At 48.4% G+C, this 107,574-nt stretch overlaps 3 protein-coding genes and 1 long non-coding RNA gene across 7 annotated transcripts; 2 read left to right on the forward strand and 2 right to left on the reverse strand.

The window, feature by feature from the left end:
- The first annotated feature begins 1,107 nt into the window (after nt 1-1,107).
- On the forward strand, nt 1,108-8,681 carry RND1 (Rho family GTPase 1). Its single transcript, XM_081851155.1, has 5 exons — nt 1,108-1,346; nt 2,039-2,126; nt 3,904-4,013; nt 6,382-6,516; nt 7,647-8,681. Exons 1-5 carry the CDS (start codon nt 1,227-1,229, stop codon nt 7,890-7,892), a joined length of 699 nt encoding a protein of 232 aa, XP_081707281.1. The 5' UTR covers nt 1,108-1,226; the 3' UTR covers nt 7,893-8,681.
- Nucleotides 8,682-13,981: 5,300 nt separating this feature from the next.
- Nucleotides 13,982-31,283, forward strand: DDX23 (DEAD-box helicase 23). Of its 2 annotated transcripts, none has more exons than XM_081851263.1 (17): nt 13,982-14,098; nt 15,860-16,056; nt 17,313-17,423; nt 18,115-18,211; nt 18,702-18,767; nt 18,979-19,117; nt 19,478-19,611; nt 20,715-20,827; nt 21,206-21,349; nt 22,689-22,914; nt 23,680-23,825; nt 25,448-25,625; nt 26,137-26,379; nt 27,774-27,925; nt 28,838-28,946; nt 29,416-29,590; nt 30,319-31,283. In XM_081851263.1, the coding sequence occupies exons 2-17, from the start codon at nt 15,860-15,862 to the stop codon at nt 30,540-30,542; spliced, it is 2,454 nt and encodes an 817-aa protein (XP_081707389.1). In that variant the 5' UTR covers nt 13,982-14,098; the 3' UTR covers nt 30,543-31,283. The 2 variants fall into 2 exon arrangements, with proteins under 2 accessions (XP_081707389.1, XP_081707388.1); XM_081851262.1 differs by having other exon boundaries at nt 14,010-14,308.
- Nucleotides 31,284-33,810: 2,527 nt separating this feature from the next.
- Nucleotides 33,811-75,633, reverse strand: CACNB3 (calcium voltage-gated channel auxiliary subunit beta 3). Of its 3 annotated transcripts, none has more exons than XM_081844818.1 (13): nt 75,459-75,633; nt 56,939-57,061; nt 54,635-54,757; nt 47,595-47,710; nt 47,069-47,121; nt 44,410-44,429; nt 43,294-43,374; nt 43,001-43,059; nt 42,776-42,885; nt 39,857-40,008; nt 38,217-38,312; nt 37,397-37,555; nt 33,811-36,989 (listed from the first exon to the last, which is right to left on the reverse strand). In XM_081844818.1, exons 1-13 carry the CDS (start codon nt 75,495-75,497, stop codon nt 36,675-36,677), a joined length of 1,446 nt encoding a protein of 481 aa, XP_081700944.1. In that variant the 5' UTR covers nt 75,498-75,633; the 3' UTR covers nt 33,811-36,674. The 3 variants fall into 3 exon arrangements, with proteins under 3 accessions (XP_081700944.1, XP_081700943.1, XP_081700942.1); XM_081844817.1 differs by lacking the exon at nt 75,459-75,633 and adding an exon at nt 73,384-73,594; XM_081844816.1 differs by lacking the exon at nt 75,459-75,633 and adding an exon at nt 71,741-72,829.
- Nucleotides 75,634-98,681: 23,048 nt separating this feature from the next.
- Nucleotides 98,682-104,014, reverse strand: LOC309334807. Its single transcript, XR_014153278.1, has 3 exons — nt 103,974-104,014; nt 103,176-103,250; nt 98,682-98,932 (listed from the first exon to the last, which is right to left on the reverse strand). It is a non-coding gene; the product is annotated as an uncharacterized lncRNA (long non-coding RNA).
- Between the last annotated feature and the right edge of the window lie 3,560 nt (nt 104,015-107,574).

Consider the following 107,574-nt stretch of genomic DNA (forward strand, 5'->3'; position numbering starts at 1 on the left):
AATTAAATCAAGCCCAAGCCTTCTGTATATCTGGGTTGGTGTTTGCTCTGCCTCTGCCTCATCGACATACAGAATAAACCTATACCATAAAAATGTTTTGTGTTCCCAGTTCCTCTACCTGCTACATACAAAACAAGTTATGTTTTCCAGCCAGCAAAACAGCCATACCCTCTGAAAACTACCAACCAGCTGATTCTGCCGTCTGCCTCTTTCTATTGTTGAGCTATTTTTAACCTGGAAGCCGGCAGCAAATGAATTATTAACTTGCTATAAAAAAACCCAGGCCCGAATTAGGACAGATTTCGGGATCTGTGTAAATGAATTCAAAGTTGAGCATTTGAATGACACTTGTTTGGGGAGCAAGACTATTTGGCAGGATGTTGTCCATTTCCTCCTACGTGTGACACTGAAACAAAACAAAAAAAACACCATTGTTTGGTCATTAAACCAACACACTTAGTCACTGGTTGATTAAAAAAAAAATCCTGGCAACTCCTAGGACAGCTCAGTCAATAGAGCATGAGGCTCTTAATCTCAGAATCGTGGGTTCGAGCCCCATGGTGGGCAAAAAGATTCCTGCTTTTCAGGACTAGATGACTTGTAGTTCCTTCCAACTCTACAATTCTATGAATCCAACTCTCTTTCCAAAACCTAACCTTCAAGCCTGCTCCAGCTCGAGCCACATGAAAAAGCAAACACCAAGGACCCCCTTTAAATGATTTACACTTAGAACCATAGAACCTCTAGACCTGGAAAGGAACCCCAGAGGCATCTAGTCCAGTCCCCTGTAATGCAGGAATCTCAACTTCGTTTGCCCCACGGTGCCTTGAACGCTCTCCTTTTGCCGTAACCCGCCTCTCCCCCAATTGTACCCTGAGCCCGAAAGCTGAGAAATCCTTCCAGGCCCGGAATGTATCTTTAACCTGAGGAGGAAGGAGGGAAAGAAACTCTGACTCAGCCACCTTGGTCTCTATCACTGGCCACCAGGTTGGAGTCCGGCCTCTCCTGGTTGGCTGCGCGGAGTCCCGCCTCCGCTGGTCATTGGCGTCTCCTATCATCTATAAAGGTAGCCTCCCCCGCCCCGCCGGGCTTCGTTAGAGTCCTGCAGCCGGAGAGGGAGGCAGGGAGCGCGCCAGCAGCCGGGAGTCGCGCAGGGATTTTCTCCGTTCCCTTTTGCGCTGCAGAGACGTTGGCCGGTGCGCCCCGCTTCGCCCCTCGACGCCGTCATGAGGGAGAGGAGAGCGCCTCAGCCGGTGGTGGCCCGCTGCAAGCTGGTTCTCGTCGGGGATGTGCACTGCGGGAAGACTGCCATGTTGCAAGTGCTGGCCAAGGACTGCTACCCGGAGGTAAGTGGACCAGCCGGGATCGGGGCCTCCGCTTGCAGGAGGCGTCGGGGGTCGGGCCTGGGGCTGGCCTGGATCGCCGGGGTGGAGACGTCGCATCGCCCAAAGCGCCCCCTCTTTCTTCGGCCCGCGCCCTGCTTTTCACTTTCGGGAAGCTCCGACGCAGCGGCTCCCGATCCGGCGGAGACCGACTTAGCTTCGACGGCGTGACGGCGTCCCTCGCCTCCAGGGACTACGATGCGACGTTGCCTCCCCGGCTTTCCAGGCCCGCTTCGGGTCCTGCCTTGGGCACCGATTCTCTTTTTTGTGGAGCTGAGCGCCGGAGAGGGCTTGCTGTTTCGGAAGGGGCGCGCGCGTTGCTGTCGTATCTCATCTGCTCGCATAGCGGGCAATATGGCCTCGGCGCGCCCCCCCCCCCTTTCTGTGAAATGGGCTTGATGCACATAGCTGCGCACTAACCGGCTTCTGCCCATCGGCGTCTGACGCTGCGTGGATGGGGTGTCCGAACACCCACAACGTCGGGGGCTGACCCCACCGCTGTTGGTACTTGAAGGTACTGACCTCTCTGCCCTCCAGATCCTTGGATATCGGTAACGTTCTCCTGGCAGAGCTTGACACTGTAGCTGACAGTTCTTCCACCCCCCCACCCAAAAAGTTATAGCTAATGCCTTTGTGTATCTTGTCTTCATTGCTAGACATACGTGCCCACAGTTTTTGAGAACTATACGGCGTGCCTGGAGACGGAGGAGCAACGGGTGGAGCTCAGTCTGTGGGACACATCTGGTGAGGCTCCCTTTCCCCTTCTGGACTATGCCCCACTGCTAAGGACCAAGCTACACCCTTCGGCTCTGCTGCAGTCAAGCAGCCTTTCTAGAGGGGGTAACTTGTGGCAATAATAAGAATAATTCAACTTGTATACCGCCCTTTTAATAAGATCCCAGAAAGGTGAACAATACAAGTGAATCAGTTCTGAGAACAGATATAGGTGAGGAAGTGAGGATTTCTCAAGTGCTCAGTGTGGGGTGAGGCATGGGGAGAATCCTCTCTAGTCAATGTTTCTGTCTCTTGGTCTACCTTAGCTTTGGGTATGGGAGAATACAGTGATAATAGGGGGTGCGGATTAAATTCTCTTCTACCCACCTAGATCTAAGGGAAGGATCTTGCTAGCCTGAGTAAATGGCTTTGAATCATGTGTGTGTTAGTTAGAAGGGGTGGGGGGTTTCTTCATAATTCAGAGCTTTGGGGGGGGGGGAGAACGTGTTATGCACTGCAGTCCTGAGCTGAAAAAAGGGGACATCTAGCATTGGTATGCAGAGCTGATGGCTCCTGCAAAGGAGGGAGGAGTAGGTGAGGCAAAGACTTTAGACCATCTTAGAGTTGGTATCCTGGCCAAAAAAGAACCAAGACCCCGTGTTTAGGGGATGCTGCCCTAAAAAGCAACTTGTTTGTGTCTGTGCACAGCTGGACAGCTGTGTGCAATATCTTAAATCTGCCCTTCTAGCTGTTAGCATGAGAGGTTCCAGTCCCTCAGGGCTGAAGTAAAAATGCAGTAATCCTCTTTCCTGCCACCCCCACTCGGCTTCCCCAACACTCCCGTTTGTTCCCACATTTTCTGCAGCCTCTGAAAGCTGCTGAGAGGTCTGTGATCTTCCAGCTTTGCCTATTATTTCATTTCCCCCCCCCCCCGTGGAATGCAGAGGGGAGGAGATTTGTCCATTGTGTGCATGTTAAGGAGGAGGGATCCCAGGGCAGAGGGGGCTTGGGGTGGACTTTGGTCGTGAAATTGGGAGGAAATGGACACTAACAATAAGGGGCTCTCAAAGGGTATTGTGCGTGCGTGCGTGGAGAGGGGTGTAGTGGAGTTGCCCTAGCAACCAGGGATGGGGAATGGCTGCAGCATCCCCTCTTTTGAAGGGGGCTGGAGGTGGTGGGGGTCCCTGGCTACTCGGATCCCCCTTGTTGCCATGGTGATTGCGCTGGTGCAGGGAGCCAGGGGCTGCTTGCTATTCTGGGCACGCAGCGTCTGGGCTGCAGAAGCATTTTGGATGCTGCTGCTGCTGCTGCTGCTTCAAAGAGGGGGGTGCTGTGCGATCCTATTCCTCTTCTTCCACCCCTTTGCGTCTACGCAGCAGTTCCCCACCCCCACCTCCAGTTCTTGCATCCGTAACATCCCTTGCACATATGCAACCTTTTTTTTATCTATTCTCGCTGATGAGTGGGTTGCTAAGCAACCCGTTCCTCCCTGTATGTTGCATCCCCCCCCAAAAAAAAATCCCTGGGAAAAACGGGAGCCCTGCACCCCCCCCTCCTGCCCTCAATACTGCTTGTGCAGAAGGGTAGTGGAGAGATGGCCTTGGTTATATAAACCCTGGTGAAGGCTGAATATTAAAATGGGTGTGAGTGAGCATGCAGAGCCCTGCAATGTGGAGGGGAGGGTGGGTGGGTTCTTTTTACTTGCACCTAAAAGGCTTATTCGAATCGGATGCTGCTTACTGGCTTTGATTTGGTGGAGGTGGGAGAGAGTGTCCTGAGCTGGTTCATGACCTTCCTCTCTGCACAGGATCCCCATACTATGACAATGTGCGCCCCCTGTGCTACAGCGACTCAGATGCGGTCCTGCTCTGCTTTGATGTCAGCCGCCCTGAGACCATGGACAGTGCACTGAAGAAGGTGAGAGAGATGCGTGCTCATTCCCATTCCCTGCCTCCCCCTTACGGCCTGAGGGTCGGATTGGGGGTACCTGCTGGCATGGAGTTTAATGCTCCACAAGCCAGACTTATATGCCTCCTGGGAAGAGAGGCATCCTTAAGGGGGTTATTGGTCCCTGACCTACATGGGAAGCATCCATGCTTCCTCTCAGATCTTGTGAAATCCATGAGCATCCAGGCATAGTTATACGGGGGGGGGGGGGGAGAACCTCTAGGTCCCCCAGTGTAGATTCATAGAACTGTAGAGTTGGAAGGGATGATGAGGGCAGGGCCTTGCAGAGCCAGGCAGAGGCCCAGGCCAGGTAAATAATGTGCCCCCTCTTTTTTTTACCCTGGGGATAACTGAAGTCTTACAAATAAGTAAGTATATACATAATTTTCACAAAAGTTATGCTGACAAATAATTTTATTTCAAGGCTTGAACTGTATCTGCATATAAAGACAAAATGGAAAATATAGATATACAATAGTGAATATGCTGACCGAGGCCCCCTTTGGAATCGGAGGCCCGGGCCAAGTGGCCCATATGGCCCCCCCCCTCTGTCCGGGCCTGCATGAGGGTCATCTAGCCCAACCCCCAGCAATGCAGGAATCTTTTTGCCCAATTTGGTCTCGAACCCATGACCCCGAGGTTAAGAGCCTTATGCTCTACCAGCTGAGCTATCCCAGCTGTACTTGTATCCGGATCTCAGAGACCCTTTTGTCAAAGTATGGTACACAGGGGGAATTGGCTCCATGTTAATATTTCTTCCGTTTTAACTTTACATGCAGATATACACAATACTGAGAGCTATTTACGCCTGGGCATACACAAGCACAATATAAATGAGGTGCCCAACTTTATTATGGAGTCTGCCCATTCCGCAAAACTCATCCCTGTGTTTCCTCCCACCCCTCCCCAACCACTGTTTGGAGAAGAATGGCCTTCAGATGGTCTTGGAGATCCAGGTTGTCTGGGAGAATTATGGGACAATAGTTTGAAAGGCCATAAAACACAGCATGGGAAGCTGCCTCACCCAGTGTTGTCTATTTTGACTTGGCATCCGCTCTCAAGCCCTACCTAGGGCTGCCGTGGATTGAACCTGAAACCTTCTGCATGCAAAGCAGGACTGCTGACCCCAGGGCCCTGCCTAATATCTTGTGTCCCCAGAGTTGAAAGTGACTTGCCACATCATCTAGTTATTCTCTCCTTTCAGCCACCTAAACAAATGCATGTCTGCCTCTCCTCAAAGGCCTCCAGCACCCACAATTTCTACATCCCATATGGACAATTGGAAATGGATAGTGCTGCTGTTTCCCTTACTTAACTTTTCCTCCCTGGTCTTCAATAAATACTCCAGCAAGGTATCCCTAAAGACCTGGTCTCTATCAGCCTAACATATAAATAACAGTTTCCAACTTGAATTTCTTGCCACTTTGAGCCGTTATCTTTAGAAACATCTCTGTTCGCCATCCCTTCATGTTTGTACGCACTTGCTGCTTTAAATCTATGTGGAAAGTATTCTAAGCTGGCACTCCTTGGATAGTAAGGCAGCCAATGAGTCCTGTAGTTGAGTCCCATTACTTGTGAGCCATATTGATAGCATCTAATGGATTCTTTGGTGGGTTAAAACACATTAAAAGCACAAATCCGGAGAAGTCAGTTGCAAAAGGAGTATAGAATGGCTATTAAGAGGGAAATGCTATTAAGGGGAAAATGTGAGCTGATCCACTTGTTCAGGAAGCTGCAGAGTATACGCTGCCTGACAGCTAATCCCAAAGTTAGTGTTACTTTCTTCTGTTAGAAATTGCATTTTTTTTCATAGCCTATCCTGCTCAAATAAAGAGAGGAGGTCTTTAAAGTCTTTTGAAAGAGGTTTAGCCTAAGATATTACTATATTAACACCAAACCAACTGATCTATAAAGGATATTAGCTATTTAGGACTGTGATCCTGGTTTTTTAGGTTCTGGGGCTGCTTCTCTATTCTTATTTCCACAAAGGCTCTGTAATTCTTGTCATGCATAACTGTTCGAACTGTTGGATGGTGAGGGGGCTATAGAGATTGCTTCCAGGTGTCTATGAGAGTGGGGGGGGGGGGAGAGAGAACACGTGTTTGAATTTTCATACAGAACTCTTGACACTGTTTTTTTAAAATCCCATGCCCACTGCAGAAATTAAGCAATGACAACACCAAGTTAGACTTCTCCCAGTTAGCAAAACAGCTTGTTAAGTGAGCCCCAGAGGACAGGACAGCTTGTGTCACGGTGATGTGGCAATATCTCTACCTGGGACATGTTTTGAGTCTTGGAATGCTAGAGGGTTCAATTCCTCTTTGGTATGTTTTTCTAGTGGAAGACAGAAATCCTGGACTACTGTCCTAGCACCCGTGTGTTGCTGATTGGCTGCAAGATAGACCTGCGCACCGACCTCAGCACCTTGATGGAACTGTCCAACCAAAAGCAAGCCCCTGTCTCTTATGAACAGGTAAGGTCTGCATTTATAACCTGTAACGTACTCCACACCTACACACCCACCCCAGTATGAATCCCTTCCTTGAGCAGTAGATGCCTTCTTTTTTTAGTCTTCTGTGCTTAGGGTTTTACATGCACCTGTAGATATGATGGCACACATGATTAAATTCAAGCTCAAAATCCTTCCTCAAATCGTTATTATTATTTTTTTAAGTTATCCCTCAAGGAATTTGAGCTTGAATGTGCTTCCTTGCAAACTGAAATTAGCTTTGTATACAACTTAAAAAGGCATTCTGAACATACCCTCACAAAATGATTCCAACTAAGAATGATATTTTCAATCTGTAGATAAGTATAGATATATATCTATGCAGCCTTAGAAGTCCTAAGTTGGGTAGAATAACACTCCAATTGCATATACCAACTACAAACATTTCTTTAAAATCCACTGGGCATATAACCTACAAGCCTCTCTGCAAAGGCTTACTCCAACTATAATAAAGTGGCCTTGCTGAAATACAAATATGCTGAGGAATTTGAAATTTAATAGAACTTTGATATCTTGTATGTTGGGGGTATGGCCCTTTTGTTGGAACTGTCTTGGGAGGATCAAACCATCGTGGGAACATCCCTCCTTGAGGTGGATATTGGCAGCTTCATGGCACCTGGGCTGTGTTTTGGCTGCACTGGGTATAGGACTGTTTCAAATCCAATGCCCAACTGCTCAAGTGCGATGCATTTCAGAAGGCTACATTCTGGCATCTGCATCTTGGCTTTACTGTTTGTGGTTTGTTTTGGGGAAAGCAAACCATGATCCTAGTTTCAAATGACAATCCAAACTTTGGCTTGTTTCCCAGTGGGGCAGGAGCGGAGTGAGAACTTTTCATCAACATGCGCCAGTGCGCTCCATGTTCATAGTAAACCACAGTGCTCCACCTAACAATGGCTTAATAATTTTATTTAGCACATTTCTATACCACCCTTCATTGCAGGACAGTTTGCAGTATAAAACCACAAAAATATATAGCAAACAAAATCAATGATGTGCCAACCATCTCAACATGTGTGTCCTAATTTGGAGGAGTAGCTCTGCTCCTTGGCTTGGGTCCTCATGCTCTTTTTTTTTTTTCTTTCCCTTTTCAGGGTTGTGCTGTGGCCAAGCAGCTAGGAGCAGAAACCTACCTGGAGTGTTCGGCCTTCACATCGGAGAAAAGCATCCACAGCATCTTCCGGACAGCAGCGTCCATCTGCCTGAGCAAGCCTGGCCCCCAGCCCCCCAAGAGCCCAGCCCGAAGTTTCCCCAAGAGACTCCTCCGCTTTCCCAGCCGATCTGAGCTCATCTCTTCCACTTTCAAGAAGGAGAAAGCAAAAAGCTGCTCTGTCATGTGAAGGGGCCGCCTACTTCCGGGGAGCAGGGGGTGGCGGTGGCAGTGGAACCATTGCGGACACTGGGCCCTCCAGCTGGCCCTTCTGGGGTGGGGAAGGGAGAGGGCTGCCTGGCTCCCAGGGGCCAGGCCTGGAGACTCCAGAAGGATCCCATTCCCAACTCCCTCGCCGGCTTGAGCAAGCCTGCCGTCCCTTCCGCATTGCAATGCTTCCCTCCATGCAGCTGCAGTGTGCGCTTCTTCCAGACAGACGTGAAGCGGGGAGGGGGAGTTTGGCTGGACTGCAAAGGTGAAGGCTGGCCCAAGACCAACCCTGCTCCGGAAAGCCTTGGGCCTTGGCATAGCAACATCGTGGACAGCAGTGGCTCTGGTGGTCGTTCCACATAGATTTGGAAGGTTCTAAAGAATCGCCCCCTTCCTGATGCACAGTTAATATCTTTGTTTGGCCCTGATCACCTCTTCCCATCAACTGCTTGTCTCCATTGCCTGTGTGAAGCAGGCCGAGTGCAGATCACTTCTCCCTTCTCTCTCCCCCCCCCCCAAAGCCTGCCGAATATTGTGTCCTTCCTTTTACCCTCCTCCCTCTAGCAGAGAGGTGTCCGGGTACCCTCTCCTTCGCCTCTGCAATTGCGGGTGGAGGGGGGTGGAGGGCAGGACCAGGAGTGGTTGTTTTATAGACATTGTCTCTTTGTGTATGGGAAGGAAAGGAAATGGGGCAAATCTGTTAAATGTTCAGTGTTATTAAAAGAAAAAACTTATTTATTAATGAAAATATAATGCAGATTAACATCCACATTTGAGGGGTTTCTTATTTGTTAGTATCATTCTTGGATTTTCCTGGTCATGGAGGGAACTGGGAGAGATTGACTTGCAGATACAAAGTCCAAACCAAAGTGAGCCTTTTAGGGAATCCTCATTGACATGTCTTATGGTGCCTCTGTAGATTCTGGGGCATGTTCTTGAGTGAGCAGTCAGTTGGCCAAATCCGCCTCGTTGGTGCTATGCTTCAGTGCACTCTAGAACATACCCAATGCTCTGTGACAATGTGTGTTTCAGGAATAGCTGTATTTCTAGGACAGGTTGTCTGCTGCTACAGATCTTCTGATTAGGGAATGATACAGTTCCTGCAGCAGTTTTGATTGTCTTAACTGGCCAGTACAATGGACAGGTCCCCATACAATTTCTTCATACCAAAGCCAATGAATACAGCTAGAATATTGATTGAGGGGCATACCTTTTGCAATCTCTCTAGCTAAAGTTAATGTAAGATGATGCTAGCACTATCCAATTAAGCTGGGATGCTAGAGGTCGTGGCTCCCTTTTAAGCATCAACTATGGAAGCGCACTTCAGTACAAAGTGGTTGCAGGTAACAATGATGTTAAATTGTATATAGCCTCCCTTCCTAGTGGTTATCTAAGTCCTCACCTGGTTGTGTTCCACAGTTAACCCGCACTACAAGAAGCCTTGGCTTGAGTTGGGCTGGAATTCTGCATCCTTTCACCATGCCTAAATTTGGCTAGTGGAATATAGTATGGAAGTTTTAATCCTGTAGTTTCAAGTGGAATGGAGTGCTTTGAGTAAGAGAAGCTTCTCACATGAGGCTGTCTGTATTCTCTTTACCCAAAAGAGCTCACTGAGGCCTCATCACTACCTGACCCCTGCTGCTGGAAGTTAACTTGAGAATGTCTGAGGCCAGCTATTCTGCAGACAATGGCACACCTATATAAGTTGTGATCTTGCTGTTACTGCCTGGCTGTGCTTGTGTTGCAACTGCAGCTCTCAGGAAATGGGCAGGAGCCCTACCAGAGTCTCTTGAATTCCAGCTTTCCTCAAAAGGATTGAAGAGTCCTAGCCCTCCTTATGATGCCCTACCCAATGTTTGTTAAAAGGGCTCTGCATATCTACAATTAGAGTACCTGAACCAGAGAGTACGTTTGAATAGCTTGACACTTACAGAGTTGTGTTTCACTTGCTGATCATTATTTGCTTAGTTTTTACATGTTTTATTCTGTTTGGAGCAAGCTTTAAGCATTTTGCTTTCCAAGTGGTTGGTTCATGAATATCCTGTAGCAACCTAATTCTGTTACAGGGATAAAAATTATTGAAATCCAAAGCCCTAAGTAATCCCTTGGGTAGACCTGGCAGAGATCCTTCCTTCAGAGAGAGGGAGAAATGGTGGCAGAAGGGAGGATAGACATCCCACTCCAGCTCTCTTGGCCCAGGGTTCTTCCACATATCTTAGTTTTACTATGCAAGGCTGTAGCCAAGCAAGATCTCATGCTGTGCTTGGACTTTACCCTCTCAGCAAATAGAGGCCTACTATCACATCCGGCATACTAATTCTCTTAGTTGCAACAGCAATACCGCAGGAGGGAACTATGTCATGGGAAAGAGGAGTCACAGCTTCCACAGGTGTGCCCTTTCTTAGCTGCTGAGGTGAAAGGTCCCTGGTTTTCATTTTTGCTTTTAACAGTAATGATGGTTTTTGTATCAATTGAAAGGACCAGCTAGTCGACTATGACCACAGTGAGTCACTGTTGGTTTGTACAGACAATACTCAGAATGCTGGACTAGCTAGGCCTTGGAGCTGATCCAGCAGGATGAGAAAACAGGCTGACCTGGGGTATGGCAAAGTTAGCTAGACCACCACAAGTGTGTACTCAGAAGCTCAGGCTGCAACAACTGAACCTCATCCCATAAAACAGCACTCTGGGAGCCTCCCTATGCCCTGTCCCAACCACGGCATCAAGCTCTGAGTTGAGTGACTTCCTCTCGCACTGCGCTGCAAATCCATCATGGCAGGCCTCCCTCCCAAGATTCTGGTATCCCTGCCTGTTCCACTGAATGGCACTATGTAATGGAATAAGTTTTATATGCTGGCATCACTGCCATACATTAGACTATAAGCTTTAAGCTGTGTTCTGTCAACTTCACTACAGGACCTGCACCACCTGTCATACTTATTTTATTGACCACAGAAAACGAGGGAGCCAGCTGGGCTCCACAGTGCTAGAGGATTTAGGAGCAACCGTGTAGATGACGCCTCTCCATCTTGCAATTGTGCAACAAGACTAGGGCCTTGACAGGTGTGTCAAGTCATGCCAACTGGAATCTCGGAAATGTAGAGATGGAAGGAGTCCCAAGGGTCATCTGGTCCAACCCCCTGCAATGCAGGAATCTCAGCTATAGCATCCATGACTGATGGCCATCCAGCCTCTGTTTGAAAACCTCCAATAAAGGAGGGTCCACCACCTTCCAAGGAAGACCATTCCACTGTCAAACAGCTTTTGCTGTCACAAAGTTCTTTCTGGCATTTAGTCAGAATCTTTTTTTGTGTGTAACTTTAATCCATTGGTTTGGATCCTAACCTCCAGAGAAGGGAAAACAAGTTTGCTCCAGCTTCCATGTGACAGCACTTTAGATATTTGAAAATGGCCATTATCTCTTAGTCTTCTCTACTGGGCTAAACAGCCCCAGCTCCCTCAACCATTCCTCATAAGACTTTGTTTCCAAATCCCTTATTATCTTGGTCACCCTCTTTCGCACATGTCAGTAATCTTAAAACTGCCCAGAACTGGACACAGCACTCCAGGTGTGGTCTGACCAAGGCAGAATAGAGCAGTACTATTGCTTCCATTGAACACGCCCATCCCAAACATTCAGGAATATTAAACGATCCCCCTAACACCACAAGAGGGAATAATAGCCACTGCAAACCCAAACCTCACCAGGAAATGATACATACATAATGGTGGGGTGACCTGTAGTCCTCACTTATTACCAGATCATTCCCAGCCCCTCCTCCAGTAGCATCTCTAGAAATGTATAGGCCTGGTGGGGGGAGAATCTATGGGGGGAAATGTGGAATCCCCCCCCCCCCCAGGACTTCACATCTCTAACCACCACCAAGACTACCTGCATCAGCTCAGGAAGGAAGGCTGTTGAGCAGCAGAGCAGGCTTTACACCAACCAGATCCCTGTTCAGTCTCTGATCCGGTGTCAAGGAAAAACACCCAATTCCAGATTCCAGACACAAGGCTTCCTAGTTAGATAGAATTCCTATGAACGATGGCAACCTGCACCCAGTGATGGGCTTTGGGCTCTCAAATTTATGCTAAAATTGGTGTCCTCCCACCTCTCTTGTGCTCTGTTCTACAGCATTGTTGTGGCACACTGGTCACGCTACCCTAAAACTGCCTCTGCACCCCCAGTGTTGGTGCTGCTTCAAGTATCGGGACGGAGGGACGGTGAGCAAACTGGGTCAGATCAAGCCTGACCAGCCCATCCACACAGGTGATACATGCCAGGTGAGCCACCTCATCTACAATCAAACCGTGGGTGAGAGTTGTTTGCATTTTGGACCCACTTGGCTTCTAACACCACCAGGTGAGAGATGGCAGGTTGGCATGCCATCCCATATCTTGTCAGGTGAGGAATGGCCCTGAAGAGGCAACCGCCTTAATACATTGGATACTCCTGCCCTTCACTGACCATCTGCCATCTCCCAGCGCCATAACACCCCGTGCCTCTTAGAGGCCCCCAAGTTCTCCCTCCACTCAAACACAACCTCCACAAGCAGAAATGCTTTCTAATGCCAGCCCTTCGACAAGCTGAGAAGCCAGCAAACCTCCAAGAATGAAATTAATCATGGTGGCACACAAGAGTTTGTGGTGTGCCATGTTTTTATTGCTATTTTTTTGCTCTGCTTTATACTGACAGGCACCTTGTGAATCCTTAAGAGTTTAAAGGGGGAAATATGGGAAACTTCCAAGAAACAAAAAATAAAAGAAATTTGAACCCGCCAGTGCCCGTAACTTTGATACAGGCTGGGTGCGCCCTCTAATGCCTGCTGCACCAACCTGCAGCTACAAATCAAATTGAACTCACAACCAAAGGTGGCACCTCGGGTTGGCTGGCTATTTCAAACCTTTTAACCTATCATTCCGTATAGTTAAAGCTATAAAGGTCTGTATAGTTAAAGCTATGGTTTTCCCAGTAGTGATGTATGGAAGTGAGAGCAGGACCATAAAGAAGGCTGATCGCCGAAGAATTGATGCTTTTGAATTATGGTGTTGGAGGAGACTCTGGAGAGTCCCATGGACTGCAATAAGATCAAACCTATCCATTCTTAAGGAAATCAGCCCTGAGTGTTCACTGGAAGGACAGATCCTGAAGCTGAGGCTCCAAGACTTTGGCCACCTCATGAGAAGAGAAGAGAAGACTCCCTGGAAAAGACCCTGATGTTGGGAAAGATGGAGGGCACAAGGAGAAGGGGACGGCAGAGGACGAGATGGTTGGACAGTGTTCTCGAAGCTACCAGCATGAGTTTGACCAAACTGCGGGAGGCAGTGGAAGACAGGAGGGCCTGGCGTGCTCTGGTCCAGGGGCTCTGGTCCAGAGTCGGACATGACTAAATGACTAAACAACAACAACCTATCATTCAAGTCAATTTCAAACATAATTACGAAATCACAATAAAATCCAAACCAGCACGTAGTCAAAGTGGTGATTCAGGTTTGTTTGTCTTTTGCACTGGCTGGTGGGGTGTTTTTTGGGTGGTAGTTGTGGTTTTGCGGGGGAGGCGGCAGGGTTGGCCCCATTTTGGCACCTGGGGGAACCACAAAAGGAAACCCCTTCCTTCCCACCAGGGGAAAAGGGGTGAGCGAAGATCCGCATCAGGAACAACGGTGTGAACGCAGGGCGGCGGTGCCTCTGCGGGGGGGGGGGGCGCTCCAGCGAGTTCCTTCGCAGGAAACCCGTCTCCATCCCCTCGCATGAAGGCAAGCCTGAGCGAAGTCCCACGGACCCGGCAGAACAACATTTCCCAGTAGCCCCCATGGGGGGAAGGCGGCGTTAATCTTCCGTCAAGATGCCGAAATGCCCTCTGGGAATTGTAGTTTTCTTTTACTTACCTTCCGTTTAGAACGCACAGGCTGCGTACCCCGAGAAGCTTATTTGCAGGGCGAACAGAGCGCCTTCCGAGCGCGGTGCATGCTGGGATTTTTTGTTTTTTCTCTCCCTGCCTCGCGGTTTCTATGGGAAATGTAGTTCTAAGCCTGGGCACTGAGGCGGGAGGGATAGCCCGAGTGGACTTGCTTTCCCATAATGCTCCGCGGCAAACCCGCTGTTGTGACCGGAATCAGCTTTAGTAAGATGGCGGCGATGTTGGCGGCGCAGTGAGTTGCTGGTAACGTCGGGAAGGGCTACAGGTGAGGCGCACCCGCTTCTCCCCCGGCCACCGTCGGTGTTTCCAGCGACTGCAAGTAGGGAAGGCTATCCAAGAAGAAGGGCTGGAGGCAGAAGGGCTGCCGGCTTCAGGTCAGCGGTAGTTGCGGGCGCCTCACGCCGTCGCTTCCCTCGCCTTGGTTTGTTTCCAGACGCTCGGCCCTGACGGGGATGGTGCCAGAATAAACACAGAGGTTTGTGCACCAGGGTTCGTGGGAGGAAGAGACGTTGTTGTTGTTTGTTTGTTAATTTTGTGTCCTACTCCCCCCCCCCCCCATTTTATCCTCACAACAACCCTGTGAGGTAGGCTAGGCCGAGAGTGTGTGACTTTGCCCCAGGTCACCCAGTGAGCTTCATCACCAAGTGAGGATTTGAACTCTGGCCTCCTAGGACCCAGTCTGGCACTCTAACCCAGGCACAGGCAAACTCCAGCCCTCCAGATGTTTGGGACTACAATTCCCATCATCCCTAGCTAACAGGACCAATGGTCAGGGATGATGGGAATTGTAATCCCAAACATCTGGAGGGCCAGAGTTTGCCTATGCCTGCTCTAACCACTACCCCACATGGGCTCCCATGCAGAGTGGGGCATTCCTAGCCTGACTTGAGCTCCACTGTCTTACCTTATACAACACCAAACCCCCTCCAGCCCAAAGATCAAGTATCCCTCCCTCCTTAGGGAGTGAGCTGGGTGAAAGAATTTGAGAAGAGTGAAGTCTTGATTGTTCTGTTGAGCTTTGTGCAGAAATAACTGTGATTGTCATTGTGCATCACATGCCACTTTTTCCGACATAAAATTTTATTTTATGCTCTATTTTTATGTTAAAATATGTTTTATTTGTTACATTTTATTATATCCCACTTTTCTTCCAAAGAGCTCATAGTAGTATTTCCCCCCTCTCCCAGCTTTTATCTTCACAACCACTCTGTGCATGACTGAGGGGAGATATGATCCCGGGTCTCCCTTTTCTCAGTCAGACACTTTTGCTCCTATACCATACCTGCAGTCATAGAACCAGCATGTGAGTCATCAGCTGTAAGAACTGCATGTTCATGTGAACATGCAGCATGCACCTGATCATGACTTTTTATCATGCCTATATGCAGAAGAACTACATGTTGTTGGACATGATGATTTGTGTGTGTGTGCGTGCATGCTTTTTTCCAGTACCAGTCTACAGTATATGAATTTGAAACAATTTCTCATTGGCCGAGTTTAATTTATTTCAGTCTATGTGACATTTATAAATTTGTCCTGATCAATTTTTGGGCTTCCCCTCTAAAAACAGGCCAGCTGTGTTAAAACTGGTAGCAATAGCCTGTTTAATCAGTATTTATTTATTCTAAGAGGACCATGCTGAGAATGGAGTAGAAGGCAATATGCCAAGACTGCCACCTTCTCAAAATAGCCTGCCAGCAAATCCTCTTTCAGAGATGCCATCCCCTCCACAGATTCCTTTTTCGTGTCCAAATCAGTAACTGGGAGGGGTTCAGGTTGCATTTCTTTGGGAATCAGGGGCTCCAGCTGTTGGTCCCTCACCAACTTCCACACCTTGAAAACTTGCTCAGGATTTTAAGAATGACATAATTGGTGTATAATGCGAGGAGTGAGATTTCAGATTCTTAATTAAGCTATATCCACAGACAGTTGGGGCAATTCCATACTTAAGCAGGTCTCCAATCCCCCTTCCTCTTCCTAATAACTTCTGTATACTAATACCATCAACAAAACTTTTTTAATCCAGATGGCTGGGGAAACTGTTGAAAAGAGAGAGAGAGATTCTTCACCCCTCAAGGAAGAGCGGAGACGCTCACGTTCAGCTGAACGAGAGCGAGACAGGAAAGGCTCCCCCGTCACAAAGGACAGGAAAAGGCACCGCTCCCGTGAGAGAAGGAGAGGCAGTCGATCAAGATCCCGATCTAGGTCCAAATCGACTGAGAGGTAAGGCCAGATTATAGGTCAATTTGGTTTGCTGCAAGGATGATGACGGTTAGTCAGCCTTGAGTGTCTTAAGTAAGCAAGGAATGCTGTTAGCTTCAGCTGTGTTTATTTGGCTATTAGTAGGATTCAACAATCCAGCACTGAACTAGATTTTGGACTCAAACCAACGATTTACCGAGGTAGCATCCAGTTTCTCAGAGCAGTTACTTTCAAATGCTTTGGGGGTGCACTTAGTAACAGAGTCACAATCCATTCCCATCAGGAATGGTGCTTACATAAGTTTAAGGACACCCAGTGCATGTCCTTTGTGGACATACTGTTCTGCATCCCTTGTTACACTGGGGCTAGGTAGTCGGTATTGTTGGTTTTGAAATAAAAAATGGGTACAAAGTTTTCCTAAACTACACTGATAGAGCTTGGTTTCTAAGACCTGCAAACATGCATGCTAAACAGATTACAGTGTATCACTTTACTTGATATAACGCATCTGCTGTCTTTGGGGAAGGGAGCTAATAATAATAATAATAATAATAATTAATAATTTATTATTTATACCCCACCCATCTGGCTGGGCTTCCCCAGCCACTCTGGGCAGCTTCCAAAAAAATATTAAAATGCTGTAATACATCAAACATTAAAAGCTTCCCTAAACAGGGCTGCCTTCAGATGTCTTCTAAAAGTCTGGTAGTTGTTGTTCTCTTTGCCATCTGGTGGGAGGGCGTTCCACAGGGAGGGCGCCACCACGAGAAGGCCCGCTGCCTGGTTCCCTGTAACTTGTGAGACTGCAAGTTATTGAAGCCCAACCAATGAAAATGTTGCTCTGTCCTAATTCTCTCCTGAATTTGAGCTGTGGCTAATCTTTTTTTTCCTTTTTCATTTTTAAGAAAGAAAATGGAGGTTCTTATGATGCTGAATTCAGTGCTCTGTGCCAAATTCAGCACTTAAGAGGCACTGTTGCAGAGTTACATCCACTCAGTCTTGATTACATTTATTGTCAATTTGTATGCCTTTCCAGGTCTGCTGTACAGATAAACCACAGCTGTACCCTTTATATAAAGGCTGAGTTGATGGGTATGAGCAAAACATAAAGGGACTATATCCATAGGAGGATGCTAATTTAATTTGGTGGGATTGAACAGTTTCTACAGTTGGTTGGTTGATTTCTATTGATTCAGGTTTCTGCTGTCTGATGGAAAGGGTGGCTTGATCTGTGTGCATTGAAATCAGTTATTCTCATGTAAACCATTTGTTTGTAGAGAGCGGCGATATAAAGAGCGGGAGCGAGACAAAGAGCGGGAGCGCAGCAAGAAGGACCGGGATCGTGAGAAAGATGGGCACCGGAGGGACAAGGACCGTAAACGGTCCAGGTAAAACACTGTTTCCTAGACCTAGACGATGAATGCAGTTACTTCTGAGGTGTTGCAGCTGTTGTGGAATATAGCATTGTTTCATGGGTAGCTGGGGTAGAAAGATGATGAAAAAGTTACCTACAATTTCACCATTTTAGCCTTATGTTTTAATTTAAAGAGAAGTTTCATCTAAATTCTTGGGTTAACAGGTTACTATTACGGGAATTGGGCTCAAGGTACAATGCCTAGGTTGCTGTTGAAAGGGCAGTAGCATCTACAGTTACCATGAGTGCCTGGTGCTGAGGATTTGTTCAATAGATTTATTTAGATTTGGATATATTTAAATATTTATAATCCATACTTTCATAAAGTAGATCAGAATGGTGAGTAACATACAAAATATAATAAAATCAGCAAAGTAGTCCATAAAAATATGATTGAAAACATCAGTGAAACATCAGCAGATACTAGTTGGTTAAAAAGAGAAATTCATATTCCAAAGGCCTGTCTAAATAATTGAAGACATCTAAAAGAAGGGAAGGAAAGTTCCTGCTGAACCTCTACTAGTAGGGAGTTCCACAGGGCAGGGCTTGCCACACTAAAGGAATGGTCCGTCACTGAGGCCAGCTGAACCCGAGGGACTGAACCTAGATCCACCCAGTGAAATACGGTAACCCCAACTCCTGACTGTTCTCTCCCTCTGGCACAGGAGCTCCTCTCCAAGTCGGAACAAAGACTCCAAATCCAGGAAGAACAGAGATTCTCGCAGAGATGATGATGATGATTCATTGTCAAAGAAGGAGAAGGTAACTGCATGTACCTTCTAGATGTCCAGTGCTTGTCAGAACATGTACACTTTGGGTGGGTGGGTTTGAATTCCCCACAGCACCCTGATTCTTTTAATTTGAGACCTCTTTTTATTAAAAATTACAAGTCCATGTATATTTTTCAAAGTGTGTTTCTAGGATGGCATAGATCCTTTCAGTCTTTTGTTGGTTGAAAGGCCTTATACTATAAATCTCTGGTATGTTTCAGTTCTCTACTTCTTTATACAGTATCTCTGGAAAGTGCTTACTGTGAGATGAAAGGGCAGCTCTTCTCAATTAATCAGGCTACTGAAAAACAGTTTTTTACATTCTCTTTCAACCTTGCTACTTTGGAACTTTATAGCATAGCACTTTTTCCGTACAGCCAAAAGTATAGCTTCAGTGACAGCAATTCCTACTTTTTGGGTTTCTCTCTCCCACCCCACTCACCTCCACCCCTGATTTTAACGTTCACTTATTTTGTTCACAGGCCCAGCCACTTTCTCTGGAGGAGCTTCTGGCCAAGAAGAAAGCTGAGGAAGAGGCTGAAGCCAAGGTAAGAGCATGGAGCATGCCTCCACTTTCTTTTCCCCCACCTACCAATTCCATTTTCGCCCGGGTGAGACCAGCAGGTGGGTGTATTGGATTACAGCAAGCTGTGTGTGTCTAAAGCTGAGCTTTGCTTCCTGGCATCTTCAGCAGTTCTTGATGCGGGAAGTACGCAGGGTTTCCTTGCATGCTCAACATCTTGCTCTGATTTCTTGCAGCCGAAGTTCCTTTCCAAGGCAGAACGAGAGGCCGAGGCCTTGAAGCGACGGCAGCAGGAGGTGGAGGAGCGGCAGCGGCTCATAGAAGAGGAGAGGAAAAAGAGAAAACATTTCCAAGAAATGGGGAGGAAGATGCTAGGTAAAGATTACCTCCCAGGAGATCGTCAGGTACAGTGGTACCTCGGAAGTTGAACAGAATCTGTTCCAGAAGTCCGGTCGACTTCCAAGATGTTCGGAAACCAAGGCACGGCTTCCGATTGGCTGCAGGAAGCTCCTGCAGCCAATCGGAAGACGCATCGGACATTCGGGTTCCAAGGAACATTCACAAACCGGAACACTCACTTCCAGGTTTGTGGCGTTCAGGTGCCAAAACGTTCGACTTGCAAGGCATTCAGGGTCCAAGGTGCAACTGTATTCAGCTTCGGGGGCATGATGTGATTCCCTGCTCTGAGCATGTGTCCTGATGCCACATTTCCTGACATTCTGCCATTTACTACAGAAGACCCCCAGGAGAGAGAGCGGCGTGAGCGGAGAGAGCGCATGGAACGAGAGACCAATGGCAATGAAGATGAAGAAGGGCGGCAAAAAATCCGTGAGGAGAAAGATAAGAGTAAGGAACTTCATGCCATCAAGGTAATGCTAGGCCATTTCATTTTCTCTCTGTAAGAAGTATGGAGATGAAGATTAATGGGTTTGAGCAAGGGGACTGGGATAGGAGAGTGTCTTTGATGTGCATCCAAGTGGCTGAAGTTTAATTCATTGATCAATTTAATGCAATCATACCAGTTTTTTGAGTGAATCATCACAGTTTTCTATGTCCTGAAAAATATATTATTGGTGTGGGTTGATTGTCACAGTAGACCCACTCACAAAATCAACCTGACAGTGCCAACGTACTTTCATTCTCCCCAAAAGCCAGCTTTAGAAAATGGTCCGTAAAATTGTTTGATCACTTTTCATCGCTCATATCTTGTCCTTTACATGACTTCATAACCTTAAGGCTAGGCTACTGTAATGACTTTTCTTGGGGGGTTCCTGAGTTTTTGAAATGTACACCTGAAGAAGAAAGCAACAGCCCAGTTCTTAACAGGAACACGTCTTCAGACACAGCTGTTTGGAGTTTTCAGCATTGGAATAAAAGGCTTTTTTTTCTCTTTGCTGCGGCAAAACTGGGCTGCGGCAAATTTATTCTTCCTGCTTTTTCCTGGGTCTTCGTTCCCAAAGTCCAATGATGATACACATGTTTTCTGGGCTGGGAATGAAAAGGATGATGTGGATATGAGCCCAAGTGAGCAAAAAGCTGATTTGGGAACCAATGCAGAGTCTGAACTGTTAGCCAGGGTGTCCCAAGTTCAAAGTGCACTTCTGTCGCTACAGGGCCTTAGGGAAACTCTTGTCTTGTCAGCCTCAGGGACTTATCAGAAATATGAGGAATAATAATACTGACCCACCTTACAGGGCTGTTATATATGAAGCGTCTGGAAAACTTAGAAAGAGCAGCATACGTGTTTATTGTAACTTTGTATTGGATTATAGCATGCTTTAAGGTACATTTTGCTCCTTGGCGTGTTCAGCAACAATCCTTGTCTCTTCACGGTCAGACTGAATTCTTGCAAAGGGAGGCACATAGAGTTTCCTTGCAAACTTCCTTTGTGTTTCATTGGGAAATGTTGCCTTGTTTTTCCTTTGGAAAAGTCTGAGAGGGTATGAACTGAATAAATACCATGTCCCCTTAGGAGCGGTACTTGGGTGGGGTCAAGAAGCGGAGACGCACTCGGCATCTGAATGACCGCAAATTTGTCTTTGAGTGGGATGCTTCCGAAGACACTTCCATTGACTACAATCCCCTGTGAGTATTGCTGTGGGAGGCGGGTTCTGTATGGGATGCTACTTCAGAATAGAGAGACTGGTGTCCGCAGAGCCACATATCTATCCTTGCTCCTGGGAAGAATCTGAAAATCCCATTTCCTCCTTAGCCAGTATAGCTGACACAAATGAACCAGGAATATTCCCAGCCCTGTGAGAGGAAGATGACTAGAGGTCTGGGATTTGTAGAAAAACTACATCCTTGTACCCTAAAAATACAAATTCTCACATGGCAGTGAGTTGTGCAAATTAAGTAGGGCTTGTGGAAAAAATTGAGATAGGGTTCTGGGAGTTCCTAAGCAGATTCTAACCACCTACAGTTTGGAGTGTATACAGTACCATCTGACATTCTGTTCAACAGGTACAAGGAGCGACATCAGGTTCAGCTGCTGGGACGTGGCTTCATTGCTGGCATTGACTTGAAACAGCAGAAGCGGGAGCAGTCGCGTTTTTATGGAGACCTGATGGAGAAGCGGCGCACGCTGGAGGAGAAGGAACAAGAGGAGTAAGTTACATCCAGGGCGGGAGGGAGGCAGGTGCTGGTGTTGCAAAGTTTATGATGACATTTCCCCATTAGATGAGGGAACAGTAAACTTTTGTGGTTTTGCTGGATGTTGGTGTTCAGGTGGGTGTGGGAAGACATTCTGTGCTTTCATCACATGTACAAGGATTAGTGGTTTGTTTGTTTTTTCAATTCAACCAACCAAAACTCTCTGACAGGGAAAGTCAGACTCTAAGAGTTCATTATGAGGAGTGTAAATCATGCAAATTGTTCAAATTATATGCATACACAATTAATAGATCAAGTCCATTGTTGGTTTTTTTAGCCACACATGCCATTCAGCATCTACAGAAATAATGAATAGGTTACTTGAGCCAGCTTGTGCTCACCAGTTTTCTTTTCTGGCTGGAGTTTTGTGCCTTTAGCAGTGTGGCTTGCAAAACCTCGCCACAGTGGCAAAAAGTGGCGGCAGTCTGCAAGTTCACCTGGTGGTAGTAGTAGGCGGTGGTAGAAGCTGTGGCAGCCTGCCTCAGTGAGGCCTTGTAGGCTGCCACTACTGCTGCTGCCACTGCAAGACCTTGCAGGCAACCATTACTGCTACTGCCATGACAAGGCCTTGCAGGCTGCCACCACTTCTAACCCCCCCCCCCCGGCCATTTCTGATTCTACTGTTGCCAGGCTGCTGCCGCTGCTGCTGCCAATAGGCATGCTGGCAGTCTGGCATTCCCAGATTATTTGTATTCACTATGACTCATTGCTGTACTGTGGATTGTCCTGAATACCACCATTGGGTAGCCAAGCCCAAAACTAAAAGTCCTGTTTGGATGCATTTTGCCTTGACTAATTAAAGTGATTAAATCAGTGATTAAAGTGACCATGAGGTGATTGATAATATTGTCATTTATCCGTTTTAGACCCCTAAGTAGCAGCAGTTGCCAGGACATTGTCATTTTTGCCTTTGCGTAGTTCCATGCTTATTTCAGACCTTGTGGTAGATTGTGATGTTTTGCTGGTGATAACATTGCAATGTTTAAGTGGGGATACATTGCAATGTTGAAAACTAGATGTCGCCTAATCCTCGCACATACTGTGATTCGTGATATATTGCTAGGTAAAATATTATGAAACAGTTATCGTGATGTGAACGTCTAACCGGTTTTGGATGATATCTCAATATATCGCCCAGTCCTATTCCTGACATAGTTAATAGGTTGCAGTAAGCAAAGTTTTGTGCAAATGTAAGAGCTGCCCTCTTCCAGTTTGCTGGGGTTTTTCTTTGCTTTTGTCTTCTCCCATTTTGGCCTGCCCATTCTGACCCTGTTGGGATCTTCCTTCTTCGTAGGGCACGTCTGCGCAAGCTGCGTAAAAAGGAGGCCAAGCAGCGCTGGGATGACAGGCATTGGTCTCAAAAGAAACTGGATGAGATGACAGACAGGGACTGGCGTATCTTCCGGGAGGACTACAGCATCACCACCAAAGGAGGCAAGATCCCCAACCCTATTCGTTCCTGGAAAGACTCTTCGCTGCCCCCTCACATCTTGGAGGTCATTGACAAATGCGGCTACAAGGTGAGATGCAAGTCACTTCATAGAGATGGATTGGCCCTTCTGTTAACCATTGAAACTTCAGTTTACAGTGGTGCCCCACAAGACGAATGCCTCGCAAGATGAAAAACTTGCTAGACGAAAGGGTTTTCCGTCTTTTGAGGTGCTTCGCAAGACAAATTTCCCTATGGGCTTGCTTCGCAAGATGAAACGTCTTGCGAGTTCTTGCGAGTTTTTTTTCTTTCCCCCCCTTTTTTACGCCGCTAAGCCGCTAATAGCCACTAAGCCGCTAAGCCGCTAATAGCGCTAAGCCACTAATAGCCGTGCTTCGCAAGACGAAAAAACCGCAAGACGAAGAGACTCGCGGAATGAATTAATTTCATCTTGCGAGGCACCACTGTATTTTGAGAGACTGTATAAGTGTATATATATATATATATATTATAAGATATTTATTTATATTTTAACAGAAAAGAAAAGCATCAGAAAAGTACAAAACAGACTAGTGTATATTTTAAATGCTGCTTTAAAATATAAAAGTTTATATTTTAAAATGATCATTTAAAAAAAATGATCATTTAGTTTATGGGTGTGGGTGTTGTTGAACAGGGACTGAGCATCATGGCTTCTGGAGATCAGCTTTGTTCTTGAAAAGACATAATTGTTTTGGATGTTGGGAAGGGCTGAGAGTCAGGATTCCTGGTTCTGTTGCTGACTGTTTGAATTCCCTTTGATTCCTCCCAAGAAGTCTAGTGCTTTCCTGAAGGTTTTATGCCCCGTTTTCCACAGGAACCAACTCCTATTCAGCGCCAAGCCATTCCTATTGGTCTGCAGAACCGTGACATCATTGGCGTGGCAGAAACTGGCAGTGGTAAAACAGCTGCCTTCCTTATCCCATTGCTGGTGTGGATCACAACACTTCCAAAGATTGACAGGTGAGGGACGGAGTGATGGATGCTGCGGCAGGTTAGGCCTCTTTTCCAGAGGGGGGAAAAAATGAAATGGACATTGGAGGGTCTTGGTTTGGGTCTGGGTCAATGCTCACATGCAAATGATTCTTCAGCCACCACGGTTTGCACTGGCCAGGCATTCTTCTGTGAGGGAGTGATATTTATCTAATATCACACATCAAGTACAATGGTACCTTGGTTCTTGAACTTAATCCTTTCTGGGAGTCCGTTCAACTCCCAAAAACGTTCGAAAACCAAGGTGCGGCTTCCAATTGGCTACAGGAGCTTCCTGCACTCAGTTGGAAGCCGTGTTGGATGTTTGGCTTCCAAAAAAATTCCACAAACCAGAACACTTACTTCTGGGTTCGTGGCATTTGCCAATTTGTTCGGGAACCAAGGTACCTCTGTAATCTGTTTGGGAAGCCTTTGTAACCCCCCTAGTATTTCAGTAAATTTTGGTGGCAAAGCTCAGAATTGTGCTAGTCGCTGCTCACCCCTGTTTTTGTGTGTATGTGAGAATGAATGAGAGGTGGGGAGATGAGGATTTTTCTCCCATGGTAAAGCCATTGCTTCCAGGTGTGCAGCTTTGAGTGAGCAGGACCACAGTCATGGCCTGATAACAAACGTAAGAATTGCTTTGCTCACATTGACAAAAAAAGGTCCATCTTTGTCCAGCAATGCTGTTTCCATCAGTGGCTACCCAGAGACTTCTGGAAAGCTCACAAACTAACTATGCTGGAGATAAGCCAAATCACCATTGATAGAAGGCTCCCCGCCCCCGCCCCCCACTCCCTTGTACACTGCAGGGACCTCCTTGCAGCTTTTGTTGTGCTCAGGCTAAATGGCTGGTGTCAACTTATGAACATAGAAAACTGCCTTGTTCAGAGTCAAACCATTGGTCTGCCTACCTCAGCATTGTCTACACTGACTGGCAGCGGCTCTCCAGGGTTTCGGGCAGGTTCCTCTCCCAGCCCTACCTGGAGATGCCAGGTATCGAACCTTCTGCATGCAAGGCATGTGCTGTACCACTAAGCCAGGGGTAGGCAACCTAAGGCCCATGGACCACAAGCAGCCCACAGGGGTTGTTTAACCAGCCCATGAGCCACCCCCGAACTGAGCCGCCCACTCAGCAAGTCCCCACATGCTGCCCTAAACTAGCACGGTGCAGCGCAAGGACTCGCTTCTGCGGTGGTGAAAATTGAGTCTGCACATGTGCAGACGCCGAAAATCATGTCTGCACAGACGCAGGCACCAGAAACCTTGCTGACCCCTGCACTAAGCGATGACCCTTCCCCAGAAACTGTGGCTTCTAGGTGAGCTTGAAATAATCTGGTTCAGTTGGAAACCATTTACTTCACTGGGTTGACACTTTGGGGGGGGGCCTTGTTTCCCCTTCTCCAAAAAAATTTGCATGGCGCCCACCCTTACTTAATTTTGTTTCAGTGGTAGTCACAAATGTATACATTTCTCACAGTCCAGTCTAGCAGGCGGAAACCTGGGGCATTCTTTGGTTGGGATCCTGCCTTTGCTGCGAAGTCTCGTAGGCCAGAGAGGGATGGTTTCACCCTGTCTGCTTCAGCTCAGCATGTGTTTTTTGTTCCCTGCAGGATTGAGGAGTCGGATCAGGGACCCTATGCCGTCATCCTGGCTCCCACCCGTGAGCTGGCCCAGCAGATTGAGGAAGAGACCATCAAATTTGGAAAGCCCCTGGGCATCCGCACAGTGGCTGTTATTGGTGGCATCTCGCGTGAGGATCAAGGCTTCCGCCTGCGCATGGGTTGTGAGGTGAGAGGGCCACCCTTCTGCTTTAAAAGTTATGGTGGGTGGTCTGTAAGGGCCACAGCCAATGCTGCATCTTCTGATACAACCAACTTCTCATCCTGCAATGGAGCTGCTTCTTCCTCTACTATACCCCCCTGCACACCCTCAAAATCAGCTCCACAGGGTAGGGGGAGATGTTAGAGTAGATTTTAGGGGCACACAGTGGGAGGAGAGGAAATGGAAATCCTGTTGTACCAGCAGAACACTCTTGGCATATTGTTGGCTACAACCCTAAATGTTCACTTTGTGCATTAGCACAGTGCTCCTGTGAGTGATAAATGATGACACCCAATCATAGCTTAATATCCTCTTAACTTCATGGCCTGGCTCACCTTCCTTGCCTGGATAGTATATTGGGAAATGTTGCACTGTTTCTTGAGTTCATCAGGGAAGGATGGGGAAAAGTTGTATGGACACAGGTTGCAAGAGTCATTTCCACCTCCATGTATCTGCTCTCTCTCGCTGAATGCCACAGATTGTGATTGCTACACCGGGCCGTCTGATCGATGTTTTGGAGAACCGTTACCTGGTGCTGAGCCGCTGCACCTATGTAGTACTGGATGAGGCTGACCGCATGATTGACATGGGCTTCGAGCCTGATGTGCAAAAGATCCTGGAGCACATACCTGTCACTAACCAGAAACCAGATACGGACGAGGCTGAAGACCCTGAAAAGATGTTGGCCAACTTCGAGTTGGGCAAGCACAAATATCGGCAGGTTAGTGGGGTTTGGATGCCTTGCTGTCACATCTGGTGTATTAACTTGTAAAAAGTAAAGCACTGGGGTTCAAGTCCACCATTGAGTTCCACCCTTTGACCCAAACACCCTTCCTTTAATCTGACCTGGTTAGCAATGTTTTTAAATTCACATGAGAAATAAGGCACTTTTTTTTTGAAGGGATGGAGGGTGTGGTTGGAGGCTGCTTGTGGGCAGGGAGATGCTTTTATCTGAAAGCTGTTTCTTAGGAAACCATGTTCATTCCAGAGGGCGGTAGCCCACTAAACAGCACAAAGACTTTTAGTTGTGCAATGGAGCTTCCCTGTCTGCTCTTCTCTCCCCATATGCCCCCTGTGTGCCCTGTAAATTTGTTCTGGGGGTTACCTCTATCCTCCAGAGCTGATTTACAGGGTGTGTGGGACGCGGGTGGCACTGTGGGTTAAACCACAGAGCCTAGGACTTGCTGATTGAAAGGTCGGCGGTTCGAATCCCCACGGCGGGGTGAGCTCCCGTCGTTCGGTCCCAGCTCCTGCCCACCTAGTAGTTCAAAAGCACCCTTAAGTGCAAGTAGATAAATAGGGACCGCTTTCTAGCAGGAAGGTAAACGGCGTTTCCGTGTGCGGCGCTGGTGCTGGCTCACCAGATGCAGCTTTGTCACGCTGGCCACGTGACCCAGAAGTGTCTTCGGACAGCGCCGGCTCCCGGCCTCTTGAGCGAGATGAGCGCGCAACCCTAGAGTCGGTCACGACTGGCCCTTACGGGCAGGGGTACCTTTACCTTTACCTTAGGGAGAGGAGAGGGCCCTGAGACCTCTGGGTATAGGGCTGTATAATAATAATAATAATAATAATAATAATAATAATAATAATAATAATAGTCCTTGTGCTAATGGAACTGATCACTTGGGTTCCACCCAGAGTTCAGATTCATAGGCACAAAAGGTGAGGCGGTGAAGAGGATGGTTGATGTTAGTGGCCATTCCCTTTTCCGTGGAACATACTGAGTGCTTGAAAGTGTGCTTTGAGAGGGAGCGAGGCAGAACAAGGAGAACATTTAAGCTTGGGCACCATTCACAGTAAAAAAAAACCAACTTACCAGCCAGAAGTGGTAAAATGGTAGGATTAGATGCCCTTTGCAAGGTGAAGGGATCATTGATTTCCTTTATTTCTAGCTAAAATACCGCAAATGGAAGTGTGGAGACTTGTTTTAGCTATGATTGGAGGTAACTTTCTTAATAAAAGAGCTCTCTTTGTACATATTCCCTGCAATGTGATAATTTGTGAAAATGCATCCCTCCCCTTTTCTGCTTAAATTGGAGGAGTTCCATTATGTGGGAGGAGAGGCAGACTGCCTTGCACTCATGCTCTCTCTCTTCTCTCCCCCCCCCCCCGCAGACTGTGATGTTCACAGCCACCATGCCCCCTGCTGTGGAGCGCCTGGCCCGCAGTTACCTGCGCCGCCCAGCAGTGGTCTACATTGGCTCTGCCGGCAAGCCCCATGAGCGTGTGGAACAGAAGGTCTTCCTCATGTCAGAGTCGGAGAAGAGGTAATCGCTGGTGTGGGAGGTTGCGTCAAGGGGCTTGGTTTGTCTAGGTCAAACGAGGTAACGGAAGCCTTTGAGGTTTGGGCCCTCAGGTGTGGTAGGCATAGAACATAGAACTGTGTTTGTTTTTATTGGCACAGAGCTCTGTGCTTAAAAAGAGAACCCTTTGCAGAGGCATTTCACATCCATTTTATGCTTTTATCTTCGCTCCTTCCAAATTGTGGCATAAGCACATTTCTGGCTATGAAGTAAAGCCTCAACCCAAACATGGGGCTTCTGCCGTAATGTAATTTCCAGAGATGGGCTACGTGGAATGAGCCAGCATTCCTCATGACTTGAACCATGAAACAGTTCCCAGATTACTCAAGCAGAGTGGGTGGAGGTCCAAAGGAACCATGTACCCTCTTGTCGGGAAACTGAAAATACCAATGACTTGAAACGTGTGGAGAGAAACATGGTCTTGCACTTACAGTGGGGTGGGATCAGTGGGTCAGGATAACGACCAGTGCATCCTTTCCTTGGTGGGAGTGCAGAAAAGAGAACGTGGAATGTGGCTTAGAGTTGCAGAGGGACCCCAGAATATCATTCAGTCCAGCCCCCACCCCCCATATGCTTACTTGAATCTGGGTGCACCTTTTAGTTACGTGTTACAAGTTCTAGCCCTCCTTTCTGCCAAGCAGCTCTAGGCTGTACACATGGCTACCCCTGCCCAGTGTTATTAGTGTTGTTGGATGTCATGGTACTGAACTGTTCCAAATGATAATACAGAGATGAGGCATGTCTTTGGCACGGACGGTTAGAGATGTGTGCCAGAGGGCAGGGGTACAATGTAACATTTCTGCTGAACAAATTGCATCTTCAGACCCCACCATCGTGCCTCACCTGTTTGCATCTCCTCTCATTTCCCCTGTACAGGAAGAAACTGCTGAACATTTTGGAGCAGGGCTTTGACCCACCCATCATCATCTTTGTGAACCAGAAGAAGGGCTGTGATGTGCTGGCTAAATCCCTGGAGAAGATGGGGGTAAGTGGTAATCTCAAGAACTGTAAGTTCAAGAACTGCAGGTCCTGTGTCAAAGTATCTGAGGCCCATGTGCGGTTAGCCAGCCCATCTTTGAGGCTCCCAGAATTGGCATCCTTGTGTCTTTTGTCAAACTTTGGGAAGATACGTAGGTGTTTCCTCTCACACTATCAGCAAATTATCAGAATAATGTGGTGTAGCTGTTGAGTTTATGGCAGCTGGTAAGACATCTTCTGGCTGACTCTGCTGAGCCCCACCCCACAAGCCCCTTGCAAGGTAATCAAGATCTCTTGATATTCACTAGGAATGTCTGGGAATGATGGAGCACTCTGCCCCGGTGTCTCCTTTTGAAACACTTGGCTGTCTTTCTCTCTGGAGGAATTGTTGCTTGTTCATTGCCTTCTTGTTACTGTCCTCCTTGCCCAAACAAACATCTGGCTTAATGTAACCCATTGCTCTCCCATCTCTGCAGTACAATGCCTGTACCCTTCATGGCGGCAAAGGTCAGGAGCAGCGAGAGTTTGCCCTCTCCAACTTGAAGGCTGGTGCCAAGGATATTCTGGTGGCCACAGATGTGGCTGGACGTGGTATCGACATCCATGATGTGTCCATGGTGGTGAACTACGACATGGCCAAGAACATTGAAGGTGAGCTGTCCAGTGCTCTCTGCCTTTCTATAGAGATCTTCTGGGCACTTCCTGGGTCTTAGAACAGAAACCTCTGTGCCTCTGAGGCATGGCTTCACCAATTTGGGCCACCTAACTGGAGAGGCGGGGTGGACGTGGTTGGCATGCTGTGCTGCTAAAGTCACAAAATTGATGTAGGTCCTTCTAACTTCACGTCTGGGAGTTGGCAGTGTGTAGTCACAAGGTGCACAAGTTAGAAAGTCTGGGTCAAAACTTGTCTCTGCTGCTTTGGGCAAGCCCTTCTGCCTCAGCCTCCTCTGCAATATGGAGTTATTAGTGATGGCCTACCTTTTTCTAGGACTGTTGTAAGGATTAATGTGATGTATGAAGTGCTTTGAACACTGAAATTCTATACTAATGCTTCATCTTCATTTTCATCTTTAATGGCTTATCTGTAACTGTTAAAGGGTGATAGATTCAGGCAGGTAGTTGTGTTGATCTGATGCAGTAGAAATATATATAAAAAAAATTAAAATTGTCCAGTAGCACCTTAGAGACCAACTAAGTTTGTTCTTGGTATGAGCTTTCGTGTGGACACACACACACACACACACACACACACACACACACACACACTGTTAAGGAGTGGTCAGCCTCTGTCCTTGACCCTGTAGTATGAGCCATCATTTAGATTTTCCATCCAGCACCAAAGGTTAGCCGCATTTTAACACCTTCCTTCCTCCTTACAGATTATATTCACCGCATTGGCCGAACAGGACGAGCTGGCAAGAGCGGTGTAGCCATCTCTTTTGTCACCAAGGAGGACTCTGCTGTCTTCTATGACCTTAAGCAGGCTATCCTTGAGAGTCCGGTGTCTTCATGCCCTCCAGAACTGGCCAACCACCCAGATGCACAGCACAAGCCGGGAACCATCCTTACCAAGAAGCGGCGGGAAGAGACTATCTTTGCCTGAGTCCTGTAGAGTTGCTATTCAAGAGGCCCATCTGTGATTGCAGCCAGGGGACACTCTGGGCCACTGCCTGGAGCCTGGAGCAGACTGAGAGCCTCCTGGTGAAATGGCTCTTTCAGGCCCACTTGCCTAGACCTTAAAGAGGCAGTGGCTTTTAATGTGCTTCCCCCTCCCCTTCAAACGTAGTAGGTACACCCCTTGAGCCACTGATGTGACACCCAGCAAAGAATTCAGGACCAAACAATGAAGACTTCAATCTAAAAAGTTAAACTGTCTCCTTGGGAATCCTGAGCTAGACAATTCTTCCTCCTTCCTTTTTCCTGGAGCTTTGCTTTACATTTGAGTTGGGAAGCTGAGCTAGGCCAGGCCTGCAGACTCACCTTACTGATTTGTGCCACTTGGTGGCTTTAAGCCTGCCACCTCCTCTACTCCATGATCAAGCGAGACTCTGAGGTTTTGCCCCGACTTTTTTTGGGAGGGGGGGTGATACAGCTTGTGGCACTCAGGCTGGGATGCTGCAGGGCCTTCCTTTCCTTCTCTGGTGAGAACATCACCCTGTTTCCAGTACCATGTATCAGGGTGGTAATTTCATGAGGAAGGGTGGGGTGAATTTCTTAAGAAAACTTGATTTATTCAGAGGTTAGTACTGGCTACTTTCAGTAGAAGGGGACAGGTGATGTACAGAAAGACACTCATATTTTTCAATGATGTTTCTGTGCTTCTATAAATCCATGTGAAATGTTACTCAGGTCTGTCTCTTCCTTTACTCCTCCCTTTTCACAGATGCAAGTTCAAACTGTGTCTCCTCTGTAGAACTTGTATTCCTCTGTGTCCTGCTTCTGTGCCTTTTAAATGTAGCAATTGCCCTTACAAGCTATTTTTGAGACTATGAGCTAGAAGCAAGAGAACCAGTTTTGCACTAGTGATATAGTAAATCTTGTGTGTGTGAGGGCAGTAGCAGCATTTGGAACAAAGTAGTGTTTGAAGCATGACAGCTGGAGGTCTAGAATAAAAGGGCAACTTATTTTTGTTAAAAACAAAATGTGTAGAAATTGTTTGTTCTTTATGTCCCTAACCCAAAAGGTTGATGGCATGTTGGACTTAAAACAAACAAAATATTTCTAGCTCAATATCCTCTACACTGTTCTCCAGGGGTTTCAAACAGAAGCCTTTTCTTGTCCTATCTGAAGATGCCTGGGATAAAACCTGGCATGTCTTGATGTCACTGCTGAATGTCTCAGCAAAAATGTGCACAAGTAGATGTTTGAAGAGAAGTGGGACCTTATGTGTGTTGCCGTAAAAGTGAACCATTTGCAGACACCATGAGGCACATGTATTTTTGCAAGTGAGTAGCTCTATGTCTGGTGAGCTGCAGCCCTACACTCCTGTTGCAACCCAAATGAAATTCAACATACAGTGATATCTCTGGTTGCGAACGGGATCCGTTCCGGAGCTTTGTTCACAACCTGAGCAGAATGCAACCCGCGTGTGCGCGGGTCGCGATTCACCGCTTCTGCACATGCACGTGACGTCATTTTGAGCATCTGCGTGAGCAGTGAAACCTGGAAGTAACCCATTCTGGTACTTCCGGGTTGCCGTGGGACACAACCTGAAAAGATTTAACCCGAAGCGTCTTTAACCCGAGGTATGACTGTAATGTGACTGGACAGCACCCCATTCGATTTGTGTAGCCCTCCATGCTTTGGGGTGACTTTACCTTTATTTGCTGGCCTGCTCAGCACTGGATAAGGCAAGAACTGCATGTTGAAAAGCTCCCTTACTCTGCTGCAACTGGAACAAGTGATGCAATATTGCATAATCTGAAATGTAAATTAAGTGCCCAGGGCAAAGAGTATGGATTTTCCACCAATAAATTTGCATTTCCACCAGGAATTGTGATAATGCAGAGATGAAGACATTTATGGTAGAAAGCTGCAGTGCTGAGTTCACTAACTACGGAGTCTGGTTCATTGAAAGCAGGAAGGCCTGTCTTACCGATGCTTAGGACTGTACCACATGGACTTTGAGGACAGTGTTATTGGACCATCTTTGTTCTCTGGGACTGGATAGCCACTTCCACAGCTTCATTTGCATATCTGCAGACTGAATTCTTCAAATGTGCTCTTTAAAAGAGTCCCCACAGCAGGTGCTGGAGTGCAGAGTCCTGAGTGTGTGCACGGGGGGCTTGCATGGGTGGGTAGGAGAGAAGGTACTTCATGTGATAGTTTATTGCTTTGCTCGTTTAACCCAGTAGGAGTATTAACACCTGAAATGCGAAAGGACTCTTGATATACAGATTCAAACCTTCCTTTGGCTAAAGTGCACTTTGTGCTGTGCTTCAGGTAGTGCTGATGGAGGGCAGGGTGTATGCTGCTGAATTGGCGGGCTCCAATTTAAGGCTTGGTGGGAAATGCACATTGAATTATCAGCAGACGTGTCAAATGTCAACGGCCTCCCTCACCTGCCCAGCTTTTTCACAAGTGACAATCGCTTAATGTGTGTGTGTGGCCTTCTCAAGTCCAGCTACAGCCAACTGAACTTCTTTGGGCTGCAGCTAAGCTCTTGAGATTTTCCATTTGATTTACCGGTATGTGTTTTTCTATACCACATTAACTGCCATAGTTTCCCTTAAGGAATCCTTAGGAACGATGGTTTTGTGTGGCACAGCAGAGAGCCTTAGTTCCAGGGAGAGGAACACTTTTTGTCCTGAGAGCCACATGCACTTCTGTGCAGGCTTCCTGGGCAGCGTGTTGGTGGTGGATGGTGGGGCAGAAGTAAAAAATGTGTGGAGCAACAGATGCAACTTTTCCCCTTGTATGGCAGGCTATGTTCCTGCTCCACAAAAACCAACAGGTGTGTCTCTATTCAGGCAAGTGAGTGGCATTGTTGCAATTCAAAGACACATTCCAGTCTGGCAATGTCCAGCCTGGCAAAAGCAACTTGGGCTGGGTGCCTAGGGAGAGTCCTGAGGCCTGTGAAAGGCTTGCATTTGCCAGGAGGTTTCCCCCAACCCTCTCCTGTCCTAGGCTCTGCCTCAAAGAACTAAACAATGCAGCAAAGAGCTGTTAAGCCTCTTTGAAGGTTTTTGCAAGAAGTATCGCGTTTGTGAGTCAACACTGAACACACCTAACCCAGTTCACAGCAGGCCCTACCCATATTGCCTTTAAGAGTGCATAAACCATACAAAACATTAATTTCTGCTCACTGATTACCCACTGAGCATCACTGTTCTTTACCCGTCATATTCCATTTAAAAAAAGACAAACCAGCCTTGTTTTATAAACAGCAAACGCTTGTTGTTTCAAACCGCTTACAAGTTGTCAGGGAAATAAGTGCTCTCTACAAAAGAATAGTAACAAAGCTCTTGGCATGGCCGACTGACCGGCAATTGCAGGGACAGAACCCGGATATCCCTGGCCCCTGGAGCCGCCTCAGTTCCTCCGGCCAGCCCAGGGCGTAGGACACACACTCAACAACTCCTGATGGTAGCATGCAGTATTTACAGGCTGATTTCTGATAGGTGTGTACGTGGTTTTTAAAGGCAGGGAGCTGCCATCCGCTGCCCAGTGAAGTGCTGGAGGAGGCTGGAGCAAGGGGCGGCGGGAGAACCAAAGGCAGGTCAGCTGAGCCTTTGGGGTAGGAAGGGGGCTTGTGCATGAGATAGGAAGCAGGAAATGGGGGGGTGGGGTTGGCTCTAGCCCTATGCCTCCCTCCTCAAAACAGAATCTGTGAGTGATGCAGGTGGGCATCACTGCCAAGCAGCAACGCTGGCTGGTACTCGCCCACCCCTCCCAGACAGACTATGGAAGATCAAGGCCTCATGCAATTGTAGCAGAGAACTCCAAGGAGGGGGAAGAAGAATAATAATAAAAAATCACATTGTGGCTTTACAACTGATTGTTATCCCACCAGCTCCTCGACAGAAGAGGGGTGGATGTGCACTGAAAGGAGACGGAGAGTCTCTGTGAGGGGAAGAGGAGGTCCAATGAAAGCAGATGCTTGGACTGTGGGTCTAAGGAGATGCATTGCTCGTCCGTTACAGGCTTCTGTGCCAGGGAAAAAGTTGAATATTATATCCCCTGGTCTCTGGAGGCTGCAACTTTTTCAACAGCAGAAGGGTGGAAAGGAGTGCTTCATCTTTTCTCCATTGCCTGTTCCCAACTCAAAATTGTACTCTCCTCCCACCAAAGAACATGCTTCCTCCACCTGCCCCCTCCACCCATCTCCTGTGGATCTGGAGCCCCCATCACTGGAGAAGCAGCTGGGAGAGCATTTTTAGTGCATCCAATTTGCAAATGTTTGCGCAAACCTGCTGCTCCCTATCCAAAATCATACCCTCCCAAATCTGCTTTAAATATATATATATATCTGAAGTGCAGTAGGATTGCAACTTGCACACATTTAACTTGGACGATCGCAGCTTTATGCACTTGGCAGCTGGCCAGCTGATATCGTACAAATTAAACGCACAAAAGGCAGAAAATGCTTTTAAGCTCTCATACTTCCTCACTGGGTTCTGAGAAGGTCTTGTGAGATCCTGGACAGCCCCACAAGATCTCGCACCGTCTCCTGAAGGTAAAATTGCTTGCGTGATGGCGTTTCCAGGGGGTTGTTTTGACGAGACACAATTTCGGCTTTATGTGCTACCCCCTGGAAATTAACCCGTGTGCAAGACATGATTCTACTATATCAGGACTTTATTACACATGTTTGTGTAAAATGTGCAGTTTACCTCTCAGGTTCCTAGGAATTAGGAGGGCTTCCACTTCACAGAAGCCAAACTGGGAGAAAAGAAGAGGAAGGAATTTGGGGCAGTTCTTATGGTTATTTTGGAGCACGAATTTGCTCATAGTGGCATCAAATCTCATGGTGCTCACAGGAGCAATGTCAGGCAAAGGCCATGTAGGGCTCTCCTATTGGTCTTAGCCACGCCTGTGAGTGATAATGCTGAAAAAACAAGCACCCCCACTTATCAGGAGAATATCTCCAGGTGGAAAAGCCGCTGTGGGGTGGCCTCTATGACTGCATGTGGATGCTATCTGACATTTCATAACCCATCATTCACCTCTTGGATTATGCCACATTTTTCCACTGCCATGAATGGAAGGGGAGGAAAAGATGGAAGAACTGTTTCTAGACTGCTACTTTAAGCTACAGGTAAGGGAATCACATTGTTGAATACATATATCTCCCTGCATACAGAAACTAAACATGAAGAAGAAGCATCATAATCTAGCCTTCTCCACACTAATTTTCTATATGAGGGAAATTCCTTTCCAATATGTTTAACTATGCAATTCTTCTACCCCTGCAACTTGAAGTGGTTCAGCCCAGGGGACAGTTAGATCCCCCCCCCCCCCATTGCTGCATATGGCTGTGTGTGATGCATCAAAGCACCTGCACAGTCGCCAATGCTCAGGTGTCATGACTTTACCCACTGCAACTGCAAATCTGAAAATCTACTCGCAGACCACACCCATTCCCACAGCAGACATTTGCGTTCCTCAGCAACCCCAATCATATTACTTCTGAACTGGCCTACAGCAAAGCGTGAGAACGATGCCCGAGTCCTTTCAGCAAAAGCCCACAATCTTGTCTTTCCGCTTGTAATCCATCTACTCCATCTTACCAGGAAAACCGATCCTGGTGTTGCTCCCTGCTAAGCCTCCTTTGTCCTAACAGTAGCCCTGCTCACCTGGAGTCAGAAAAAAGAGAATCACAGCCCTTTCTCCACCCCCTTTTGTGTGCGCACACACGCAATTGCCTCTCTCCTAGAGATGCCCGAAGCCCAAATCCTTCCCCCCAAAACAATGGACCTGGGATGAGAAGCTACCAATGGAATTTACCCTGCAAGGACGTTGTTGTGGCCCTCATTAACCCAAAGCAAAGGTGAGTGAGAGGTTCCACTCGTCCTGGGTGTAGGAATCAGGCAGCTGTGGCTGTGTCTGGGGTTCCATGGATAGCACCTGTATACCAGGGCAGGACCTGTATACTGTGGGGCTGAGCTGGGAGGGGAGGAAGAGAGGAAGGCTTAATACCAGGCAATTGACGTGACTCGGGAGGAGAAGGAGGCCCTATCCCGTTTCCCTGGCTGCCCGGCCCAGAGAGGGTCGGGAGGTGCCCGGCCAGGAGGCCTCAGTAGCTGTCCTTAGCCCAGGGCCGGTTGCGCTGCCAGTTCCTCTCGTTGTGGTTGTGCTCTGTCTCGCGCTCCAGGAGGCGGTCCTGGGAGTCGTGGCCGTTGGTGCTGTGGAGGCCGCTGTTGTGGTTGCGGTGAGGCTGGTACAGGTCAGTGTAGGCATCTGAGTATTCTTCCTCCAGGTGCCGGGAGCTGCGCTGAGAGGCCGCCGTCCAAGTCTTGCGGGAGGCATCGCTGGCCTCGTCCGACTGCATCAGGCTGTCATGCTCCACCGGGGAGCGTTCGTTGCCGTGCTCGCCCAGCGAGGCCTGGTTCTGGAGTGGGGAACCATAAAGCGGGTCACAAAAATCACCCAAGGACACAGCGCCATCTGGGGGTGCATAGCGCGTCTGGGCAGGGCCCATGAGACAGTTACAGTCACTCACACTTAAATCCCATTGAAACATTTCAAACTAAAAATGGCAACCTTGAGCCAACGTACCAGGAAGCAATTCCCACTGGGTATGGAATTGTGTTGCATCTCACACAGCTAGTTCCAGTGGCACTTAAGGGTGACTTATTTTATTTGGCCTGCTATAAGGTTGAGGCTTCTGCACTAACCCTCCCCCTCTCAGCAATTTTCCCCATCAGAATCAACAGTCAGAGATTATGGGACTTGCAGTCCCAACACCCGGAGGACCACAGCTCCCCGCCCCTGCCCCAATTGTTAGGTTATTTGTACCTGCAGGCCTGGAATGGCAGTCGAAGGTGTGGTGAGGTTTTGGCCGCCGGCAGCATGTGCAGGGTGGTGAGTTGCCCGCCAATATACTTCCAGATAGTCTGCCAGGTGTTCGCAAGCATCCTCCAGCTGGTTCTCATCCAGGATCACATCAAATAGTTCCTTGTGGGAAAGGGATGAGGCGCAAGGGTGAGAAGAGGGAGAGAAAGGGATCAGTTCCTCAGAGACCCAGGCACAGAGGGCAGAGAAGTGGGCAGGGTAGAATATGAGGCTTGTAGTGTTGGGTGGAGAACGTAAGCAAGTACCGGGCGGCCTGGCATGGTGTATAGCAAGGGCACAGAAGTGCCACCTTCAGCTCCAACCTTTAAATGTTCTCCCCCAAATTTGAGGATGGTGGACTGCAATCTTAAGATTGTCTGTTAAATGAGGCGGGAGCACTTCTTAATTTCTAGACGAAAAAGCTCTGCAAAGGAATCTCTGCCACTTGTCCTGGCAGGATGTTCCTGAATTCTAAACACATAAGGCCAGATTCAGGTTGCTCAGGGGCGTGGGAAAGGCGCTCTGCACATGCTCAAAGGCACGTTTTCCCATATGAGACGACTTCACATCAGTTTCTTAAAAGACAGAGTGTGGCCATCGATGGCGAAAGCACTTGCCCGGGGTTCCTTCTGCCATTAAGAGCAGAACCAGGAGGTGCCGAGTGGAGGAAGTCAAGTTACAGGAGGCACAGAAGGAAAGTGAAGAGCCAGACAGAGCCCAGGGCAAGACAGAGGCATGTCACACAGAGAGAGAGAGAGACAGACAGACAGACAGACAGACTCACTGGAGGACACTGCACAAGCTTGTCAGCTGCCATCATCTGCACATTGAGATGCTTCACTTGTGACTTCCCTCTGGACTTGATAAGCCTCTGCAGCACCTTCCAAAAAAATATAAAATTAGAAGAGGACACAGCTACAGAGCTGGAAGGCTCCCAGCAGGCCACCTAAAGCAGGCGGGAGGGGTGCATTGGCTGAGATGACTGAGCTGTGAAGCAGAATTTACTATGAAACTATCACATGGTCTCTCTCTCAGCCTCCTCCCTCCACCTCACCCTCTGCAGCTCCTAAAACTTATGAAGCCACGGACTGGCAGAGCCATGGGGCTAGAAGAGGCAGCAGGGAAGCCCAGGCTTTCAGACAGGGAGATGCGTGGAATTGAACCAGGAACCTTCTGCATGCAGAGCAGCTGCTCTCCCACTGAGCTATGACACTTCCTGTAATCCTAAATGGTTTATGGGAGTACCATTAATCCCACACACTCTCATGCTACATGGGTCACCTGACACTGACATTTTCAATGGGAAAGTTCCCGCTGTTGCCACGGCCACCCAACAACTGAACCTCATATGGGAAAATAAAGCAAACAGCAGGAAATCCAAGCACACATTTCCCATGTAGTATTGCTGCCGTCCCTCACAGCACGAAGCTCGACCTGGGCAACCAGCTTGGTTAAAGAGAAGACCTTCTGTGTATAGTAAAGGTAAAAGGGTTGTGCGCTGGTGTGGAAAGTGAGTCAACCTTGTGTTTTTCTTTGGCCCAGCAGCTGGAATTAGAGTGGCCAGGTCTTCACTCAGAGACCTCCCGTGTATCTTCGAATATCCAGAGTAAGAGAGCAGCAACTTTCTCTCCTCACCTGCCACCAGGAGTGGACTTTGGTAATATGGCGTCCTGTGTGAGGAGAAAATGTGGTGCCCCCAGCTCAAGTTTCTTATTTTCACAATAATTCCTTTTGGTACTTTGAGTAGGTACCAGTATTATAAATATAGGTATATTAATGATGATGATAATAATAATTTTGCACCCCTCAGTTCAACACTCTGTGTGGGGGAACCAGCCACACAGCCTTAAATCAAGTGCTGCTGCCACTTCACTGCCCGGTTCCCCCACTGGCACCTGTTGGGCAGCACACCTGGATTCCTTCTCAACAACATGCAGAGTCAATCTGGCTGTCCTAGCGGAAATGAAACCCTGAGCTAAAATGCTAACTTTGCAAATTGGGGATTTCAGGGAGGTGGTATATATAACTCTTTTGGTAAGGTTTTAAAACAGGACTGTGGGACCTGCTGCCCTCCAAACATTGCTGGACTTCAGCTCCCATCAGCTCCAGCCAGCATGCCCAATAGTCAGGGATGGGGAGAGCTTAATATTTGACATCTGGGGGGCCCTAAGCTCCTATCCCTGTTCTGAACATGGTCCTGCCCATTCAGGAAAACGTGGGGTGGTCATAAATTAAAATAAGCAGAAACCAGCTTACCTAGTGAGCTGGGGAACAGCCTAGAGACGGGAGGAATCCATCTCCCACTGCAAAACTAGGGGATAGCAGAAAACACAGCTGGGAGAGCTGAAAGGGGCTTCAGAAAAACAGAGAATGATTCAGAGGAATCCCCTTTGTCTCTGAGGAGCCTTTTCCTCCCCTGCTTACCTTTGGGGAAGAGACCTTGACGTAGACGATGATTGGGGCCAGCGAAGTTTTGGCCAGTTGTGCTGGGTGGTTGATGGTGTCCGCATCCAACACAACCAGCTGCAGCGACTTGGCCAGTTCAAAAATTCGCTCGATCTCGCTCTGGACTTCAGCTGTGAAGCAAGCAGAAGGACAGTTGGCTGGACGCCCCTTTGAATAGGCAGGAAAGAAGGCTCCGTCTGCCTCCTGCCTCAGGCATCTCTCTGGCATCCACACACACTTGCCTCCCTTGAGTCTCACCAGTGGCGTAGTGTGGGGGATGCAGGGGGGGCCGGCCGCACCGGGCGCAACATCTGGGGTTAGGGCAAATCCACGGGTTAGGGGGCGCAAATTACTTGCCTTGCCCTGGGTGCTGACAACCCACGCTACGCCACTGAGTCTCACCTCCACAGCTCCTCACCACCTTTGAAACTACAGTTTTTACTGTAGGCTGGAAGAACTACTTATGGTAAGCTTCCTTCTTGTTTCTAAAAGGATTTATAATTGCCTGTTCAGGTCTCTAGACCCTAAGCGTCTGGGATGTAGCATTGGTGAAAGTTTCAGTTAGGATAGCAGGATGGCAGGCTAGGTTCAGAGGACACAGCTCTGTCCTCTCATCATTTGGGCACTGTCACAGCAGTATCTACTGCCTCAGCCAGCTTCCTCACTCTGCCCAATGGCAGGGCCCTTCTTTGGGTGCAGCGCAGGGACAGGAGCTTGTGGCCCTCCAGATGATGGGAGTCAATCACATGTAATCCTATCTGGGAGTAAGTCCCATTAAACTCAGCAGGACAGAGCTTCTGAGTAGACAAGTATAGGACTGCGCTGTAAGGGACAGGGAGCTACACTCCAGAACTTCCTTATTTCAAATCCTCCAATCTGCCAAGGACTAGTCAGGTGACATTGGAAAGGTTTGCTACTTTCTCCCAGCCTTTATCTGCAATTCTATTGACCTATCCTACAGGGGTTTTGCAAGGATTACAAGGTAACACATCTGAAGTGTTTTGGACATTTGAAAGCACTATATAAATAGATGGTTCATTCATTATTATATTGTCCCACTATTGCTTCTAGTCAAGCAAATTGTGCAGGTTTTTTTTATGCCATACAATGCCCTGCAAAACCTGTTTTCCAGAAGTGAAAATGAGATAAATAACTATCCCACTTAGAAACCAGTTTCTAAAAGAATAATTGTCCCTTTTCAGACTTGGTGGGTCTTTGAGATTATTATTACCCTTCCCCGTAAGCTTGGGAAATGAGCAGGAACCCATTCTGAAAATGCTGTGAGAGGTATATAAATAACAGCAGTGTGTTGCCTCCTGCAGGAAGCGGTGAAATGCAAGACAGCGGGTACATTCAAGGAGAATGAGGAGGCTGCTTCAGGTGAACTGACAGGATCCAGTTTTATAGTACAATGTCAACGTAAGGAGGGAAAAAACACCTTTAATTCTGCTAATGTTACTCATTTTTACAGGGTGACTCTGAGATGCAGCCACATGATGCTTTCGCACTGCGTCTGCATTCTGCGCAAACACATTCCCACATGTGCAACGATAACTACACAGATAGCGTGCAAGAAAACAGCATTAGGGCACTTCACTCAATTGTGCCATCTATTTCTTTTCACCCCACATGAAACTGTATGTTTACAAGAACAGATAATCTAGCTCAGTGCCGTCTGCATTGACTGGCAGTGGCTCTCCAGGGTTTCAGACAAGCAGATACCATATTTTTCACTCTATAGGACGCACTTTTCCCCCTCCAAAAATGAAGGGGAAATGTGTGTGCGTCCTATGGAGCGAATGCAGGCTCCTTGGCTTCAGCGATAGCAACACGAAGCCTCCGAAGCGCAGAGGGAGAGCTCCCCCCACGCTCCGGAGGCTTATCGTTGCTTTCGCTGAAGCCGCCTGAAGCCCCCGGAGCGCAGGGAACTCCCACTGTGCTCCAGGGGCTTCAGGCAGCTATCCGCAAGCCTTCGGGGCGCAGCAGGAGTTCCTGCCGTGCTTCGAAGGCTTGCAGATAGCCGCCTGAAGCCTGGAGAGCAAGAGGGGTCAGTGCACACCGATCCCTCTTGCTCTCCAGGCTTCGCTTCGCTGGAGAGGCGCTGCACAGTTTTCCCTCTCTGCGCAGCACCCCTTCAGCGAAGCGGGAGGAAAAATGTAAGGGGCTCCATTTCTCCTGCCGCTTCGCTGAAGGGGCGCTGAGCAGAGAGGGGGAGAATTTTTTTTCCTGTTCTCCCCCTCCTATGGTCTGGTGCGTCCTATAGAGCGAAAAATACAGTAATTCTTAGCCCCACCTGGAGATGCCAGGGGTTGATGCCTGGGGCCTTCTGTGTGCAAAGCAGAGGCTCTACCACTGAGCTGCAGCCTGTTCCCAATAAGGATACATAGAAGGTCTGGTCTCTGCCCAGGAGATTTTAAAACTGTGTTTCCCCTGTTGTGCTCAGACGAGCAATGAGAGCATGACAGCAACATATACACAAACCAAAATGATCTCTCTCCCCCCCCAAAGTTTTAAAGTTAATAGTTTCTGCAGGCATTTCTGAATCCTTGAAGAGTGAAGCCTGTATGCTTTCAGGGAGCTTGCACCCAGGGCCCTCTGTGGATTGAGGCCTTTCAAAGCAGGACCCTGAAATCTACTGAAAGAAAGAAAGAGCAGGAGGTGGCTGTGAAGGAAACAGTGCTGTGAATTCTGCTTAGAAACTTGCACAATTTGCATCCAAGAGCGTCGCTTGAGACCTACCCACACCAAGAGGAAAATCTAGAGGACCTTTCTCCCTGGCACACTCATTTTCTATAAGCAGGGAATCTGGGATGCAAGACCAAGGAACGCCATGGCTATGCCAGACAAGCTGCTCGCCTGCCAACTCCGGTTGCCACTGTGCGACCTGCTGGGACTCACCGATACTGGACCGGGTTGTGGATCGCTCAATGATGGCCCGCTTGCCTGGGTTGTTCAGCACTGAGCGCTTGGCCAGTGACAAGTCAGCTGTGACCCGTGTGATGGAGATTCTGAAAGACAGGATGACAGGCGACAAGACCATTACCCAACACTCACTAGCGGCACAGGAACCAGGCAACGGGGGGGGGGGTCGAAATTGCTCTTCATTTCAGAATAGTGCCTTACCTGCCATCGAATCTGTGCTTGAGAAAGTCAAAGAGAGCTTTCTGCATCATGTCTGTCACCTGAAAAGAAAGGACAGAGCGCAAGAGGGCAGCGATGCTGGTCAAATGACTACCACAGCCAAGAATTTATTTGTGACATGGGAGCTATTTTGTGCTGGTACCCGCAGCACTCTTAGGAATATACGAGTACTGGCAGCTCGTCTTCCCCCCGCCCCTACCAAAAATGCACTGGCTACAGCCATATTTCAGAATGTGGGTTTGGGGCAGAGTTTTGTCCCTTCCACGTTCCCATACCTCATATCCTTTCAGGGATGGCCCCACCAGCACCACCGGCCTCATGGAGGGCACGACATCGTAAGGTGGGATGTGCTCTGTCTGTAAAAAGGAGGGTGTGTCACAAAATGGCTTTTCCCTTCCTCTGCAGCCCAGAAAGTAGGAGAAAGGAGAGCAGTAATGACAAAGTGGGGGCTCTCTCCATTTCAACCGGAAACGCATATACGCAATCCCAATGGATGATGAGGTATCAGATACCACCCCTATATCCCTTTTGCTTTGCTACAATATCATATCAGTATCAACAAGCTACGAACTCCTTGCAACATGAAATGGCCTCTCCTGCTCAGCCCCAGTCCCTCTTCTCTGCCCTACACTGCCACCTCCTACTGCGCCCTCAGCAGCCACCCAAACCACTACATGTGGGCATTTTTCTGGGTGGAAGGGAGTAAAACACTGAAAGGGGAGAGCAAGCTAGTTTCTCACCAAAAAATGGGAAGAATAGAACCTGTACTCCCCCCGTTTAAATGAAAGCTGGGAATCAAGGAATTATGGCTAAACTAGGGACAGCAATTGTCCCCTCCTTCCTGTGGACACCCGGGCCACCAGCCTTCTCCTCCTCTCACATTTTTATGCTAAGCATGGGGAGGAAGCCCAATCAAAAGAGGTTTAAAAGCCTGCTGCCTTTGCATCCTGGTCTACATGGAGCAAAATGCCCCCCAGCACACATTGAGGTGGCCCTGTAAGGGGGGAAGACCCCCATCACTGCAGGCTGCTCCAGCCAAAGGCAGCTCCACCTCGAATGCCATTCTAGCATGAAATCCACTCTGTTCAAAGTTAGGTTGCATACACATGTATGTGCAAAGCACATTGGAAGCACATTCCGCGGGGGCCCCTCAAAGAATTCTGGGCACTGTAGTTTGTCAAGGATTGCTGGGAATTGTAACTCAGAGGTGAACTACAGTGCCCAGAATTCTCTGAGGGGGGAAATGTGTTTCGAATGTGGTTTAGAGGCATACTGGAAATGCAGCCTTGGACAGGATGGCCTCATAGTTCACCCCGTCCTCCGCTTGTAGGACTGGCTAGCAGGGAAAAGACACAGCAGAGAAGAGGGTCATCCCAGCATTGAGTCCTTACCTGCTTTTGCTTCTGTTTGGCTTGTTGGGGGGAAAAGAAAATACGGGGTTGTCAACAGTGAAGTATCAGCAAATGAACAAGACTACACAGAGGACAAGGGGCCCTGCAGTTTAAGAGCTTTAATCCATTGGGAGTTGGAATTAGGGTGGGGGGGTGACTGCCTTCCTGTTTCCCCTTCTCCCCGGCCTCAACCTCGCAAGGCATCTCTGGCCTCACTGTTGTGGCACCCCCTGAAGCACAGCACCAAGTGTGGCGCCGGTTGTGCAACCCTAAAACAACCTCTGATTTGCCAAATCATGTGACAGGGCAGGCACAAAGTAAGCCTAGGCCAGGCATGGCCAAACTTGTCCCTCCAGCTGTTTTGGGACTACAACTCCCATCATCCCTAGCTAACAGGACCAGTGGTCAGGGATGATGGGAATTGTAGTCCCAAAACAGCTGGAGGGCCAAGTTTGGCCATCACTGGCCTAGGCCAATTTGTCTTAAAGGGATACATTTGAAGTCAGCAGTGGCTTTTGCATGTATGACATTAAAAGCATTTAACATTTGGTGCTCAGGGCATGGCATCCAAATTTTGTGCTAAGGAAAGTGAAATCCAGAAAAATGGATGCACTGCTGTGTTTCCCTCTTTGACTTCAATTCTCTGTTCTTTCAGCTTCCAGTGTGGTTGGCAGCAATATCTATCTTTCCCCGCCTGCACTAAGAATCCGGTGCTCTTCTTTTACTTGCATTATTTATTTGTCACATTTATTCGTCGCTTACTACATGTCTCAAAGCAACTTACAATGATAAAAGAGCACAATAATACAAAAGTGAAAACACACCAAAAAGCTAAAAGAAAATTACGGACTCAAAGAGCCTGTCCTGAAATTGCATAAGGACATCTCCCACTCCAGCCTATTAAAAGAAAGCACCAATTCAGGCTAGGGGAATCATCACACTGTATGAGCCCAATTCAAAGCTAAATGTCTGGATGTAGAGGAATTTTATATTTTTTTAATTATTAAATTTGTATACTACCCTTCATCCACAGATCTCAGGGCAGTTCACAACATAAAAATAAAATATAAAAGTAGAAAATACATGATAAAAACCAGAACAAGAACCAACCAACCAGTAAGTCCCCCTCTTTGCCTGGCACCTAAAAAGCTGATAGTGATGTCGCCTGGTGCATCTCTCTAGGGAGAACATTCTATGGTCAGGGATCGATCCACTACTGAGAAGGACCATTCTCCTGTTGCTGCCTTCTACACTTCCCTCACACAAATAAGGGCCTAGCCAGAAGTCAGCAAAGATTTTAGCCACAGGCTGATCCACCGTCCCTCAAACCTTGTGGTGGGCAGGAGAAGTGGCACCGGGGGCGGGGGGAGCTGGAAGAAGAGGCGAGGAGGGCAAGTAGTCCTCCTCCCCACCCCCCAACCCCAGCCGCTGCACTTATTTTCCCAAGGGCTGCCACCACCACTGCCGCTGCTTCTCGTGGGTAGGCAGAAGGAGCTTGTCCTCTCCACTCTCTGGCCTACAGGAGCACCAGGGCAGCGGCGGAGGGGAGATGAGCGGCGCGAAAGGGCTGGCTCTGGAAAGGGGCTGCTTAAAATGGCGCTCAACCAGCTCAGCCCAGCCCTCATCCTCCTCTAGGCAGGGCGGGGAGAAGCCAGGAGGAGGGAGGGAGGAGGCGCCGCCGCGGTGTGTATGAAGTTGAGGAGGCAGGATGGAATGGTGCGGGGGGGGAAATGGTGCAGACCGAACAAACAGAATCCCCATGCCGATCCACGGACAGTCCGTGGGCCGGATCCTGAAGGCAATTGGGCCTGATCTGGCCCCTGGGCCTTAGTTTGCCAACCCCTGGCCTAGGCTGACAAATGCAAGGTCTGGGTGGGTTCAGGCAGAGAGAGCCAGCTCTTCCCTTTTGGCCCTGCCTGTCTAACCACCCCTCCAGCAAGATCTTTTTTGTCTCTCTCTGTTTCTCAAGGGGGAGAAAGAGCTGGCATAGGTGAAATGCCTCTTCTACTACAATATCTTCAAAGAGTGTCTTTGGGCATATGCAAGGAGCCTTGCCACACGTGAAATTCCCAAGACAATAAAAAAATCTTTTTGGCTCCAGCAGGTGGTGCAATTTGACACTAGCAGCTGGCTTCAGAACAGTTTATTTTGTCAGAAATTTTTCACCTGGCGAGTACCTTCACTTTTTGGTGCCTGCTAAAAACATTCATGTTTAGGCAAGTCTACCCAAATATGTAGAATGCTGATACGTGTTTTAATCTGCTGCTTATTGCTTATTGCTGCTTTTAATTATTTTCTGAATGTTTCAAATAGCTGTTTCGAACTGTTTATATTGATAATTTTATTGTTTTGTTCTTTTTGTAAATTTCTTTGAGTTTTTTCCCCCTTACAAACAAGTAGTATATCAAATTTAAGAAATAAATAAACCAAACCAAACCAGAATTGTTTCAAACAAAAGTGTGGCTGGGTGGTTTTGCTTTGCTTTTCTGTCTGCAAAAACATGCTAAGATTTCACCAGTCATTTTCAAGCGTATCGTTGCAGCCGTAAGGGCTAGGATCTTGCTTCTGTGGTTTAATAAAATCTAAGGGGTTCTCAGGCGGTTGCATTCAGGGCTCCCACAGAAACACAGCAGACACTCAAACCTGTTTAAGGTTTTACCTAGTGATGGGGGAGGCGATCGCCTGTTGCTGATGGCGGGATTACCAGACTGCCTAATTGAGGAAGAAAAGAGAAAGTCAGTGTGGCAACTGGAGAGAAATGTGGAGCTCAAGCTTGTGTGGATGTGCTTGTTCCGAATAGGAAAGCAAAGTCTGGAAGATTCAGCAACTGCTTAAAGAAAGCACACCCTCCCACAGTCCAGTTTTCTCAATGGAACAAGGGCCAGTGCTGTATACTGAAGGTGGCTCACAGGACCTAAGTTAGCATCTCACGTAGCTCTTCACTGATGCTGAACTTAGAATTAGCATCAGTGTCCCTTAACATGTATATTAAAAACCATGCACAGTATCACACAGCGGTTTGAGTTTAGCTACCAAAGAACTTAGATGGGGGGGTGTACACAGTACTACTGCCAGTTTTACAAACCTGCCTCCCACCACAGAAAAGCATCACACCCCTTTCTCTTGCTGGTGTGGCTGACTGAGCCAGAGTTATGTGCCATCCCACCCACTGAAGGCCCTCTTACCTGGCTTTCTGCTCCTGCTTCAGCCGAATGGCCTCCAGCCGCTGCGGGCTGGGGATGAAAGCGATGTCTCCCCCCTCCTTCACTAGCCGCCCGATCCACCAGTCATTGCTGTACTTCTACAGAGACATCATGGTAGAGGGTCATGAATTAGACTTAAGGCTTCACAGATCTGTAGGGTCATAGACCCGTTAAAGACACCTTCCTACCATATACAGTGGTACCTCAGGTTAAGAACTTAATTCATTCTGGAGGTCTGTTCTTAACCTGAAACTGTTCTTAACCTGAAGCACCACTTTAACTAATGGGGCCTCCTGCTGCCGCCGCACCACCGGAGCACAATTTTTGTTCTCATCCTGAAGCAAAGTTCTTAACCCGAGGTAATATTTCTGGGTTAGCAGAGTCTGTAATCTGAAGCATATGTAACCTGAAGCGTATGTAACCCGAGGTAGCAGTATAGAAAAAGAGGGAGGGAATGCAAAGTATCTCTCACTTGTTAAACTACTAATGTAAACAACTGATATATTTTTTACTATTTTTGAATCCTCAAGATGAGTAACAATATGTTAATTTTAAAAAACAAAAAACCAAGCCAACATCTATAAATCTTGCAGTAGCTAAAGATCTGACCCTTCAGAACCAGAAGGCCATGACCAGATTTCAAGTCACATATTAGACAGACAGAAGAACCACTGGTTGTAGCAATCAGAGAATCGGCAGGATTTAATAGATGAGAAGCTAGCACTGTAGAGGAAGTGAGGAGCAGATGGAGCTCATTCACCTGGAAAGGCATCCCATCTAGGAGAAGGAAAACTGAAATTAAACCTTCGCTGCCTTGGGGGATATCTCTGGAAGAAGAAGAATAGTACCCTACACAAATCCAGAGTGAAGTTCCTAAAACGGTTGGGTGGCATCTTGTGGGATGTAAACACAGGAGCAGTCAATGACAACATTCCTAGAGTGTACATGTTAGAACATGGGGAGGGATGTCTGTCCAGCAAGCAGGTAAACTTCCTGGGGACGGACTTCCTCCGCATGTGACCAGAGGTGGGTGTGGCCTCACCTGTGCAGGTAATGATAAAAGCACAGGGCAGGCAGCCACTCTCTCTCTTGCCTCTTGCCTCTTGCCTCTCTGCCATCTTCATCTTCTGAAGGAGCAACATGCCCTCTTGGCTCCCAGCCAAGAGAGGACAGTAATATCTTGCTATAAGATAGTTTCTAACTGCATGTAACCTTTTTAAGCCTGCCTACCTTCTGGGATCATATTGTGAACAGAACGTGAGTAAACTCTTTTATACTTTTATAAAGACTGTGTCGTGTCTTGTATTTTAAGAGGGAACAAAAGGGGAAATTACCAGAGTAATTATTATAGAGGTTCTAGCGAACCTGTGCAAGCGTTACCGTTGCGAACTTAAAGGGGAATGTCTATAAACTCTGCTGATATTTTGGGAACTTGTTAGTACAAGTTGGATAAGGATATAATTAGTCAATATATCCTCTCCTGCACCCCAGAACATTCCCACAAAGGGTTATTGGGCCCAGTATTGCATATTTCTGCGTATTTTTGAAGGATTGCATTGGATTGTGATTTTGAGTTGAGTAGTATTTTTCTGAGTTAACTTCCTGGTAAGCACATGGTCCTTTGTTCCATTGTGCAGTGGGGATTAAGAACCCCCCCCCCCTTCCCTCAGAGTTCACAGTGACCCAAGGCAGTGAAGAATTGTTTTGTATTTTGAGATCTTTGAGATTTTGATTTTAAAAATTTTGAGAAATTTTGAAATTTTGAAGAATTTTCAAATTTTTGGATTTTAAGATGGCTAGAGCAGCTTTTGATAGTGATGCAAAGCTAGGAATGCCTGTGCTGAATGAACACAATTTCATACACTGGAAGCAGCGCTTGATAGCATGTTTAGATTATAAGCACATTTTGGAAGCTTTAAACCCTCAACCTACGGGATCGTCTGAGGAAGCTTTAGCCAAGATAAGTGCTTGGAAACGCATGAACAGCGAAGCTAGACACATAATTTTGAGTGGACTTCGTGATGAGCAGCTATCATTAATAAATAGTACAGATGATGCATCTCAAATCTTAAGAGATATTGAGCGCGTGTATGGAGAATCTAGCATAAACTGCTTCAGAAACTTGGTGTGTAAATTAACCAGAGTGAGGATGAATTCAAAAGAGGAATTCACAGAGCACATCAACAAGTTCACTGAGATTATTCAGAGAATTGATTTGACTCCCAAAGCTTTTGATGAAGATACAAAGATAGCATTTTTGTTGTCATCACTTGGACCACGCTTTAGCGCATTTGTAAGTTTGATGGATCATAGACAAGGTCTGACTTTTAAAGACTTGATTGGTTATTTAAAAGAAGAATGCAGAGATAGAGCTGAATCTCCAGTGAGAAATGCTAGAAGCAAGGACAGCAGTTATGCATCTAGGCAATGTACAAAGTCCAAAGAGATGCCTAAGAAAGTGATTTGTTTCAATTGTAACAAAGAAGGACACATTGCAAAGAATTGCAAGGCTCCTAAAGCCAAGAAACCCCACCCCTTTCAGCCAAAAGGAGAAAAGAAGGGGAAATGTGAATGCACATGGCTACTGCAAGAAAGGAATTTAACTGTCCAGAATCGTGAGAATAAACGTAATAAATGGATTTTAGATTCAGGTGCCAGCTCGCATTTTTCATATAAAAAGGACTGTTTTAATGAGATAAATGATGAAGAAGGATCTGAAATTGAAATTGCAGATGGCAACATTGTTAAAGCAAAAGGTGCAGGTTCCATGAGGCTGAAATGCAATATAAATAATGAATGCATTGAGAACACAATCTCTAGAGTTTTGTATGTTCCAGAGCTGAGCTGCAATTTAATCAGCGTGTCCACTTTGGACAAGAAAGGTTTCCAGATCACATTTGGAAATGGAGAATGTAAAGTGACTAGAAATGGCAAAGTGTTTGCTCAAGCAGAGCTAATCAATGGTGTATATGAGCTTGATTTTTCAGAGAATCAGTCTGCAAAAGTGGCACATTCCAGCCAGAAGGATGAAGCAGATCTGGACCTATGGCACAGAAGGCTTGGACATAGAGACACCAACGTCATTCTGGATCTACAGAAAAGAGATCTTGTAAGAGGTTTGCAGGTAAAGCAGAGCAACAAAGCTCCAGCAAAGTGCATAAGCTGTATTACTGAGAAGGCTGTAAAACCTTCATTTCCACGTTGTGCAGAACAAAGAAGCAACAAAGTGCTTGACATAGTGCACACTGACATATGTGGACCCATGAATGTTCCCTCACTGGGAAAGAATAGATATATTTTAATATTTCTGGATGACTTTTCAAGATTTTGTGTTGTGTATTTCCTCAAAGAGAAGAGTGAGACAGTGGACAAGCTCCAGGAATACATTGCCATGGTCAAGAATAAATTCCAAAGAGCTCCAGCTGTGCTAATGAGCGACAATGGAGGTGAGTACTGCTCAAATGAAATGCAGGCTCTCCTGGCCAAGGAAGGAATTGCACATGTAACCACAATTCCTTACACACCACAGCAGAATGCCATAGCTGAGAGAAAGTTTAGGTCCATTATGGACATGACAAGGTGCATGCTAAAGGATGCATGTTTGCCACAGAAGCTGTGGGCCGAAGGAGTGTACACATCGGTCTATTTGCAGAATAGACTGCCAACTAAAGGTGCAGAGCGCACACCATTTGAACTTTGGCATGGGAAAGCTCCCAATCTGTCGCACATACGTGTGTTTGGAAGTCCGTGTTACTTCCACGTGCCCAAGGAACACAGACACAAGCTTGACTCCAGGGCAAAAACAGGTATCCTTGTGGGATACGCCTCTGGAGGCAAAGGATATAGAATTATGGACTTACAAACTGGTAAGACAAATGCATACCATGCGGTTTATGTTGATGAATATGGAAAGGTAGACACTAAGAACACTGTTGTGGATTCTTCAGATGAGTCAGAAAGGACTCAAGAATTTGTATATTTCCCTTTTGAGACCCCACAAAGTACTAATCTGCCTTCGAGTGTTACAGCGCCCCCTACAGGCGACGCACCAGAAGACGCAGAGGACCAGAACCCTGGCGGCACCAGAGACGAAGATGAGGACTCAGATGGGGACATGCCTGCGTTGGAGGAGGATGAGGAAGCTGATGCGGTCGCAGAACCAGAGGTCAGGCGCTCGTCCAGAACCAACAAAGGTGTCCCACCATTACGGTTGTCCTACTTTGCAGGGTCAGCGTTTCCACAAGAACCTTCCACTTGGGAAGAGATACAGGAGATGCCAGCTGCAGAAGCCAGTCTCTGGAGGAAGGCCGCGCAGGAGGAGATGGATGCACTGCATCAGAACAAGACCTGGACACTCACTGAGCTGCCTCCCGGTAAGAAGGCCATTGGCAGTAAATGGGTTTTCAAGGTTAAGAAGGGGTCAGAAGGAGAAGTGCAGCGCTACAAAGCTAGACTTGTAGCACAGGGATTTTCACAGCGTTTTGGTGAAGACTATGATGAAGTTTTTGCACCAACTGTGAGGTACAGCAGCGTAAGAATGCTTCTAAGCATTGCAGCCTCCAAGAAAATGAGAGTGAAACACATAGACATTGCTACTGCTTTTCTACATGGGCAGATTTCTGAAGAAATTTATATGAAACAGCCCAAAGGTTTTGTAAAACCACATGAGGCACATTTAGTGTGCAAACTCCAGAAAGGACTTTACGGACTTAAACAGGCTGCTAGAGCCTGGAACCAGAAGTTGCATAAAATGCTGATGCAACTTGGGTACAAGCAAGGCGACGCTGATAAGTGCTTGTACAGTAAGTCAAATAATGGACAATTCTCATATATCTTAGCTTTTGTTGATGACCTGATTATTGCCACAGCAAGTGAGAAAGACTATACACAGATAGTAAAACACCTTAGCAAAGAGGTGGAGGTCAAGGAGCTAGGAGATGTCCAGTACTACCTCGGGATCCAGGTGGAAAGAGAAGAGGACGGCTCATTTCTTCTCAGCCAAAGACAGAAGATCCACGAGCTAATTGAGCACATGCAGATGCAAGACGCACATCCAGTCGCTACACCGATGGCTACTGACTTCCTGAAGAATCAGCAGGATTCGAAGCAGTTGCCAGACAACAATGACTACAGGTCGGCGATTGGTAAACTTTTGTATTTAGTTACCACATGTAGACCTGACTTAGCAAATGCTGTGGGGATTCTTAGCAGAAAAGTGAATTCTCCCACTGAGCATGATTGGGCAGGTGTAAAGAGGGTGGTGCAATATTTGAAGGGTACCATGAATTGTAAATTAAGGTTACCAGCCGTCAGAGACCCTAAGTTGGTTGGGTATACTGATGCGGATTGGGCTGGGGATAATGCTGATTATAAATCAACAAGTGGTCATGTTTTCATGTTTGGTGATGGACCTGTTTCATGGGGCAGTTATAAACAGAGCTGTGTAGCATTATCTTCCACAGAATCAGAATACGTTGCAGCAACAGAAGCCTGCAGAGAGATCGCCTGGCTTGATCAACTCATAAAGGACTTTGGGTTGGTGAGAAAAGGGCCTGTCAGCTTGCTAGAGGACAATCAAAGTTGCCTGAAGCTGACGCAGAGTGAGAAGTTCCTGGCCAGAACAAAACACATTGGGGTTAAATACCACTACATACGCCAGATGATCCAGGATGGACTTGTGGAACTATCCTACTGCAGCACCCAAGAGATGACTGCTGACATCCTGACGAAACCCCTACCAAGAGAGAGTTTCCAGAATCTACGTGTCAAGCTGGGACTCTGGGTGGTTGAATAAAGTTGTTTATGTTTTGTGTATGTTGTATTGCCTGAGAAGGGGTATGTGGGATGTAAACACAGGAGCAGTCAATGACAACATTCCTAGAGTGTACATGTTAGAACATGGGGAGGGATGTCTGTCCAGCAAGCAGGTAAACTTCCTGGGGACGGACTTCCTCCGCATGTGACCAGAGGTGGGTGTGGCCTCACCTGTGCAGGTAATGATAAAAGCACAGGGCAGGCAGCCACTCTCTCTCTTGCCTCTTGCCTCTTGCCTCTCTGCCATCTTCATCTTCTGAAGGAGCAACATGCCCTCTTGGCTCCCAGCCAAGAGAGGACAGTAATATCTTGCTATAAGATAGTTTCTAACTGCATGTAACCTTTTTAAGCCTGCCTACCTTCTGGGATCATATTGTGAACAGAACGTGAGTAAACTCTTTTATACTTTTATAAAGACTGTGTCGTGTCTTGTATTTTAAGAGGGAACAAAAGGGGAAATTACCAGAGTAATTATTATAGAGGTTCTAGCGAACCTGTGCAAGCGTTACCGTTGCGAACTTAAAGGGGAATGTCTATAAACTCTGCTGATATTTTGGGAACTTGTTAGTACAAGTTGGATAAGGATATAATTAGTCAATATATCCTCTCCTGCACCCCAGAACATTCCCACACATCTTGCGAGCCTCCTTCCACCAAGCTGGTGCCAAATGTCTTGCTTTGCTTTCTGTTTGAATGACATTGGGGGGGGGCGGTCCTTGATCTGTGCAGCCCAGGACCACCATGCACCACAATATGCACCAGGAAGGTCACTTCGGTGCTATTAATTTCGCCCCCCAGAGGCTCACTCCATTGTCTCCCAAGTCAGATAGATGCCAACAAAAACAGCACTAAATTCAATAATATCTAATCTAGATTTGGCCCATCCGGTCTAGTATTCTGTTTCCCACAGTGGCCATGTCAACTCTGATTTTGGTGCTGGTACACAATCATCAAGACTAGTAGCCATTATGCTCCATGAATTTGTCAAATTCCTTTTTAAAGCTGTCCAATTTGACAGCCATCACTACATCTCTTGGCAGCAAATTGCATTGTTTAACTATACGCTGTGTGAATAGTACTGATTTTGTCTGCCCTGAATCTCCCCCGATTCAGCACGTGGCATCGTACCTCCAGGAAAAAGAGGTACTACAATTGCAAGCTGTTGCTGAAAACTCTTCTCCCTATCCCCATCTCCACCCAGGCCCCACCTCTTTGATGTGCAAGAAGTCTTTGGCTTCAAAGTTGATGGCAGAGTCACGCACAGGACATTCCTCATCCAGCGTCCCACAGTAGCTGACATTGGTACGAACAGCAAATGCGACTGGCTTGTTCTGAGGAGGAAAAGAAATCAGAGAGGGAGCCTGTCAGCGCCAGGTCAGATGGGACCTCGTCACTTCCCTCTCAAGAACAAATGTGCAGGATCCGTCACTCTCGGGATTATGCCCAGTTCCAAAGGGTTTCGAGGGCAGTTGATGGGCCAAGGACCATAGAGCCCTCCACTGAGGAAGCTAGACAAGGAAAAGATCCCCTTAATGAGGTTTGTAGTTCTCTAGAAAATTCTCTAGACTCCACAAGGTTTGACTTGGCTGTTGAAATCATCTGAGGAAAGGACTGATGCTCACTCAGTTTGTATATTTCCACACACCTGCTCCCACTCTTACTGGTTAGAGAGCCCACTGATGGCCTCTCTTCTTGTAGGTGTTTCAAACACTTTATATGCAATCCTTGCAACAGCCCTATAAAGTAGATTCACACCTTGCAGGTAAGGGGAACTTAAGGAGAGGGGGTTGTCTCGTGAGTGTGGGGTGTGAAACACAGAGCAGTCACATACAGCATTCCTAGAGTGGACATGAAAAGGGGGGTGTCTGGACCAGCCAGTCGGAACTTCCTGTTTCCTCCTGGGCTGGGACAAACTTCCTCTACATGTGACCAGAGGGGGCGTGACCTCACCTGTGCAGGTAACAAAATAGCACAGGGGAGGCAGCCATCTCTCTCTCTCTGACTCCATTCCTCAAAGAAGCAACATCTCCTTAGCCTGAGATGCTCTCTTGGCTTCCAGCCAAGAGAGGACAAAGGAACTATCTCCTTATGGGATAGATTCCACATATATATATATCTTGTAACTTAAGTCTGCCTTCTGGGATCCATCTGTGAACAGAACGTGTGAGTAAATTCTTTTATATTTTTGTACAAGACTGTGTCATATCTATTCTTTTTAAGAGGGAACAAAGGGGAATTACCAGGAAACTTATTTTAGAGGCTTATACAAGCCTGGCAAACCTATCCGCTGTGTAAGTTTAAAAGGGGAATGTTACTGTGCTAAATTGTAGAACTTGTTAACACAAGTTGGGAAGGATATAATAAAACAATATATCCTCTCCTGCCTCCCTGAACATTCCCACAGTGAGTTCAAGGCTTGAACCGAGAGCAACCTATATTGCCAGGATATCATATATGTATCACAACTAATGTAATATGGATTATATAGAAAAGTGATTTATGAGGCCAAATCCAGTATTACATTTAACAGTCTTCAGACTCCCATGCTTCCTTTGCGCAAGTGACAAAAAGAGTTGTGGGAAGCAAATTTGAGCAAGAGAATGGCAGGAGCAGAAAGGCCAAAGCAACCCCCCCTCCCTCCCCCACTCCTCAGATCAAACCCACAGCCTCACACAGTGCTTTTTATTTATTAAAAAATACACAACCACCACGATCAGGAAACTATTGTCTGAATCTGCTTTGTAATATCTAGCTTGGCCCTTAGTGTAGTCATTAGCTGCAGCAACAGAACACGCAGGGCAGCCCAGATGTGCTCCCTCCCATACTGGATTGTAGCCCGTTTCTCTTTTATTCACTAATAAATGCCACCCCATTGGCTTGTGTGTGTTGTGTATGATGTCTTTGGAACACACGGGTCAGGATTACATCGATTGTAATCTACAGAAAGGAGAAGAAACCGCAGTCATGGAAACCAGTGAGAAGAAGGCCAAAAATTGCTCGCTCCCCTGCTCTCTGGTCTTCAGAAGCCAAAATGAAGGGCAGATGTGGGGCCACCAAGAAGTTGTTGAAGAGCAGCCCACCCCCGTCATCATGGATTATTTTGAGGTCACTGTTTGGGGGAGGGCTGAGGCGCCGTTATCCTGAAGGGAGATTGGAAATGCACTAGTCCTTTCCAGAATGTTCATGAGAAAGCAGTATGATGTTTACATAAAACATAAAGATTATTTTCTGCTCCTTACAGTCCACCCCTCCTGGCCCAGGGCAGGGCTGGGGAATCTGTGGCTCCTCCGATGTTGTCTTGGACTCCCACTCCCATCAGTCCCAGCTGGCATGGCCAGTGGTGGAAGACGATGGGACTTGTGGTACCGAAATATATGGGAGGCCACAGGTTGCCTCCCTCCCTGCATTCAGAGCTTCTGGGGACCAAGGGAAGCTGTTTCGTGGACAAAGAGGTCCTCACCCAACATCTGCTTAGCTGAAACCAAGGCTGGCGTACCCTCCCCTGCCAGTACCTTGGCTTTCTCGAGTTGCTGCTGAGCCTGGTTCTCCACTTCGCGCTTCACCCCCTCGCGCTCCTCCTCGAGCGACACGTCGGAGTCCAGCGATGGGCGGCTGGTGTACGAATCAGCGGAGCCCTGAGGAGAAGGTTCAAAGCTCGAGTGAGGTGAGGGATTTGGCCATACTGGAAGTCAGGATGCAGCCTGATTTGAGGAGGCCTGCCAGAGCTTCTCTCTGAGATGGGACTTTTCTTTCTGTAATGGTCGCTGAAAGGAGAGGTACCTCAGCCGCACAGTTTCACACTGAATTCTGAAAACCTGTGCATTTGGACTCCACACACTTTTAGGCTGAGAGCCTTGCAAGTTGCTAAGCTCGGCAGGGGTGGATCTGATGTGTGTCTGGATGGGAGACCAGATGGGAAATCACATGCATATGTCCTTCAGTTCCATGATGGAAGAGAGGATAAAAAATGTATTAACCTCTTGGCCCCCCCCGCCCCCGTGCTGTTTGAGGTTCCCCTGGTAGGGTCAATACAGTGGGCCAGTCATATCAGAAGCTACAGTGCTAAACTATAGCGCCTTAAGGCACTATTCTGTTCAAGGAAATATAGCCTATAGTCCAGCCTTCGCCAACATGATGCCTAGCAGATGTTTTGGACTAGGACTCCATCAGCCCCAGCCAGCGCAGCAGTGACCCCATCAGCTCCAGGATCAAATAGTGGGGCTGGTGGGAGTCATAGTCCAAAAGATCTGGAAAGTAGCAGGCTGGGGGAAGGCTGGTACAATTGGGAGCTGCTTTACAACGCCAATGGTGGATATGTTAAATCAGAACTCTTAAAGCTTGTTCCTCAGCTAACATTTCCTCAGAAGTATATAAGACTGCAGCCTTAATATTCAAATTAGATACCCTCCAACAGCTCTCCGGAAAAAGAGGACACTCTTGTATAATTACAGCACCCTTGTCTTTGAACTAAAAATCACTGCCAGAAGGCTACCCGCTTCCCAAAACCCCAATACACACACACTATTATACACTGCTGAAGGCTCTTAGCTGTATGCTATATTTATTTCCTGTGCAATCACCTGCTTTGTGCTGGTTTTGGATGAAAGCTTATTAGTAAAGCCAAAAAAAAAAAAAATCTCCTTTTTTAAAACAGCAACCTAAACAATATTTTATAGCATTTATTTTCACAAGATATATAGTCAGACTTGTGGAACAGCTGCAACTCAGATGCATTCAAGGAAATGTTCGCTGCATGGCTGAGGTGCAAAGAAAGCTTGTGCACTGTGCAAGAACCCGAACATGGCTTGTGGGGAATTTCTTTAGATCCCCAAATCTCCCGAAAGGCAAAATGCAGGCGGACAAGGTACCAGGGACAAGTAAATAGGGAAAGCTGGAGCATATAAGGGGAAGTGGTAGAGCATCTGTTTTGTGGGTTCAATCCCATCATCTCCCAGTAGGGATGGCAGATATTTTTTTTTAAAAAAAATATTTTTTATTAACAATTTTTTGTTTAAATCACAATGCCAATAAAACAATACAATATCACATCTCTTAACATAGATCTTTTCACTTCTTTGGACTCCCTCACATCTCCCGCTCCTGCGTTCCTGGTTATAATTTTATTCAGCAAATTTATCCCCTTATTTTTAATCTTCATCGCTAATTTTCCAATGTAGGGACGGCAGATAACCCTGGTGACATCTTAAAGAGCCACTGCCAGTCAGGGCAGACAGTACTGAGTTGGTGGAATAGGGGTCTTTCTCAGTGTGAGGCTGTTTCCTATGTCCCAAAGTCAGAGCAAGTTCTGTTCTAGTATAGAATAGCTCAGTGGTCCGGGTGGCAGCTGTGTTGTTTACTTTGTACCAGGACTGCTCCTGTACTTTCACAAGAGCTGCTGTGATAGCTCAGTCAGTAGAGCATGAGACTCTTAATCTCAGGATTGTGGGTTCGAGCCCCATGTTGAGCCAAAGATTCCTGCATTGCAGAGGGTTGGACCAGATGACCCTCAGAGGTCCCGTCCAACTCAATAGGTGAAGCTTTTCCCACCATGCACCTTGATCCCAGGAAACCACCAACTCCACATGTTTGGGTATCTGACTGTCCTTAAAGGTACAGGAGCAGGGCCCACCACAAAAAGATGGCAAAAGTCCCTCATTCCTCAGGCCCTTCTCTCCTCAGTCACATATTCACTAAGTCAGCTTTTGCCAACCTAGCACCCTCCGGACAGGTGAAGCCTGCTCGCCCCCCCCCCCCAATCTGCAATACGAGGACAATAATACTGGCATCCCCTACAGGGCTGTTATTGTAAGAATTTCTCAGAGAAGCCCTTAGAAACCAGACACATGCTACATAAATGCTAAATTATATCATTGGTGCTGTTGGTATTTATTGGTTTGCCTAAAATCTTATTCCTATGGCAGCCAAGCTCTCCTTTCCCATTTCTCCACTGCACTTCATACCATATATTTTATCTTCCTTCCTTCAAATCCCTCCTCACATCCTACTTTCCCCTTAGGAAACCCAGATGAGTCCCCATTTCTAGCTTCAATCACATCAGTTGCCTTTGCCCTCATCCCTTCCTTGCTCCCACTTCTCTCTGCCTTGTGTCATCTTCTCCTTGGCTGGTTATCACGCGCAAATTCCTTGAGGGAAGGGGCCTGCCTATATCAGCTTAACAAATTCTGTGCATACAATACTGAACAAGAAAAGGCTGCCGGAGGTGCTGCTGCCCACCATCCCGCCAAACAGCTTACAATCTAAGCAAGGTGGGAATTCGGAGAAGGAAAACAGAGGGGGTTCAGGTAAAGAAGGGATGAGGATGTGACCTGGGCGGCCACTGACAACCTGACTGCTTTGTCTTTAAAGGTGGAGATGGGGTTTCTCAGTCTGTCTAACAAGTGACACACCGACAGCAATGTCACGAGGGAAGCATCTGGGAATGCCATCCTATTAGAAGTCAAAAACAGCCGCCACCATCATTAATGCCCAGTATACCTGAAGGAGCATCTCCACCCCCATTGTTCTGCCCAGATACTGAGGTCCAGCGCTGAGGGCCTTCTGGCGGTTCCCTCGCTGTGAGAAGCAAAGCTACAGGGAACCAGGCAGAGGGCCTTCTCGGTAGTGGCACCCGCCCTGTGGAACGCCCTCCCACCAGATGTCAAAGAGATAAACAACTACGTATCTAACATTTAGAAGACATCTGAAGGCAGCCCTGTTTAGGGAAGTTTTTAATGTGTGACATTTTAATGTGTTTTTAATCTTTGTTGGAAGCCGCCCAGAGTGGCTAGGAAAACCCAGCCAGATGGGCGGGGTACAAATAATAAATTATTACTGTATTAATACTGCATATTTGAAATGTCCCAACACTTTGTGTACATTACGCCAGCAATCCTACACAACAGCCCTGTAAGGTGGGCTATAAGTGGAGCATCAGCTCTGGGAATAAAAAGATGGTTCAGTTGGCAACTCTGAAAGATCCCAAGAAGGTCTCATCAGCACGGTTCAAAGGGCTACTTCGGTGTAGGAAACCTGTGGCCGTCCAATTGCTGTTGGACTCAAGGTTCCCCATCACCTGACTAGACCAAACCTCTCTCAAGTCCCCACCGCCCTCTGCTACATTAAATGTGGTGTGTGTGAGAGAGATGTACTTCTATAACAGTTGCACCGGATAGGGAGAGTTGTGACAAAAGCAGGGAAGCTTCTAATAAGTGAAGCTCCATTTCCCAAAATTCTCCTTTTTGTCCAGCAATGTAAGAGATGCAGGATTCCCCCTCCCTTAAAAAAATGGGAATCTGAAAGTCCTGGCTGCTTCCCCCATTAACTTTAAAATAAAAGAGGTAGTTCATCAGTGGGGTTTGCACTTTTAATCCCTCTTCCGCTTCAGTTTTCACAGATTAACAGTAGGCATGTCTACTCAGAAGCAAACCCTGTGGAATTCAATGGGGCTTACTCCCAGGAAAGTGAAACTAGGGCTGCAACCTAAGCTGCAAGGAAAACATAGCAGCAGCCTATGCCTGGTTTTGGCGCCAACTGCTTCCAGAAGGATACCTTACACCAGGGGTAGGCAACCTAAGGCCCGTGGGCCAGATCCAGCCCAATCACCTTCTCAATCTGGCCTATGGACGGTTTGGGAATCAGCATGTTTTTACATGAGCAGAATGTGTGCTTTTATTTAAAATGCATCTCTGGGTTATTTGTGGGGCATAAGAATTCGTTCTTTTTTCTTCTTCCAAAATATAGTCCGGCCCCCCACAAGGTCTGAGGGACAGTGGACCGGCCCACGGCTGAAAAAGGTTGCTGACCCCTGCCTTACACACATAAAATGTGTCTTTATTATTTTGGTATTTTACAATATTGTAAAATACGCAATGGGTCAGTGTGTCTGGCTGTAAACCAGAAGGTTGGTGGTTCGAGCCCACCCAGGGATGGCTGTGGGCAGGAATAGATGACTCTTGGAGATCCTTCCAACTCTACAATTCCATAGTTCTATGAACACCTAAGTGTGACTCTCTAAGATTCCAGTGGGAGGAGGAGGATGGGTACCCCCTCACATCACCTCTCCCGAAAGCCATCTTCTCTGCCCTCCCTTCCCACGCCCAACAGCGTGGCACCAAAAATGCCATGAAAAATCCGCCATGCTGAACCAGCGCAGGGGCAGAACAGCAGCCTCCGATCTTCCCTCGTCTCCAATGCGGGGAAGGTGGCGTCCCTCCCCGGGGAAGGAGCGACAGAGAGAGGCGGAGAGGGAGAAGGGAATTGGGAGCGAGCACCCCGGCCACGCGCAACGCCACGGGGAGGTGGCAGCACGAGGGCCCGTGTGAACGCGGGAGAAGAAGCGAAGCCGGGAAGGGGCGAGGGCGATGGAGGAGGAGTGGGGCACCGTTTTAAAAACACGCCGCGCTGGCTGGCTCAGAGCTGCGGCTGCGCGCCCAGCCCCTTCGTTAAGGATGCGCACCAATCGCCCACGCGTGTCTCTGCCTGTAGATTCCACAGGGAGCTGCCACCACCAGGCGTGTGTCCCCCGTCGCGCGTCCACACGGCCCAAGAGGCACGTGGCAGAAGCCGCGCGCAAGAGGGGCCCGCGACGGAGCTTAGATCTCGCGTGGAAGTGGGGCTCTCTGGTGCAAACGGGAAAGGAGCCTTTGCGTCTAGGCGCCCCCGCCTCCCGTGTTCAGCCTTCAGACCCTCTCTTCTTCTGCCCGCCCCACACGTGTACGACGCGTGCGTTTCTGCTGGCTGGAGCTCGGCGGCCCACGGCTCTTCCGCAACGCGGGAGTCTGGAAAGGCGCGCGTGGGTGAGAGAGAAGATGCTTCTTCGCGCTTCCCCGAAGCCCTGCCTGTTCCTGAGCTTCGCGTTGCAGTGAACCGCCTGCGATGTAGATAAACTGGGGAGGGGAATCGGGCCTGCGAAGCACAGGGGGATCCAAAAGGGCTTCGTTTCCCAGGGTTAATTGACAAAAGGAGACGCGCATCTGCCTTGAAATCTTTCTCCAAAAAGCCAAATGGGTGGCGGGTTTGAAAAGGCATTGACATTTTGCACATGCGTGTTGGCGCTCTTCTTCCACCCCAGCCCCTACTTTGGTATGGGTTTTCATTTGCTTGAGACCAATGCTGTGGTGCAAGGACAAAAGGCTGACTTGCAACTTGCAAGCCGCTTCCTCTGGGCTTTACGTCATGGGGATAGTAATCCTGGCCTACCTTACAAGGTTGTTGTGCATTGGGAAGTGAAGCACTTTAAAACACTCTGAAGTGCTCTACGCAGCTAATAAGCAGGAAACTCAGCACAAGGTTTTAGGAAACAATGTTAAATTAACATGGGAAAGTGTTGATGAAGGGAAGAAATGGAAATCAGTAATTTATGTGGGTTTTCTGAAGTACATTCAGGTCAACTACATTTTGGATTATGTTTCTTGTCTACAGTTGGCCAGTTTAAATGGGGGGCCGGGAGAGAGAGAGAAAAAGAGAGAGAGAGAGATAACACAAGGTTTTTGAGGGCCTCTTTCATATTCTTGCTTCCTATGAGTAACTTTCAGAACTGGTGACTGAGTTTGCTTTTTTCATCCTCCCTCTCCCTCCCCTTTTTCTTTTGTGCCGTGTGTTTCAGATATTCAGAATATACACTGTTATTTTTTATTGCTCTAGGGACCTTTTCAGCTGAAGATCAGGGTCAAAATGCTTTAAATAAATAAATTAACACCAAATTAAATGCAAAAGCTTTGACAGCTTCAATCTGCAGAACTGGCCTTGCTCTGCACTTGTAAGAAATCCATCTTTGAGTGTGGCAGCACCTGCAACCTGGAACTCCATGCCTATGGCACCAGGCAAGTGCCTTCACTTTTCAGCACCTGCTTAAAACGTATTTTGTTTAGGCAAGCCTATCCAGACATGTAAAAGTTACATGTGTTTTATTTCTTTTTCATTACTGTTGGATCTAATCATCTTTTGAATGTTTTAAAATACCTGTGTTTGACTCAAATTGTCATACTTTGTTTTATATTTTTGTAAACCACTTCAACATTTTCTTACAATAAGGCAGTATATAATTTTGTTAAATAAAATAAAATAAATGAAATGTCAAATGCATAGCATATTGATGTCACCCTCTGCTAGTACGTTAAAATAAATGCATTTTGATTTCTCAATACAGGTTCAAATTCAAGCATCTACAGAATATTTACAACGACTGTCAGACTGGTGCCAGACACTGCTCATTTTGAAAACTCATGAGTAATCTAGCACTTATTAAACCATTATTGTTATTTTCTTTTAAGAAGACTGGTTAACGTTATGGATTTCCCTGTCTTTTTTTATTACCTGTCCCAAGACAATATTATTATACAGTACTATATTCAAAAATAGTTTTAGGCCTAAACCCTGACTCAAATTAAGCCCTTTCATGTCCCTTTCCCAAAGCAGGTAATTTAGAGGATTCAGAGTGTTTTACAGGGCTCGCTTTATCACTAGATGGAATCCTTTATCACGGCAAGGAATGAGGCCTAGCATTGCATCTGGGCCATCAAGAGATGGAAATGCCTTTTCCCTTCCCAGTTATACCTTGGAACTCGTACCTTTGCCATTCACTGGCACAACTCAAGCAAAGCAAGGCAAAGGTGTGGCAAACTCTGTGGTCCTCCAGAAATTGCTGGACCTCAGTTCCCATCAGCCCCAACCGGCACGGCCAATGGTCAGGGATGAAGGGAATTGTAGTCCAACATCATCTCTCCACTGTTGGTCTAAAGCCACGTGATGCAGCAACCTCACAGTGAAGCTAAGCAAAGCTGGAGCTGGACACGCACAGTGGGCCAGTATGTCTGGATGTTAACCAGAAGGTTGGTGGTTCAAGGCCACCCAGAGACAGCTGTGGGCAGGATAGCGGCATTGCAGGGATTGGACTAGATGTCGTTTGGGGGAATAATTCTACGAGACCATCTAGGAACCCCACTTATGCCATCTTGAGATCCAGTCTGGAAGAAAGGTGGAACATAAGTGCAATGAATAAAATGAAGCAGGGAGTGGGCCAGTTTCCAAAGGGGAGGTGGGAAAAGGTAAACAGCATTTGAACGGCCAGAGGAGGGATCTGGGCAAGACTTGTTCAAAGACAAGGATGCGATGGGGCCCATCAAGGACGCCTAGAAGAGCTGACTAGTGGGGAGCAGGGATGCATATGGCAGCTTGTTGTGATGCTACTGGGATGCACTGCTAAGCAAGAGAAGCTCCAGAAGCGAATGAGGGAACAGAGCGCATAGCAAATTTGCATCAGCTAGCTCGGTTAACAAAAGCGGGCCACGGCAGCAGGAACAAAAGCTGTAAATGCACCCTTTCAGATTTAACAAAGAGAGCAGAAAGTCCAAAGTGATCAGATGCTACTGCTAGCGAAAAGGGGTTATTACAACCTGCTCCTCTTCTTGCATTTCATCCACCCTGACACAGAACATTTGGGGCTACAGGAAGACTCCAAAGCTGTGGTCTGTGTACCCACTCTGAAGCCCATAAGAGATTATCACGAGCTGAAGGAGTTTCGGATTCAAAGCCCCATTTTGCACTGGCATCAGATCAGTGATAATAGGACACTGTAATTGCTGTTCCAAGCATCCAGAATGTGATTTTCAGCCTCCAGTAAGGGGGGGGGGGCTTCAAAATAGGATTGCTTGAGCAGCAAATGCACAGTTGTGTGCAAATGGATACAATGGAGCTCTCAGAGCTTTTGTTCTGCTTCACTAAATTAAAGCGGCTTCAGGTATACCTGAAGGAGCGTCTCCACCCTCATCGCTTAGCCCAGACACTGTGGTCCTTCTTCAAGGGTCTTCTGCTGGTTCCTTCACTGCAAGAAGTGAAGTTACAGGGAACCAGGCAGAGGGCCTTCTCAGCAGTAGCGCCTGTGGAACGTCCTCCCTTCAGATGTCAAGGAGATAAACAATTGCACACCTTTTAGAAGGTGTTTTATTATGTTCTTAGATATGCTGTAAGCCTCCCAGAGTGGCTGGGGAAACCCAGCCAGATGGGTGGGGTATAAATAACATCATTATTATTATTATTATTATTATTATTATTATTATCATCATCATCATCATCATCATCATCATCCCCACTTCTGAGTTGCAGAAACAGTGCTGAGGGGCTGCTTAAGCTGTTCCCTGTGTTCCCCTTTACTCCTGGTTTTGAGCAGGAAAATGGCTGGTGATGAAAGGGTTAATCAGCCCCTCCTGCTGCTGTTCTCCCCCACAAAACTACAGCTTCCCCAAACCTCATTTCATTTATTTAAAAACTCAGGAAATTGCCACATACATTTGCATGTGCCATGTGCCTGGACAGCTAAAAACCAACAGTTTGGACAGGTATTCAAGGAATACTTTTTGGGCTTCTAGTGTGTTGATGTTTCCTTTGGGACTTTTATCTGCCTGTGTGCTTTGTAATGCTTGCTCTGCCTATCTGTGCATAAATGCAGCATGATGAAGAGACTGTTAAAGTCTCCAGTGCTCTCTCCTCCAAAGAAAATGGACCTTGTAAAACCGGGTCCTCCAAATGTTGCTGGACTACAACTCCCATCAGCCCCTGCCAGCACAGACAAGGGTCGGAGATGATGGGAACTGTAGTCCAAAGCAACACAGAGGGCCACAAATTCCCTATCCTTGTGCAAAGCTTGCTTTATGGAACTCTGACTGCCTGGGAAATGAGAGGGAGTGGGGGATGTGAAACAAGACATGAAAAACATCTATTATGTTTCGATTCACATTCAGTAAGACTCACTGAAATTAATAACCACAAAAAAGTTGGGTCCATTAATTTCTAGTACAGTACTCTGAGGAAAACTTAGTTGAACACAACCCAAGGCGTAGAGAATCAAGCCTCCATTCTACTGATATCTGAACCTCTACATTGGCCAGGGAAAGGACAGGATGGAATACCAGAGGGAGAGGAGTGACTCTAGAGCAGCGGTTCTCAACCTGTGGGTCCCCAGATGTTGTTGGACTACAACTCCCATCATCCCTGAGCTCTGGCCTTGCTACCTAGGGGTGATGGGAGTTGTAGTCCAACAACATCTGGGGACCCAAAGGTTAAGAACCACTGCTCTAGAGTCTAGAAACAGCAGGGTGATATTTTGTGCTTCATCAATCACAGCTAAAGTGAAACAAAACAGTTGTGCTAGATCCTAGTCAGAATTCTTGCCCATTGCCCTGGATGCCAGTCATCCTAATGTCAGGTCAAATGCATCCAAAGTGTATATTTTAATCAGTGGTGAGAGAAAGGCACATTGCATGTGGCTAAGAAACGCGTCTCCTTCATTCACCACTACCTTAAGATCCCCTACCCTGGAGTCCTTGCCCAAAGTAAGCCTTAGAGCGGAGGCTCTGAAATTGTGATCCATGGATCTCTGGTGACCTGCAAGGTCCATTCAGGCAGTCCACAAAAATATTGCAAAACAATCACAAATCTCTCTACTGGCCTCGAGCAGGGGCAGAGCCTTTTCAGCCCTGGCCCCAATCTGGTGAAACGCTCTGTCACAAAAGACCAGGCCTTTGGTCCGGGCCCAGTCTGACCCCCTTCTTTCTATGGGACCCTGTATGTAAGTGGCCTCCATGGCTCTTTCTATCGGCCCATATGGGACCAGCATGGGTGGGTGGGCCTGGTGAACTTTTAATTCCTTACCCCTATGGTTATGATTCATGGGATCCCACTTAATTTTATTTTTATTTTAAATATGATTCGAATTGTATTTTAAACAAATCATTTGATTTTGTTTTTTCAATGTATTTTATATATTTGGTGTTATCCACCCTGAGCCCGGTCTCGGTCTGGGAGGGCAGGGTATTATTATTATTATTATTATTATTATTATATTTTTATTATGTTTGTTCACAATGGATTTCACCCCTTAAAACTGACCCATAAAAGTGGCCCTCCTCAACAATCTGGCCTAGGCCAAACAATTTGTATAAAGCAGCACTGGTTCTGAATGGGGAGAAAGTTTATGAAGTGATCCAACAGTTTTGAGAACTGTTGCCTAAGAGAGCAAGGGGTGGGCAGCTTGTGCCCCCCAAGCCGATGCTGCTGGGCTCCAGCTTCCAGCAGCCCCAGCCAGCATGGCCCAGTGGTCAGGGATGATGGGAGTTGTAGTCCTAAGATTTGGAGGGGCTTCCCACTTTACAGACACCCAAAAGATGAGCGCCTATGTACTCACATGGCATCCTCCAGACAGGCTGAAAGGAACTGGTCTTGGAGGCACAAAATGGAAAATCCTTAAAATGTCACCCTCTCTGCTATGGCGGAAGAGAGAGAGGCTCTTTCTGGCCCAATCTGTGTTGTCACAGCTGCAACCACAGTCCCCCCCTGAGAGGAGGATGAATCTCGGCCAAAGAGCTTAAGATCCAAGCTGTCAGCCAGCAACAGTCCCTCGCTCCCTCTCCTCTCCTCTCCCCAACGAAAAGCTCCACCACTTCACCCAGCTCCCTTCTCAGTCTGCCTCTCTTTTTTGCAGGGGGGGAAACACTCACCCACCCTGGGAGATCCCTCGTTTTAAAGGAGAATGCGAAGGGAGAGGAGCTGCACTGTCAACTTGCTACTCCTACACCAAGGAAGGGCATGAGAAGGCGAGAAGGAACAGTGCAGTGCCTTCCAGATATTGCCAGACTGCAACACCCATCGTGGGAATTATGGGAGTTGGAGTCCAACAACATACAGAAAGTGCCACAATGACAATCCCTGGTACTCTGCCTCTCAGACACCAGAGCCTTAAACAACCCAGGCCCCCAAATATCTGAAAGATTTCCTCTTTCCCTACAGACCCTCCCAGGTGTTAAGGTCTGCAGAGAGAATTGTCTTGGTAGTTCTCCCTCCCTTGGGAATTGGGGGGGGGGTGTCTGTGGCTTGGGATAAGGCATTCTCTGTGACAGCCCCTAGGTCAGGGGTCAGCAACCCTTTTCAGCCGTGGGCCAGCCCATCGTCCCTCAGACCATGTGGTGGGCCAGACTATATTTTGAAAAAAAATATATTAACAAATTCCTATGCCCCACAAATAACCCAGAGGTGCATTTTAAATACTGTAAAAGCACACATTCTACTCATGTAAAAACACCAGGCAGGCCCCAAAAATAACCCAGAGATGCATTTTAAATAAAAGGACACATTCTACTCATGTAAAAACACGCTGATTCCCGGACCACCTGAGGGTTGGATTGAGAAGGTGATTGGGCAGCATCCGGCCCACGGGCCTTAGGTTGCCTACCCCTGCCCTAGGTTGTGGCATTCCCTCTCCACCCCCAGTCTGACCTCCTCACTTTACAGCTTTCAGTGAATGCTGAGTCCGCCCCTCTTCACCCTGGCCTGCGACATCAGAAATGTGTGTTTTCACAACACACCTGATCCTTGTGACAGTAATTTGTTTTTAGTTCTGAATTTTAAACTTGAACAATAAATTTGTTGATGATGAGCTAAATAAGAAACCAGCCGATCTTCTGCTCCCTTTCCAGACCGTTGAATCAGATTACCATTACAAGGATTGGAGGATTCAGAATAGCCTGAAGACCAAAGCTGGCTATTGTCTGGACCCCCCTTTCTCCTCTCCCTTTGCCGCCAATTCAGCTCCAGTTCAGCCTTGCTGTCCACCCCATTCCTACCTTGCCCTTTGAAAACCAGAGTTAGCATGTTGTGTAGTCATTAAGAGCACCAGTCTGGAACAGGAGATAGGTAAAAGTAAAGGGACCCCTGACCATTAGGTCCAGTCGTGGCCGACTCTGGGGTTGCGGCGCTCATCTCGCTTTATTGGCCGAGGGAGCGGCGTACAGCTTCCGGGTCATGTGGCCAGCATGACTAAGCCGCTTCTGGCGAACCAGAGCAGCGCACGGAAACGCCGTTTACCTTCCCGCCAGAGTGGTACCTATTTATCTACTTGCCCTTTGACGTGCTTTCGAATTGCTAGGTTGGCAGGAGCAGGGACCCAGTAACAGGAGCTCACCCCGTCGCGGGGATTCAAACCGCTGACCTTCTGATCAGCAAGTCCTAGGCTCAGTGGTTTAACCCACAGCGCCACCCGCGCTCAAATCACTACTCAGCCACATTGAGATCCCCAGGAAACCTTGGGTTCAGTCACTCTCTCTTAACCTAACTCACCTCACAGGGTTCTTGTGAGGATGCAATGCAGGGAAGGAGAACCATGTATGCCAACCTGAGCTTGAGAAAGTCAGATTACAAGTGTAACACAGGAACATATGAAGCTGCCTTATACAGAGTCTCTTGGGCAGGGGCTCTCCGTTGTTTCAGACAGGGGACAATCTCAGGCCTCTCTGGAGATGCCAGAGACTGAACCCACGACCTTTTGCACGCAAAACAGATGCTCTGCCACTGAGCCAAATTTGGTCCCCCGCCCCTGCAAAAATAAATGTAAATAATCCAGCTCCCATAAACCAAGAAGTAAGATTGGAGATGGAATGAACCAGGAGCGAGGATTTCTGGGCACAACTTGATTCTGGTTCCCAGGAATTCAGAATGCGAATGGAAAGTGCGAAGGCCTCTAATAACTTGCAGCCCTAGGCTACCACCCGCAATTCTGCACCTTCACTCTCCTCCCCTCCCTCTGCATATGAAGTGTGATCAACAGACACTGAGAAGAAAAAAATACTTTGCAACAGTCTTTAAAAAGTGCTTTTATGACTTAGGTAAGAGGTGCTAGAAATGGAGGCGGGAGGAGAGGTGAACATCTCGCACTTACAGCATGCAGTGTCTCTCTTCTCTCTACCCCCCCCCCCAGCTCAGGCAGACACTAGGAAATGCCAGCCCCCTCCCCCCCTCCAAAGCCCAGTTCCGTCATGTCAGCTGATCATCCACCTCCTCCTGCCGACACCCACCCACACATTTCAAAGCGGAGCAGCTGTGCCTGCTGTGGATGCCTAACCCCAACCAGGTGGGCAGGAAGCCCAAGGACCGGGCATGATAAAAATTGTGCTGGCATCACACAGGGGAGCCCCCACACCTGACTTATAATTGATGGGCTCCTACAGAGGTTGACAAAGAGGCTTGTTCCAGACCTGCTGAACTAGCCTACTGGGTGGAGATTTCCCTAGCCATGTGTCCTCTCCCTTGCCATCTATCTAGATTATAGCCCCTGTTTGCTTACACATGTTAGGTGAAGGGCCATTGTCCAGTGGCTAGAGCATCTCTTTTGCATGCAAAAGACTCCAGGTCCCATCCTCAGCATCTCCAGCTAAGAGGAAGATCCCCGCCTGAATTCCTGGAGAGTCTCGCTGCTAGTTAGCACAGCCAGTAATGAGCTAGGTGGACCCAATGGTCTGGCTCTGTACAAAGCAGATTCCTTTACGCCCACATCCTCCAGCCAAAGCCCTCCACAAACTCTCCAGGATTTCCGCAACCCCTCTTTCGAGCTCTAATGCCTGGGTGACAACAGCCAGGGAAAGTGCAGGAGAGAAACACCTCCTCCTCTTTCAGGAAGGAGTTATTTTTGGGATCCCACTTGAAGGGAGACGTGAGACTTTCTCCACCCCTTACCCAAGCCATGTAGGAGGACCTCCAACCAAGGATCTCCCCCCAAACAGGTGCATGGTCTGAGGGACTCTGCACTCGCTCCCACCGCTCCTGGCTCAGGAAAGCACAAGAACCAGCTGCTGACAAGGAACACCATGCCAGGGTCCGGCCAATGCCTCTCAATGTGCATCTCTAGGCATGGTTGGGAGAGGGTGAAACCCTGTGCTTGCTAGGGTAGGCAAGACTGAGCTAGATGAAGCAATGGCCTCACTAGGGATGCAATGAAGCTTCCCATGTTCCTACCTGCTGGATTCACCCACCAGCAGGGGGAGCTGTTAGGGGAAAGAACACCACTTCCCTAGAATGCCAGGGCACCATCCTACTGCCCGCTTGCACCCGGACATATTTAGAGCACCCCATCTATCCAGAACCATTTTCCTACACTCCTTGGAGAGGACCAAGCCTCCAAGTGCCTTCCAGCCCTGAGCCAAACAGAAGCCAAGGAAAGCAACTTACCACCACCCCATAACTAAGGGGTACCCTTAACATGCCTTGGTCCTCCTCCACCAAAGGCGCCCAGTTAAACCCTCGTGGCATCTGTGATTATGCCCTGAGCTCAGTCGCCTACTCCACTGTCTCCCCACTCCCAGCCACAACCCCCCAGCGCCCTCATGGGTCCTCTGCCCCAACTTTCTAACACCTAGTCAATAGCCCCGGAGCTCACCCCACCTTACCCCCTGCCATCCAGGCCCGGCACCAAGCGAACCAGGACGATGCCAGGTTCTTGTAAGTGGGCGGTTCCCCTGCTGAAAATAGCCCCTGGCTTCTGCCAGACTCACCACCTCGGAGTCTTCGAATCCATGGAGACAGGAGTCGTCATACATGGGGGATGAAAGAATCGTTCAGGAACCAAGACAGAGGTGGTGGTGGTGGCAGCAGCAGGGTGAAGGGGGGGGGTGAAAAGGGGCAGCTCTTCCAATCGGAGGGATGCCCAGCGCTGTGCCCCCTGCCCCAAGCTGGGTTGGGGGCAGCGGATGGCACGCAATGGCAGAGCTGCTGTCTGCTCCCCGAGAAAGATTCCCCACCCTGGATGCGCTCGCTCGCTCGCTCGCTCTCTCCGCTCAGCAGCGACGGCAAAAACAATAGCGCCCACCCACCAGCCCTCCCCTGGGGGCAGGCATTGAGACAGGCAAGCACGGAAGGAAGCGGGGAGGTGGGGGGGCGGGCAGAGAGAAAGACAGAGAGAGAAGAGAGAAGTGGGGCGGGCAGCAGCTCCTGAACTGTCCGGATGCGTCTGCACCCACCTGGGGCAAGACCAAAGCGGGGGGCCAAGCAGCGCGGTGCAGATAGCAGAAGGGGACCATCAGGACGGGGAGAGGGAAGACACGACCGGAGGGCATGTGATGTGGGTTTTTGGGGGGCAGGGGTCGTTCTCAGTGCATTCGTAGTGCCCACCAAGCTCTGCCCTTTATTCTGCCTCCAGAGACAGGGAGGGCAGAGAATGGTGCCTTGCTGGATATTCAGCCAAACAAAAGGGAATTGGCGGTTGGGGAGACACAGCCTTCCTGCTTGGGCCAGGAGAAGTCCGGGCACCGAGACCGGGCAAGCGAAGGAATGTGGGCAGTGAAAGGGTGAGAAGTCCAGGCCACCACCACGACACGCCGTGCCCCCCACCCGGTTCCTTGAGTGCCCCTGTGTTCCTAGCCCCGGCTGCCTTAACTGCCTGCAGGTCATTGGATAACCAGGGCCAACTGGGAGCCTCTCCGCGCGACCCCTGGCAATGCCACCCTCTGCCTCCCTCCAGCTTCCCTGATGCAGCGCCTCTCCCTAAGGCATCAAGGGGGGGGGTCTCTCCTCCGGCTCTACGCTCCGGATTGCCCACCCAGACGGTCTCACAGCTCCATCCCTAAAGGGCAGATGGGGACGTTCGCCTCCCCCCTCCCCTTAACTTCGGGGCAGGTGCTGCTGCTGCCCGCTGATCTGGACTCTGTCCTCCGGCTCTGCCGGAAATGGGGCCCGGTGGGGTTCCCCCTGCCATTCCCCCAAGCTGCGTCTCCAGATGCCTCTCCAAGCCCGGTGCCAGGGGTGCAGGCGCCAGCTGGACCCCCACCCCGTCCCACGGAAGTTGGGCAGTCCCTGCAGAAAGAAACCCCTCCGCCCTTTGCCAAGGAGGACGCAGCACCAATCCTGACATCCCAGCCGCGAATCTAGGAAGCGCAACGGGACTGGAGGCGCGGGAGAGAGAGAGGCGAGGAGCCCGGCGAAGGGGCGGGCGAGGCGCGCAGCCGCCCGCCCCTTCTCCCTGGCGGGCTCCCTGGATCCTCGCGGAGTTGCTGTATGGCGCGCGTGGGGGTGGGGAGGGATGTCTGGGGCGCGCGAGGAAGCTGCCGCTTGGCGCGGGAGAGGCGCGCGAGACGGGCATGGCGACGGGGCTGCCATGGGGCGGGGGGCGGCGGCGGCGGCGCGCTGCCTGGTCGGTTACCTCGTTGAGCAGGAAGGTTGCGCTGGAGTCAGAAAAAGACATAGACGGCGGGGGAGGGAGCCGGCCGGCCGGCGGGCGGGCGGGCGGGCCCGGGGTGCGCTGCCCGCTGGGGAGAAGGAGGAGGGAGGGAGGAGGGAGGCGCCCCCCGGCCCCGCTGCGCCGCTTCCGAAGCGCCTGCCCGGCTCTGGCTGCCTGCGCTCGTCCGCTCGCCCGCGCTCTCCTCCTCCGGCCGACGAGCGCGGTGCGCGCCGCCGCGCCTCGCCTCGCCTCGCGGCCCTCCTCCCGCCGCGCTCCGCGCGCCCTTCCCAGACTGGGCTCGGGGACGTGCCAGGCGCTATATAATCACGGTGCGGGGCGGGGGGGGGGGGCGAGGATGCGCCCTGCCGAGCAAGAGCCTCTCCGATGGCGCCTTCCCCGCGCGCGCAGCTCGGGGCTTTCCGCGGGCTCCCCTCTCCTCCTCTCGCCCGGGTGGGGCGCTTCTGGGCTGAGCAAGAAGGGGGCCGAGCTGGCGGGCAGGATGCGCCTCGCTCCAGCCGCCGACAAGCTCCAGATGCTCATCCAGCAGATAGAGAGATCTCCAGCTTCCCGAGGTTTTAAGGCCATCGCTCCCGCTCCCCCGCCCGTCGATGGCATTGCAAATCCGAGAAGCTGGAGATGGGGGAAGCCGTTCTCCCCTGCCCGTATACCACGCCTTTCCCCGGGGTTTCAGCCGGCCCGGGCACGGCAGAGGCTCATCCCTGGGCGAAACGGAACAGTGGAAAGGGCCCCAGAGCAAGAGCAGAGTGGGTTTCCGCGGAGGGGCTGCAGATAGTTGCCACCTATCAGCCACCGCCGGAGAGTTGTGTCTGAAGGCCCTCCGGCCCTAGCATCTCTTGCGTCAGAACTTAAGCTTTGCCATTTCCCGCGGACGCCACCCCCGACCGTTAAAAAGCAAGGCACATCCAGGCACATTATTCTCTCTCGGCTGCTCGAGATCCTTCCCGCCCCGTTTCCAGGGATTTCAAGGGGGCTGCATCTAGCCCCTTGCCCCAGCTCCTTGGGGCGCCTCCTGGTGGAGATAAGAGGATAATCGGGGTTCGACTTCCCTTGCTAGAGAATATTTGGTGCGGGTGGGTGTTTAAAACAGGATTAATAAAGCAGATCCCTATTTTAATCTCAGTTTGAGGCTTTTGTCATCAGGGAATACAGGCCTCGGCCAGGAAGACTGGTGTGGAAATGCCGGTCTTAACTAAATAAAACCCCATATTTGTTTACAGTATGAAAGAACAGCTGGATTTGAGAAGGGAGGAAGAGGAAAGATCAGCTGTGCCACTGGACCCTCTTACTGAGGGTGGGCGATGGGACACAAATCACTAAAAAGCTTAGCTCAGCCTAGGCAGGACAACCGCTCTTAACTTGGGGTGGGAAGGAAGCCCAGGGGGTGAGGAGGGAAAGGAGGGCAAAACAAACTTTGGTGCCACCCTGGTCAGTGAAATGGAAAATAAGCTTGTTCAGAATAAGCTTGTGAAAATAACATTTTAGAATGGAGCCTTTGTAGTTCCAGCCCTGCAGGGGGCACTATGGATTGAGGGTCAATAGTTTTAGATTTTGTGGAGGGGAAGCTTCTGACTTTGCTGTGTATAGGATGAAAACTGCAGAGAGCACAGATGGAGGAGGAATATTTTAGTTACTACAGGGGTTAAAGCAGAAAATATTCAGCTGCTGGACTCTTCTGTATGCGGGGGGGGGGGGCAGTGCTCCTGCCTTGGTGGTCTTCACTCAGCAGGGACACTATAGGGCACAGGCCTTGAGTTCAGGGCAAGGGGGAAAGGGGGCAGCTGATGGCACAGCAGAGCTCAAACACACCCATGAATCGCTGCAGCGGCTGGTGCCATCTGAGTACCTGGGAAAACCTAACTCTTCTTGACAGCTCTGGCGAGCCTCTCAACCCACATCTCCTGCATCTGACTCCACTTTCTTGTGCTGCGGTTCTGCCACCCAGGGGGCCCACTCGCCAGGCTGCTCCCTCACCCCCTTCTCACCCGCTCCTCTTTTCCCAGCCCGCCCCCCAAGAGACAAGGATGGCGCCACTTTACCTCGTTGAGCAGGAAGACACTGGAGTTGGAGAGAGACATGCAGAGTGTCTGCTTTGCTGGACTGTAGCTGACTCTGCGTGGCTCACACACCTCCTCTACCTTCCTCTCATGAACCCAGCCCAGCTCACGGGGCAGACAGGAAGCCCTGCCCACAGGGACTCTCTCGTGGGATGGAGAGCCAGCAGCCTGCAAGCTCAGGGGCACGAGCAAATTGTGCAACAGTGCACGAGCATTACAAGTCCGTCCCCCCCGTGCACACTGATGTCTTGTGGCGCCGTATGCAAGGATCCCATTGGTTCCCAAGCTCTTGTGGGACACTGTGGGTGTGGATGGGTGTGGGATTGCGCATCACAAAGCCAGCTTTGGGAACCATCATCTTTTAGCACCAAGCACAAACAGCGCACCAGCTGCAGCAATGCATTTAAACACCACGCTGGCTTCAGGCATCAGCTTGCAGCTTATCAGCTCACAGCTTCTTGTGGGGCCCAACAGGAGCAGTTTTGGTGGCAGCCCATGACTATCATGCGCCTATAGTGCAAATGGCTTTTGTGACAAAGATTCTCAGGGTGGAGGCAGTCGCTTGGCAGGATCTCAGCGCCATGGGTCTCTGGGCTGTCAAAAGTGGCTACTGAGAAATGATGCAGTCTAATGATGACTTCTGGATCAATTGTTGAAACTGGTAAGTGAGCCCAATATGACTGCAGTGGAGACAGACCAGAGGAGGTATGACTGATGGGAGGAGCGCAGAGAGAAGAAACGCCCTGGTGCATCTGCACAATTGGACACCTTCACCTGCCCCAGCTGCAACAAAACATGTCTCTCTTGTATTGGTCTCCCTTCCAACAGTTTGACTTTACTCCCAAAGGAGCACTCCTCCACTGTCTCCCAAGATGCCAACAAGTGCCCAGTAAAAGCCTAAACCAGGGCTTCCCAAACTTGGATTATCCTTAGCTAGCAGGACCAGTGTTCAGGGATTATGGGAACTGTAGTCCAAAAATAGCTGGAGACCCAAGTTTGGGAAACCCTGGCCTAAACCTTCCTGAGAGATCCCTCTAAATTGTAAAACTGCTATAAGATGGTACGTCATCAGCAAGCCACCCAATTCAGCAGCACCCACGTTGGTTGACATTAGTTCCCCTCACCTTGCTGGAATTTCTCTTCCAGCTGTGGCTTCTACCCATCATTGGTGCAGTTTCTAGACCACGGATGGGCTCTCAAATCATCCTCAACTGGACTGATATTTATCTTCAGTACATGTTCAGCAATTAGCATATTGGGAACCCGTCAGATAGAAGGTGAGAGCAAGAGGAGGCTCTCTTGCTCTCTCCACTGCCATTCCTTCCAGGACTCCAGGCCAGCTCCACTGAAGGCTTGCAGCCAAGGGGAGCTTCCGGACTGTTGCTGCTTTGGGCTGGTATTCAATCACACACGGGTTGTAGTGGATTGGGTGGTCTTCCACAACAAACTCGCTTCCCCCAAAAGATCAGACTTTGCAATCTGGAAAGTGAAGGTGGAAAATGCATTCTCTAACATCCCTGCAAACAAGTCAGAGAGCATGCTCAGTGAACATTTGGTCATCTGGAAGAGCCCAGAGTACCTTCTTCCCGGATACCAGCTGTTCCTTGTAACCACCCAACAGAAGATCCAAGTTGCCTTTTATATGAAAGATGAGCAAAAGGCCTTTGGAAATATTGTGGACAGCGTGGTGGGGAGGGGGAGCGCTCCTTTCACTCCTGCATCCTTTCAAGGCAACTGCTCTTCTGTGCTTTGCTGGTGAGCCAGAAGCAACTGCATGCTGGTCTGCAACTGAGACTCCCCCCTTTCCCTACAGCACACCAGACCAGAAATACTGAGGGCCCCCCCCTCACCATATTCAACAACTTCTGCTTTCTTCTGGCTGATTTTGGCCTAAGCAAAGACCCCATTTGACAGGTTGAGCAATTTATTTTCCCAGTGAAATGGTTTTTGAACCACTGAGGGATTGCTGGGAAGCCTTGCAGCTCTTTCATGGGATGGCACCTTACCGTGAAAACCCACAGATTCAGTAGGGCAGGCTTCCCCAACCTAGTGCCCTCCAAATGTTTTGGAATAAAACTCCCATCACTTCCCAGCTGGCACTGGAGGGCATCTAGAGGGCCCTTGGTGGGTGAAGGTGGTGGAGCTCCAGGCATGAAGGACTCCACCCCAGCAGCAGAAAACTCAGGCCATCTCAGGTGCCTGAGAAAGCCCCCTCCATCTCCTCCTAAGGGACCCTTCCTCTTCTGCCCCAGTGTGACAACATTGGGAGACTTGTGCTTAGTTATACCCTGAAGGCGTAAAAGGATAAGGAGCCTGGATCTGAATTATTTGCCCCCCCCCCCCGCCTCACACACACACACTGTGAGTCACTCCGCTTAGAAGAGTGGGGGAGGCAGAGCTGGAAGTGTGTGTTGTGTGTGTGGAGAATCCTTCCATTTGGCTGCCTCAGAGCAGCTTCATAAATAAGAAAACACAAAGCCAGGCAGGGCGGGGGAGGGGGCCCTCAGAGTGGCCTGCTAATGGATGCTCTCCTATGCCAAGGCAGGCCCTGGGGATGCAAGAAGCATCTTCACTTTCCAGGAGAAGGAGAAGAGGGGAAGGGAATGCGGGGAGGAGGGGAGAGCGGGGGGGGCATTCGCTCCCTCCCGTTGCATTTGGGGGAGGGAGGACAGATCCTGAGTTCGCTTTTGTCAGGGATCCATATCGAACCGCGTACACAACCAGTGGCTCCCCAGCCCCCAGCCCTGTTTGTGGACAACTTATACTGGCAGCCCCATTAGGGCTTGGGGTACTTGGCCAAATGGGCCCTACCAAAAATAACCTCTCTGCTGAGAAACACTAAGCCATTCTTTTTAATGTCCTAGTGCTGCCAGATCTTAAGCCAGAGATTGTGCTTATGCAGGAGGGCCATTTAGGGAGAGTATTTCCCTGCTTTTGTTCCAAATTATAGGACTGTTCCTCCTAAGCAGCTGTGTCAGTATCGCCAATCTTTCAGGACCTGCCCAACACATTTTGCTGCCTGGTACAAGATGGCGCCTTCCTGTTCTACATTATAGAACAGGGGTAGGCAACCTAAGGCCTGGGGGCCGGATGTGGCCCAGTTGCCTTCTCAATCCAGCCCACAGACGGTCCAGGAATCAGCGTGTTTTTACATGAGTAGAATGCGTCCTTTTATTGAAAATGCATTTCTGGGTTATTTATGGGGCATAGGAATTTGTTCATCTTTTTTTCCAAAATATAGTCCGGCCCCCCACAGGGTCTGAGGGATGGTGGACCGGCCCACGGCTGAAAAAGGTTGCTGACCCCTGTTATAGAATCAGGCTGGGCTGACAGATGAATGTTACTTCTACACAAGCAGTGGAGCATCACACTTGGGGACAGCAGTCTAGCCTAGGGGGAGGAGCCGAGGAGCCTAACATACGGGACTCAAGGGAATGAGAGAGGGGCATTCCCAGTTCTGCTTGGAGATGCCAGAATTGAGCCTCAGACCTCCTGCAGGCCCACCAGATGCTGCCCCACTAAGCGACAGCCTTTCCCCAGGGTAAATTGTTGTTCTGTGAAGGTGGCCCCTTCTGGATTCAAAGGACACAGTGATGACATGGACCACTAGAACAAGGAATTCCCAGTTGTGGGATATCGGGGCTGGGGCAGATTGTAGGCCTGCAAGATCTACTTCCCCCCCTCAATAGAGCCCTGAGATGCATCAAGTGAAGCTGAATGCAAAATGGTGGTTCAGGTGGGCGGACGCGAGGCACTTTCAGACTTCTGTTTTGCGGGGTCTTGAACAACAAACCTGCTTCCTCAAAGGAACAGGCTTTTTGTGATAAGGGAAATGATATGGGGCAATGCACTGGAAAGTTTGGAATGGCACTTATTTCAACAGAATGTCATCTAACCTCCCCGCAAACACTTAACCCCAAAATTAAGTTTTTGGTACCAGGACTGGAGCTTAAACACAAATCCTTTTACCTTTTATACCAATCTTCTCCTGCTTCCCACCAAGATTTCTTGACTGCACCAGCTTAATTTAGGTGAGGGGAAAGGCTTTTTGTTCCTGCTAACAGTTAAGACATTAAGAGTCTAAAACCCTTGTTGATCTACTTCAAATTACCCAGCAGAAGCCGTACACCTTCTTCTCATTATGGGTTGTATTACAGAGCAAGGCAAGGTTAATTTCCCCTGGCATCCTGGGATTTAGGGGCCCAAAAGACTTAAACCTGATGGGCTGGAGAGCTCTTGCCAGTTAGAATAAGGGGCTAACAGTGCAATCTTATGCACAAAAGCAAAAACACACACAAAAACCATAAGCAAATCCCACTAATTTCAATGGGACTTACTCCCAGTAAGTGGGGTGGGGATGTAGCTTAGATGGACTGGTGTTCTGACTCAGTCCATGGCAACTTCTGATGCGTGGTGCAAGGGAGGAAATATCGCTTTAACGTTTCACCAAATGTGCTCAAACAACCCGCAAGAACTCCACCGGTGCTCAGAAGGCACACTGTGACTAAACATTCTAACATGTTCCCCCACCATCACCATCAAATGGCGGCATTTGGATTGTTAACTCGGAGGTTCAGCCGGGGCTCCACACGCACCTCCCTCCTTTGTCTCCAGCTGGGCTGAGCGCAACTGCCCACCTTGTCACCCTGCCAGCTGGTATTTCAGAAGGCTCAGCAGCTCCGGATGCTGTCCTCTGACACAGCATTTGCTAGATATAAAAATAGCAAGACAGATCCAGGCAGCGCTATCTGGCCGGCATGCTTCCTGCTGACTCTCACAAGCTTTGACGGATGCCACAAAAGTCCTCCGTGGCTCCGCCATGTGCTTAGCAAAGTCAGCGCTGGCCCCTTCCTGGCTGATATTCCAGAGGCCTCACCGTGGTCTCCTTCAGTGTCACCACCACAATGGAGTCTTCGTAGAGGAGCATATTTTGGGGGCGTTTGACTCCAAACAGCTTTAGCAAGTTAAAAAGAGAAGAGTGGGAGCTAAGAGGTGGCTTTTGCAACCTCAGGGATGAGGATGCTCTAACCTTGGCAGAAGTTGCTGGGTTACAGTTCCCATGATCCCTGGCTACAGAGCCATGCTGGCTGATGGGAGTCCAAGCACAGCATCTGGAGGGCCCCCCACCCACGTCCTAGCATACTGGATATGGAGGGCAGCTGGGAATTAAAGAGTGCATGTAAGAACAGCAAGTGATGGGAGGACAACACAGAGTTTTATGCCCCTGGAGACTCCAGCAACTTCCGACGTTTCTTCATCATCCTGCAGAACAAGGTTAGGAAGAAACTAAAGGCGTGGGGGTTTTTTGTGGGGGAGGGTGAGAGTTGCTGCCAGTTTGGATCATGGCCCAATATTCCCTGTGATCCAAAAAGCAAGAACTGCTGCAAATTCACAATGTCTACCTATTTATATTTATTTGTTGTTGCTGTTTAGTCCAGAGCACGCCAACTGCCTCCTGCAGTTTGGTCAGACTCATGTTTGTAGCTTCGAGAACACTGTCCAACCATCTCGTCCTCTGTCGTCCCCTTCTTTTTGTGCCCTCCATCTTTCCCAACATCAGGGTCTTTTCCAGGGAGTCTTCTCTTCTCATGAGGTGGCCAAAGTCTTGGAGTCTCAGCTTCAGGATCTGTCCTTCCAGTGAGCACTCAGGGCTTGTTTCCTTCAGAATGGATACGTTTGATCTTCTTGCAGTCCATGGGACTCTCAAGAGTCTCCTCCAGCACCATAATTCAAAAGCATCAACTCTTCAGTGATCAGCCTTCTTTATGGTCCAGCTCTCACTTCCATACATCGCTACTGGGAAAACCATGGCTTTAACTATACGGACCTTTGTTGGCAAGGTGATGTCTCTGCTTTTTAAGATGCTGTCTAGGTTTGCCATTGCCTTTCTCCCAAGGAGCAGGCGATTTATTTTTATAGAAAACGTTATACTGCTTTATGTACAAGGTATGCAAAGTGGTCCACAACCTTATGAAAACAAAACAAAGCATAGCAATAAAAATAATTAAAAACTGCATTACCATTCCAGTTATAAAAGCAAACCTTCGCTAGGTGACAGCATGTGCAGCCAATATTAATGACCAGAGGATTCCAGGGTAAACAAGGAGGGCAGTGTAGTTTAGTGGTCAGAGTGTCAGGCTAAGACCTCGAGACTAGGGTTCAAATCCACACTTGGCCATGAAGCTTGGGCTCAGTGAGGAGGGTGAGAACCATGTATGCCTCCTTGAGTTCCTTAGAGAAAAAGATGGGTTGTAAATGAAATAAACAACTAAAAAAATGTGATGAAAGCACCTCCTGCATCTCCAGGCAGAAGATGCTTTAGGAAAGAAAGGTGGGGGAAATCTGCTGAGAAGATGGGTTCTAGTCTGGATACTAGCATCTAAGTGGAGTAGTCACAGGAATATCTGCACTAAAGATTTACTTACCCAGCTGCAATCCTAGACTCACTTGAAAGCAAATCCTGTGGAATTCAATGAGGCTAATTTTTGAGTAGAAGAGCTATATAGGCTTGCACTGTGCATCTGGTTTTAATAGGCAACCTCTCTCTGCAAGGAACCATTGGAACTGTTTTGTGAGGGGCTTAGCTAGCAGAACATAGGAAACAACCATGTAACATCTACCTCAATACCATCCACACTGACTGGCAGCAGCGCTCCAGGGGTTTTCTCCTTGCCACACTTGGAAATGCCGGGGACTGAAGGCACAAGCTCTGCCACTGAACTACAGTCCTGACCAACAATGACCGCTTGCAAAGTTGGCAGCCCTAGTTGAAACCCTTAGCTCAGCTTCAACAGGCCAATAACAGAGCTTCCTCACATTCCAAAATAAATCCCTTCTTTTGCTTTCCTTCCACTTTCAGTAGGCCACTGACTAATTGGACATCTGGGGTGAAATATATTTAATTAGACACCCTTCACACTGTAGAGTTAAATGTTCTGGTTTAAGGCCCATGCAATAAACACACAATCAAGCTCATGGCAGGTCTGTCTAACTCTTGCCCCAAGGCACCAAAGCCCAATGTAGAAATGACAAGCCGTGTGTGTGCGTATGATCATTCTCCTTCTAGTCTCCCTAATATTTCATTTCATTCCAGTGTCTCCTGAATTCTCTCTGTTGTGGGGGCGGGGAGTGGAGAGAGAGAGAGGGAAGGAGTGAGGAGGAGCTGCTCCCCAAGCCAAGACAGTCTCAAAAATTAGGACATCTTGCAAAACAGCTTCGGCAGCATATGAATTATTGAGGACTGTAGAGAAAAAGAAGTCTGCCAGGTGGTTTGGGAAAGAATGCAGGCGGAAGCAGGCTAGGGGGTTGCACAGCAGGGCCGGGGGGGGGGGCGGGGAGAGAATCTGGGCAGAATAGGATGGGTTAGGATGCAGCTGGCAGGGCTGAGAAGAGCCCTAATGTGCAGGGCACTCTGCGGCCCGACCACATCAGTCTCTCTTGGTGGCAGAATTCCAGAGTCTCTAAGATAATCTGGAAAAGTTCTGCTGGGGAATCACAAGTGACCTCTGCCCCGCTCCGCCCTGCTGCCACTAATCCAGGTCTCTGAAACTACCCAGTCTGAGGTGTGTAGGGATGGTTGTGAGAAAAGGCCCTCCCATTTGGAAGCAATTTTTTTTTCTATTTTTGATCTGAAGTTCATATACCTGTTCACTTGTTTTAATTTGCTTCTATGGATGCAGTCGGTTTAATTGATGTTAATAGAGTCGATTTGTTTTGTATGTGTTTTTATTGTGCAGTGAAATTGTTTTGCGGTGCTTCCTAAGCAGCAATTCCTAAATGAAATTATGGGAACTGCTATCAGGAAGACCCTTGTAGAAGAAACAGAATTACCTTCCCACCTCCTCCCACCCTTTGCTAGATAAAACTAGATGTAGGTGAGGAGCAGCAATTTAAAAAAAAAAAAATCAATTTTTGCCAACGTCAGCAAAATAGCTTGAGCTAGCCCTGGCTCCAGACTGTCTGTTCTAGAGAAAGGACGGGTGGGAGCTGGTTGAGAGTGTCATAAGACGGGCATTTTGGGTAGTGGTGGAAAGAGCAAGCAGTACTTGGGAAGTACTGTAGCTGGAAAGCGCAGCGGCATAGCGTGGGTTGTCAGCACCCGGGGCAAGGCAACTAATTTGTGCCCCCTAACCCAGGGCAAGGCAAGTAATTTGCACCCCTAACCTGCCGCCGCTGCCAGCTTCTTCTTGCTGCTGCCTGGGCTGGTCGGGTGTGGTTCTCTCCCGCGCTCAGCGCTGCGCTGGGCAGCCGCTGCACTGTCCCTCCCCCAGATAGTCCCTCCCTCGCTCCCTCTCCGCTCCGCACCGCAACGCACGCCTGGCACCCTCCCCTTCCACAGTGGGCGGCGACCCGGCAGCTCGGATCGGATTCGCACAGCCAACACTGCAGTGAGAGAGAGTGAGTGAGCCAGGTAGGGGCAGAGAGCTGCGAGTGCGAGCGCGCCCCCCCAAATGTTGCGCCCGGTGCGGCTGGCACCCCCTGCACCCCCCACGCTACGCCACTGGGAAAGCGGACCTGAAAAGCCAAAGTCAAGATCAGATTAGTCCTGTGGACTAGTGGCCACACAGACTACGGCAGAAGTGACCACAGGGAGGGAAAAGAGACCTGTATCGCATCATGTGGCTTGTCCAGCTCATTTGTTGTCAGCTTACAGAGACAGCCAATGTTGTGGTCATTGAACTACAACTCCCATCAGGCCCTAATGTGTCCTGGGTTTGTGCCAAAAGCAGCAGGACACCTGCATCTTCCCCTCTATTCTCACAGTATCATCTTGTAACACAGCAACAGCAGCTGCGAGGTGGGATGGTGATGTCATCGCACAGCAAGTTTCCCTGCAGTCAGCAGTCAGTTGAATGAAACATGGAACTGGGAAAGCCAAAGCAGGGTGACATCACAGTGATGTTTTTGGGATATCGAGATGCTACAAAGAGACTGTAGGGGGCGCTGTGACTTTTAATGGCATGCCAGGCCTGCTCAATCCATCCAGGTGAGTTCTGTAATGTACCGTATTTTTTGCTCTATAAGACTCACTTTTTCCATCCTAAAAAGTAAGGGGAAATGTGTGTGCGTCTTATGGAGCGAATGCAGGCTGCGCAGATATCCCAGAAGCCAGAACAGCAAGAGGGATTGCTGCTTTCACTGCGCAGTGATCCCTCTTGCTGTTCTGGCTTCTGGGATTCAGAATATTTTTTTTCTTGTTTTCCTCCTCCAAAAACTAGGTGCGCCTTGTGGTCTGGTGCGTCTTATAGAGCGAAAAATACGGTAGGTTGCTTCTGGACGACCAGTTTACTGAGCATTCATTCTCACTTGCTTGTGGGTAGGCCAGAGGACGTTGGGTCAAAGCATGTGTGAGCCCACACCCTCCCGCAAATCTTTGCTGCCATTTTTCCTTATTGCAAAAAGTCAGATCTGTCGGGGAAGTGGATTTGTTGCGCATGACACCCCCCCCCCATCAACTCTAACCTTGCAACCTGAGTTTGTCGGCATGTGGGTGAATCTCGCCAGAAAAGAGCCACAATCTGCACACCCCCACAGATACCAGAGAAGGCTATTTGTTCATCTAGCCGAGTGCAGCCAGTTGGCAAGCAGCGGCTTTGCAGGGTCTCGGCAGAGAAAGACTTTTCTCATCACCGGCTCCTTTGGACTTCTGTGCAAAGCATGTGCTTTGCCACTGAGCTGAGGCCTTGCTGAGAACCAGAAGCAGCTGGCCCTCAAGGAATGGAGGGAGATGAGCCGCTTGTTGGCTTGCAAGCCCAGAGGCGAATTCCAGAAGACTGGCCATGTTAGGGCCAATTTGTACAACCGCTCCACATGTTAGATCCAGATGTTTTGCTTCCTTCCTGGACTGTGTATCCAGCAGGGATGGGATGGGAGAGAATTTCATTTCCGTTTGCAATTCTAAGGCGAATCCACTGACTTTTCACTTTCAGAAACAATTTGCAAGCAGACACACAGCCTTCCTTTGAGATTCACATGACTCTGAATTTTGTAATGCAGTTCTCCGGTGCAAAAATGTGTCTGTTAAGGTAAAATGTGCATAGAGATGCATCTATTTGCAGGGGCGCCGACTTATAAAAAATATTGGGGGGGCGGGGGCCCATACCGACTTATAAAAAATATTGGGGGGGCCCAAGACCTCCAAACCGCTGCTGCTGGGGGAATGAAAGGGGCGAGCCCCGGGCTGCCCCGACCTTAAGTGAACCTGTGAGGGCCCGCCCTTTGCGGCAGCCGATTGGCTGCCGCCGTGGGCGATGAATATTAATGAGCTAGGGGGAATCCCCGCTTCTAGCGGGGCTGACGCCAGCCCCGCGAGATTGTTGATGGGTCGAGATCGGGAGTGGCTTTGTTTTAACTCATTACTGAATGTATTTTAAAAGTTAACTATCGTCAAACAAGGAAAATAAAAAATACCAACATAATTTTGTGATTTTACAAAGCATAATATAACTAATAATTTTCTTAAATTATTGGGGGGGCTGAGCACCCCCAAACGAATTTTTGAGGGGGCTCGGACTCCCTCAGGCCCCATGGAGTCGGCGCCTATGTCTATTTGTGAACATAACCTACAAGACGCATTATATTAGGGAACAGTGCTTTGTAAAAATGTGCGTATTTAGCAAAATTGCATACAAAAATGTGTCCATAGAGGAAAACCCTGTACAAAAATTGCTGGCGACTTTTCATGAGGACTTTAAAAACAAACCACCACCAACTAACATGGAAAAGTGAAGAACTGAACTTCGAAATTGGAAAAATGAGAAGGGGATATGGATAGAATCACCCACTTGGGCTTCAGCATTCACTCAAATGACACGTTCTTCACCTGCGCAGCGAAGAAAGAGCAACGGCCTTTAACATGTTGTGGCAACAGGCAAGAGGCCACAGCAGCACCCAGAGACTAGCTGGCTCCTTGCTCCATGAGCACAAAGTCACCCTACTGCCATTTTGCTGTCCCCAGGGCATCAGAGCGCCAGGCTTCAACTGGCTTGTGCCTCAGGGCAGCTAGAACTAATGGGGTGTCTGCTTCCTCAGACAGACTATTGGACTAGGACTGGGGAGACCTGGGTTCAAATCTCTGCCCAGCCATGAAGTTCCTTGAGTGAATTCCTTTTTCTCTCAAAACAACCTACTTCACAAGAACCGTCACAAGGATAAAATTGGATCACACATACCATGGGAGGCCAGCCTTGAGGGAAGGGGAGAAGGCGTCCGTGAAAAACAGATATTAATCACCAACAAGTGGTTTTTCACACTTTGTGTCAGGTGAACTCTGGTGTTCCTCAGGACTTACGTAGAGGCTTCTTTGTCATCATCACTGCAAGGGTTGACACAACTTCTACTGTCGCTAACTATTACCTAGAATCTGTAGCTGCAGAGGAGCACTGAGAGTATTGTATCTAGGTTTCCTGTTTAAAGGAGGGTGGTCACTTATGCTTCACCCAAAATAAATAACTAAATAACTAAATAACTAAACCTGCTTCCTTGGAGGTTTTTAAGCGGAGATTCGATGGTCACCTGATAGATATGATCTAGTTGAGATTCCAGCATTGCAGGGGGTTGGACTAGATGACCCTCAGGACCCCAACTCTACAATTCTATGATTCTGTGAAATAAAGGCAACACACTGCTGAAACTTGCAGATGCTAAGTGTTCTGGTCAGATGTAAATTTAGAAATAATTACTGTAGTTTAAATAGGAAGACCATGTTGTTTAGTCGTTTAGTCGTGTCCGACTTTTCGTGACCCCCTGGACCAGAGCACGCCAGGAACTTCTGTCTTCCACTGCCTCCCGCAGTTTGGTCAGACTCATGCTGGTAGCTTCGAGAACACTGTCCAACCATCTCTTCCTCTGCCGTCCCCTTCTCCTTGTGCCCTCCATCTTTCCCAACATCAGGCTCTTTTCCAGGGAGTCTTCTCTTCTCATGAGGTGGCCAAAGTCTTGGAGCCTCAGCTTCAGGATCTGTCCTTCCAGTGAGCACTCAGGACTGATTTCCTTCAGAATGGAGAGGTTTGATCTTCTTGCAGTCCATGGGACTCTCAAGAGTCTCCTCCAGCACCATAATTCAAAAGCATCAACTCTTCAGTGATCAGCCTTCTTTATGGTCCAGCTCTCCCTTCCAGATGCTCAGGCTTCTGCCTAAGCACTCACTGCTGGGGGGCAGCTTCATGGCCCCCTTCCCTGCTCCCTCCTGCTTCTTGACCAGACATGCCTTCAAACAGAGGACCGTCCACTGTAAAGTAGGGTGCGTGGCCACCCTGATTAATAGTGGCCTTGCATTCAACCCCTGTGTGATTGTATCATGGGGTAGGGGGGCCAGCCAGTGTTTCAAATTGACTCTGATATCCAATAGCAACCTAAGGCACAGACATTAGCAGACGAAACAGCAGATAATAAGTTGTGTGCTGGGAAAAGCTTCCCCTTCTGATTCCTGCAGTTCAGAACCTCTGCTAAAGAGACTGGGGGAGCAAAAATCAGTTGGCAATTCGCTGTGCAGACTAGATCTGGACTCAGATAAATGGTGGAGGATCTGCTAGAACCTCTCCAAGGACTGTTTCCCATGGGCTCAAGCAAGGTCTGACACCCCATTAAAAGAGAGCTTAGCCAATGAATTGCACAACTGGGTTTTTACTGTTGATGCAGTTAATTAAACTCTTGATTAAATTTGCATAGGGCTAAAAACAATGGCTCTCACAGCACCAAACGTACTTTCCTCCTCCTCCAAAGCAATAATGGGGGGGGGGGGAGAGAGCAGCAGAGGGGCAGCCTCCACCCACTTACAAGGTTCAACATGAGCTTAGGTGAATCGTGCTGCCACCAGAAGACACCAGCCCTGACCCTCCTGAGGTGTGTTAGAACAGAGGCCTCATAGCCAACCCCCACTTTGAGCAATATAGGAGGGGAGTGGATGAGGGATAGGTGGTTTTTTGGGGTGGGTTGCCGTCTCCTCCTGCTCCTCTACCCCACTATGTCTGAGAGAGTTCCTCCCCCCCACACACACACTCTGTTTGTTATATTTTTATCCTGCTTTTGAGCCAAAAATTGGCTCCCCAAGCAACTCGCAGCAATTATCCAACACAATATGCAGCTGAGGGAGGTTCTCAGCTGGAGCCGAATGCAGGAACAATGGAGGGGCACCTGGCTGCTCCTCTCTCCCCCCCCCCCCATGGCTGCAGAGCAGTTGTTGAAGTGTGTGTGCAGGGGGTGAGAATTTGGCCCCAGATCTCCCCCTTCCCCCTTATTGTTTTTTTTTCTCTGAAGGGAAGTAGGTGGAGGAAATTGCCCGTCTCTCCATTTTGCCATTGCCACAATTTGCAACCGTTCACAGCAGAGAGAGCCAATGTTGTGCTCTGCATATGTTGTTGGACTCCAAGGCAAAATGGTCAATAATCAGGGATGGAGGCAGCTGGAGTCCAAGCCATCTGCAGGGCACCACGTTGACTATCCCTGGTCTATAGGGATGCTGAGGAGAGGTTGGAGGCACCAGCTGGGGAACCCCAAAAGGAATCCCCAGGAGAAGAAGGTTCAGAGCCAGGGGGCTGGTGGTGGGGCGAGAATGAGCAGTCAGAGGGAGAAGAGGAAGCAGACTGGGGGGAGGAGGAGGAGGAGGTGTCAGAAGCTGAAGAGCTAATAGGACTTAGTGAGCAAGAAGAGTCTGTGGCAGAGAGCAGTCCAGAATCAGAGACAGGAGATGGAGATGAGGCAGGCTGCGGAAGATTCTAGGGAGCCTCCTCACCCTCCTGAGACCCGCTCCCCTCTCCCCTGGTCTCCCCAAACATGAAGAGGGCGGAACAATGAGATACGAGGCAATGGAGGGGAAACACCCTGGAGGGGAGGATCCTTAGAGCATGGTGGGAAGGTGGGGACCTTCAGGCCTCCTTGCAACAGCCTCATTGGGGCAAGACCTACTGGGAAGGGTTGCTGTGATCACTAGGCCTGCACTGTTTTGGTTTCTTTCAACAAAGAGTTAACTTCACTGACACTGGTCTTCTTTATTGCTGACCTACACCTGACTTTGGTTCCTGACCAGGTGGCAGGTTCTTTATGCATATGTAGCACCTACCTGCTTGGTTTTCCTTCCTTGTAAAAACAATATAACAATATTTTCCTGTATATACAGAATTACCACCCACCCACCCTGCCTTTTGTTGTTGTTGTTTTTAGGGCAGTCACCCATTTCACTGATTGACATCAGACCACTTAGCACGCTAACAGAAGGAACTAGTGAAACCTGCAACAAAATTATTATTATTATTATTTGAATTTATGTCCAACCCTTCCTTCTGAAGGAGCCCAAGGTGGCTGGCACAACAACAACAACAGTTGCAATACAACCCAGAAGTGGAGTGTCCCTACAGTTCAACAAAGCCAAACATCCTTTCTGTGATCATACTGGTTGATTATTGATTATTGAATTTATATATGGCTTAATACATTAGAAATATCTCTAAGTGGTGTACAAAAAAGAAGCAACAACAAAACATTACAAAAAAACACAGTTGCATGTAAAAATGTTACATTAATACAAAGTTATATATATATATATCAATACGTTTTTCTTCTGACATACCCTCCCTCTCAGCCACCATGTTTTCACCCAGGGTCCAAACCTTCAACGAACCCACAGAAGTCTCACAATAAGAAGAGTTCCTGGAAACAGCAGCGATCACCCTGGTCTCTCATTCTAGACTCACTTTTTATCGACAGGGCCAAGGCGGAGGGCAGTTCCTGAGGCTGCCCACAGCTGCACTCTGCACACCCAGTTCCAGGGGCAGCAGGTTTGTTGAGCTTCCCAGGGGGTCCAAACCATGGGGAAAGGGGGTCTCTCCACTCCCAGCTCTATCTTCACCTTCTGTTCTCTCCTACTCCAGCTCCAGGTGTACAAGTACCCAAGAGAGGGGACTCCATTGGGAGCCAAACCACACAGGGTACACAAATGCACATATAACTGCAACATGATGGCCCCTTTTCAGAATGAAAAACCTCTTAGGAGAGAGTGGAGAAACAGCAGGATAGATGTTTGGCAAAAGTTGTGCATACACAAACCAGCAGCAGGAATACTCTGGGAGTGGACAGGAGCAGACCCTCAAAGTGGACAGTCCTGGATTTACAGAAGCCGCCCCCATTTCTGATTTCATCCCATAATGTCCTATTTTTCTGTAGGAAGTCCCTATTTTCATTCGAGAAATGTTGGAAGGTATGCAGTTATGCAATCCCCGAGCCAAGGAGATAAGTAACTATGCAACCTTTAGAAGACATCTGAAGCCAGCCCTGTAGAGGGAAGTTTTGTTGATGTTTAATGTTTTATTGTTTTTATATATGTTGGAAGCCGCCTAGAGTGGCTGGGGCAACCCAGTCTGATGGGTGGGATAGAAATAGAATAAGAATAGAATAGGATGTCCCTATTTTGACTGTGGTGTAAACCACTGAGACTTGGGCTTGCCGATCAGAAGGTCGGCAGTTCTAATCCCCGCGGCGGGGTGAGCTCCCGTTGCTCGGTCCCTGCTACTGCCAACCTAGCAGTTCAAAAGAAATCAAAGTGCAAGTAGATAAATAGGTACCACTCTGGCAGTAAAGGTAAACGGCGTTTCTGTGTGTTGCTCTGGCTTTGCCAGAAGCAGCTTAGTCATGCCGGCCACATGACCCGGAAAAACTGGCTGCGGACAAACGTTGGCTCCCTCGGCCAATAAAGCGAGATGAGCGCCTTAAACCCCAGAGTCGTTCGCGACTGGACTTAACTGTCAGGGATCCTTGACCTTTACCTTTTTATTTTCGTGGAAGAAATGTTGGCGCGGATGTGGGACTGTGTGTGCATTGTCGGTGCCATTTTGGGAAGTTTAAATGGTGCCCAGATCCAGCCAGTCAGCCCTACTCACACCACAAGTGGGGCTGGGGGTGTAAAGGGGAGCCCAGGACAGGCAGCAGCAAGACTCCTGCCCAGTGATGCTAGGACGGTACTTACAGTAGGTAGCCCCACAACCACTTTGTCTTAATACAATGCTACTTCTGGGCTCTGCCTTATGCTTGTGCTGAGCAACCGGTTTTGTTAAAGCCCTGTAGGATCTCTGGAATGTTCGGGGGAGGATTCCCCAGCTGGAGTTGATCAGCCAGGAAAAGGAGGGCGGAGGGCGCCCCCGTGTGGGAAAAATTGGTCACTTCATCCAGCACACCAAGCACTCTTGCTGTCTTAGACCCACAGGCTGCAACTGCAGCATGCACACCCAAATCTGCATGCATAGGCCCACAAGCTCTTTTAAAACACAGAAAACAGTGCGTTTCCTTCCTCACATAACCGATGCGCTCCATCCATCGCTGAGACTGGCCAGGGCTCAAGCCGTTTCCAGCCCCGCCTCCCGTGCTTTTAGGAAGCACTGAGTCAATGCACAACTATTCCACGAGGGGGCGCTGCTGCCTTAAAAGTGTGAAAAGGCGGTTGCTGCTTTGATCCCAACCGGGCAAATTGTCCCCTAAGATCTAACTGCAAAAGCCGAAGTGCCTTTGGATAGCAGGGTTGCTGTCATGACTCACCTCAGATCACCTGACCTGAGGCAGGAGGGAGGTGGCGGCAGGTGCCTCCAGACAGGACAGCTCAGGAAAAATATAGAATCACAGAATTGTAGAGTTGGAAGGGACTCCAGGGGTCATCAAGCCCAACCCCCTGCAATCTGATCTGGATCATACAGAACAGATGACCATCCGACCTCAGCTTAAAAACCTGCAAGGAAGGAGAGTGCTCATGGGAGTCTCTTCTGCTGTCGAACAGAAAGTTCTTCTTGACGCTTAGTCAGAATCTGTAACTATAAAGCAGAATACACCTGTCTCTTACAGTTTGCTATGGGGAAATCCCATGGAAGCCATAATGGGCAGGAGGCCAATTGCTCTCGAAAGACAAGACAGCATGCCCTGCTCTGATGCTCTGAATATTGCTGTGCAGCAGTAAGCTGGTGAAGGTTTTGTTTTGCGGCATGGAAATTAACATTGTTGTTGTTGTTTAGTCGTTTAGTTGTGTCCGACTCTTCGTGACCCCCTGGACCAGAGCACGCCAGGCACTTCTGTCTTCCACTGCCTCCCGCAGCTTGGTCAAACTCATGCTGGTAGCTTCGAGAACACTGTCCAGCCATCTCATCCTCTGTCGGCCCCTTCTCCTTGTGCCCTCCATCTTTCCCAACATCAGGGTCTTTTCCAGGGAGTCTTCTCTTCTCATGAGGTGGCCAAAGTATTGGAGTCTCAGCTTCAGGATCTGTCCTTCCAGTGAGCACTCAGGGCTGATTTCCTTCAGAATGGAGAGGTTTGGTCTTCTTGCAGTCCACGGGACTCTCAAGAGTCTCCTCCAGCACCATAATTCAAAAGCATCAATTCTTCGGCGATCAGCCTTTTTTATGGTCCAACTCTCACTTCCATACATCACTACTGGGAAAACCATAGCTTTGACTATACAGACCTTTGTTGGCAAGGTGATGTCTCTGCTTTTTAAGACGCTGTCTAGGTTTGTCATTGCTTTTCTCCCAAGAAGCAGGCTTCTTTTAACATTACTAGCTGCTAATGTGTTCCCAGTGGGTGCAACGGTGCCCTTGAGAGCTTTCCCTCTTCACTCTCTAAATTTCTAAGCTCACCAGACCACCTCCCCTTTGGTCATCAGGTGGCAAGGATGGTGTCCTTTCTTTCTCTTGAAATGTACATCGAACCAAAGAGGGAAGTTGAAAGAGTGATGCTCTCTCCCACTTCCTTTTACAGCTCTAGATGCTTGATAAGACTCAGATTAAGCATACATCTGGTTCCAACTGTATCAAACAGAGAAGCAAAATTTGTGTGACATGCTTTCTGTCTTTTTGGGGGGCAGGAGGAGAGTATTGATCCAGGGGGGTAATTAACCAAAGAGGGTGGTGCCCACAAGTCTGAGGAGGTCCGTAGACCCTGTACAAATGACTGCACACCTAGTTGGAAGAGGCACAGGAGTGGGGAGGCACAATCTTTTAAAAAGTTGGCAACCCTATTTGCTGTGAGCAGAAACGTCCACAGCTTCAGATAGGACAGTCATGCGCACCATATTACACAGGGTCAGGAAGGCCTCTGTTGTTGTTGGTTTGTTTTTTTAAATGATATTTATTAAGATTTCCCAAAAAAAATTACAAAAATGAAAAAAGTAGAAAAGAAAAAAAACAAGAAATACAAAATACAGAAAAAAAATAAAAACAGTTAAAAATAAATCCCTCTTTCTATGTCTTACAATTCCTTTACTTGTTTCCATGACTTCCTCACACCTCCCTTTTTTGTATTCCAGTTCGAATAGTTAATTCAGCAAATCCTTTCCCTCTTTGTTTTATCTTAGTTCTTTATCTTAACATATTATAACATTATATTTTCATCTATTATCAATCCATTTTTACATATTCCTTTTTAACCTTATTACTAAAACCGCTTCGTTTCATTCCGACATCATTTTTAACATTCATTAATTTTACAATGTTTCTGTAAATAGTCTTTAAATTTCTTCCAATCTTCTTCCACCAATTCTTCTCCCTGGTCTCAGATTCTGCCCAGGAAGGCCTCTGTTGAGCCGCTACTCTCATGTGGTTAACTTAATAATAATGATGATGATAATTTATTATTTATACCCTGCCCATCTGGCTGGGTTTCCCCAGCCACTCTGGGCAGCTTCCAACAAAATATTAAAATACAATAGTCTGTTAAACATTAAAAGCTTCCCTAAACAGGGCTGCCTTCAGATGTCTTCTAAAAGTCTGGTAGTTGTTTTTCTCTTTGACATCTGGTGGGAGGGCATTCCACAGGGTAGACGCCACCACCGAGAAGGCCCTCTGCCTGGTTCCCTGTAACTTGGCTTCTCGCAGCGAGGGAACCGCCAGAAGGCCCTCAGCACTGGACCTCAGTGTCCGGGCAGAATGATGGGGGTGGAGAGGCTCCTTTAGGTATACTGGACTGAGGCCGTTTAGGGCTTTAAAGGTCAGCACCAAGAAGAATTTGAATTTGATATCCCACTTTATCACTACCCTAAGGAGTCTCAATGCGGCTAACAGTCTCCTTTCCCTTCCTCCCCCACAGCAAACACTCTGTGAGGTGAGTGGGGCTGAGAGACTTCAAAGAAGCGTGACTAGCCCAAGGTCACCCAGCAGCTGCAGGTGGAGGAGCGGGGAAGCGAACCCGGTTCACCAGATTACGAGTCCACCGCTCTTAACCACTACACCACACTGGCACCAACACTTTGAATTGTGCTCGGAACCGTACTGGGAGCCAGTGTAGGTCTTTCTAGACTGGTGTTATGTGGTCTTGGCGGCTGCTCCCTGTCACCAGTCTAGCTGCCACATTCTGGATTAGTTCTAGTTTCCAGGTCACCTTCAAAGGTAGCCCCACGTAGAGCGCATTGCAGTAGTCCAGGCGAGAGATAACTAGAGCATGCACCACTCTGGCCAGACAGTCCGCAGGCAGGTAGGGGACTTCAAGGGTTTTCCTCGCTCACACAACAGGGTTTCTTCAAGCTCATTGTGCAACTTTGCAACATTCTGTCACAGAGGAAGGGAAGACATTAGAAGGAGCAAGAGGCAATGGGTTACCGTGATGGCATTAATTCATGAATCACAGAATTGTAGAATTACAATGTTAGGTAGGGTCATCTAGTCCATCCCCCCCCCCCCCCGCAATGCAGGAACCACCTTATTAACTTGCCCAGCTGCAAAAGAGGCCAGGGCTCCTGCATCTTCTGATATCTGTGCAGAAGAGGGAATATCAGCAGGTGCATTCCCCTTTTCTATACAACAACGAAAGTGCAAGAGCCCTGCCCTCTCCTGCACCCGGTCACCCTACGCTCAGAGGAATCCTTACACTTATCAGACAGAGAGCCCATTCTTACATTCAAATATTCTTGGGCCTATGGTGTGCAGTCCAAATTTCCCCCCAAAGCCTCTCTAATATGGATCCAGAAGGCTACAAATTATGGCTACCTTCAGATGCTGCTGGAGCACAAATCTCATCACCCCTGACCATTGTCCATGCTGGTGGGGGCTGATGGGAGTTGGAGCCTGAGAACCACTGAGAACCACATTGCCTATGCCAGCTCTAAATATTGCAAGAAGTTGCAACACAGCACTGAGCAAATTGCTCCATCAGTACAAGGATTTCTGCTTCTGCCTGAGGGAACTACCTGCCCTCCCCTCCTCCCCTATGCTGTTCTGGGGGCTCTCCCGACTCCCCCTCCCACACACAGGCATTTTTGGGAGTGTAGGGGACAGCGTATCCTACAGCACAGTACGACCTTAAAACAGGCATGGCTGGAAATGAGCATTGATGTTGTCTGGCCATAAATTGCTGGTGACAAGCACTAATGCCCAGGCACCACAGGAATGAGGCTTTAGCTCATCAGGAAAATCACATTTGTGTAAAAGCCTCCATGTTCCACCCCGGCACTTCAGCACTGAGCTGGAGGCCCAGTGGTCTGACTCAGTATAAAGGCATCTTCATAGATGTTCCCAGTTTTCCTTGCACCTGTCAGCCCCTGGATCACTTTCACACAGGAGTTGATTGCATTGCTCACCTGCTTAATGTGCTGTGGGGAGGTAGGCGTTCTACCAAGAGTAACACCAAGGTAGCCTGGCAACGGTTCCTGGGCAATTTCATACCACAGTAACATATTTCCATACCTTTGATCTCATCTGCACAACTTGAGATGAAATCCCAAGAGCAGCGTTTTGTTGTGGTTATCGGAACTATGGCACATACAGTTGAGATCTTCACACCAAAACTGTTTCTTTCCTTGTGGCTCAGTTCCTTCCTCCTGCTAGATGGGTGCTTGCATTGCTTGAAGGGCACCCGCTCTAGCATTGTGGGCACAGCAGAGATGGGGGTGTGCGAGGCTCTTTGAGCCCATGGATCACATTCCCTCTTGGGCAGCTTTCCAGAGGCTGTAATAGCAGGCGGACCAACCAGATGTGACTCTTGCCATAAGAACCTGAGAAGAGAGCTGTGCTGGATCAGGCCAATGGTCCATCTACTCCAACATCTTGTTCTCACAGTGGACAACCACTGCAAGCAGGTCCAGAGCACATATTCTCTACTAAACTGACACTCTAACCACTACTCCATACCTCCTGGCTTTCAGTTGAGCTCAATTCTTTGCTCTGTCTTGTGAGTTGCATCAGGAACTGTCCCAGGTCCTAGCCTTAGCTTTCCCAGAGATGTAGAGGAAGGTGAATACAAGAGAGCAAGCACATCTCCAGGACTATTTTTCAGAACAGGAATGTTGATGTCATCAGAAGGAGTGGCAGGGCCATTGATGGACCCTTTTTGCCCTGGAAAGTGAATGAGGTGATATTGTGGCTTTGAAGTTTGTTTGTGACTGAGCAGCATAGAGCAGGCATGGCCAAACTTGGCCCTCCAGCTATTTTGGGACTACAACTCCCATCATCCCTAGCTAACAGGACCAGTGGTCAGGGATGATGGGAACTGTAGTCCCAAAACAGCTGGTGGGCCAAGTTTGGCCATGCCTGGCATAGAGGAAGGCAGAAAATTTAAGCCGAAATACCCATTTGCTGGATTGTAGGCATTTCTAATTGAAAGCTAGAGGTTGCATTTGGCAGACCAAGTGTCTTTTGTTAAATGCTGGGGTGGGGAGCCTGTGGCCTTCCAGGGGTTGCTAGACCTCAGCCCCCATCAACCTTGACCAGTGGTCACCCTGTCTGATAGGAATTCCATGAACACCTGGAGGGACACAGTTCCCCCACGCCCTTCTCAAATGTGTTTTGTGAGTTGAATCTATGCAGTCAGTAGTAAACACCCCTGGATTTAATGGAGCTTATTCCCCAGCATGTGAAGACAGGCTCTGGCAGACTGAGCAGATGAGACCAGTCATGGGTCCAACTTGTCAAGAAGGCAGATTCTGCACATGCTGTAAGGGGCAAATGGGGCTCATCCACCTGGGAAGGGAGCCCATCAGGGGGAAGAAGTATGATCCTAAACCTCCACTGCTTTGCGGGAGATCTTCAGGAGAAGAAAAGGCGAAGGAGCAAACCCTACACAAATCGAGTGGAGTCCCTCAGATGATTGGATGGTGCCTTGGACGCCTCCTTCCTGCAACTCCTGCAGCCAAGCTGGTGCCAAATGTATTGCTCTGCTTTCCTTTGGACCACCACAGCCCAGGACCTCCATACACACTTGCCCAGGATTGTGTCCCAGGGAGGTCCCTATGGTACTGCGAATACCACGGCTTGTCTTCATCCTCGGAAGTGCTCTCCATTGCGTCTCAAGACAGACAGAAGCTAATAACCATGTATAGGATTGCAGTCATGATGATCCTATTAAATGGGTATTGTGCTATCTACTGCTCCTCTTTGGTATGTGTGTCGTTTGTCTATGTATGTCATCATAACGGATTGACACAGCTGCCTACACTTTTGGACTCTCGCTGGGGACTTGGCTATTGACTCTTCTCAGCGGGTTGGGGTGGCAAAGCGGGACTGTCAAAAGGAGCACTTGTGCTACTAGGCCACTGCATCTGTTTAGCCTGGACTCCATACAAAAATGCTGCCTCTTTGAATCTTCTCTACTGGTCCAGTTTCTACCAGAAGCACTGAGCTGCCCCAATCCCCAGGCCTTGGGTGTTGGCCGTGTTCACACTTCTGAGCAACCAAACTGCTCCTACACATTTCGTGAAACTTCAGCAGTTGACCGTTGTCTGCAGAGGGGCTGGATCAGGATCACAGGAACGCCTTACACTGAGTCAGGCCATTGGCTGATCTAGCCTGTCATCGCTCTAACAACATCTGCTCTACCACTAGGCAAACTCTTATAGCCAAAAGCAACAGTGGTTTTAAAAATGGCAGCCTGAGTTTAGAGGCTCTGGGAGTTTTGCTATCATTGGGCTTATCTGATTGTGCAACTTAACTGGCAAAACTTGAGAAGCTTTTCAGAAGGACCTGGATGCCTGTCTAAAAAAATGTGTTTGAGGAATGTCTAAGCCAGAGTACACAGGTAAAGGGATTGTTTTCAAATCTAGTGTAAACATCTAAGTCCTTGTGTACCGGCTGTACACAATGGTTATTCAATGGCGAGGAAGTTTCCTTGTGACTTTTAGCAAACTCAGCCACGGAGTCCTGCCTCCTTGCTGCCTGCTCAGCCCTGCTTGTCATTTACCAAAATATACCCACAATAGCTGGGAAGAAAGCATATATAAATCATTAGCTTATTTGTTTTTATGGCATCCAGTAATGTGATGACTGCACATGTTAATTTTGGGATCAAGCTTTCCTGTGTGTGATTGTTCCCACAGTGCATGGCTATGCTCAGTGGAAAGAATTTCACTTGGCAATGAACAATACCTCCATTTTACAGGCAACTTAATAGGCGGGCTCAGGGCTGGAGTTTCTGACTCAACACAATGTTCGTGCAAAGGTTCCCCGGCAATCAGGTTGCCAACTGATCAGAAAATAATCCTGACAGGCCTGCTCCTCTGCCTGAAAAAGAAAAGACAGCTCAATGGGAAGAAAGAAAAAGGTGAAGCTCATGTTTGTGCATCAAGCTGCTTTTGCAAACACAGCTGCAGTGCCCAGGGGGAATGTTGGCAACATTACATGGCAAAGGGCATGGTGTAGTGGTTAGAGTGCTGGACTGTGACCTGGGAAACCAGGGTCTGAATCCCCACTCAGCCAGGAATGTCACTGGGTGATCTTGGGCCAGTCACTGTATCTCAGCCTATACTACCTCACGGGGTTGATATGGGGGTAAAATGAGGAGGACCAAGTACTCGACCTTGAGGTCCTCCGAGGAAAAATGGGATAAAAATGCAACAAATGAATAAGTAAAATGTAGGTTACTGAGCTAAGCCTTACCTGGGCTGGACCACTTCTGGTATTTGATGTGCAATCCACTTACAAACATGCAGGCACTCCCACACAACCAAACATTCACATAGACACACTTGCAAACACCCTCAGCAGGATTCAGTAGTTAACTAAAGCATTTGGTTAGAGCAATAGGTGCACCTGCTGTAGGTGCGACCCAATACGGTGATGGGCCATATTGAACATCCAAGATAATACAATATATTGACAGTTATTAAATGAATGCTAAATAATGCGGTGTTCTCTTGCTCGGAGGCTTAGTGGGGGCAACAGACCAGATTGGTTGGCATGTTTCCATTGGCCATGTGCATGCAGTCTAGCCCATAAAAAGACATCCAGCCATTGTTTGGAGAAGTGGGGAGAGACCCTGTACAGTAACAGCTAGCAGGTTTTTTCACCCAAAGGCTTTCCATGCAAGAGCAGTCTATCTGAGCACCAAGAGCATGGAATTTCAGCAGCAGTATGTCTACACTCCACAGCCCCTCTTCCTGGTCCCTGAACCATTCATCCTGATTCTTCGTTTACAGGTTCCCCACCCCTGGATTAGACCAAGGCTAGCCTCTTTTACCTTCACTCCCATCACCTCCTGAACCCACACGTGGGTCAGATATAATCCTGCCATAGTCCATTCAAATGTCAACCAAAGACTTCTCCCCATCGTAATCACGATGAGGCTTTGTTGTCCCTGAGGGTTTCCACGGACTATTATGATTATTGATTGAATCTGTATACTGCCCTTCATTCATAGATCTCAGAGTGATCCGCATCCGATTGGTTCTCTGCATTTCCATTCTTTCTCCCCCTGTGCTGGGGGGCCTTCAGCCCTTCTTGAAACAAGATGTCCTCCACCAACTTTCACCCCCTCCACCGGTTGCCACAGCAACTTTGTTGACAGCGTAATTTGGATCAATGGAATCCCAAGCTGAGCAGGCAAGGGGCCGGTTGCTAGGCGACAAGAAGCCCTGGATGCCTGTGGATCCTTGGTGCTGGCTCTTCCCTGTCCTCCAAGTTGGGGAGGTTTGCTTTGGGAGCAGGGTTAGCCCCTTCAGGCATGGTGACTTTGCAAGAGAAGCCAGGAAGCCTTTCCGCAAGTACGGTACTTGGGCTGGTGGGCGCCACAAGGGACTGAATTATTAGTCAATCCCGATGGAGGGCACTGTGGTGAACACAGAAACTCTTCACTTTCCACAGTATGCTTTGCCCTCGTGCATTTTGCTTCCTTTGGCCGAACAGGTTTTGTGTATTTGCATATTTTTGAGAAGGTACAAAAATATGCTTTCTGTAGGCAAAAAGTGGTACATGCACCAGGAGCACAATCCCTTTTCCAAACTGCCTACAGCTCTCTCTTTGGAAGAAAAATAAAGATAATCTGTCTGCTGTTTAGGCAGTCTGGGAGGTCGTTTGCCTGGGAGCCACAAGTGTATGTGCTTTCTTCTGAAGATACAGTTAATACGTTTTATATACTAAATGATGCTGTGTCTCCTTCTCACCTGAAAGGAGCACTTATGGTCCAAGCTTCCAAGCTGCCTTTTCCCTTATAGAGAAACCTTGTTTTCCATTTCAGCTTTCTAACTGAGATGGTTCTGCACTCCATGCTTAGCTCACTGGGCCGTTGGGCAGATTTTATTTTATTTTTAATTCCCTGCATACTTCAGTTCTCATTCTCACGTGCCGACATCTCCCTTCCGTTCCTCCGTAGAGCCAGTTCAGCACTATTTCCGTGGGCTGCTCGCCGCATGAATTTCCAAGGACTTGCGCATAAGAGGAGTAAACTACACAAGCAGTCACTTTTGGGTGGGGGTGAGAGGAGAGACCATGAATCCTCCTTTCAGTAAAACACAGGAAAGCGTCTGGCGTGGGAGGAGTGGAGAAGAGAAAGTTTCTTCAAAATCTTAAAATGATTCATCTTTCAAGATTCCAATCAGGGTTGGATTCTCTCTCCCACTCTCCTCCCTCCCCCACCCTCATCCCCTGAAGTCCCCGATGGTTTAAGCCTGGAGAGTTCCGGGTTGGCACCATCTCTGATTGAAACCCTTGGGGACATGGATTTGCAAAGGGCTATTGTTCAAGCGGCCCGTTTCCTGCTTCAGCTGCTGCTGTTTTAAAGCTTGGCACAAACGCACTGCAAACAAGAGTTGGGAAGAAGTCACTTCTGACCTCTGCTCCTCTACACAGAAGCCATTCAGGGAAGTCAGAAGCCCCCTTGGATCAGATCGCTCAGGGTGGGAACGCAGCGCAGGCCAGCCCAGGGTCAAAGCTGCATTCCATGACTTTTGGTCTCCCTCTAATTCTCTCTAATGGAATGAGAGGCTAGCCAGAAGGCTGTGACCTCCGCTCATTAGGGGGGGGGGGGAGAATTCAGAGTTGCCCTCTGCCATCAGAAATTTGCAGAAACCAAGTCCAAGTTGGGTACTGCCTAAATCATGGCAGCTCTCCTAACGCCAACCCTTCCAGGAACCTCAAACGAAAGGCTTTATGGTGTAAAGGCTCGCTGGATCAGATGAAAGGTCCCCCTCGTCCAGCATTCTGTTCCCACAGCAGCCAAGCCAGATTTGCCTCTGGGAAGCTTATGAGCTGAGCACAAGGACAGCACTCCTTCCCCTTCTGTGTGTCCCCAGCACCCAACAGTCACATATGCTCCCTGTTTCTCTTTACCAGGAACAGTCTGTCTTTTCTGGTACATGTCCCAAGTAAGTCACACGCCTTTGTGGGAAGCCCTTTTCAAAATGTTTGCAGCATCTTCAGGCGTGTCCTAGCTGCCCATTCACCACCACCACTCACAGCATGTTGCTGATGTGCTTGAACTGCAGTTATCCCATCATAAGTACAACCAGACACATTGTTAGATGAAACAAACCATTTCAGACCCTGTGAAATGAGGCTTTCTTGGTTGACCCAGCATTTGATGGCAGAAAGATACGGTTTCTGGCAACCTGAAATCACTGGCTGAGAATACATTCAACTGTTTTTAGAATGTTTCTAAGTGTATTTACACACACTTATTATTGATGTGTTTTCCACCCTGGGCTCTTTTGGGAGGAAACTGAATGAATAAATTGAATAATATATATTCTGAAGCAGGCATAGGCAAACTCCGGCCTGCCAGATGTTTGGGACTACAATTCCCATCATCCCTGACCACCGGTCCTGTTAGCTAGGGATGATGGGAATTGTAGTCCCAAACATTTGGAGGGCCAGAGTTTGCCTATGCTTGTTCTAAAGGTTTGGGATTTGTTTTTAAAGGGGGTATTTAACACACATTGTAAGTCAGGCTATAGCAAGGTAAATAAATATGTTATTCAAAAAAGGGCATCTTACAGAATGAAGTGAGGTGTGCCTTATGTTACTTTGGGTGTGGACAGTTTACAAATGTCCGAGTTTTTGCTTAGGAAATGTTGGAGATTTTCCTTGTGTGATGGGACCTTATCTTCTTCTCCTATGTACATTTGCGGGGGGGGGGCTCACAACCCACCACACTTCTTGGTGCATCACAGAATCACATTGGGGGACCTATTTTTAAAAGGGGGGGAGCGTTTAGGGCTGCCACCTTTATCCCAACCTTATTAACCTACTGCATGTGTACAATCCTGTTCCATATCTAGTACAGGGATGGCTAACTTCTTTTGCACACCAGATTGTTGTCTGCATTTGAATTGATCCATTGTTCACTGCCTCAGAATTAAAAGTTCCTAGGAAGAGGGAAAGGCTATGGAACTGGTTTATGTCTGTAGTGCAGATAGAAGCCCAGGACTTTGCTTCAGCTGTCCATTATTCTCTCATTCTGGAGCACCACTGTATTGTAGAACTGTAAGGGGAAGCACGGAGGATGGTTCCACAGATAAACAGCAATGCTTACATGTGATGTGACACATTCATTTAACTCCAGATTCCAGAATTGAGTCTCAGTGTGGAGAATTCCATGTCGGAAGACCTAAATTACAAGGAAGAAAAACAGATGGCTGGAGGCCAGGACCTAAGTGCTGCTAAGGGAGTGGGGGGGGGGAGCATTAAAAATAAGTTGTGGTGTCTGTTCTCTGGTGCTGTAGTGTTCTGAAATGTTCCATCAAGTTGCAATGTTCTGGGGTAATAGGGACAGTCCCTTTAAAAACATGGTGATTCTGGCAAACCTTTCTGTTCCTGTCCTGCCTGATGAATCACTCTGTGACCTTGGGTAACTCTCCCACCCCGGTTTCCCAGCCTCAGTCTCCCTTCCTTGACAGAGGAGAATTGGTTCAGCTTGCTTCATCATGGCAGACTGTGGTGTTCAGTTAATGAACGCTAAGCCCTCTGAGATGTGTTGGCCAGTTCTTCTTATCGCTGCTCTGGAATCTCCCAGCAAAAAGAAAGAAACGGAAAAGGGGGGAGAGCTGTTGTAATAATTAACCTCACCAAGCTCTGCAAACTGAGCTGGCAAATTGCACGTGGCCGTGATTTCCCGGCTCAGGAGTGGGACGCAGGCCTCTCTACAGAGGAGGGGAGCGATGCAGTAGCTGCATAATGCAACGGGGCTACGCCACTGTTTGGAATAGCAGGCGACGGAAGATGGGGAGCGAGCCTGTGTCACTATGCATGGCAAGGAAAGATTCCAAAGAAAGACACTCCCTTAGGTGGCAGATCCTGGTTGCTTGTGCTAGGCAGGGGTCAGCAAACTTACTGCGCCTCAGGCCAGTGTCTCCAGCGCCAATCTCACGGTGGGCCAGAGGGCGGGGATGCGTGAGCCCATACGAGTGCGCACACACTATTTCCGGCGAACTTCCGGGTCGGAGGAGCACTGGAAATAGCTTGTGTGCATGTGCACGGGCCTCCTCCAACCCGGATGTGCACTGGAAATAACACTTGCACATGCACAAATAATGCTTGCGCATGCGCACAAGGTATTTCCAGGGCTCCTCCGACCCGGAAGTGGGCAGCCACGCCGCGTGACACAGCGCAGCGCTGGTAAGAGCGGGCGGCAGGGGTTACCGTGCGCTGGATAAATGAGTCCCTTGGGCCTTATACGGCCCACGGGCCTTAGTTTCAGGACCCCTGTGCCTGTGGGAAACCCACGAGGAGCACATGAGTGCAACAGCACACTTGTGGTAAAGGTAAAGGGACCCCTGACCATTAGGTCCAGTCGTGGCCGACTCTGGGGTTGCAGCACTCATCTCGCTTTATTGGCCAAGGGAGCTGGCGTACAGCTTCTGGGTCATGTGGCCAGCATGACTAAGCCGCTTCTGGCGAACCAGAGCAGCGCATGGAAATGCCGTTTACCTTCCCACCTATTTATCTACTTGCACTTTGACGTGCTTTCGAACCGCTAGGTTGGCAGGAGCTGGGACCGAGCAATGGGAGCTCACCCCGTCGTGGGGATTCGAAACGCCAACCTTCTGATCAGCAAGTCCTAGGCTCTGTGGTTTAACCCACAGTGCCACCTGCGTCCCCAACACTTGTGATTACTAGCTACTATTATACAGAGGCATAGTGCAACTGCTGGCGACTGACCCCAGTACCCTTTTCCCTGCACCAGGGAAACAAACCCAAACTATACATGTTGGTGGAGAGCCAGGAGTGCATCTCCAAAATCACTTTCTCTTTTGAAAAACAGCTGCTCTTTGTGTGTGTACACATGAGAGAGAAGAGAGAGCTTTGGATCAAGGAAGCAAAGTGGAGAGGTTTAACCCTTTCTCCCCTTTCCCCCACATCCGTTCCCTGATGCAAACCCTCCCACCCCACAAGAGCAGCTATTAGCTGAAATGGTGAAAACAGATGCCATATTTTAGCTCAAATTAAGCTCTGTGAAAAGCTTGATTTGAGCCAGGGCTCAGCTTCTGAACATACGATTAGTGCCAGGTCCCACCCCAGAAATATGCAAACAATTCAATCATACCTGATGAACAAATGAACCAGAATTACCAGCCATCATAGGAGGTTGTTTGCTGCATCTCTGCATGAATTACTATTTGGGGTATGTTTCTTTTTAGTCTTTGCAGATCTAAGAGTGTTGTGTTTCCCTTTTCAATTCAGATAGATTTTGTGCCTCAGCTATCCAAAGTTTAGGAAACACTGGCCTAGAATCCTCCAATCCACACCTTGCAAGTTCGCTAAACCCGCAGGATAGCACCATAGAATCGACGGAAAAAGGAGCAGTATTTCTGTTTGTTGTTTGCACCCTGACATCCCAGTCACAAATATTTTTACTAAGAAAAAGTTCCACTAAGTTCACTGGGAGAAATCTTGGTGGTAGGGCCTGATCTCTGCATGTTTAGGGTGCAATGAGTGCGGTGAGATTGAGTGTTTGTGGGGGACAAGGAGGAGGCTCAGTTAATTTCATTGTACACAGGTTGTACATTGACAATAAAGGTATTATTATTATTATTATTATTAGGAATTAAGTTCCAGTCAGTTCAGTGAAACTACCGTAATTCCCTGGTGACTGAGCAAAGGCTTGCAGTCTTACCTATGTCATTCTGGTGCACGGCATTATGTATTGGCTCTTAAATTCCCCATTGTGCTTCATCCACTGGTGGAGGAATGGGGGGGCGGGGAAGCGCCCCCCCCCCGCACCATCAGAGAGGGGGGTACCAACACAGCCACACCCCCGAATATGCGCCGCACCCCCCACACTGTGCCGGGCCCCACACCCTCGGGACGCATGCCATGCCCTGTGGGCGATGTGTCACGCCCCTGGGATGCATGCCACCCTCCGCCTGCTCTCCGCTCGCCCCCCCGCCCATGCCGGAGCATGTAGCTTCGCCACTGGCTTCATCTACAGCAGGGGCAGGGAACCAAGGGCCGCAATCCCCTGGGCAGCCTTCTGAGGGCCACATGTCAGTGGGGTGGTGGGGCCAGAGACAAAAGTAGGTGGAGCAACAAATGTCAATTTCCCCCTTGTACAGTAGGCTAGTTTCTGCTTAGACAAACATGTTGCTGTCCTCCACTCTGGCAAGCAAAAGATATCCAGATTCAAGGATGTTTTCCAGCAGGCCATGGCAGCCTAAGGAGAGCTCCGAGGGCCAGCTAGAGAGGCTGCATTTGGCCCTCAGGTCTGACTTTCTTCTCTCCTTCTCAGTGCATGTATCTTTGCCACCCAGCCCAAGACCAGTGGGGCATAATGCTCAAAAAGCATTTTAGGTTTGATGCCACATGCAATCATCTAATGTCAGAATTTGAAAAATCATTTGCAGCAGGCTTGGATTATTCCAGGATCAGGCTCAGGCTGACCCTAAACATTTGGCCTCTGCAGAGCACTCTTCCTGCCATGGTGATTGCTCCCAAAAACTTGCATCTCTTACTTCACACCCCCGACCTGCTAGTCCTGGGCTTTAAGGGCTCCTTCATCCCCAACCTGTGTAGCTTTGGGGATCTTCCAGACTCCCTGAACAATCACAATCACAAATAATCACAAGCAGGCCTTTGGGGCAGTTGTTCTTTAAAGCTGGGGAAATTCCATTATCTTCTACCTGCTTCTATCTGTTCCTCACCTGAGTACAACTTGGCAATTTTGTTTCCCATGACCCGATTTTATTTTATTTTACATTTTCAAGTTCAGTTTCCCCACCTACTTCCACCGATGACCACATGCTGAAGGCACGTCAAAATTTTCAACAGCCCAGTTTGGAGGAGCTGTTTTCCCAAGATCTCAGTGCATGTGAGGGAGTCCCTTGAGGATTGCAATCACAACACATACATCAGGTCTTTAAAAATAATAATACAAGGTCTTGCACTTGACCTATGCATCAGAATTTCTGTATAGCTAAACACAAGCTTTTCACAACTCTTAAATAAACATAAAAAAATAAATAAATGGAACCAGATCTCTCTGCACAGCACAAGCCTTCATTTTGCCCATAGTGAAGCATGATAACGAGAGGTAAAGTTTGCTCTTGTCCTCTACCTGTGATTTTTTTTTAAGCTGTCTGCGGCCCAGAACAGGATAAGGTGGCATTGGGGTGGGGGTGGGCAGTTGAGGGGAGAAACAAAAAAATATAGCATTCCATCAAGATGGGAAACAGCTGAATAGCTATGAAAAATCTATAACTAAAAATGGAGTGTGTTGATGGTTGCATGCCAATCACGTACACACAAAAATCAGATCTGAATTACCTGTTTGTGACAAAAAACAAAACAAAACAAAAACCTGTCTGGAAGCACGTAGTGTTTAACATTTTCAAAATTGAAATAAAGACTGTTTTTGAACAATTAAGCACAAAAGATGCATCATGAGATTATACTGGGACATGTGTTACTCAGGGATAACCCCACTTTTAGAATAGGGA

Source organism: Podarcis erhardii (assembly GCF_964252035.2).
Source record: "Podarcis erhardii genome assembly, chromosome: 2".
Lineage (NCBI taxonomy): Eukaryota > Metazoa > Chordata > Lepidosauria > Squamata > Lacertidae > Podarcis > Podarcis erhardii.

What these genes read in the sequence shown, in the direction of transcription:
- RND1 (XM_081851155.1), top strand. Translation starts at nt 1,227, where the DNA reads ATGAGGGAGAGGAGAGCGCCTCAGCCGGTGGTGGCCCGCTGCAAGCTG. An exon ending in CCAAGGACTGCTACCCGGAG is followed by an intron (nt 1,347 to 2,038) that starts GTAAGTGGACCA and finishes CTTCATTGCTAG; the next exon opens with ACATACGTGCCCACAGTTTT. An exon ending in CCCCTGTCTCTTATGAACAG is followed by an intron (nt 6,517 to 7,646) that starts GTAAGGTCTGCA and finishes TTCCCTTTTCAG; the next exon opens with GGTTGTGCTGTGGCCAAGCA.
- CACNB3 (XM_081844816.1), bottom strand. Translation starts at nt 71,785, where the DNA reads ATGTATGACGACTCCTGTCTCCATGGATTCGAAGACTCCGAGGTG. An exon ending in AAGCACAGATTCGATGGCAG is followed by an intron (nt 42,886 to 43,000) that starts GTAAGGCACTAT and finishes CCTGTCTTTCAG; the next exon opens with AATCTCCATCACACGGGTCA. An exon ending in CACAACCCGGTCCAGTATCG is followed by an intron (nt 40,009 to 42,775) that starts GTGAGTCCCAGC and finishes CTTGCTTCACAG; the next exon opens with CTGAAGTCCAGAGCGAGATC.
- DDX23 (XM_081851263.1), top strand. Translation starts at nt 15,860, where the DNA reads ATGGCTGGGGAAACTGTTGAAAAGAGAGAGAGAGATTCTTCACCCCTC. An exon ending in AGGTCCAAATCGACTGAGAG is followed by an intron (nt 16,057 to 17,312) that starts GTAAGGCCAGAT and finishes ATTTGTTTGTAG; the next exon opens with AGAGCGGCGATATAAAGAGC. An exon ending in AATGGGGAGGAAGATGCTAG is followed by an intron (nt 19,118 to 19,477) that starts GTAAAGATTACC and finishes CATTTACTACAG; the next exon opens with AAGACCCCCAGGAGAGAGAG.